Source organism: Haemaphysalis longicornis, unplaced genomic scaffold (assembly GCF_048455015.1).
Source record: "Haemaphysalis longicornis isolate Haplotype H1 unplaced genomic scaffold, Haemaphysalis longicornis Haplotype H1 scaffold_6, whole genome shotgun sequence".
In the NCBI taxonomy this organism is placed as follows: Eukaryota; Metazoa; Arthropoda; class Arachnida; order Ixodida; family Ixodidae; genus Haemaphysalis; species Haemaphysalis longicornis.
The window spans coordinates 15,409,463-15,553,641 of record NW_027526407.1 but is presented as its reverse complement, the minus strand read 5'-3'; the positions used below and the strand labels follow the sequence as shown (position 1 = coordinate 15,553,641).

General features: G+C 45.6%; 1 protein-coding gene across 1 annotated transcript; it reads right to left on the bottom strand.

Moving 5' to 3' along the window:
* Window positions 1–36,936: 36,936 nt before the first annotated feature.
* On the bottom strand, window positions 36,937–115,210 carry LOC144142918 (venom metalloproteinase antarease-like TtrivMP_A). Its single transcript, XM_077674754.1, has 13 exons — window positions 115,128–115,210; window positions 90,539–90,711; window positions 84,844–84,936; window positions 80,695–80,821; window positions 80,524–80,577; window positions 80,263–80,381; window positions 70,941–71,012; window positions 70,712–70,854; window positions 52,528–52,577; window positions 50,956–51,064; window positions 41,354–41,524; window positions 39,354–39,501; window positions 36,937–37,083 (listed from the first exon to the last, which is right to left on the bottom strand). The coding sequence occupies exons 1-13, from the start codon at window positions 115,189–115,191 to the stop codon at window positions 36,937–36,939; spliced, it is 1,470 nt and encodes a 489-aa protein (XP_077530880.1). The 5' UTR covers window positions 115,192–115,210.
* Window positions 115,211–144,179: the final 28,969 nt, after the last annotated feature.

The window sequence follows — 144,179 nt, the reverse complement described above, 5'->3', positions numbered from 1 at the left end:
CAAATCTTAAACGCACCGACACGACAAAAGAGGCATTTCTAGTGAATAATGTACTTCGCGCCGATAAAATGTATGAGTTTCGATTATTACAGATCTTTAATTGCTCCTCACCTCAAATCGTTAATTACCTGTCCTCTCTTGCATCATTACAACATTACTCATCGACTGTTAGAACACGCTGCACCGATATACGGGCTATACCACATTTTCGTACAAATTAGAAGTTTCAGTCATTATCTCATAATGTTTCCATGACACTAAATAGACACCAACATACTTCTGGGTACAGTACAAAACAACTTCGAACATACATCCTGCAATCGTAACTGAACCTAGCTTGTTTTTATTTCTGTATTCCTGACCTATTGTAACTGAACTTAACTGGTTTTTACTTCTGTATTTCTGTCCTATTGTATGTTTACTGTGTGTTTGGAATCGATTATGCACTCTTTTCTGAATCAGTTTTTTCCTACATATTTCTAGCGTATTATTTTTAATTTTTATTTACAGTGTGCTCGAATCTCCTATTGATAATGTAAACTATTCATTCTGTTCGTGGCCTGTTTCTCTAATCTGTGTTTCCTTCATCTAATTTTGATTATCTTTGATGAAATTTGTAGAGCTGATTTGTTAAATTGAAATCGTGTTTTATTTTTGTATTTCTGTTACTTATGATTACATCTGTGTTACGTGGTCCGTCCTCCATGCCTTGTAACGGCTTCCAGCGCCTTTGTCAAGCTGCTCGAGCAGCTTTTAGCCAGGAAGTCGTCCAGATGCTTTTGGGAATAAAACTGAACTGAACTGAACTGAACATTTAGTGCTGCGGCCAACGGTGGAGAAAACGCCTCATGCGGTGTCGCCCGGGCTGCTGGAAGGCGTCGAATCTCAGGACCGGTGCTGCCCATGTGCCCTTCTTCCCGAATTTCCACCTGAATACACAGAAAATCCAATATCTCCTTAACTCTCTTGGCGTCACCTGTCACCTCATTCGCTGCTAATTCCTTCATCCGTTGCCGTTAAAGAAGAGCAATGTCTTGTGGCAACGCCTTTAGCTGGACCCTTTCATTATCGCCCCTAACCATACGCAAAATGGCATACGAGACCTTCATCCGAACAAAGCTTGAATACGCATCTGCTATTTGGAACCCTCATCAGACGTACCTAATCAATGCCATCGAATCAGTTCAGAACCGCGCACCCGCTTCATCACTTTTAATATGGCTGGCATCTCATCATCACCGACATAAAAGCGTCCCTCTTCCTTCCCTCCCTGGCAATTACAGGTGAAATTGGACAGATATGCCTCTTCCACAAACTTTATTATCACTTTCACCATCTCTGCACTTCCCTCCTGCTCACAACAACCCGTTAGTCACGCCGTCTGTTCAATTCCATGAGCATCAAACGATTGCATGGTTCATCTAACGCATTCAATCTGTCATTCCTACCACGGGCTATCAAAGAATAGAACAAGCCGCCAGACTCTGTCGTCCGCGAACGTAATCCGGCTACACTCAAATAATTATTGTTATCTCACCACAGCCTTTAATCTTTTATAATCCCCACGACTTCCCACTGCCGCCTTTTCTAGTTTATGATTATTTTAGTGGTTGTTAAATTTTCAAATTAAACTTGTTGTATAAATTTACTAATGAACCATGTATCGAACCATATTTTTCTTGTGCCAATATATGTACAGTCGGCCAAATCTTTAACTGGCGTGCGCGAGTGGCGACTTTTCTGTGCGTCAGCGCCATATGACGGAGCCAAGTTGCAAACTGTTTGAGGCTAAGCGCATGCCCAGAAAGCCGCGCTCAGTTGTGCCCATCGTCTGCTAGGCTGTTCCTTCCTTAGCGCGTCACCCCTTATGAGCGCAGTGCAAACGATCCAGGCAGCGTGATAAAGCGAATGGGTTTGCTCTTATTTTATTTTCCCAAGATCAACGTTGCAGCAATCAATCGAGTAAATTTCAAGGTACGCGGAACACACTCACTCATGAGATAAGCTGAAGAATAGGGTTTACTCATTTTTTACTTTGTGACGTAAACGCTTTCTCGTGTGTATTAAGGGCAGTTATCAGTCGTATGCGCGCTTGATATCTTCAACGTGCTGAAGCTATGAAGTAGGCATCTACAGAAAAAAAACGAAAGAAGAAATAAGTAACCCATGTTCTTCGGCTTATCTCATGATTGGGCGTGTTCGGCGTATCTTGAAATTTACTCGATTGATTGCTGCAAAGTTCATCTTGGGAAAATAAAATAAAGCAAACCCATTCGCTTTACCACGCTGCCTGGATCGTTCGCAGTGCGCTCATAAGGGGTGACGCGTTAAGGAAGAAACAGCGTAGCAGACGATGGGCACAACTGAGCGTGGCTTTCTGGGTATGCGGTTAGCCTCAAACATCTTGCGACTTGGCTCCGTAATATGGCGCTGACGCACAGAAAAGTCGCCGCTCGCGCACGCCAGTTAAAGATTTGGCCGACTGTACTACGATGACTCTGCCCCGTCCTTATGTAATACCCCTCTGGGGTCCTTAGGGTTTAATAAATGATGATGATGAATATGACGACCCGGTGGATTATCACAGCATACCGGTCGGGCGCGGTGCCTAGTGCCTCCAATGCGTTTAGTTGAAAGGCGATCTCGTCATACAAGCGCCGCAGCCCCTCGATGTTCGCAGAGGTCTTCACCGGAGTTATGGCGAGGAGGGCACTGACATGATCCGCCATCAATAGTCTCTGTGGCCAAAACGGTCTTTGAGGATCTTAACCGCAGCGTTGTAGCCTTCCCCCGTAAGCCTGATGCCCTAAATCGCGGTCTTAGCTGGGCCGGTCATGTATGAGCGGAGGTACTTGAACTTATCGATTTTTGTCAAGCTGTGGTTAGTATGCACGGTGCCGTCGCATTGTTCCCAGAATCCCTGCCAAGTGCGACGGTCCCCAGAGGACGGTGCAATCTGCAGCTTGGGTAGGGCAACGCGGGGAATTGGCACGGTGGCAGGATCCGTAGATTCACTCATTCTTCGATCTTGCGTTTTCTCATCAGCAGCGGAGCTCGATGGACCGGCGACCGCAGAAGGCGACAATCGGGCGGTGTTCACACGGACCCCAAGTTGGAAAATGCTGTGCTCGTAGTCCCATGCTGTGGCGTAGTCCGCTTGAAACACCTCGTCCGAGGGTTCAGCCAAGAAGTTGGCGTCCACGGCGAGCAGCTCTGTCTGCGTCTCAGTAAGGAGGGTGACGTAGCCCTGAATTAGGGGCTCGGGGGCCGAGAGATCCTCCAGGAGAGCGTCAAGAACGGCTATCGCCTTCGTGATGGTGGCGCGCAGGGACCCCCGAACTCAGCATTCGTGCTCCATGACGGAAGAAACTGGGACCCTTGGCGAGTTTTTGGCACCAGCGTCCCTGAACCAGTCCCGGGACGCTGGTCCCTGGTTCGTTCCCGGGTTTCGGCACCAGTGTATGGCGGATAAAGCACGAAAAGCAGGACCCAGACTTCCCGTTCTCTTGGTGGTCACGGAACACTACAGCTCGAGCACGCGAGCGCGGCCGATCTTCTTCTGATCCTGCCACGCCCCCTGCCCTCGGCTCTTACCCGCCCATTCCCCCTCTATTCCCTACAGTTGGCACACCTTCTTGACATCCATTAATTCATACATGGACGCACACAGTCTGGACACAAACACGTATGCTCAAAGGAAAACACACACAGCTTGCCCCTGGTTAGCACGACCGGGGACACGCTGGAAGATCAGGCTAACACACTTGCACAACAATTCCAACACATATCTAGTTCTGCACTCTACACAAACACTTTCATACAATGCAAAACATCTGCCAAAAAGAAGATTATGCGTGAGAAGAACATGTCAAAATTTGTATACAACTCCGAATTATAGTCCGTGAGCTGAAGATTGCTCTTGCCACTTGTAAGCCTTCAGCTGTAGCTGCAGAGAACACTGCATACTCTATAAATCTACGCCTGTACGCAGACACTCTTGAGACACTCCTACACCTGTACAACCATTTCGGGGGACTTTGCAAAGTTTTGTAGGGAGGCCATAATTGTGGATTTTCTGAAGGAAGTGAATGACCCGTATTCTCCAGCAAGCTATTTACCCATTGCCTTGACAAGCTGCAAGTGCAAGCTTTTCGACAAGGTGAATAACCGGAGCGTCATGTACTTGCTTGAGTACAATCGTCTTCTCGAGAGCTGCCAGGCAGGCTTCTGGGAAGGGCGATCCACAAATGATCAGCTTCTTGAATTAGAATCTTACAATTATGATTCCTTTATACACGAACACTACTACATGACCGTATTTTTTATGTCGAAAAAGCGTACGATACGGCACGGTGTTACGGCATCATCTAAGACTTAAAATCCTAGGGTTAACAGGTAACATGTTGAACACTCTTGAGTGTTCCTTGTCCAAACAAACATTTTGTGTTAAAGTCGGGTCGGCACTGTCAAGAGTTCACATTTAAGGAAATGGCGTGCCTGAAGGCGGAGTTTTGAGCTGCGCGGTATTTATGCTCAAGAAGAATTCGCTTCCTAAAGCATTCACTCATTCAAACTCCTGTGTAGTGTATTTAGATGATGTACAAATATCTTTTAAATTTCATAACATGTACATAGGTGAACGTCAGATGTAGCTTCAGGTAAAGAAAATTTCTCGCCTGGCAGAAGAAAATGGTTTCAAACTAAATCCTGCGAAAAGTGATTGTGGCGTATTCTCAAGGGGACGCGGAGTAAGGGCTGATCCTGAAATAAATCTCAATGGTGACCACAATCCTGTTAAAAAGGAAAACAAGTTTTTGGTTAGAATGATGGACGAAAAACTTACATCAAAGAACTCACACAAAAATGCCTAAAACAATGAATATTCTGAAAGTCCTATCTCACCAATCATATGGTGCAGATAAACAACACCTTCGGCGCCTTTGTACCACTTTGGTAGGGTCTAGTTTGGATTACTGAAGTGCTGTCTGGGGGTCGGCCACAAAAACAGCGATAACAATGCTCGACCCAGTGCTGCAATGGGGCTTCGCCTCTCGTGTGGTGCTTTCCATACAAGCCCTGCCCAATGCCTCCTTGTGAAATATGTTAAATGGTGCCTGGAGTACCAGCAAACTTATGTTGGTATTTCATATTCTTATAAAATCTTATCAATCGACAACCATCTCTTATAACGTGTACTTATGGATGCATCCACATCACAGCTATTTTTAAATCGTCAATCCGTTTCTGTACCCTTCTTAGAGAAGGGGAGGGAGGAGGTGGCTTTACGTTAATGTTTCCTTTTTAAATCCCATCAAATCATCTTGCATTGATTTTATAGCACCATGGAACCTTCGTACTGTCTCGTGTAGGCATATGGCGCAAACATTGAGGTGACTCATTGTTGAGTCACGGGCCAGTCAGGGGTCACGGCAAACGAGGTTGTAGACAAAATGGATGCTGATGCTGCACTCACAAACACAGTCCACATAACAACAGTACCGTGCGTCGACCGCAAACCACACATAAAACAACTACGTAAAACATGGCAAAAACTTTGGAGTGAACTTACAGTCAACAAACAGCACATTGTAAAAACAAACACACTTGAAACGATGCACAACCGATTCACACAACCCACGCACTGAGGTTGCCTTGGCAAGGTTACGGATAGGCCACACATATGTAACACACTCCCACCTGCCCACTGGATCCCCAAGACCAATGAGCAGCGGGTGTGGAGGGGCCTATCCGTAATCCACATACCCATTCAATGAAAGGCACTTGACATAACACGACGTAAACACTTCCCACAACTATACACAGGACATAATTTACAACACCCGTCATACTTCATAGGAGACGAGCCCATGTTTTCAATCAAACGCGTTTTTGAGCTCCTTACCGATGTATAATTTTTCACCACATTTCTTATGCATCCTGACAACCTGGCCCTTTACAGCAGCCTGCTTAATTACGTTGTGCTTTAGTTGTATTATTTTTACTGGAATGTTTTATTTTACTTTCATGTCTCTCTTATGAAATCACTTTTTTTTGGCGGTCTATGCCGTTAGCTAGCCTTGCGCCATTAAAATCCAAACATCATCATCATCATCATCCTGTGACTTGTATACTGGTCCAAATCTTGCGTGTATGCACGTATGATTTTAGGGATGACAAGGAGAAAATCAAACTATCTCATTTTGTCTCACGGCGCACACGTTTTCCCATCGCCTTTATCTTTTTGCACAGAAAGATGTTATCCGACGTGGGGTACTGACGAAGGATACCCCATGCCTTCCTGTGGGCCTCTCGTGCACGCGTACAGCCCTCATTGAACCACGCCCTCCTCTGGTTCCGCAGGGCACCAGAGGCGTGGGCAATAAACCTTTCAGCGTTGTGCGCGATGTGTGACGGGAGTAGTTGGGTAGCCTGATCAACGTGTAGGTGTCTTATTGATGTGTGTTGTAGTTTGGATGTCTCCGGAAATGTATTCCAGTTTGTCCTTGCTTCATTCAACCTGTTCTGGGAAGATGGACTGCTTGGGGCATGTAACTATATATATATGCTTGTCATGTGGGGAAGTGGTAAATGCCATATGGGTTAAGGCCCACACCCCAATCAAGATATGCAAAAAGAACCGCGGAAACAATAGCCAAGTAAAGATAAAGTATGTGTTTGGTCCTTGTAGGGACGCAGCCCCTACGTGCGCCCGCGGAGGGTGATTACACTGCAGTGAGTGCCGGACGAACACTGATAGTGGCGTCAGTGCGTCATGGTGCCCGTGCGCGCGTGTGCGATGAACAGTGAGCCGCAACGGACACGTGTAGTGCAACAGAACCCGGAGCATGCGCACAACCAACCGAGTGGCTTAAAAGCGGCGCTCACAGGAGCAGCTGGACAGTGCGCACCGGGGGACACGCGAGAGCAGCTGCGGCCGCGGGCGGCGGCGAGCCACGACCATGACGCCCGGACCGCGAGGAGCAACCAGCGTCCGAGGCGGACGCTCTTCACCCGACGTCGGCACAAGTGACTGAACACGTCGTCGTGAGTGTACAGCACCATGCTGTACCTTTCTGGACAAGCAGGGTTTCAACCACCGCAATGTTTTCTTTACGCGCTTTCGGCGCTTGTTTGCTGTGCTCTCTTTTTGTTGCCTCCCAACCTGCCTTGTTTGTTTTTTCCTGTTTTGGTTTTCCCGGAATAAACCGGTGATTTGTTCTCATGCGGATCGGCGTTACTTCGTCGGGCAGGTTCGGGCTCGCGAACCCTTTACGCTCGAAGGGGGATCCTTCACTGGCGCCCAACGTGGTTTCTTTCTTTATTCCTTTTTTTCTTATTGTCTTCGAGCCTTGACTCGCCCCGCGAGCTACACTGCCACCCGCACGTGAGAATGCTTGCAGAACGCTTCAGAACTGTGTATGCTTTGGTCGCTAACCTTTTTTACGCAGAAGTCACCGGCGGATTCGGCGGCACAAAAGACGGCCGTGCCTACTTTGCTAGCATCACTCCGAGACCGGAGAATGCTTCCAACCGTCTACCACAAGCCACCGCTCAACGACGAAGCTGGCGTGGAAAGGAGCAGCCGAAAGCTGCGCAACAAATCCTGTGAGTGACTTCCCACAGAATTTGCGCTTATCGAAGTGTAACCGCTGATTTACTGTGCGCGCCCTATTAGGAGCATTTTTTTTCTTTCTGCGCCGGCCAGAACGGCTGTATTCAAGGCAGTGTTGACAGTATTCTGCAGCTACAACTATGTCGACGGACGAGCATGCTGTTCCCGCGTTAAGCGAAAATGCCTCCGTGCGTTTCTCGGATAGTATTGCGCAGACTGATCTGCTATCGGACAACACAAAGCCAATTCTTGACTTGATGGCCCAACTGATAGAATCGAAGGCCGAGTTTGAAAAGCAACTGTTGGCGCTTCAGACTAGCAAGCTTAACACTGAGGCATTATTGGACGATCGGCCGCCGCAGGCTCGTCAATGCAACTGTCACTGCAGCGCGTCGTTGCAGTTAAACTTGGCCGTGCCAACGTATACAGGTTCCACCGACAAGAAGTCCGTTTTCGACTTTCTTTATGAATTGGCGGATTACCAACAAGCCATGGCAATTTCAGATAGAGTGCTGATTAGCAGGATCTTGCCAGTTGCTTTGCGGGCGGAAGCTGGCGTATGGAGACGTCACCAGAAGCCATTCGAGGACATGACGGACTTCAAGGAGCGCTTCAAGCTGGAGTTTTTTGCCACCTGGGTATGCGTACCGAATCAAAGACGAACTTCGCGCTCGGACACAGGGAGAAGGTGAAAGCCTTCGGGGATATGTGCGTTCTATGCAGGACTTGTACCAGCGGGCTGAACCGGCAGCACCCGAGGAGGAAAAAGTTTTCCGGGTCATCCGACAGTGCCACCCCAGGTTCCAGCCGTACTTGCGGTCCCGGCGGTTCTCAGACTTTGAAGACCTCGCCAAGGAGGCCACAGCCATACAGGCTTCGCTGATGGCCACGGAATCCTACCAACCGCCGCCGCCTAAAGAGGCATGCCTAGAGGCTTCGTGTGCGTACACCTACCGCACACCCCCAGGGATGAACCAGCGGAGGCCCCGAGCGAAGCGAACAACGCAGCTAGGAAGGAAGGCGGCGCTGTTCATAGGCGCGGGGCCGGACAACCGGCAATCGCAGGAGAAAAACCAGAAGCGAGCAGCGATCATTCATGGCAAAGGTGGTTGCAGCGCTGACTCACCCCAGCGGTGCGGCACCACCGTGGGAGATGGCCGCAGTGCTGACTCACCCCAGCGGTGCGGCGCCACCGTGGGAGATAATATAATAAAGTATGCGGGCTACTTTTTGTGGAACAGGCATGCTCCTGAAAATGCGACGAATACCCCGATAAGGCGACCTCGGGCGTCCCCGCGGAAGGAGCCTAACCGAGGTTGTGTGAATTAAGGTCACCTATAAGAATAAATGTTTTGGTTACATGATCTATGAGAAGCTCACATTCGGAGCTCAAAAGCTGGAAATCAGGAAGGATGTAAATGAGGCATGGTGCCATTAGCTTACTTAAGATTATGTTTATAATTACGGCAGAATGAAGCACAGTCTATGATTGTATAGTGTGACACGCGAGGGGTTTTCCGGGCAATGATAGCGACACGACTTTGAAACGTACCAACACCATCCCTGTACTTCCTAAATACCATGTAACTATTTAAGTAATTTCTAATTTTCTCCCACTCCTTGACGCCTCCTCGCTGCTTTCAGGTTGCCTCCGTTTTTTACAGCAGGCTCAATCCCCTCCATACCATACTTCTGTACGGCAGCTGTGTTAGGCTTATTGCCTAACTTAGAAAGCACCACAAGTTCTATTCTGTCAGATGGGGTGGATATTGTCACGCGTTGCCGTGTTCTAATTAGACATTTTGTCTGCTTGCAAAGTTTACCAGTATCCTGTCTAGCTATCGTATCTGCGACTTCTACTGCACACTCCGTGTAACGCGTGAAAGGTTGTCGCTGTCTTCCTGTGGCTAAAACTCTGCTTCGTTGAGTAGAGCTGATTATTGGTTCTGCAGCCCTATCCTGACTTCTTCACCTTTACGTCATACTGTTAGCTCATTGATCAAATTCCTTCGGACTAGCTTGTTACGACCCCTTATCAAATCTAGCCTAATTCGAGATCTTACCATGCGGTGGTCACTACACCTAACCCTTCCCAGCACTTCCCAGGAGTCCTGGGTTATTGCATAGTATAAAGTCTATTTCATTTTTTATGCACTATGAAAGGGCTCTTCCACGTCTATTTCCGAGTCTCCCTTTAGCAGAAGAAGGCATTCATGACGCGTAAATTATGCCGCTCTGCGAACTCGAGTAATAAGCCCCCTCTGTTATTCCTACAGCCCAGTTTATATTTCCCAAATTTCTTGTCTCCAGCCTGTTTATTGCCCACTTTAGCATTGAAGTCTTCCACAATTACGGTAGGCTATGTTTTACTTTAGCCATTGCTGATTTCACATCTTCATAGTAGTGGTCAACTAGCCGCTCATCGTGGCCGGATGTAGGCGCCATAGCCCTGTACCACATTGATTTTGTACCTCTAATTGAGTCTGGTTACAAGAACGGCGGCCATTTCGTAATGCTATAGTATTTTCATATGTTGCCAGCTTTGCTTTTATTGACAAGAAATTTCAATCCCAATTCTTTTCTGTCTGTACGACCACGCTAACACAGGACCTGTACATTTTTTCAGCTCTTTGAAGGCTTTATCTGTCAACATACCCTCGCTAACGCCCATTAGATCCCATGTAATGCTTTATATTTCATTTAACAACACCTCTAGACTCATCTCGCTAGTTAAATATCTCCTGTTAAACATTTCCAGGTTCTGTTTCTAATGGCGGCCTGCACAGATCCAGGGATTCTGAGCACCATCTGCTGCGTCAAACGTATGACCACCGCCGTGGTCAGTTGCTTCGCAGTCACTATAGTCTAATGTATGCACTGGATGTATGCACTAGAAGACAATAAAGGCAATATCGTCACAAGCAGGGCAAAACAGTAATAGTAGCCGAGGAGTTCTATAGAGATTAAGGTAGCCATGACATCCCGGATAAGACCTTACGAGGAAGTAGTTCAAAGGAGATAGGCATCCCACAAGTAAAGACAGAAGAAATAAAGAATGCTTTGAAAGATATTGAATGGGGCAAAGCTTCTCTAGAGGAGCAGATAACAGCAGACTTTTTGAAGGATGGCGGGCAAATCGTACTAGTAAAACTGGCAAACCTGTATGCGGAATCCCTAATGACCTCTAGTGTTCGAGATTCTTGGAAGAACGCGAACATCACCCCAATTGGTGACATGAAGGACTTCAAAATTTACAGGCTCATTATGTTACTTTCAGACGTCTCTGAGGAATCCCTAATGACCGCCAGTGTTCCGTATTCATGGAAGAACGCGAACATCACCCTAATTGATAAGAAAGGGGACATGAAGGACATGAAAATTTACAGGCTTATCATCTTACTGTCAGTCGTCTATAAGGTACTTACCAAAGTACCTTAAAGACGACTATAAAATTTCTTCCACTTTAGATTTCAGCCAACCTAATGAACAAGAAGGGTTTCATGAACGCTATTCAACAGTGGACCATATTCACACGATCAATCAGGTGATAGAGAAATACGTGGATTATACTCTATTCCTACATATTGCCTTCATAACGATGAGAGAGAATTTGGCTCTCTGGGAACTTCAGCAGTCGTTCAGGCATTGCACAATCAGGGTGCTGGCGAGAATTATGTAATAGTACTATAGGATATCTACAAAGGGTCCACTGCTACCATCTTCCTTCAAAAGAAGAGCAGCAAAATGCCTATAAGGAACGGCGTCAGACAAAGAGACACAATCTCCCCATTCTTATACACAGCATGTTTAGAAGAAGTATTCAGAAAAATAGATTTGGTGCGGGTGGGCATAAGAAATAATGGAGAGCACCTGAGTAACCTATAATTTGCTGATGACGTTGCCTCCATAAGTAACCCAGGGTACGGATTAGAATCTTGGGGTGGAAAATAAGTTAAAATAAGCTAAAGTTATGGTAAATTTTTTTCTGTCCCGTCCTTCGCGCTGTGATTAGGTATAGATAATGCCTAATTACCTGTGGAGAGCACAGGTCTTTGGGATAGGTGGCGAGGCAGTGGAAGTGTTAAGTGAATATATCTACCTTGGTCAACTAGTAGGTCCCCCCTGCTATTTCTACAGCCCATACCATAGTTCCCAACTGCCTTGCCTCCAGCCTGATTCTTGCCTACTTTAGCATTGAAGTCCCCCATAACTACGGTATACTGCGTTTTTACTTTAGCCATTGCCGATTCCACATCTTCATCAAAGCGTTCCACTACTTGGTCGTCGTGGCTGGATGTTGGCGCGTAGCCCTGCACCACATTGAGCTTGTACCTCTTATTGAGCCTAATTGCAAGACCTGCTGCCCTTTCGTTAATGCTATAGTATTCGTCTATGTTGCCAGCTATGCTTTTATTGACTAGAATCCCACTCCCAGTTCTCTTCTGTCCTCTAGACCACGGTAACATAGGACGTGTCCATTTTTTAGCACCGTAAAGGCTTCGCCTGCCCTCCTAACCTCGCTAAGCCCTATTACATCCCATTTATGCCCTCTAATTCCTCGAACAACACCTCGAGACTTGTATCACTAGATAAGGTTCGCACGTTAAACGTTGCCAGGTTCAGATTGCATTGGCGGCCTGTCCGGATCAAGGGATTCTTAGCACCCTCTCCTGCGTCAAAGGTCTGACCGCCGCCGTGGTCAGTTGCTTCGCAGCCGCTGGGGACTGAGCGCCGAGGGTTAATTGGCGTATTCATGGGAGGTTGTGGCCGTTACTACACCACGGTGGCCAATCCTGCTCTGGTGAGGGAGTGCATTACCGGCAGTGGTCGCCGGGGTCAGGACGCACCCCAAGCCCCTTTTGTGGAATTCCACCAATACGCGGGTTTTTTTTTAATCCGGTGGGAATTGTCCGGCACCGGGATTCGACCAAGGTCCTGCTGCACGCGAGGCGGGTGTTCTACCTCTACGCCATCACTGCCATCGCTGCCATTCGCTGCCTACTAGTTGAGTTTGTAGACCGGAATAACCTACGCATAATGAATACCTTCTTCTGTAAACGGGAGAGTCGGAAGTGGACCTGGAGGAGCCCGAATGGGGAGCACAAAAATGAAATAGACTTCATAATATGCGATAACCCTGGCGTAGTGCAGGATGTGGAAGTGCTCGGAAGGGTAAGGTTGTAATGACCACCGTATGGTAAGATCTCGAATTAGGCTAGATTTGAGGAGGGACCGCAACAAGCTAGTACGTAAGAAGCCGATAAATGAGCTAGACGTGAAGAGTAAGACATGAAGTAGAAGAATTCAAGATCGCGCTGCAGAACCGATATTCCGCCCTTAACGAGGAAGCCGAGCCTACGACACAGGAAGCCAGCGACAACCTTACACGCATTCTCACGGAGTGTGCAGTAGACGTCGCGGGCACTATAGCTAGACAGGATACTGGTAAACTTTCTCAGGAGACGAAAGATCTAATCAGGAAACGGCAAACCATGAGAATCTCTACCGCAGCTGACAGAATAGAACTAGCCGAGCTCTCGAAGTTAATCAATAAGCGTAAGACAGCTGAGATAAGGAAGTATAATAGGGAGAGGATCGAATACGCTGTTAAGAACAGAGGTAGCCTGAAAGCAGTGAAGAGACGTCTTGGCGTGGGGAAAAATCAGATGTATGCACTTAAGGATAAGCAAGGCAATGTCACCACAAATAGGGATAAAATAGTCACAGTGGCCGAGGAGTTCTATAGGGATCTGTACAGTAGCCGGGACATACAGGATAATGCCGAACAAGACAGTAGCTCAGAGGATATAGACATCCCATCAGTAACGACCGAAGAAGTAAGGAAGGCTTTGAAAGAAATGAAAGGGGGCAAAGCACCTGGTGAGGATCGGATAACAGCAGACCTCTTGAAGGATGGCAGAGAAATTGTACTTCAAAAACTGGCAAACCTGTATACGCAATGCCTAATGACCGCAATGGTACCGGAATCTTGGAAGAACGCGAACATCATCCTAATCCATAAGAAAGGCGATTTGAAGCACTTCAAAAAAATAGGCCGATCAGCTTACTCTCAGTCGTCTACAAGGTATTTACAAAGGTAATCGCTAACCGAATCTCTGCAACCTTAGATTTCAGTCAACCTAAAGAACAAGCAGGGTTCCGTAAAGGTTATTCAACAATAGACCATATTCACACGATCAATCAGGTGATAGAGAAGTGCGCTGAGTATACTGAACCCCTATGTATAGCCTTCATAGATTATGAGAAAGCATTTGACTCGGTCGAAACCCTAGCAGTCATTCAGGCATTACGGAACCAGGGGGTAGATGAACATTATGTAAGAATAATAGAGGATATCTATAATGGGTCTACAGCTACCATCATCCTCCATAGGGAGAGCAGTAAAGTACCTATAAGGAAGGGTGTCAGACAAGGAGACACAATCTCTCCAATGTTATTCAAAGCATGCTTACAAGAAGTATTCAGAACGTTGGATTGGGAACAGGTGGGAGTAAGGGTTAATGGAGAATACCTCAGTAACCTCAGATTTGCTGATGACGTTGACTTGCTAAGTAACTCGGGGGACGAATTGCAAAGAATGCTTTCCGCACTGGGCGAACAGAGTAGAACCGTGGTCCTGAAAATTAATATGCAGAAAACTAAAGTAATGATCAATAACCTCGGGACAAAACAGCAGATTGAGATAGATGGCGAGGCAGTGGAAGTGGTAAGCGAATATATATACTTAGGCCAAGTTGTGACCCCAGATCCCAACCATGAGGCAGAGATAATTAGAAGGATCAGATTGGGGTGGGGTGCATATGGCAGGCATTCTCAGATAATGAATAGCAGCTTAACATTGTCGCTGAAGAAGAAAGTTTATGACAGCTGCATCTTACCGGTACTCACCTACGGGGCAGAAACTTGGAGGCTCACTAAGGGGGTTCAACTTGAATTGAGAACGACTCAGCGGGCAATGGAGCGGAAAATGATAGGTGTAACATTAAGGGACAAGAAGAGAGCGGAGTGGGTCAGGGAGCAAAGTGGTGGGTAAGACATATTAGAAATTAAGAAGAAGAAATGGACGTGGGCAGGGCATGTAATGCGCAGGCAAGATAACCGCTGGTCATTAAGGGTAACAGAGTGGATCTCTAGAGAAGGCAAGCGTTGCGGGGGGCGGCAGAAAGTTAGATGGGTAGATGAGATCAAGAAGTTTGCGGGGATAAATTGGTCACAGTTGGCACAGGACCGAGGTAATTGGAGAATAATGGGAGAGGCCTTTGCCCTGCAGTGGGCGTAGATAGGCCGGCGATGATGATGATGATGATCTACCTTGGTAAATTACTGACCCGATATCCCAACCATGGGGTACTTATAAGAATAAGAATGGAGTGGAGTGAATTCGGCAGGCATTCTGAGATAATGAATGCCAGCTTAACATTGTCCATGAAAAAGAAAGTGCATAAAAGCTGCATCTTTTCAGTACTCAACAACGAGGCACAAAATTGGAGGCTCACGAAGAGGGTTCAACTTCAATTGAGGAGGACTCAGCGACCAATGGAACTGAAGATGATATGTGTAACATTAAGGGGCACGAAGAGCCTGGAGTTGGTGAGAGAACAAATTCGGGTTAAGGACTTATTAGCAGAAATTAAGAAGCACACATGGGTGTCGGAAGGGCACGTAATGAGAAGGCAAGATAACCGTTGGTCATTAAGGGTAGCAGTGGATTTATAGAGAAGGCGAGCGTGGCACGTGGCGGCAGAAAGTTAGATAGGAAAAGGAGATCAAGTTTGTAGGGATGAATTGGTCGCAGTTGGCCCATTACTGGGACAAATGCAAAATCATGGGACAGGCCTTTGCCCTGCATTGGGCGCAGATAGGCTGACGATGATGATGATGATGATCCATGAAATTCATGCGTGTTGAATATAGATGCGTTTCTTGAACACACATCATATTTTGATTATCGGAATGCAATATGTCGTAGATGTGTTTTGAATTTCTAAAAAGGCCTCTGCATTTCCATTATATATGGAATTATATGTATTTAAGAGCTACGGGAGTGCGTGCATGTGTGTTTGTATTCATGTGTTGTCTTTCAGTGCTTGTACCCTCGGAGGAGGATTATGATACATTTCTGTTGGCTTGGACGTCGGAGCCCGCTCCCTGCGGTGCGTTGCAGGCAGGAACGGCCGACGTCCATCTGATCATCACATTCCCCGGTGATGCGCGGTGGACCGTGCCCCCTGAACGTGGTGGCCTTTGTTTGAGCTGCACCGCCATGGGCGTCGGGAGCAGCAAAGGTGGCACACGCGGTGTGCGGGGGAGGTAGCCGATGCCGGACCATCCATGTCCATCTTCTCGGCACCCTCCACTGGAAGCATCGAGGATGAGAAAGAAGGGCAGAAGTGGCGTCGGTCCTGGTAGATACTGTTGCCACCACAACTGCTGCTCGGTCAGAAAGAAGTGGGATATCCCGATGGGCTGCCTGAGGCAACACAGCGGGGGAGGGTGGCGGCACCAAGTCCGACTCCCGGTAGTCAGAACCTGCCGAAACCAGATGCCGCTCCGCTCTCTGGCGAGTTGTGTTGGCGCAACTCCGAAACGGGGAAGAAGCAAACCTCATTCACGCTTCTGGGAAGGTGATGTTCCCTGTGACGTTCAAGTTGAATATTTGTTTTTATTTTTTTTATTTTTTGAACTTCTGCAAAGAAAAGTTTGAAGTTCTCCGATGCCTTTGAAAATGCTCCATGTCGTCCCAGGCAGTTTGCACATGTCATCGTTTCCGATGGGCAGTGGTCAGATGGGTGCTCTTGCACTGTATCTTTTGTGCACGTTTTCTCCCGCGACACAAGCTTTTGCTTGTCCAAAGCGCTGACACTTGAAGCAGCGTCACGGGTTTGGTATGTAGGGTGGGACCGCACATCTCATGAAGCCTGTGTTGACTGACTCGGGAAGTGTTGAGTGGCGCAAGGTCAAGAATTAGTGTTTGGTGTGCATAATTTGGTCTGTTCAGTGTACGCTGATCCGCCTCACGGCTGCCCCAGCCTGATCACCAAGGCCCTCGAGCAGACCTGCTTCGGTCTCATTGGTTAGATCCAGTTCATATGTTACACCCTGACATCAATTAAGGCTGCGATAGTACGTGAACTTGGTGCGGAAGTTATCGGAATTTATTTGTTGTCTACCTCAATCAGGACGTCTTCATTTTTCACTTTATTTGCAATACGACTTGTAGGGAAGGCTTTCAAGAAACTTGGAGAATAGGAATACGGACTGTGAAGGGATCGGAATTGATTTGTTAAGTGATTCCATGATCAGCAAGCGGGAGAAATTATCAGGCTTTGGTAGTGAGTTCGAACGCGAATAGGGGAAACAAACTTCAGTGAGGCCCCTTTACACGGACCGATCACGATTGGGGGCGGTTAGAAATTATCATAGGGCATGTAATCAAAGCAGGGTCGGGGGTACTTTCTCCTGCAGCCTTGACCTGATAGTTGTTGAAAGTTTTGTAGAAGACGAAGACGATGCAGGCACCTAGCTCAAGAGACGCATAAGTGAGGATGACGAACACGACCAAGCGAGGCGTCAAAATGGCTGCTTTTTAGGCAGTCCTGTGTAAATAGTGTACATGTATTGGCTTTTCCTAGACGAAAGCAACCTCCCTTGCCTCCCTGGACGTTTCCCACAATATCTGAAGAGATCGCTGACGTCCCAAAAGGTAAACGGCCAAGATGCCCATTAGCCGGAGCTTGACAACGACTCCGACCGCCACCGTTTGTGGTTTTTTACCCTTCGCCTCTACACACATCGCCAAAGTAGGTTACCGCTGATGTTGTGGGGCTCGCGGTCCGTGCTGTCACCAATATCGTCAACAAGATTACTCAAGGTGGCCCGCCTGCGGAAATGTTCAAATATATCTGCCCAATAAAACACAGAGGACGAGTCTATACTGTCGCAAAAATATTATTTTGCATACAGCATTATCGTTAGCTGTTTAGCATATGACACAGAATGTTGCGTGAAGAGGCACAGATGATTTTCTGTCCCAATTATTACGCCAAAAACTTGGTGTCTTGGCATTCTGTTTCATAGGCAAGATATGAAGTTCATTTGCCACCAACAGTGTAGAAATGATATTGCTAATTTTCAGTGGATCATTTACATACTTTTATTTACCGTTACGGCGCTTTGTGGCAACCTATTGTAAGATCTATTTACCGATGTGGTTAGGCTGTGAAAATATTTCTGTTGAGGCGAAGCAAGAACTTTATTATATGTTTTGTAAGCTGTAGCAATGTTGCTCATGAATATTTGTTTTTCAGATTGTAACCGCGTTTCAATTCCTAAGTTTTAAGTGAAACTGCTTCGCTGAAAATTACTGTTCATACACCCGTACCAGCAGTTTATTGGGCTCAATATTGCATGTAGGAAAAAAAATAGAGCACATCCTTGCTTAAGAGGATTTGTCGCGACAGAGACGGGCAGAAAGAAGCAAAATTCTACCTGAATTTTGTATTCAAAAGAATTATGAATGATGCAACTAACTGGCAATAAATTGATCTAGAAATATAGAGGAAAAATAAAAGACGGAAGTTGACACCAAAAATTCTGATAAAAGTGGTATCATTATAAATGTGTTCCGAATTGCAGAATACCTCTACAAGACATTTGCTGACGTCTTCGAAATGGTTGGCAAAGCAACAAGTCTAAGTTTTCGGTGTGCTTCTGAATATATACCCGTTTTGTGACCCGTTTGCTGTAGAAACTCAAAAATGTTGACGCAGGTTGACCGCACGCCACATCACTTAATACATTTTCTTTTAGCTCTCGCCTCCAGCGGATCTATGTTGCTACAGTTCGCTGAGATTGGACTGCGCTCTTACACGGGTGCTAATCTAAACGGGCCCGATGGATTGTTTAGTTCCTTGATACGGCATTGGTTTTCATTTCCCATTCATTTCGGCGGGGCAAGGTAGCCGTAGTCATCACACTGCTGCCTCCTGGCTTGTCTTCGACACAATTGTGGGTCAATACATGTTGTATTTTAAAACAAAAAAATATTTTTCCGCGAGAGAATTGGATAGTTCCATTTCTCCATCAGTGAAGGCGCAGTCTACGGGATTACTATCATTTTTTTGTCTCGTTCCCTAGCAATTTATTTCTATGTCAGTCTTTGTACTGCAGCTACACGCGCCTTCCTAGGGGGTTTAGGCCAATGGTATGACAAAATATTGCTGCACAACAGCCTTAAAATACAAAACAGGCGCTCTTGTGAAGCAGCGGGAACCAAGACGATCGCAGAAAGTAGAGAAGCCGAACGAAACCAAGAGCCAATGGCATACGAGGAGCAAGCAGTCATCACACGGCACGGCTGGGCGAACGGTTGTTCGCGTGCTGTCATAAGCCGTCGACACTGGTAGCGCTTCTGCATTGCTGGCTGATGGCAGCTTGGGCTGGCAACTCTCTCGGCTGGCGGCTGCCTCACTGATGGCCACCGCTGTGCTTTTGTAGCGTCCGTAATAATTGTCGCTTGCACCGCTACCAATCAGTTCAGCTGTGCTGTTCGTCGTAAATGAGACTGGGCATGCCGCGGCCTTGTGTGAATGCTGCAAGGCGTAACGCTAGTTGCAGTTCAGGAAGGAAACATCCTACAGTATTCAGCTTAGGTTCCCTTGCATGCTGAATCCTACAGGTGAGGAGGGAAAATCTTTTTGGCGGCCCACTGAATGTACGCCAATACCACGAGGTTCGTGACATTGGTAAGCAGCGGGGATGCAAACCGGTTTTGTGAGGCATGGAGTTGCAAGAATATTGTGGCATCATTGCAGAAGCCTGTCAACCATAAGTCAGAGGCGTCGCTGAGAAAAGTAGCAAGCACAACTGACATCAATAAACATGGATCAGGTAATTCGCAGAAACAGTGCAAGATCCCACGTTAAACGCCTAGGAACGAGAGCTTGGTTTTCAAACAGCACAAATTACTCCTATTTCTCTTCAAACCTCTCTTCAAAGTATCCTTGAACTGATATCTGCTGATGTCACCTGAATTATGCTTTAAAGAGAGATTTGTGCAGAGAAGGTTCTGCAGAAAAAGGAAAAATAACTATCAACTCATGCAGTTCGTAGCATCAGTTATGTATTAGACGATGGCCACTGTAGTGTTTCCTTGCGCAATATGTCTATACTAAGGTGAGCTCATCGAGCAGTGTTTTGTTAAGCGAAGCTTATATAGGTACGGGTGTTTGCAGTTTTTATGCCTTTCAACAAAAATTTGGTTTCGTACCTGATCGCTTTTTTGCAAATGCCACTGAAAGATGTACCGAGCTCTGCTCTCTCCTCTCCTCTCTTCCAATCCCGTCTCGTTCCTCTGATATTCAACGCGTTGGAGGATTGCTCCATTGCTCACGCACACACCTATTGTAATATATTATTGGTGTGTTAAATTGCAATTTCCCTTCATATAAACAACATTCTGACCTCGTCAATTCCGCCACCTCGTCTGAGAACTGCGATCACTCTTTGCTTGCTGAACCTCTTGCCAAATCAACCGGAGCCATGGCAATCAGGTCCTCAATGGACCCTGCACTTGAGCACAAAGAAAGTCGATGGTCAGAATGCCCCGCCGGCCGTCCTTCAGAAAGAAACAAAAAACACCAGTGCTTGGTACGCACCCAAACGATTGCCCCTAAACCGATTTATCCACTCCCGTTTTATGTAACCACCGTTGCATATCAAGCTTCGCAGAACCAAAGGTCCTACAGAACATAAAATTACGATCCCGTGAAATAAAACTGCTGGGTAAAGAGTAGCTCTTGAGCGTATTAAACGAATCAGGTATCCAACGATGTCGTATAATATCTCGAAATTGAATGGGACCAACAAGATAACTTTATGACATGGAAGTGCCAACAGAATGGAGCTCTCCAAAGCAATATGGGCCAGCATTATGAGGAGTCAAGGCGAACTCCTATTTGTTTGGAAGTACACGGCATTTCAAATTCAATGGAACAAAATTTTTGTACATGTTTTATTAAATTGGAGAACATTAGTAGCTTTGACGTGAGAGTGGGTTGTTTTCATTTGGTTGTGGCCTTGTCTTCTTTTTTTCTTAAGTCACTGACTGGCATCTATGATAATTGGTTGTGTTGATGAGGTCCCATAGGATCATCAAGAGCTAGAGAAAGCCTATAAATGAAATTACTGACTGTCATTTTCTGAAATGTGTTGGTAATACTGTGAAAAAAAATATTTTTTTAGATTGCTTGAGCTGTTTTATTAATAAGTTAAAGAGGACGCATGCGTGTTTCTTCTGGGACTTGCATATTTCATGTATTTAAAGCTATGAGCAATCGATTCCGATGTATGTGTTGTCTTCGTTTTCTAGCGTATTGCACTGTCAGTATTACATTATTCCTCCGCAGCTTAGATTTCCTTCATGAAAAGTTAACAGCAGAAGTTATGAATTTTAAGTCCGAAAGGTACTTGACTTCCTTGACGCTGCAAAGTCACTCCTGCTCCAACGATTTTGTTAGGGCGAGCGGTTATTTGTGCATTAATAATTCTGAATCCTATATTGTGGCTCCAGATTGAAACGCTATTTTGTCCAGAAGGAACTAAATGAATATAAATCCAATAAAAACGTTGTTATTGCTTGAAACTCACCACCGTAGTCACCAAGCAGTGATGCAGCATGTCGGGCTCAAAAAGTAAAAGAATCGAGAAATTCTGCAACACAGTGCTTGTGGGCATGAAACCTGCCTTGCGTGAAATAGTTCGGACCACCTTTTGCTCGTCCAGTGTGCTCACTTCAGTGAATGCTTTACGTGGAACATCATCCGCAGCATTAACGTGGACGTACCACCGCAGGAGCCTTTCTCTATACCTAGTTTTGCGGCGAGACCTGCGTCCCAACAATTTGCCTCAAAAATGGCAAACACCTTGCACCATTGTTGCACCAATCTCTATCCCAGTTCGTAATTTCCCCCTGAAATTCCCCCTAAAGCACACCCGACGCCGTCTAAGCTCCATTGTTGCAAAACGAATATAGAATATATTATTACTTTGTCTAGCTGTCAACGGCCCCATAAAGTTCCCGCATTGATTGGGACGGATGTTGTCATCTACATCGTGGTTATGAGCAGTTTTACTCGGCACATTAGTGGAAACTTGAATATGTTTTTTTGGCATTCGGGGTACAATACCCGGCTTCAATGAGAGCTTAGGAAGGAGTTTACTAAACTCGCTTACTTCCCACGCCCTTTTAGCAGTATGAGAACAATAGGTATAACACGCACCGTCGACAAGCTCTTTATTTTATTCTTACAAATTCCCAACGTGATAATTTCAGCGCTATATGTCGTATTATTGGCACCTAAAAAGTATCCGTAAGCTTGTGCATCTCTGCGATACTCTGCTGCCGCCTCCTAAGTTCAAAACCATCGTAGCGGCCTTAACCATTTATATCCAAAAAAAAATACAATCAAGCGAATGATTTGGCGACCTAAGTACCACCTCGGTGCTCTCAGCTCGTTGCAACATATGCATTCGGAAAATTTGATGCATGGTAATGCTGTCATGCATCGTGGTGCATTACGCAGACGCGTTGCCGATATTTTATCTTGAATCGTTGAGAATTCGTGACGGGGCGCACGAAACTACAGTGTTTAACGTTGCTCTTCTAACTGTACGATGGCCGTTAGCATCATACCTGCTAGATTTCTTCCTTCGGGCGTTAATAAATATTGGTCGGCACTTACAGGTGTCAAATTTCAGCCGGTCGGCCGGCACCTGCCTAGAACATAATAAAACCAACATAGATACTAAATAACTGTTGATTTTAGCAGAGACAAAAAATAGGTATATACCCGACGTTCATTTTTCGTCCCGAATGGCAATTGTGTGGGCCATAGATTCAATTAATAAGGTGAAGCTGCGACACCCACGTATAGCCAAGCCCTAAATCAACCACTTCTTTTTTATCTTTGCCAATTGAGGAGAAAGATTCACTCACTCACCCATTCACAAGTCACCAGCTTCACTTCCCGGCATGACAACAAGTGGACCATCCTTTGTCCACGATTGACAGTGGGAGCATAAATATTCAACAGAAACTCTCGATTCGCAAAGCTTTGTCTTTCTGGGAGAACACTAGTGCTATCCCAATAAGATGCTATAAAATTAACTCAACCCACTTTTATAATTATTGCTTTTATTTACCCACAATATGGATACGATACCGCTGACTCTTGCGGACACATTCACCATTGATGCAAACCTGGAAACAACAAAGTTGCAGTAGTAACATTTCCCATGCTAAACAAGATACATTCGTGGTGACTGAAAATATCGTCACATAGTCAAACAGGCTACATTGAAAATATATTTCACGGTGACAACATAGATTTGAAAAAAAGAATTCACTTGCATAACAGTAGGCATTAGAAGTAAGCAGCTCCATTTATTATACGTGTGTTAAAGCAGTCTCTTTTTGCACACGAAATAAATGTAGCAAATGATGCTTTGTAACCAAGATTAGTTAATATACCGGAGCAGTTGGGACTTGTCACTACTCGCAAGGAGTGTTTTTCAAGGCTACTGGCAGGCAGTACTTCGACAACTCAGAGGTTATTTCGCTGCTCCAAAAATTAACGCCTGATAGTTGAAGAACGGCGTCAGCGCAGATCTTCAAAGACCGGGTGGTCCGTCTCCCAATTTCGGCGGCAGTGCGTTAATGGATGTCGCTGGCTAATCTCACCAGCAGTCGCCAGGTTCTGGGGGCTTTGGCACAAACAGTAGTTATATGCCGGGACCAGGAAAGATTGCGAGTTAGATTCACGCCCAGATACTTGTATGAGGAAGCTTAGGAGACAGGTAAGTTGTTTAGGACATATTTAAAGGTGGAAGTGTTACGCTTGCGACTGAATGATACAAACTTGCATTTGGACAGGTTAAGGGTCATAAGCCAGATTTCACACCAATGAGAAATAGCGTTAAGGTCGTTTTGAAGAGCTATGTGGTCAGCGGCGTTAGTGATGGCGCGGTATACAATACAGTCATCTGCAAATAAAGGCATTCTGGATGATATATTACGTGGTAAATCGTTAATATAAATAAAAAATAAAAGGGGTCCGAGAACACTACCCTGAGGAACACCGGAAGTTACATGGCAACGGGAGGAGGAAAAAGTATTAACTACTGTAAATTGTTGACGGAGAGACAGGAAGTTACATATCCAAGTTAAAGATAGTGAGTCTAGTTTAAGGGCTCATAATTTTGATATTAGTCGACAATGGGCTACGCGATCGAAGGCTTTTGAGAAGTCCGGGAAAATGCAGTCGGTTTGCTGATTTGCGTCTATGTTAAAGTGTAAGTCGGTAGTAAATTCTAGTAATTGCGTGTCACAAGAAAAGTATTTCCGGAATCCATGCTGGTTGAGGAAGAAGAAGTTATTACTTTCTAGATGACTGAGAACATGCCACGCAATTATGTGTTCAAGCATCTTACACCAAATGCATGTGAGGGCTAATGGACGATAAATATCTGGTGAGTGCTTGTTTCCGATTTTAAAAAAGGGGACAACTTTAGCAACCTTCCAATCGGCCGGTAGGTTCCCTGACTCTAAGGATTTAATAAACAAATGGCATAGTATCTGACTAGAAATTGATGAAGTGTTTTGCAGTATTTTTGAATTGATGTTATCAATACCGGCAGATGTAGAGACCTTTAGGTTAGCAATGAGACATGAAATGCCATCAACAGTAATGGTAATGGGTTCCATATAGCGCCAGTCCAGTTCCGGTACAAATGGTACATTGCAGTAGTCTTCACGCGTAAACACAGAAGAAAAAAGTTATTAAACAGAGCTGCACACTCGCCAGCAGACACTGGTGCTTGGTTATCATCGTGTAATGTAATGTGATGATAATCCTGCTTAGGTGCAATAGTCCGCCAAAACTTTTTATTATCGTCCTGAAGAAGAGAGGGCAAGTCGCTAGAGTAGTACTTTTTTGGCGCCACATATTGCTCTGCCGTACGTTTTTAGGAATTCCTTGTGTTTTATGAAAGCCGAAGTATTGGAGTCACGTTTTGCTGCCCTATACAAGCACTTTTTCGTGTTTCAAAGTCTATGTAGTGATCGATTAAACCAGGGATTAGTCTTGTCGTTTTTAATGGTTATTAAGGGAACGTAAAGATCGATCAAAGTAGCCATTTAATTCCTGTACAGTACCCAATTTGCTTCGATTGTGCGGTCAGTAAAATTGGGCAGAAGTTTCTCATGAAAAAAAAATTTCTAGATTCGACTTCATTTCATCGTAATTGGCCCTGCTGAAGTCGCGAATTTTTTTCGTAACGGTGCAGGGGCGAGCTAGTGGGATGCGAAGTGATAGCTAGAGCAATTTGTGGTCAGAGAAGCCATCCAGGCAAGATATCGTATCAACCGTTTCGGTTGCAGTGGTTAAGATGACATCGAGTGTATTAGATTCCCGAGTGGGTTCATTAACTACCTGGAACAAATTGAGATTTAACGAAAAGTTAAGAAAATCAGTTGAGTTTTGAGATGATGAAGACAACGTAAGCCAGTCTATTTGAGGAAAGTTGAAGTCACCGAGAAGGTATACATAATCTGAAGGAAAACTGTAGGTTGCCATTTAAAGGTTCTGACGCAGGTTGTCAGCAAATTTTGGATCGGCCGCTGGTGGGCGGTAACAAGCACCAAACAGTATTTTTTGTTGCAGTCGTGCATCCTGCCCAGGATATCTCAAGGAACGACTTTGTAGGAATAGAAAACGAAGACAGAGATTTCTTAATGCCTATCAGCACACCGCCTCCCCGTCGTCCCACACGATCTCGCTGATAGAAGTTGTAGTTATTGAAGTCAGGAAAAATTTCACTATCGCACTCATCTGGGTGCAGCCAAGTTTCAGTTAGAACCACAACATCCGTGTCGTTATCTTCTAATAAAGAACAAAGGTATTCGCGTTTTCGCAATAAATTACGTATGTTAGTAAGGGTTACCGAGAGGCGTGAAGCTGATGTAGCGGGAAAGGGTTTAGTGCAACCTTGCTGACACTTCTTTCTTGGCTATCTTTGCAATTGCACGACAGAATCGGTTTCACGGACATAGATATAGGCTGCCTTTCCAATGTGCAGCTTATCGACAGAAAGTTTGAACGACATTTTGAACGGTCTCGCAAACTCAAGAAGCTTTTTCCTGGCTTGCCGCGTACCGAGTGAAAACTCTTCTCCGATAGAATAATCCGTATCCTTCAGCTTTGGCGCAGCCGACAAAATTTCCTGTTTGTCTTTGAATGTAGTGAGTTTCGCTATTATGGGTCTGGTTTTGTTGGCCGAGAACCTGCCGAGGCGATGCACCCGCTCAAACTGATCGCTTTTAAAGGAGACATCAAGGTGCGCAGAGCAGAAGTTAATCACTTTTTGTTCAGACGCCGCCCAATCTTTCTTATCTTCGTCCTCTAAGCCAAAGAACAGAATATTCGACCGCCTCAGCCTGTTTTCAGCATCCTCGCACCTGGCCGATAAATTCCGTAATTGATCATCTACGTCACGAACTGGGTTCGCTGATGGAAGTGTTTTAGCATAGTCGGTGCCACCGAGTGACGCAACGGTTGTTTCCCATTTCACCGCCCTTGTAGTCAAGCCTTGGATTTCACGGTCAGTAGCTTCCTGTTTTTTTTACACCTTTCAACTCACTCAAAATTGTCGCCTGCCCGGACTCAAGTCTTCGCATTGATTCAAGCATAGAAGACATGATTTCGTCACCAGGACCCGGATTCACCTCAATGTCACCAGAAAGCAACAACAGTAGACTGCACAACTGAACACAGGTACACGACTGCAGCACAAGTTGTTTGAACTTAACGTACAGATCAAAGGGATCAAAGGGGCACGACACCGCAACTAAACAGTAATTGCCACTTTTCACGCAGGTAGCATGGCCTAGGTAACTAACCTGGAAAAAACGGTGCAATGAGCGTTGCATTCCTGTTGCAGCGTCGTGCCCGAATGCGCAGGCGACCGGTGGACGTTTAAGTAGTGCGCTTGCAACGCAGATAACTGAAGTTCCGTGTGAAGGCCCGTGTTGCCAGATGTTTGATTTAGTTGACCCCAAACATGGCGAGGCAACAAATGCTGCCGATGAATTCTGAAGGGAACCATCAGGAACTGGAGGACACCAAGCGGGGAGCCAGGTGACGCAACCCCACAGGAGCGCGGCCTGGAAAATACGGTGCAATGAGCGTTGCATTCCTGTTGCAGCGTCGTGCCCGAGTGGGCAGGCGACCGGTGGGCGTTAACGTAGTCCGCTTGAAACGCAGATAACTGAAGTTTCGTGTGAAGGTCCGGGTTGCCAGATGTTTGATCCAGTTGACCCCAAACTTGGCGAGGCAACAAATGCTGCCGACGAATTCTCAAGGGAACCGTCAGGAACAGGAGGACACCAAGCGGGGAGCCAGGTGACGCAACCACAGAGGAGCGCAGCCTGGAAAAAACGGTGCAATGAGCGTTGCATTTTTGTTGCAGCGTCGTGCCCCTTCTCCGTCGTGCCCCGCTATGTCAAGCGGTGCTATTTTTGTAGTCACGAACACTTTTACTGTTTTCTTCAGTTCAGGTGACCGTCGTTATATTTTGACGTGAAAATAGCGGGTGGCAAAATGGGGTCACCAAAATTAATAACTCTGGCAGCTGACTTACCATCAAGGCTCTCTTAATTAGGCACAAATATTTAAGGAAGACCAACGTACGGATTCTTCTCGGACCGCTTGGTTGTTAGTCCCGTGGCACGTGTTGCCAACAACTGGTGCCCCATGGCCCCTTTGCTCGCATTAGAAGTGACCACGTGGCCCACTGTCCGGTATCCGGCGTCGCCGTCCACCGGACGACTTGCAGCCCCGTAGCCCGCATAGTTGGAAGCGTGGTTATGATACTGCTTTCTCTTTCCTGCGGGCCTCGACATCCATGGTCTGTATTCTCCATCTCCCTATCAGGCACAGCTTGCTTCTAGGGGCAATCCACACGGGGTGGAGGCACCTACCCTGCGGCTACGATCAAGCACTCCTGAATATAACGCGCGTGTTGGGCAAAGTACTCACGGCTTTAAAAGCTGTGAACAGGAAATTTACATTCGAACCTGGGATGAAATGGTCACCTAAGCCTTGGGACTACCTCGTACCATGGCGTTAGCGGGCTTGCTCTGCAATACCGGTGACGCAAACTTCGAACATACTTGGAACGACTCTCGTTTACATGCTGTGTATCCGCTAGGTATCCGGTACTCATAACTTCGAAGCAGAAATTCGTCGCTGAAACGGACACAGATCTTGTCCCAGATCTGACATATAGAGCCCGTGGGCTACACACAAGCCCCGATACATGAAACGCCCCCTGCAAAACTCGAATGAGCATGTAACCAGGGTATTTAAGTCTCCGAGACCGGTTTATGCGCACAAAGAGGTTGAATTCCGCAACGCTCTGCTGGTCATTGTAGCTACGCTATAGTGGAATAGTTGCGCGGGGTGCTCCTCAAATCGTCGCGGTCTGAGGCACTCTAATTTGTGTTGTTTAATAAATCCTTCGTTTCAAGTGGACGTGCAGATGATTATTTCTACTTAGTAGGGCAAGAAAGGAAAGCGAGTGTTCTTGACTGTGAACCAGTGTTGTTTATAACAACGACTACCGCATTAATTGGAACTCTTTGCTATCTTGCAGATGGTGTAGTGCTTCCTGCAGCGTCGTAGCGTGACGTATATAGTGGGCGTTGTATGATCACTCCCCCACGAAAATCCGCAGAGGAGCGCAGGCTCGTTCGACTAACTTCGGTACCGGCGCGACATCAATGGCACCCATAGTATTTCCTCCCCCCCGCTGTCTTATCTTCGTGACCCCGAAACACTCTGCTCTACTAACGACGCGAATACAGTGGAGTGTGACCGAACTTGTCACCTACACCGACTGGTTCTCTACAACCCCCAGTCATCCCCAGTAACCCTTTAGCCCCTATGAAGTGAAATTACTTGGTCCGTTCCATATATAAACAAATAAAATGCATGACCTGCAATGCAAGTACCTCACCTCTAAAACGATTCCTTGCTCACTTTGAGGACTTTGAGCTTTCCAAATGAATTATTCAATCAATGAACATTTGGAGAAAAACTAGTGTTGTTGGTTTCTTTTTATTCGCGAAGCCATTAAGGACAGCCTGCATCGTTGCTCAGCTAAACAGAAGCTGAAGACTGCACGTCACCCAAAGAAAAATAGTCTTACTCAGCGCTTGAGTCGTCCCATGTATGGGTTGCTTTAAGAGGCGGAACTAGCCTTGCACAACTGCTCGCAATTACGCTGCCTAATCGGCCTCATTAACAATCGGAGTCATTTATAATCACCAGGTATCACCTAGATCGGTAGACTACAGAAGTCCCAGGAAGCCACGAGACACCTCTCTTTGCACTATCCAGATGACCAAAGTAGCATGGGGCACTTACAACTTCCAGAAACCACGGGAATGGTTTTTCTGACTAAGGTATTTTTTGGGACAGTTTCTAATATATTGTCACGAAGCCAAGGACGACGCAGTTGTCTTGCAGGAGAAACAAGTTTATTGGAGCGAACTTGTGCTCCCCTAACAACTCAAAAGAATACAGAGGCGGCGAAGCAGGTCAACAAAGTGACTTGCGTCAGCGAGCGTCGCAGAATCGAATGCCCCGGCGTCCGCACTGCAGGCTTTTTATCTTTCGGTGCGCGTGGTTCTCGAAACGTCGATTCACATCGAGAACATAGTAGATCCAAGAAGATTATTCTGGGCTGTTCACGTTAGATCGGAATGCTCTCCCTATCACGACAGATAACAGATGCGGCACAGAAAGAAAGAATGGAACACGCGCTTCCCTTGGCGCAGAGATAACACAGACCGGCGCAGCCGGGCGGTAAAAGCAAAACACAAATAAACAAACCCAATGTATGGTTCGCGGCATTACCCCCCCTCTAAGAGTGCATCGACCCGATGCTAACATAAGCGACAGTCCGAAAATAAAAATAAAATTCGTTATCGTCCGTAGAAAGGTTTTAAGCGAACCACGTGGACGACTTCGGGCCGCATGCGTCGTCGTGATGTTCCGGAATCACCATCGGGGATCACCTCGTAGGTAAGTTGGCCGACACGTCGTAGAATCTGGTAGGGTCCGAAATACCGTCGCAGGAGCTTCTCACTGAGTCCGCGTCGTCGGATGGGAGTCCAAACCCACACACGATCCCCTGGTTGGTACTCGGCGTCTCGGCGTCGGAGGCTGTAGCGGCCCGCATCCACCAGCTGCTGGTCCGTTATACGAACTCGAGCGAGCTGGCGGGCCTCCTCCGCACGTTGAAGATATCCGTGGACGTCGGCGTTGAGGTCGTCGTCTTCTACGTGCGGAAGCATGGCGTCGAGCATCGTAGTCGGCCTTCTACCGTAGACAAGCTCGAACGGCGTCAGCTGCGTCGTCTCCTGGATAGCCGTGTTGTACGCAAACGTGACATACGGGAGCACTTCGTCCCAAGTCTTATGTTCAACGTCAACGTACATTGACAGCATATCTGCGATTGTCTTGTTCAGACGTTCTGTTAGTCCGTTCGTTTGGGGGTGGTACGCCGTCGTTCTTCGGTGATCCGTGTTGCTGCAGCGTAATACTCCTTGCATCAGCTCCGCAGTAAATGCCGTTCCGCGGTCTGTGATTAGGACTTCCGGGGCTCCATGTCGCAGCACAACTTGGCTTATAAAGAACTTTGCCACTTCTTGTGTAGTCCCTCTCGGAAGAGCGGCGGTCTCTGCGTAGCGCGTCATGTAGTCTGTCGCTACGACAATCCACTTGTTCTGTGATCGTGACGTAGGGAACGGGCCTAAAAGGTCCATTCCAATCTGTTGAAATGGTCTCGATGGGACGGCGATCGGTTGTAGAAGTCCAGCGGGTCTTGACGGCGGCGTTTTTCGTCGCTGGCAGTCACGGCAGCTCCGGACGTAGTGGGTGACGTCAGCGGTAAGGCCGGGCCAGTAGTACCTCGCCTTGATTTTTCCAATAGTGCGGGCTGTGCCGAGATGTCCGGAAGACGGGTCGTCGTGGCACGCTTCCAAAATTTCGTCACGAAGGTCCGCGGGGATGACGAGAAGGTAATTCGCTCTTGTTCCGGGGCTGAAATTCTTCTTCACGAGGACGGAGTTTCTCAGGCTAAATGCTGGTAAGGTGCGTTTGAAGGTCCTAGGAACGGCAACGTTGCATCCCTCGAGGTACTCGATTATGGCGCGTAAGTCGGGGTCGGCACGCTGCTGGGCGGCTAGGTCGCTCTCCGTCACGATCCCGAAGAACACGCTGTCTTCATCAGAGTCTTGTGGTGGTTGGTCGACGGGGGCGCGGGACAGGCAGTCGGCGTCGGAGTGTTTCCTGCCGGATTTATAAACGACTGTAACGTCGAACTCCTGCAGGCGCAAGCTCCACCGCCCAAGACGGCCAGAGGGGTCCTTCAAATTGGCGAGCCAACACAGCGCATGGTGGTCTGTTACAACCTTGAATGGCCTTCCATACACGTATGGGCGAAATTTTGAAATCGCCCATATAATAGCCAGGCACTCTTTCTCAGAGGCAGAATAGTTTTTCTCCTCCTTCGACAGACCACGGCTGGCATAGGCGATTACCCTTTCGCAGCCGATTTGCTTTTGGACAAGGACGGCACCCAAGCCTATATCACTGGCGTCCGTGTGCATTTCCGTTTCGGCATTTTCGTCGAAATGAGCGAGCACGGGCGGGCTTTGCAGGCGTTTTTGCAGCTCGCAGAATGCTTTTTCTTGGTCGTTTTCCCAGCTGAAATGGGTGCTGTCTTTTGTCAAGCGCGTGAGTGGCTCTGCAATGCGTGCGAAGTTTGCGACGAAGCGCCGGTAGTATGCGCACAGCCCGAGAAATCTTCGCACGCCCTTCTTGTCTTTCGGCCTAGGGAAGTTCGCGATAGCTGAAGTTTTTGCCGGGTCAGGTAGGACTCCCGCGGCGTTGACGACGTGGCCCAAGAACTTGAGTTCCTTGTATGCGAAACGGCACTTTTCAGGCTTCAGCGTCAACCCCGACGTACGAATGGCCTCGAGTACAGACTCCAACCTTGCAAGGTGTTCGTCGAAAGTCCGGGCGAATACCACTACGTCGTCGAGGTATACGAGGCAGGTGTGCCACTTAAGGCCAGCTAGCACAGTGTCCATGACTCTTTGAAACGTCGCTGGTGCTGTGCACAGCCCAAACGGCATCACCTTGAACTCATATAGGCCGTCTGGGGTTATAAATGCAGTCTTCTCTCGGTCTCTCTCGTCCACTTCAATTTGCCAGTAGCCGGTCTTCAGGTCCATCGATGAGAAGTACTTCGCGTGGCAGAGGTGGTCGAGGGCGTCGTCGATTCGGGGGAGGGGGTACACGTCCTTTTTCGTGATTTTGTTCAGTCGCCGGTAGTCAACACAAAACCTTAATGTGCCGTCTTTTTTCTTTACGAGTACGACGGGCGCAGCCCAGGGGCTTTTCGATGGCTGTATAATGTCGTCGCTGAGCATGTCGTCGACTTGAGTCCGGATGGCTTCCCGTTCGTGTGAAGAGACGCGGTACGGTGACTGTCGGGTAGGTCGGGCTCCATCTTCGGTTATTATTCGGTGCTTCGCTAGAGGGGTCTGACGTAGTTTTGCGCTCGACGAAAAACATTCGCTATAGCGACGCAGCAAAGCCAATAATTTGTTCCATTGTTCTTGCGGTAGCGCCGGATTCACGTCGAAGGGCTGCGGGAGCTTGAAGGTTTCTACGGGGGTGCGTTCAAAGTCGGCGACCGCGATCACGTCACTTGCTTCTTGCGTTTCTTCGAGGAATGCAATTGCCGCGCCCTTGTTTAAATGCTGGTACTCCTCGGTGAAATTAGTAACCAAAATGTGGGATTGGTGTTCCTTGAAGCGCGCAATGCCTCTTGCGACAGACACACCGCGGTCAAGAAGCAACCTTTGGTCACTCTCCACGATAGCGTCAACGTCAGGAGCAGCACCTTCACAGTAGACGGTGATCATCAAACTTGCGCGGGGTGGCAGGGTGACATGATCATCGGCTATCCTTACAGCTGCACGGATTTCGGGGTTCGATTCCGGCGTCATGGAGTGGTCGGAGGAAAACGTTATCGACTTCGTCTGCAGATCGATTATTGCGCCGTTGTCCGTCAAAAAGTCCATTCCGAGAATTACGTCGCGGGAGCAGTTGGGCAAAACGACGAACACCGCAGGGTACGTCGTGCCGTCTATGGTGACGCGCGATGTGCACGTTCCACTTGGCGTCACGAGGTGGCCTCCTGCTGTGCGTATGTGCGGACCGTCCCATCTGGTCATAACCTTCTTCAGTTTAGACGCAAATGGTCCGCTCAACACGGAGTAGTCGGCTCCCGTGTCTACGAGGGCGACTACATCAAAGCCGTCGATGGACACCTTGACGTCGGATGCCGCCTTCCTCGAGTTCCGGGTGCGTCGGGGCGTCGCATCTCGGCTTGTGCGTGTTGACGGTCGGGCACTGTGCGTCGTCGTTGTCATCGTCTTCTCAGCGGACGTCTCGGTTCGGTCGGGTGCGCGTCGCGGCGTATAGCTGTCGTCGTGTACGGAAGTCTCGTCAGGTCTGGGTCGGATCGTCGGGATGAGGGCATGTTGTGAGTCACTGTTTTCCGCGAGTCGTTGCGTCGTTGGAGGGTTTTCATTTTTCCGCGATCGTGCAACTTTACCTCCAGAAGTTGCTGCTTTTAGTTTCCCCCGCGTGGGCTGGGGGACCTTCCACGTGAGAACTCAGCATTGCTACGGCGGTTCGGCGACTGGTATGGGTAGGGTGACGGCGAACGGTTGAAACGGGCTGGTCGACGGCTGGTGTTGGACAGGTACTCTTCGATCTCCGATGGGCGCTGGCCAGTTCGGGGGCGGGGTGCGTCGACGGAGAACCCTCGCAAACCGAGCCTCCTGTAGGGGCAGCGACGGTAGACGTGGTCGGCCTCTCCGCAGTGGTAGCACAGCGGACGATTGTCGGACGTTCGCCACACGTCGGTCTTCCTTGGGGCAGGGGGTTGCGCCGCAGGTGGTCGGGCCGGCGAGAGGGGACGACGGTACGGAACCTCGTGACGATAGGGTGCAGGTGGGCGAGGGCGATGTACAGCAGCCGCGTAGGTCATGGCTTGCGGCTCGCGAGGTGCTACTGGCGTCGTTGAAGTTCCCAGCGCTTGCTGCACTTCTTCTCTAATGACGTCGGTAAGAGAAGCGACTTGTGGTTGCGGCGGCGTCGGGAGCAGTTTCCGCAGCTCCTCCCTCACTATTTCGCGGATAGTGTCGCGTAGTGAGTCGGAGTTGATAGCGCTGGCACCAAGCGTCTCCGAAACCAGCGCATTGATTGGGCGGTCGTACTGCCTCGTTCTGATTTCGAGCGTCTTCTCCATCGCGGCGGCCTCAGACGCGAATTCGGACACGGTCTTGGGGGGGTTGCGAACAAGGCACGCGAAGAGCTCTTGCTTCACACCTCGCATCAGAAACCGTAGTTTCTTTTCTTCCGTCATTCCTGGGTCCGGACGGCGGAAAAGTCGCTTCATTTCCTCGACGAAGATTACGACTCCTTCGTTCGGGTGTTGCGTTCGAGTTTCCAGTAAAATCGCAGCTCGTTCTTTTCTCACCACGGTCGTGAAGGTCTTAAGGAACTCGCTTTTGAATTGCGTCCAGTCGGTCAAGGCGCTCTCGTGGTTTTCAAACCAAGTTCGGGCTGCATCCTCCAAGTAAAAGAAAACATGCCGGAAGGTTTCTTCATCGTCCCACCTGTTGAAGATCCGCACGCGCTCCAGCTTCTCCAACCATTCCTCTGGATCTTCAGCGGGGGCTCCCCGGAACGATGGCGGTTCCCGGGGCTGCTGCAGCATGATTGGCGACGTTGTTTCTTGTACCATGGTGTTGGTTGCAGCGTTCCTTCTCTTGGGCCCTTCTGGCATCAAACCGAACTCGGGTGGTAAACCTTGCAGGCGGAGGCTGGCTCTTGTTGGACTGGCTTGGCGGCTTCCCGAGGTTGCAGTGGGCATGAAGGGTGCGTACCCAGCACCTCCACCAGATGTCACGAAGCCAAGGACGACGCAGTTGTCTTGCAGGAGAAACAAGTTTATTGGAGCGAACTTGTGCTCCCCTAACAACTCAAAAGAATACAGAGGCGGCGAAGCAGGTCAACAAAGTGACTTGCGTCAGCGAGCGTCGCAGAATCGAATGCCCCGGCGTCCGCACTGCAGGCTTTTTATCTTTCGGTGCGCGTGGTTCTCGAAACGTCGATTCACATCGAGAACATAGTAGATCCAAGAAGATTATTCTGGGCTGTTCACGTTAGATCGGAATGCTCTCCCTATCACGACAGATAACAGATGCGGCACAGAAAGAAAGAATGGAACACGCGCTTCCCTTGGCGCAGAGATAACACAGACCGGCGCAGCCGGGCGGTAAAAGCAAAACACAAATAAACAAACCCAATGTATGGTTCGCGGCAATATTGATCGGTGTTGCCAGGCAAACCATGCGAGCTGCGGAAACAGGCCGCCACAATCCTGATTTTGTGTAGCCCAGCTCGTGTAGGAGCTGAGGCTGATGGTTCTCCGTGCAGCATATTCGGTGGAGCAGGCTTCGGCTGTCTTCAGGCTTGTCTTCATGCACGTTGATGTACTGGTCACGGACATTGCCTAAAGGACTAGTGAGCCGTCTGTTTTTGCATTCATTGGTAGTCACACTGCGCCCGGACTCTCCTTGTATGTAACGAGACACCTCTCGATAGGCTGCCAGCATATTCTTTTCTCGCTACACCAAGTTGATAAAGCATCCCCTCAAATTTCACGGTAAAACCTTCATGCTTGAAACGTTTGCATATAAGTATTTCTCTCTGACAGGGCTTCTACACAGGCGTACCACACTGAAATAGGCGAAGAGATGACTTGTATTCCCAAAATAATGTGACTTTACCCGCTTTAAAAGATGATGTTTTGCGTAACGCAGCTTCTATGCCAACAACCACTCCCGGTAGATGAAACCATGGGCTTCAGCCGTGTTCTCAGAAAATATATAAACTGGGTATACAATAACTTCTGGCGCGCACCCCTCATTTTGCGTAAACAAAACTACAAGTGTATACGTGCAAGGAGTCGCCTTTATAACTCTACAAATGCTCTAGCGCCAATGCTCACCCATCTGCAAAACCATGCAACCCTTCTAGCGAGCATTAAAAGAACACAAAGTTTTTCCTTCTATGTTTTGTCTCATCACCATGAGCAGGGCGGCAGAGTTCTGGTAGATACAGTTTCTCTTGAAATATTCTTCGCCCAACGGGGCCGGTTATTCTTCTTTCAATTTTTTATTCAGCTGAGGCCAAACATTTTTGAGGGACATTCTTTAACCGCCGAATATGGCTACCCCCCCCCCCCCCATTGGATTCGTGCATGACGGCCTTGCTCTTGCTGCTTTCGCTAAATTCACCGGTACGGGTATCTATGATTCGCAGATCCACCACGAGTTTATTTACGGTTTTCAGCATGGGCTCGTCCATTCTGTACCTTTGTGTTAGGTATCATGAGATCCCCTATCCGTGATGACGCCCTCTAATGGAAGTTGTTTTTACCTTACACCGGCTAATATTGCGTCTTGCAAAATTTAATTGGCCTAATTTACGGTGTAGCTACGCTCCTGTTGACATCGGTGCGGTGGCAATGTGATATTGTCAAAGTTTTGGCTCCAGCCACACCATACAGCCCTTTTGACGCAGCACCCTTAAGCGTTCTACCGGCGTGTTATCACTGGATGGGCGCATGTTTCGATCCAGCGTTGACGTGAAGATAATGCTTGCTACTACTGAGGTAGGCCTCATTTTGCCAGCCGACAAATTATAGACGGAGATTCATCACTATGCTTTGGTTTTGTTCGTGCCACAGATCTAGACTCTAGACACTAGGGCACTTATTTGTGCCTTTCCCGCCTCCCGCGGTGTCAGAGGTTTACACGACACAAAAGCTAACTATATTTACTGCAATAAAAGAATTTTAAATATCTATGTAGAGAAATAATTACAATTCAATCACAATAAACATGTTACACGTTTTCTCACGTTCAGTTGTTAGCTCATATATAACACATTACGAGCCTTTGTTACTGAATAAATCGACTATATTTTAACATTGGTTATCGACATTTTAGAGTTTTTTTAGAACGTTTTTTGCGGCTCAAGCAGTATAAAGGTATGAGACAGAGCAACTACACCAACAACCTTAGAAAACATGCTTCAAGACCTTAACTTTACCTTTCTTTCCCAGCGCTGTCCACACCGGGTGCCGTCGATAAGTAACACCGACCAATGGTGATCAGCCGCATTTCCATAGTCTCTCCCCGGTACAAAGCAATCTCCCATACAACCCCTCAGTGGGCGGTTCTGGGTAATCAAACACATGGAGATAATGAATAAGTATAAAACGCACTAAGAATTCATTTGTAGCCGGCTCATTTCCTCCCTGGCCTTTCCCAACTCTCCCAAAGTGGACCTCGTTCAATTGGAATAAAACCCAGCGCAAAACACAGGACACAGAAGAAAACGACGGTACAATATGGCACAAACAACTGAAACGAATAAGGCATTTGAACGCCTATAGATACCCTGCCGGCAACATTATGCGCATGTGGCTGTTAGAACCTGCGCCAAGGCCAAAGCGAACACCCTACCTATTAATCCAAATTATATGATGTGCACTCAGAATGCTGATAGCTGAATCCGGTAGGTACCGGTTTCTTAACGCGGGGAGTACAGGTTCGATTCCTGCCTCAGGCAGCGTGTTTTTTTTCTTCCTGTTGGCTCCTCCCCTGAATGTTCCCAGAGGCGTATAACGCCGAACCTCTCAGGCTGTCGGGTTGCCTGGACATCGAGGTTCTTTGGTGTGACTGACAGAGAACGCGGGCCTAAACAGCTGTTCTGTTAATAAAATGTCGTTCATTCATCTCTGTGAAAGCAGTTGACAACCGAGGATTTTATGCGAAATGAGGCATACCAGCATGAATGCGTTCACATCACATTTGGCTGAATTTTTTCTGGCTGTCTCATCTTCGCTGTCTCGACGCCATCCCTCGTGCTGTGTACCATAGGTCCGCTTTTTCTCACTGGCCGCTAAATTGGCAGGACGATAGACCTTGTGCTCAGCGTCATGGTCCCGCTTTCCTCGCGGTCAACCCATCTGTTCAACCCCGAAGGTTTCATTTGGCGGCGCTCACGCTCTCTCATTCTGTCACACCGTATTTGGACGCATTGGCAACGATCGCTGTCCCGCAGCTGCTCGGGGAATTGTTACTGTTACTCTTACCATTGCATTCTTCACTCATAAATTCTGTTACCAACGCGTGTTCCGAAGCGAGAGTGTTCCCTTTTTTGTGGCTTGTAGATACGTCATAATCACGTGCAACGGTGCGGCACGCTACGAGATCGCGGCGTTCTTTTTGTCTTTTGGCTTTGCACTCCTTGCTTTCCGTTTCTGTCGCGCATGAGTACTAAGTGCGCCGAAGGGTTTTCCCTAGACATGGACAGCTCCGTGGAACAATGTATTGTACGGTACTACTCCTCAAAGACATTGGCGAGGGGTAATTTGCTTACTTGTTTCCTATAATATTTTCCGTGGAAATTGTAGAGAGAACCAATGCCTGGCCTTTTCTCATGACACCCCAAGAATCAGGCGTGTAGCACAGTTTCTGGAGGAGAAGATCCAGAAACGCAATTCGACCCACCTGTCCCACTCACCGCTATAAAAATTTTTCCCCGTATTATCAAAACCAGACCACACTCTGCCACCACATCACAGTATTCAAACTGGCGACTGAGTCGTGTAACGGCTGCCAATATAACCACTACCCAATGTCTTTTAAGGTTAACCTGCTTCACCCCCAGCTCTCCCCTAAGCTAAATCAACTGTGCACCAGCCCGGCGACCATATAATTCTCACCTGACCTAAACAACACACATTGCAAGATACAGCACAAATCTGAGATCACCCCCTGTCTTGGAAGAGGCGATTAGGCCCGCTTATATCTCTAGCTGATCATAGCTAGCTGACAGCCGTAGCGGAGGAGTTCTGCACAACCAGTGGAACCCCAGTGGTAGAATACACCCAATGACAACCCGTCGAAATCATCCTTAATGGCCCATCAGAGTATATTATTTATCCTTCTTATACGTTGCCGCCACTAGACGGCTGCTTTAAGTGGAACTAGCACCGCGGCACTATGAACTCGATTTACCAGTTTTACCTTATCACCAATTAAAAAATAGGGTTTCATAAAGGCGCCATTTGAACACCCCTTTAAACTTCAAAATGGTCGTACTTAGACGTAATGTAGGTGGTAGAATTTGAAGTAAGAAAAATACCCGTACCTTATTTAAAAATGTAATTGAACAAAAGCTAATTACAGAAGGATTGGAGGGTAATCAATGCTTTTGCTGCGAAATGTTCGTAGGAGGAAATCACGCCAACCTTTCTCAAAGTGTCCACAAACACGCAGGGGTTCCGACTGCGGCAAGGGCAACCTAAAGATATCTATTAAGTTTACTGTTTCGTCCATATGTCACTATACCTTTGATAGCAATAAATTACATCATTGGTTTCTTTCTCTAGCAATAATGTACATTTTCTTTTCAAGTGTAACACATCTAAAGCAACCTACCTTCATGAAGTATGTGTAGCTAAGCTTTGGGTAAGTCATACGGCACTGCCTGTTTTTGCTCAAGAAGTAGCCAGGTAATGTTCTTGTGCGATTCTTCTTTAGGCGACTTCCTGTGGTGATTTCATGAAGGCACTCGATATTTGTGGACCTATGCAAGAAACGAAATCAATATTGAAGCAAACCTTATTTATTGTTTTTTAAAGTGAAACTACATTTAACATGGTGCTTCCCGCTTTTTTGAGTGTGTTTAGCAACACAGTCAAAATTCGGTATGCGGTAAACACAACGGGACATGAAATCAAAAAGTCGCCGTCAAGAAAAAAACATCTAAGTTTGTACGCGAGGACTGAACTGAAGTCTTATAAAGTTTAACTGAGGTGTTTACCCGAGATTATTGTTGTCGCCATTTACTGCATTCATGTTTTTTAACGAATTTGGCTAGCGCCTTTGTCGGTCATGTTGCGTAGATTGCATTTTTGTGAAGCTTCGCCGCAGGAGCCAGATTTGAATTTCTTATAGTTGCCATTTTTGTTCGTCACAGCACAGTACCCTCACAAATTTATTTGTCTTAATAGAGGAAATTAGTTTAAAAAATGTTAGAAGCACAAAAATCCTGACACTGTCCCATTCATTTAACAAAATATTCTCGGTATATAACTCCGCGTATTCATTATTTTTCTTAGACAATTAATGGCAGCCTATTTTTGTCACTGAACAATAATGTGTATGACAGCTGCATCTTACCGCTGCTTACCTACGGGAAAACATTTGGAGGGGCACTAAAAGGGTAAACGCCAATTGAAGACGACTCAGCGAGCAATGAAACGGAAGATGATAGGTGTAACATTAAGAGACCAGAAGAGACCGGAGTAGGTCTGTGAAAAAACGTGTGTTAAGGAGATATTAGTGGAAATTAAGAAGAAATGGGTGTGGGCAGGGCATGTAATGCGAAGGCAAGATAACGGTTGGTCATTAAGGGTAACAGAGTGGATCCCTAGAGAAGGCAAGCGTTGCAGGGGGAGGCAGAAAGTTAGATGGGCAGATGAGATCAAGAAGTTTGCGGGGATAAATTATTCGCAGTTTGCACACGACCGGGGTAATTGGAGATGAATGGGAGAGGCCTTTGCCCTACAGTGGGCTGATGTAGGCAGATGATGATGGTGATTATGTTGATGATTCCTTTTTATACTAACCTGCCCATCAGATGACCGCGAAAAAGGGAAACTCATGTTTGGTCGTTTTTTTTTCAAATAAAATAAAGATACACCTACTTTTGAAGAGCTGGATTGTCGACAATTAAGACTGTTCAATGCCTATCCTCAGAGTATTTGCGTTGTCAAAAAAGTCACAGAAAGCGAAGGTTACTCTTTCCTATCATATTAATTTTCCACCATTCTACGTGCGAGTTATTGAAGCGTACCCCGCAGTTTGGAATACCCCTACGTTGCTAAATCTCGGCTTCCTTATTATAACCGCCACCAGTTGTTTTCTCACGCCACCTGGTCCTACTCCACTTAACAGGAAAAACTGTTCCCATCTCTGCAAACAAAATTGAAGCGGAATATAAAGAAGGCATTTAGCGCTGAAACAAGCAATACAATAATAAAGGGAATGACACTCGTCGCACTTTTTGAATAATTGCTTTGTACTTCGGTTCTCCAGATTGCTTAGCTGGCTAAAAGACAGAAATCTTTCAACGCTAATAATTTTTCTCAAAAATTTGTTTACCAAAAGGTACATAGCTTGTTTACAGAAAAGCGCAGAGTTTATTTAATTTATTACTTGAAATGCGTGTTGAACAAAAAAAAATATAGAGGCAAATTTGTTGGCAGAGGCGAGATCGCTTCATCCGCACCCTCAAAATCTACTGATGCTGCCGAAATTAACAAGATATTGCCAATTTTCAGATCCACCGCAAACGCCTTCTTTTTCTTGCAAAGTATCCCTAGCGGAACAGATTTCTTCTCTCTTGAGAAATATTACTCACAATATTTACTTACCATGCGACCAGTGACATCGAGTAATCGCAGCACCAAGAAAATTTCATGCTTCTGGAATCTGTCTCGTAATAGCTCATCAGGTATCCAGCCTCCCAAGGACACTGGACTGAATTTGCATGAAAGCCTGGAAACTGTCCAGCTATTTCGGTGCCATCGTGGGAGCAGCCGAGTCTGAAAGACGAAGAGTTTTTAGAAAACGTGTTCGGTGCATTAATTTGGAACAGGTAATATTTTAACCCCCACAAGTAGCCAGGCAGTAGGAATGGTGGTATTCGATTTAACTCAACTTCTTTGCCCATCTTTTCGTACGTGAAAGTTATTTGCCTGCTGCGGCCTCTAAAAATTTTCCTCTGTATCAGGTCTTTACTGAAATTTTTCCTTTTTTTCTGATTGAGCCTGGGCGTTGCTACGTGTGAAACGTGTGTCCCAACAGAAAAAAAGAATTAACACCGCCGAAAAAACTGACTAATCATGTACGCACTCCTAAAAAAATTCAGAAATTCCAACTGTAACCTTGTTCAGGTATTGCGCAAAGACGAATAGTCCTGTCAGGAAGGCAATAGCCAGAGAGGCACAATTCACTCGGTTCGTCCTACCCCCTGCCTTCTATATTCATTTTTTGCGCTGCACCGTAGTGATGCCCAATCTCGCACGCGATTCACACATATTACATGCACAATGAAACACTTCCGATAAAAGCTGCTTCCATCGCACCTGGAAGTACTACTAAACCTACTTCGGAGAAAGCCGGCCAATAGCCGCTACGTCGCAAAGATGGCTAGTGGTGGTATTGGTTGACTACGTTTTCCAAGAATTTAGAACTTCTAAACAAGCTGAACAGAGTGTTGCAGCCTTCTTTTTAGCTACGGAATAAATAATATTAAGGGGCCTCAATGAGAAAATGCAGCAGTTTTTTGGAATACCTGAAGTTTATTCCTTAAATTTCACTTTATGAGGACTGCTTGGTCACTCTCTTGCACTTCACTGAACCTCAATATTGGAGTCACGGAGATACGATTAACAATAAAAGTGTTTTAATTACACTGTTATGTCTTCGTTAAGATAAGCATGATCTATTCAAGAAACACAATTGCTCACTAAGTATCAATGGGGTATTAGTTTCCAGAATTCGATTAGGGGTGAAAACGCCGCCCTTCAATTTTCATGTTTACATCTCACAAACATTTCGGAAGACCGATTTCGCAACAAACGTTCCGGTAATAAACACTCAGGCAAATTTTCGAAGGCTCTTATTAGGAAAAAAGACCCCCATTATAATTGTAGAAAACAATGTGCTGCTAAAGTAGCTAACCTTCGATAGCGTTGCTTAGATAACACGGCTTTGGTATACCTAAAGACGGCCGAGACTTTCAAAAGTTCCGAAACCTGGTGCGAATGCTGGAGTATTCGGCTACCGATCTGTGTTCCCAGGGGGGTTTAGAGATGGCCTGACTAAAATCGTCATGCATTTGATATTAGTAAAAGGAGCTGAAGCTGCTTCATAGATCTAATATACCAGACCTACTCAGTCCTTTCTTAGCCTACGCTATAGGGTGCTGAAAAAAAAGGTTGTTCCTAAGAATAGTTATGTTTTGTAAGTTTCCCGTCACGCAGTACGAAAAATATGTTCATATCTACCCATTTCGTTTGATGTAAGTACGAGCGTGCTCGTTCCATGTGAGCGCAGTTTTATGTGAGGCACGCCATGTAGGTTCTATGCGCGTCGAGCACGTACATCATTCTGGGGTGCAATGTTCAAAGACCAACGTTTTTTGGCTACCTGCACGCCAAACATATAGCCTGCCTGTCTGTATGTTCCCGGCCGCTCAATGAAACGTTTCAATCGAGTGGGCGGTCTTCTCCGTGTCTTGGCTTTCTTCGGAAATGGCACTGAATGGCTACGCGGACATTCTCTCTCACCTTAGACCCGAGCGTCAACGGTTCCCTTCACCCAACTCTTACCTTTCCAGAGCCTAAGCGACCACACTCCGCTGGCCGCAAACCAACTCCTACCCGCACTGTACCCTCCTCCACCATGTCTACCTACTCAAGAACTCATTAAAGTACAACCCTTGCCGCGTAATATGCAACCTGAGCACCACAGTGGACGGCGTAAGGCCCGCGCGGAGGCCATCTCACGACAGTACAATCGAGATGCTGACGCGGTCTTCACAGACGCGGCAGCATACTCCTCCTATCCAGTGTTCGCCTTGGCAGTAAGCCCCGCCCAAGGAGGACAGGCTATCACTGCCTCTGTCAAAACACTCATCAGCTGAAGCTGAAGAGGCGGCAATCGCACTTGCCATCTCCTCTACCCAGGCTGCTACTGTTGTGACGGGCAGCCAACAGGCCTGCCGACACTTTCAGGCCGGAACCGTTTACGCTGCGGCCCGCGCAATGCTAGTCCGCCACCCGCCGCAGCGACAGATCCTCATAATATGGACTCCAGCCCATCTGGAAGTGAATGGGAACGAGATGGCGCACGACCTCGCGCGAGAAATGACACGCCGCACGAGGAGTGCACACACCGCCTCGGAGAGATTTACTCCCCTCGTGACATATACAGAAATGACGCAACATCTACGCCTGGCTCGATGCACCCTTCCCCCACCGCACCGACACCTATCTATCGAGCAGGCACACCACTACCGTTCCTTGCAAACAAACACCTTTCCCCACCCAAAAAGAGTGCCACTACGCCGAAGAAATTACGTCCCCTCGCTGCCCCTTCTGTGGAGCAGAGTGTACTCTCTTCTACATGGTTGGGGGATACCCCTCCCACCCTCTCACCAAGCCGAATCCTTACAACTCTCCCGAGCTCTGGAGGCGCGCCCTGTCCAGCTCATGTCTGGCCGACCAGCTTCGGCTGGTAAAGCGGGCTGTAGCGGCTGGCAAGGCATATGGGGTCCTGGACTGAGGACTTCACCTCCTGAAGAGTCCACGCAACCTTTTCCCTCAATAAAGATGTTTATCCTCCTCCTCCTCTTCCCCACCCAGTATTATAGTACCGGCACTTTTGCCCCCAGGCAGGCACCCTATACCATCTGATCTGGGAGTGCCACAATCCCCAGCCCTCACACCCAATCCCCGTCCCAAGAGCGAGCAGTGGGTAGACCGGCTGTCCAGCTCGGCCCTTTCTACCCAGCGCATGCTGATAGAGAGGGCACGAACAGCCAGCAAGGACCAGGGCATCCCAGACTAGCGGACACCCACCACCGGTGCTCCCACCATCCTGCAGAATGAAGTCCGAAATTAACGATGTTTATTCTATCACTCTCTCGCTCTCTCTACATCGAAGGGCCGTGGTCTCTTACTCGAGTATATTGACTGGTACAAAAACGTGAGGGTGCCTAAAGTGTACGTAGTTATAGGCGAGACCGTTTTGAAGCTCGAAGACGAATTACATGGTTCATAAATGTTAACACAAACACGTTAACCCCATGTGAGGCCAAATAAAGGTTCTGAATCAACGGCTGCTCCAAGAAACGCAGAAACAGAAAGTTAATATCAAAGAGCACCCGAGGAGTGAGAACGCGAAAAAGATTAAATAAATTGAGTAAAACTTTACTGAATGCCTCATGCGAGTAGCCACAGCCATATGCAGAACATTGGAAAGCGGTAGAAGTGGAGCGGGGAAGGAATTACGCGCAAGGGGTGACATCAAGTGATCCATTTTCAGGAACACCGGCATCAAGGCAAGCAGAAGCGCGGCCATTTTGGTTTTGAATATTCAGGTCAGAACAAGAACTTTCTAAGAGAGAAAGAAACCACGTTTCTTCGAAGCTTCTTTAACGACTATTGGTTCCCCAGTCTCGTTTGCGTTAATCCTGCTGGGAATGGAAAAAATACGTAGTTATTTTTGAAACGTTTCCCACACTTCCTTCTAGAACTTTATCTCGTGGCATTTTTTAGGGAAATACTACAAGCTTGAAAAATGCTGGGCAACAATTTAGCAAATAGTTTAAATTTTCATCGGCTAACGAACTGTTATTACGGATTTAATTTTGGGAACGTGGTGGCTATCCTCATGCAATTTTGCAAACCACTGGCTGACTGAACAGCGTGATATAGAAAATTAAACGATTAATCGCTTGCCCACTCTACACCGTCCTCCAACAAGTTTCTAACCAACAATACGCCATCAAACAAAAGGGTTTTACGTACGCTATCTGAATTGTTTGGCTTTCAGCTTAGACTTACGTAGACATCTTCAACGGGCCATGGTTAGGAAATATTTCGCGAAATAATAGAATATATTGGTGTTAGAAAAAAAGCGATAAGTGGTTAAAAGAGACAACAACAAATGTACAAACCAATTAAAAGGCCACAATTTTTCTTCCATACATCCGCAGATAGAAATAACAAGTCCCTTATAAATATTCTTTTAGCGCACTGATGGCCACTGTTGTGCACAACTAAAGCGTAATCATGTAAGAAGAATGCTGAAAACGTTAATTTGTATCTTAACGCTAAATTCAAGCAAAGGGAGCTGTTGAGCACTAAAGCACAAAAAAGAGACTTTGCATTTATGCTCAGTTGGTACCCAGAAGAGCGTCCCCGACTGTATTTGGTTTAAAACGCTTAGCTGCCTCCAGGTCGTCGCGCGGAACATACATCCCGAGCCATGCAGCCACGTACATGGCATTTCCTGTGCGTGGACTCTATATTTTCCCAATTTTTCTCGGTGGCTGAACGGCATTTTGTTTTGTGCCGCAGAACTGCAGTGCACGTCTAATGAAAGACATTAAACGTGACATGTTTGCAAAAAAAATATCTGTGGTTTAGTTTTGGTTGACCCTACTTGCTAGACCAAGTTTCACTGTCCTGGCTATGCCCATTCTCGAGGTGCGGTCAATCAAGGTGAGGTTTCTCAATGATATGCACACATGTTTGCTATGAATACACTCCTTATGTATCATGGTTTTTTTGCCTCACGGAGTTTTTGTGCCTTGCCGCTGTACGACCGACCACAGCTGGATGTTCGACGTCCTCCAACGCACATGCTCCGCACCGCAGGAGGCCCCCTGGCCTTTTTTGTGGCTTGGGTTAATCGCCGGCTGCGGCCTCCTGGCCTCCTTCTGCTAGGTGGAGACACGGGTCCCGCACGGGTCAATGTTCCCTCCTTGGCTATCCCTTCCCAACCGGGAATCTCTCCCCGCCATCGGGCCGCTGGGCTGCTGCTCCGTGCCAAGCGCTCCGCCCGAGGGCGACACGGTTCCCCCACACGTGTCCGTTCCCATCTCGCCTATCTCTCGCCAGAAGGGTTGCGAGCTGGGCTAGATAAAAAGACGTATCTTTGTTTGAAACCAGCTTGAACTAACCAAAGACAGAGGATGTGGAACACAAGTTGTATATTCGTGCATTTGAGAGACCATAAATTCTTATTAAATGGATCCCAATCATTCCATCTTTATTATTGTTGTACTAACTGGCGCGAATGTAAACGTATTTTTTCTGCCGCTGACATTTTATTTAGGCCCCGGGTGAAGGGCGAATTTATGGAAGGGATCCACACAGCAGAAAGAGTTGACAAGTGTGTCAGACCAGCAAGCGTGTGTCTTTATGTCACAGAGACTGTATATCTCCATAGGCCTTCACTGTAACCGGATTCTATCTAGTTGCTCAAAGCAGCGTGGCTTTTGTAGACTTGTTTTGCTCATGCGCCGTGATTTTTATTGTTTTGTGTTAAGTGTATATATTCACCCTTCTTGATATTAAACTAGGTTTTTTACCAGCGGCTGTTCTTGCGTTTCACTTTCTGTGTCTGTTTAAGTTCGCGCTGATTTCATTCAAGAATAATGCTATCAATCCCCTGCCGCCAAACTTTCCCCGCCATCGGGCTGCTGCTCCGTGCTGCGCGATTACAGAAGGGGGTGTGGTTTCACCTCTAGCTCTCAAGGTCAAAACTGGTCACCACAAGAAGAGCGCCCGAGGTAGCCTAGTGCAGATTTCGCTTCAAAATATGTGTAGTAGTTGCGGCGCTGCAGCACATAGTTTTATGGTCCTTATGTAAAATCCCGAGGTTTCTGCGATGTGGACAACGTTTGGTTTTCGTTATGTTGGTTTGTATACAGGCGGAGGATACCTGCACCTGAACCGCAGAAAAAAAATTTGCAGCATCTAACTTACTTTTCTTCTTTCAGGCGAAATCAGCAGCAAGCAAGTCTGTTCTTTCCTTGGCTCCCCATTTCCTCCCGACTTCCTCTCATCCCATTAACGCCCCGTTCCTACCACGCTTGCGGAATTATCTGCTTCTTCTTCACCGTTTGCTAACATATTTCCTACTGCTCTCATGTATTTCTTCTTCCTTTGCCTGCCACCATTTCCTTCTCGTGTTCCACGAGGCAAATACACAACTCTGATATTTCGTTTCATCTTTTGTTTTATATGTCTTCCTATACAACGTTTCATCCTCCCTTCTCTTTTCTACCCTCCCTAGGAAGATCCATCCTGCCCCCTGACTATGTGACATCACAGTAGTTCACGTTCTTTCCCGTCGACCCACGCGTTGTTCCGTACGTCCAGGTGAGAGACAGACAGATCAACCCGACGGACTGGCACACAGACAGGCAGACAGACCGACAGACAGACAGACAGACAGACAGACAGACAGACAGACAGACAGACAGACAGACAGACAGACAGTTCTCTTGCAGGCGAGTGCGCCACTGGCTGGACTCGTCCTTCTACCAGCTTCCTGCAGCGGCATATGCCCACTATTGGTGGCAAATATGGTGACGCCATTCGGCGCATCCGCCGTTGTCGATCTAGTCGCCCAATCGCGAATACATGGTATGCCCGGATGAATGACCACTTGGCGCTGGAAGTGTTTAAAGACCGCCCACAACTATACAATTACCTTATGCTGCGGTTGTTTAATTTGTGTTCATGAAGACCTGTCTCCAATCACGAATTTGTGCACGCTTGGTGGAATGGGAACTAACTTCCAATCAGTTTTTGCACCTGCACCTCCCCCTCTGCCCTTCCAGATTGTTTACGAACTCGTCATGAGACTTCCTCAAAATCTCCCAAGCAGTGGCGTTCAGCGCTAGTTGCACGCGAATGAACTACAGCTGTAATACAATACCTCACCCCGCAAGGACCCTATTTGGCTTGGAAGGAACAACTTATTGTAGCACTAGGTTCACTCTGGTTAAGATAGTGCACGAACAGAGGGTTATTTTTCAGGGTTGACCAAAATAAACGTGCGGGTTGTGCAAACATAGAACGCCCATTTTTTGTATATAAGTTTGAATTTTTAAAATATACCTCAGACAGCACTTCTATTATTTGCGAACGGTGCTCGGATATCATCTCCTTTTTTCCTCTTTTCTCTGTATCAGTGATCTTAAATGTAACTGCATCTTTTACACAGAATAAAATTGCCTTCGTAATCATTTATTTTATGAAGACATCCTTTTTCCTAATACCGTACACTCGCGATAATTTAAAGGGACCCTGCAACACTCTTTGAGTAGTGCGATTAAACCTGCGCGACGTTTAGCTTACTCTGTCAGGAATACATTAGCCAAAAATTAAACGTGCACGTGAAGCGATGAGCGCGCAAATCGCTGTGAAATACGCAGAAAAACCAACCGCGCTCTCTTTAGTTCTCCTCATTATGCTCCCCTGGCATGGCCTAAACGACGTCATTAAGGCCATGGCTGTCCATTGGCTGTCACTGGGCAACTTCGCGGCTTATTTTTCGCATTTCCTTGACGATTAGCCATCGTCGACGCTGTGTACGACCGCTTCTATGCTTCAACCTGTACACACAGTTTTGCTGTTTCTTTAGTGTTTTGAGTGCGCGCGCAGTTTGAGTAATAAGCTCAATACTTTCCTTTCAACCAGACAACTCAAAAACCAACTTGTATTGCCTCAAAATCGCCCTGCCAGCCTGAGCGCGCGCTTGCGAGCAGGCAGCCATGCCTGTTTTTTGTGGGACCAGACCGGAAATATAACCCTCCACCTTGCAGAGAAAAGGAGATAACTCCCTGGCCTCTAATATATCGAACGCCGCTGAAGAACGCTGTGAGCCGACCCGCTTTCCGGGAGAGAGCACGCAGCTTTCGTCGCGTTGTCCGCGGTCGAAATGAGAGGGAACGATTATTCGAGATTTCTCATCGCGCGTAGTTTCGATGATAGTGAACGGATTTTGATTTGATTTTTTGTCATTTTATTTTTTATTTCTTGGCAAAAACCAAGGGCAGGCTTAGACTAATGGCGAACGTGGCCTGATAGAGGCCTCAGCCACCCGATTTACAGCGTACATAACAACACGTCTGTTCACAATTTTTTTTTCAGAATTCTTGCGGGAGAAAATTGCTGGGACAATAAACTTTACCCCAAAATACATTCCTAGAAGCCGATTGTAAGTGCTGCGGGGCCCCTTTGAACTGGCATAACACAAACTTTCGGTCAATTCAAAAAAATTTTATATTTTGGTTGGCCCGATATATTTACAGTGCATTTTGAAGGTGTTCAATTTAAACTCGTCCATTGCGTTAATTCGGTTAATTCGCACTTTTTGCTTGTACTTGGTGGAAAATGTCGGTTGTTATTTGACCAGATTTAGGGGAAATCCCCAAGGCGGAGGAAGTTTCTGTAAAGGAAAGTTTGACATCCACTTAAATGCAGCCATGCGGCTACAAAGGAAACCTATACAGCTTTCTCGGAAACTTCGCAGTTGAAGAAAAATTTGTCCTGGTCCAGGATTCAAACCCGGGACCACTGCTTAACCGGAGCAGTCGCTCTACCAACTGAGCTTACCAGGAGGCTGTACGTAACCAGAAGGCTAGACGTAGCGCGAAAGCGAATTGATCAACAACTCGATGTGAAGGACAGGTGTTAGCTGCATTTAGGTGGATGTCAAACTTTCCTTTACAAATGTCGGTTGTATTTGCCTCTTCTAGCTGCCGTTTGCATTCTCGTAGCCCTAATAGCCCAAGAAAAACTCTGTTACTTGCATACAGGTGTAAAAGACAAAGTGAGCATGCCATCAACAGCGTGTTGATTAAAGAAGAAAGAAAAAACTTTGTTTTGGACTCTCATGCAAAGACAAAGCAGCTATCCAATCATGATCCTTTTTTCAAAGATTAAATAGCACTTCAGTATTCCGTGTGAATGCTGTAATATAAATATATCTGAACGTTTTATTACAGCAGAAGTTGATATGTTGCCTCAAGTCATATTTATGACAACTTACGATAATTCAAACTTCTCATAATTTGAACAGAATCCTGGGGTCCCTGTGAGGTTGAATTATTGCGAGGTTACCCGTACTTATAATATTACTGGGGGAAAAACAGCATATGCAAATAAAGTGTAGCACAAGGCACCACTTTTCACTGACTATTATTTGCTTGTAGCAGCCTCATATAGAGTTTTGTTGCTATCAGCATGTATTTTATGGTTAGACGCGCATTTTTGAATTTCTTCTGAATGTGTATTTTACTTTGCTGATGGCAGTACCCCCAACTCGTTCCGTATTGTGCGTTCCAATATTGTTAATACGTTCAAGCAACCACACCGGGATCAGCACTGCGGCACTCTTTTTTTGTTTTTTTGCGCCACTTTGGGGAAATACCGGATGCCAAACTTACGTGTGTCCTAGTTCATGGGCCATTATGCGAACTCCAATATACGTGAACGCAACGTCTTCGCCAAGACCAACCCTCATCTTTGTACATACGGATCCAACAAAAGCATATCCTGAAATAAAAGTGAAAAGAAACAATTTGTCACACAGTTTTTTAAGGCGCGTCTGCGACGCTACAAGATGCTTGAAAAATACATGATTGGGGACCTAATTTTTGCAATGTTAGCGAACTCTGAATACGAAAACGTTTGTGTATCTTCATTAGTTTTGATTTAAATGGGCACGGGTTTTTTTGTGTTTTCGCAGCCTTCACCTATCAAACACATTCAGAATATGAAGCGATTCACCTGACAGATATTTCCACTTTGTATGTATAATCATCATTCCCATATAACGCAGCGTTGATGATGACCAAGACACGTAGACATTTCAGACCATAATGATGAGCGGGCTCGTCATTTTGTCAGTTTATGGGTGGCTTTCAGGCCAACAAGAAAATTTAATGGACTCAGCGTGAATTTCAGGTCATCACCTTGCACAGTTGTACTCGCGGTACCGTTATACCTCACGGTAAAATGCGGTTGGTAAGGTAGAAACAAAGTAAATTTCTACACAATTTAAATTTATACGCAATATGAACGACGTTAGTCACGTAGTTTTGTATTGATGCCATACTGAGCTTAGCCTGCGTTTTCCGGCAATGTAGTAAAAACTCGCACATGTTCCAGCGCCTAACACAATTCTTTTGTTGTAAAGTTGTGGAAACACGCAATTTATTGGCGATGTCTTCTTGCAATTAAATTATGGCCTTCTATTTACGCAACATTTAGCATATCGGAAGTTGGCATGGGGCGCAGAAGCGTATACGCTATACACGAATGTACAAGAAAAGTGAGAACACTTACTGCAAGTATAAATGAGTTCGAAGGGAGGTTTTTCCAATTACTTACAGCAGTATACCACAGCAAGACCGGCCAGAAAGCTGCTACTTAGTGGTTGACACGTGATACCACCAGCCAGAAGTTAAATATGTGCATCCATATATCAATATAGCACAACCTTCCAATCAGAGACCATCTGCTGGAATAATGTTCTTCTGGGACGAATTGTCGTTTTCAAAACAGCAGCAAAGAACGCAAATGTCTTCGTGTCTTCGAGTATGCACGGAAAACTCCGTTCCAATTACCCTGGCGTTGGGGTTTTCTTTTCTGCTAACATCATTACTATAACATAGTGACGTTCATTCAATACGCCCATCCCTCTGATCATTTATAATTTCCGTTCACTGTAAAAATATCCCAAAAATTTTTTTTATGACAAAGAGGGAGGTGGGGGATTTCGTCGTTGCATGTTCTCAAAAAATGCCCTACCACGCAATATTATTTTGTGTATAGACAAGCTCACTATAATAGCTACAGCCCAGAAACATAATACTGGCGGGATCGAATTTTGCAGCTCAGACTTTTAACACTCTGCGAACCTTTGTACGAATTCCCGAAACAAAACGCTCTGAACAAAAAGAACAACGCCTTTTGCAGAAGGTTTGTTATGCTGTGAAATGTTTAGTGTCACTTGCCTTGGATTTCATTCAGCCGCTGCCACCCCTGAACGGCCACCATGTCCATACTGTAAAGAAATGTGTTTCATACAAGTAGGGTTTCAAAGAGTAAATAGGCTCACTAATAGAGAAAGATTTTCGCCGTACTGTGCCCAGTAAGATTGATCTAGAAGTTAAAATATAACTCTCTCTATAAAAAAAGCTCGTGCACAAAAGAGTTGTTATAGAGTTTAAATGAAACATTCAAAATCCTTCAGTTATTTGGATGGCAAAATTTCTTGCTAAGGTTTTTCTCAGAACATTGCTCGCCAAAATTACCGTAAACACCACGCGCTATTCAGACGGGTACCTGCTTTTTCCGTTGCGACTTTGGTCGAAAGACAATTTTCTTCATCATCTGCCATGTAATCTATCCCCTTTTTGGGATTTTGATCTCGACACTAATCCTTTCGCGCGTCGTTCTTGCATGACGAATCCTAAAAAAGTACGTTTAATTCATTTTTTCAACGCTCGCCAACTCTTCCGGCAACTGTTGGGGCATTGCGCGTGTTCCTCGTCTTCTTACGACGCCCATTTATCTCATTGTATTTATGTGCCCCTCCAAAACCCATTCTAATATACGTGTCTAAATAATTAAATACGAGTTGCATGGTTATATTTTTCTACTTTTTATCAGTTGGACACTGGATTTTCTTCGCGCAGATTAATATGGAGATGTATCAGCCAGTCCAGCCATATAATATAGGCGAAAGAAGCAGTGGCTCTTATAACACGAAGAATATATGAGGAGGTTTTTTCAAAATTAGTCGAATACAGAAATGTAAACGAAGTCAAATAAAATTGTACTGACAAAAAAAACTCGGCAACTTTTCCTCACAAAAGAGTTTTCAAAGAAATATGTCAGATAGCACCCGGCTAACGTGTACGCTTATCATATTTCGTATGGAAAGTCAGTCGGATCCTGCTACGGCACGAAGAACAATACCACAAGTCCGATTTCGGCGCACGTTAAAGATCCCCAGGTGGTCAAAATTAATCCGGAGCTCTCCATTACGGCGCAACTCATCGCCTGCGTTGCGTCGGCGCATTAAACCCTAAAATCAATCAATACGACAAGTCCCTTTGCATAATGCGAGGTTGCTTTTGGTGTGAGTGTTCCGACTTTTTAAAGACAATAGTCTTTCTTGGGCTACTTAAACCCAGAAATTTCGGTCTGTCTGTACGTCTGTATGTCTGTCTGTCCGTATATCTGTCTGTGACTCGATTCAGCCACCTGGCCAAAGCAAAACAGTGCCTGCGCAATAGCCTTATATAGTCACATCTAAACCTACCCGCCTATGTCAGTGTAATGTTCATACTTGTCAACATTGTTGAAGAAGAACAAGACATTACGTAAATGTGAGACAACAAATCAATACAGACGTGATATTTGCGGTGTTCCTTTATACAAAAATCAAACATGCTTGACTTTTGCGAAATTAAATAGTTCATCAACTGCAGAAAAAGAATTCCCTCCACCGTCGCCTGCTGTAGCCCGCGCCACTATAGCTTCTGGCGCCATTTTAAGAAATCAACCGGCAACAGTTACGCAAGGGTCCACAAGATAGGTTCCACGTTCTGCTTGCAACGTACGTGGTGTAGGGAAACGCGGTTCTATAAACGTTGAAGTAGGGCGCCTCGATTAACGCGCGTCTTCGCCGTACGGCAGCGTTCGCATCGAGACACCCGGTTTGGAGCGGTGGAACCACGGAAATGTAAAATAATTTAAGCAAACCTTTGGCGTCTTTACCTTGGGAGGAGCGCGACGCAAGAGAAACAAAGTGAGAGGTGAGCGGGAAAGCGAAGGGAGGCATTTACTTCGCAAAAACCGATAAAGACTATCGTCTTTTGACGGCATGTGCAACGAACGCAGCAGATACGCGGCAAATTTTTTTTGTTGGTGTTTTGAATTTCGTTTGCTTTGCTCTGCTGTATTATCAAAGATTCGGACGACAATTCCGATATTGGCGAAATACCTGTCCCAAGACGTAGACAACACCGTGAATAGAAGAAGTGAGCGCAATAAAACTGAGAGATGTGAAACGATAATTTAGTCCCGTACACGCCACCCCTACGATGTAACTATGTTATTTGTGTTTTTTACTCCCACATTTACTGTTTCATTAATACACTGAAATGCCACCGCTTACAAGCCCTGGCTAAATTGACTCTGAGGGACGAGTCACTTCATTAGGGTGGGGAAGAGTAAGATATGACCCACCTTGTGGTGAAGCGATTTGAATATTTATAGCAAGGGCATGAGGAGTACCTTACTTTTTGCGTACCTTCTGGGGCGCCCAACAAAATGATGCTGGGGAAGAATTCAAAGAGAACTGCTTATGCCGGAAAAAACACTCACTGCTCTTCGTGTATTTTATTGCGTTCATAAAGCCATATTGCATAATGTGTTCTGACAACTATTCCGCGAAACATTTGTTGTACCAATTTGAACGTCAGTAACAATAACGTTTACATAAGAATACTGCATCAAATCGGTTCTATCAATTGAACACGAGCCAAATTTAAGGTTACCGTCCTAATACTGGTCAAATCAACCGCATAATTTCTAACTACTTGAAGTCTTAAACTTCCATAGCCGACAGGCAGAGCATATAATAAAATAGGTTCGACAACTTTCCACATAGGTTCTGGTAACAAATTTTCCCCTTTCTATGAAATTCTGCTGAGGGGGGTTCCACTCCTAAAAAAACTATTCACTTTTATTCCAAGCGCAGAGGGCCTGTTAAAACTAAAAGAAAACGAAGAAATGAACAGCCACTGAAATTAGACATGGTAACGTAGCTTGCAACTGTCGTTCAATAGTTACGTCTGTCCCCATGCCATGCAAGGCATCATGCGTGATACCGTTCGCACCACATAACAGAGTAGTGTGTCCGCTCTTCAACTGAGTACGAAATAATTCCGCAGCAGAAAACAAACGCTGCTAGATTCATTTGGCAATCCATTTCGCAGATTGCGAAATATAGCTTTAGAACTACCCGGCCTCTTATCACGAAGTCAAATACAACGAAACCACCCACAGCAAAGGTGACAGACAGTTCCCGGGGATGAGACACTACCTGAGAGGCAGCGAAGAGCCCTTGCCCTCAGCCCCAGTTCGCCCATCAGCCGCGCCTCAGCCTGCAGGAAATGCTGGGCTATATGTACCACATTTACACCGACGGGTACCGATAATCAAAGGCCAAGCTTCACAGCTCACTGTCTGGGCGTAGTAGTAAAAGCCGCAACGAAACATTTTGTAACTAGGAATGTAAGGGATGTGGTGAATAACGCTGTGAGGAGGAATCTCGATCAGCGACGTCCTGTAGCCATCTTTTTCTCGCGTATTCATCTACTAAGCTTCTCTTCAAGATGCTAAAGCAATTCCAATGCCCCAAATGTCTATTCTTTGAGAGTACAGGTATGAATGGTCTGCAATAAGGTATGTCTACATGTACGAAACATTCTATGATTGGTATGCTGATGATAAAATCATGTGAACCCGGTGCGATGCTAAAATTGGGACAAAGGAGCCCCAATAAGCATTGGTGGTCTCCTCCCAAACTATGACCGCACGCTAGTAGTGTAAACAGTCACAATTAAACGAAGAAATGGGTTTATAATGGTATATAGTAGTACAAAGACATTCATGTGTGACCGCATTATCGGTAAAATTTGAAGCTCATGGCTGGCATGTAAAGCGTGAAATCATGAATTAAAATTGAAAAACAATTCTACAGATTAAGAAAACAGTTTATACCCGTGCAATACGTACACAAAAAATGGCATCAAGTGCTGAAGGCCTTAAGATGCCATATTACATTAACTGGTCGGACCCTGCTACCAGTGCCGGATTAGGAAACTCTGGGGCCCGGGGCTACTGCGTCGTTGGGGCCCTGATGATGATGATGATGATGATGATAATGATTACGCTTTATTATGCGAAAATTTCCGAAGCCCATGTTATGCTCTCTGATCAGTGGTAAATTATAGATAATTTTATGCTTTCCCGAAACTAATTTCTTGGCTTGACATCTAGTATAATAGAACCGATTTTATAAGGCGTAAAAGTTAGCATGGTTTGATTGCCGGTGCATCACAGATTCACATTTAATCGAAGCGCCATGTCGGCCTGCACACGCCATGGTACAGAAGAGTATTTTCTTACAAGAAGCATATTTTATTAAGCCTGGAAGGTCTTAGTTCTATTGTAGAGTTCTCCACGTGCAGATACGCGAGGGCTCAAAGTCCGCGCAGGCACCTGTCACTCACAGACATGTGTCAAACAGTTAGCCGCCATGGCGTACGGGCCAAAATCCTGTAGGTTACCCGCGCAGCCGAGAAAGCACGCGGCGCTTAGAATAAAACACGCCGCCTTTGAAGGAGGTGGGACGGGATGGAGGTGGGGGAATTCAAACGTGTCGCGAAATCGCAGCACGATTAGCACAAAGACGATAAGCAGAAAAATGTTGCTTTATGGGCTGGGGAGCGCTCCGCTTCGTGCGTGGGTTTGCGCATGGCAGTCGAACTTTCAGCGGCAACGAACGCCTGTTGCGCAGCTGTGATGGCCTTGCTTGTCGCAAGCCATTATACATTAACGGGTCACCTTTGGGTTGGAGAGCGACAGGTGAGCACGAGAGATGGCATCAGACAACAGTTTACCAGAGATAGAATGTCTCTGCTCACTCCCGCGCTTCTGCTCCCGTCGGTGCCGCGCAACAGTTCCAGCAGTCAGTAGTTCGTTGTCGATCGGTCGGGACGTTGTTCGGTCGTAACTAGCAGTGGAACCACGCTGAAGCTTCTCGTCTAGATTCGGGGTCTACGACGGAGGACCTCTCGTTTTCCATTCCTCAACACGTCTGCCGCATCCACTGTTTTCCCGCGCTCCTTCGGGGGTTTATCTCCTCCTGCCGCCGCGCCCAAGCGGTACCAGATGTGCGGGCCGCCCTTTGTTCCGCGCCGTCCGTCGGCTCATTCCAAAGGGAAAAGCGCCCACGGGGACAAACAGCTTACCGTCCCCTAGTCGCGGTGGAGGCCCGTTTTCAAGACGGGATCGAAGGGGCCGCACGCAGGATGCGTTTTTAAGTGGACACAGCTTTCGTCATCCCGAAAGGAAACATACGGTGTTGTTGTTGCTTTGTTTGGTGTCCACGCCTGAGCTCTTCACACCGCCTAGGCCTGCTGATTCCTCAGCTCGAAGGGAGCCGCTAGGGTATGGCTGGCCCGGCGGCGTCTGCGTCCACACGGAGGGGCGCCTAGAGACTTACGCTACGAATTGAGTCGTGCCGACATTTAGCTTCTGCAACGCTTGTTGCTCTGACAGCCTACAGAGGCTACAGCACAGAGGCACGGTCTGAAGCGGAACGACCCCGCGAGTGGCCTACACAAACTTTGAACATTTAAATAACCATATATACGCTGACTATTCAGCGAGAAATATCGAGTCGATATCAATCACGCTTATGCGATTCAACTCGTCCACTAGCTTTATTAAACGGGTCGTCATCGCAATGAACTTCCTTCTCAAGCGCTATACATTGAAATTTGCGGCAGAAACTCTGTATGAGCCCGTAGGGCAGTGCTAAAGTTGTCAATAATTACATATACCGTCCCTCAGGCTTAAACAATTTACAATGTTCTTCGGACATTATTTCGTCATTCGCATGCCTGACCCTTTCTAATACCGAAACGTGCGCGCGCCGAAACGTCCGCTTACTTAGAAGTCCGTGTACCGAAAAGGCTACCGAAACGACCTGTACCGAAAAAGACCGGAGCCGAGCTCGGGGCCTTTTTTATGTGGCTTTTTAGGGCCGGTCAAGCTCTGTACCCCCGACTTTTGGTCCAAGACGACTTCTCATAAACCTCGGGGAAACAAGGAAGATGAGTAGGAATAACTAAATTAAATTGAAATGGACTTGAAGGTTGTCAACCATAACGTGAGCCCCCCCCCCCCCCCCCCCTTGTCACGAGTTAGTCAGCGCCGGTGTGACGGTGAGGTTGAAGCTCCTACCTTTAACTTTCAATGCAGGCAGCGAGCACACTCAAGATATCTTTTTGTCTTATCATCGAGCGGGGCCCCTGAGAGCTGGGGGCCCGGGGCTGCAGCCCCCGTAGCCCCCCCGTTAATCCGGCCCTGCCTGCTACACGGGAAACCGCAAAGGCATTAAATATGTTAGGCATGATGGTGATCATGACCAAAAAGAGAAATTCACTCCTATTATAGAAGTCTTTAAGGTAGAGAAAAACATCTTACAAGGGTTGCAAATGCTTTTTGTGAAAGAAAACGTTATGAGAAACCATTTTTTCGTAAAAATGGTGTGAGCCATTTCTGAAAGTGGCTTCATCAGCTGCCATCGCCTGCCAGTGGTAGCTTAATCCGCGAAATTTCGCACGACGAGTGACACGATGTTTTGCCTCTTGCCGCTGTTTTAGTGAACTCAGTCTTCTTGAAAACTTCGGCACCAAGAGTGCACAAAAAATCGCCTTTTTTCGAAGTTCAGCGACGTTTCCGCGTGAACAGTATGGTGCTGAGAGTTTCGTTGGTTGCATTTGGGGATCATCGCGTTCGAGGGTAGGCAGATTTAAGGTGTTGGTGAAGGTAAATGAGTTGTGCGGAACTCCTTAAACCAAACTGAAATTAGAGCGAATGGCATTACATTTTTGCGTGCAGCAGCGAATTATTAGCATTACAAGTTAAGGCATTAAGCACTTAATGTAATTTTTCGTGTACGTGTGGCACGGGTATTAGCTTAAACTGCACGCAGATTTTAAAGGCCATTTCCAGATAGACACAAAAAATACAAAAAAAACATAGTAAGAGTGGCAAAACAGGGTATGCCTAATTTAGAGAAGAAAAGACAGTTACATGACGAGTCCGCGTAGATCCAGTTAAGTAATGTCACTTCGACAAAGACTTGCAAAACTGACGAAAGAGAGAGAGAAAGAGAGCAGCTTAGGGTGAACTCATGTAATGGGCAAGTATCCTAAAGGTAACTTGATGATTAAGGGGTTTGGCGTTTCGGATTCCCTCAAAAGGACGACGAAGGTGCTTCCGCGATCACTTGCAGCGGAGGCAGCGAACGAGCAGTGCAAAGGATTAATTGTTCTGCTTAATCCACAGGCGTGCCCGGGCAGGCTTTGAGCGGCAGCAGACAGCGCAGCGTGGCTTTCAGACCGCCAGGCGCAAGTGCAGTTGAACCGATTGCACTTATACCCCTCTTCTCCTTCCCCCCCTCCAAACCACCTAGCCTGACGCTGGAGTTCGGTTCACCTCAAAAGGACGACGAAGGCGCTTCCGCGATCACTTGGCAGCGGAGGCAGCGAACGAGCACTGCAGAGGATTATTTGCTCTGTTTAATCCACAGGTTAGCATTTTTTCATTTGTTTCCTTTTGTTCTTTGCTGCCTTTGCTGCAACGTGTTGTGATATTGCTGTCTAAATTGCTTCGTTTGTGTTATCCTTGACTATGGCAAGCGAAATCGATAACCTTAAACGAGAATTTCGCGAGGAGATAAGGGAACTGAAGAACATCATTGAATATGTAAGTAAGAAGTACGATAAGCACAAGAAGGAATGTCTTGATGTAAAAACGGAAAACGTGCCACTGAGAACCTCTCAAGAAAAAATGGCACAAGAACTCTTATGCTTGAGACGCCTGGTACGCAAAAGCAACGTGCGTATTACCTCTGAAGAACAATCTTCTAGACAGAAAAACGTGGACATCGAGGGGATTCAAAACGAGACGCATGAAAACCTTGTGGGCGTGCTGGTCAAGGACGGGCCTGCTCTTGAGGAACCCATGGTGGCTGACGATATAAACGTTTGACACCGAGTTCCTACACGGCAAACTCGTACTAACGCGAATGAACGTGATGGTTCGGAACATAACACTTCAAACACCAAACCAAACGGGATGCAGTCATGTTGAAAGCACTTCAAGCACCAAACCAAACGGGATGCAGTCATGTTGAAATCACGGAAAATTAGGTTCGCAACCGATGAACTGCGGTACGCCGTAAAACGACTTGTGTACGTCAACGAACATCTTTGCCCACAACTAATGAAACTGCTCGGCATGACTATTGCAAGGAAGCGGGAACAGAACTGGCGCTACGCATGGGAGTTGGTGGAAAAGGATATGCCCGGCAGGCGGAAAAGTCACGCGCCATCCATATTACTAGCGGAGCTGAGCTGGCAAGGATGCGCAGTGCCGTTCGAACCACTTAGCGCAATTTAATGCACAGTACACCCACAGTCATTGTTTTTTTTTCGATGGCAGCCCCTAAGATATTACACAGCATCTTGATGGTACCTATTTAGCGTTTCTACACTGCAATTCGCAGTCCGCTCGAAATAAATGTGACGCATTAACAACGCTCTTCAGCGAAATATGCTGCCCATTTCAAGTGAGAATGATAACGGAGAAGTGGTACACGTGTGAAGAGGACGTGCTAAGACTTCCAGGCTGCCCAACCAATTTCTTAAAAGTACACTGAAGCCATTTGTAAACAATGCGGGATTACAAGCGCAAATTGTAGTCCGGAGTCCATAGGCCATGTTTCAAATACTCTGAGCGCGTTTACGCGAATTTATTTAGTAAAAAAATTAATTCGAAAATGCTGTCCTCCTCTCTGCATCCTCGCCCATTTTCTCTGGCGTTTTCGTGTGACGTCAGGAGGAGATGTGCTGGCAATTGCCTGGGCTACTGCACGGCTCGCCGACCTTCCAACCGAGTCAGTCGGGCCAGCGTTTAGTCTGCCGGTCGTCGACGGGTCGTCGCAATTCACACCCTCAGTTGAAACTAAGCCACAACACGTTTGTGAATGGAAGAGTGTGCCTTGCTTCACTTTGTTAGTTTGTACACTGAATCAAGCTCCGAGTCCGGGTCGCTCCACGCAAGCGCTGCACAAGGGCACGTGCGACGCTTCACTGACTTTACGCTAATAGGAAAATCTTATGCCACTTGAAGGCGGGAGAAGAGTCAGCAAAGTAAATATAGGTACTAAGGAAATAAGATCAACTGAAACGTTTACAGTGCAGCTCAAAAGTAGAGAGCCGGAAGCACTTTTTTGCGCTGGGTGAACAAGCACAGCGGTCAGCAGCACGACCTCACATCCGCGAACGCTTTTCCATCTAAGAAATGCAATTGCTAGACGTGAGATATTGTGGAAGTTTGGGGGACGTTCGCTGCACGAGCGCTATACAACAAATAGTAACCTAAAGAAATTGAAATGCTAAAACTAAATAACAGTGTAAACTGGTTGTACATTATATACCTTATATATCCCACTTCTGCAGAGCTGCCTTGTGAACGAGTGGTCTGAAGCGCTCGTGTTTTGTTTTGGGAGTCGCAAGTTCGAATCCCCGAGGGTGCATGCTTTTTTTCTGTAAGTTAATTTTTTCGTTTGCAGCCGATGATTTCTAACCTGAGTTCTCCATTTTTGGGCCGTAACGTTCACTGCTCAACGAGCGAGTTCGCAGAACGCGCGCAGACTTACACTGACGGGCTAGCCAGTTCTCGTTGGCGTGCTGTTGCCAAAAGCACCGACTACTTGCGGGCACTGGGCACAGGCCAGAATCAGCACACACTTGGCCTGGTGCGAACACGCTTTTTGCGATACAGGCATGAGTAAGGGAAGCTTCCAATATGCGGGAAAAGCTTCAAAAAATTAAAACGACCGCAAAGGACGAGGACACAGAAACACAGTAGACGGGACGAGCGCTCACTAACAACAACTTTATTTCGAACCCTCCTCCTCCGCATATAAACGTCAACACCACAGAGGCGCGCCTGTGCGCAGACCAACTGAAGCGGAAGCCACATCCGCGCTACCGACTGCGACTTAAAAGGCGGAACTCGCCCTCCCGCTAATACACCGACGTTGTACTGACACAATCTGTGCCCCAATTTTTGATTAAGTAGGCCTCCGAAATCTCGAGGGCCACCGTGTCTCTGCTTCGTCGCAGCACACTCAACTCATGAAACAACGGCACGCATTTGCATTTCGCGCAGTGCGCAAGACGATTTGCACCGCTATCACTTGTGAGTGATAGTTCATGTTCACGGGTCCGGTCGTTGATACACCGGCCGGTTTGTCATATATAGGTCTTGCCGCAGTCCAGCGGCAACTCATAAACAACAGACACTGCACAGTCTACATAGCGCCTGGCGTGCTTCTTACCGCAAGCCGCCCCTTTTCTTGCATCCCCCGGGATGCGCGCATACAACTTTGACAGCTTTCGCGGCGCTGAAAAAATGACAGGGACATTGTGCCTGCTCGCCATCTTCTGAAGGTTATGTGTCATCTTGTAGATATATGGTATCACGTCGGGCCTGTCGGTGCTCTTTTGCCTTTCTTTTTTCTTTTTCCCTCACCGGACATTTTAGTGTCTGGAGCAGGGATTCCGCAGTCGCCACCAGAATGGTATTAGGATACCCTGACGACCGCAACCTCTCAATCCGTTGGTGGGGGCCGCATGTTCGCAAGACTTTTGGAGGCCGGATTCCAGACAGAGCGTAGCAATTGCTCGTTTTACCGTCTTTGAGTGGGCCGAATCGAATGGCAGCAGTGGTTTGCGTGAGCGTTGGTTGTACGCCCAGCATACATGTGTTTGCCGCACAGAATGCTTAAGATCTAGAAACTGCAAGTGCCCCTCGGCAGACAGCTCGTGTGTGAAAGCCAAGCCTTATCCCATCTCATTAAAAGTGACCAGCACGTCTTTAAAACAATCACTATAGTCATTAAAACCATCACTAAAATGGATAAAATCCAGCTTCTTATAACAACTAAAAAATCATCAACATATCTAAACACCTTAAGCACTTTGCTTCCATTAAAAGCACTTTGCGTACGTCTGTCTACAACCTATAGCTCACTATCACTCACACGTAATAGCGGTGTGAATCTTCCTGCGCATTGCGCCAAATGCAAATGCGTGCCGTTGCTCCATGAGTTGAGGGTGCTGGGACGCAGCAGAGACACGGTGGCACGCCAACGTTTGGAGGCCTACTTTTTGAAAAATAGGGGCACACATTGTGCCAGTAGGACGTCGGTGTGTTTGCGGGAGGGCGAGTTCCGCCTTTTATGTCGCAATCGGTAGTGCGCATGTGGCTTGAGCTTCAGGTGGTCTGTGCGCAGGCGCGCCTCTGTGGTGTTGACGTTTATTGCAGAGGAGGGTTTGAAATAAGATTGTTTGTAGTGAGCGCTCGTCCCGTCTACTGCGTTTCGGTGTCCTCGTCCTTTGCGCTCGTTTTAATTTTTTGAAGCCATGAACCAACTCCCCCGACAAAGCATTCTATGCGGGAAAAGCGCATGGCATTTGAGCGTCTGTCGTGACGCAGAGGGCGTTCATCCACTGTATAGGCCTCGGCTAGTGATTTCTACATTTCCAAGCCGTCCTGTGAGGCTTATCTTAGGCATATTACAGCCTACAACATGGCACAAGCGCGGTACGACGATTACTGAGATATCGATAATGCCCATCCAACGCTGCCATCGGATGTCAAGAATGTTGTTTTACAAAACCGAAACTGAAACTTGTTTGAATGCTAACCTTGGACATCGTCCAATCACGGTGCCACCTCCTCCCGACGTCACAGCCTTTAGTTGGTGCGGCCGCCAAAGACGACGCTCGGTAGTTTTTCTTCTTTCCCGCTTTTTAAAATAATTACCGACTTATCAACCGGATAAACGATCAAAAGTGCGGTAATTTGAGCCAGTCTGCGCAGTGCAAGCAAAACCGGGAGCTTGACAAATTCACTTCAGTGTCCATTTACACAGAATAAATCGGCGTGGTGGTGGTGTGCTTTAGTTGGTGTCTGCAGAAATTACTTGTAGCAGTAGTAACACCAGACAAAGAAGTTCTAACACTAGCGTACAAGAACTATCTGTTTGTTAACATTTACCGTCCTCCGGATGGGAAAATTGACAAGTACATTGATTTTTTGTTAAAGATACTCAACAACGTAAGCTCTGAAAACCGCGATGTTTTTATAGGTAGATACTTCATTATCAACCTACTCAAGATCACCGCCACAACCCGTGAATTCGACCTTTGCCTGAAATCTTTCTGCAGCGAAAATGTAATAAAAGAACCTACGCGCATAAGCAGCGACTCTGAAAGCCTTCTAGATTTACCTGTTACAAACAACCCGACCCAATGGAAAACATCTGGCACAATTATTACCGATCTAAGTTATCAACTACGGATTTACATATTCTTCAAGCATTATGTAAAGTACGTACGTTATACACGACCCCCTCAGTCGCACATTGTACATGATATCACTTCAAAAACTCTACCTGCCTTCCGGAATCAAATTGAATTTCCTGACTGGCGCCCTGTATTCTACTGCAGTATCTCGCACATGTTCATAGATATACTGAAAAAAAAAACTGACCATATTGCTTTAAGTGGAGAACGAATAAAACGTCAAAAAAGATACGGAAACCATGGCTTACCTATGACTGCCTTAACATGATACAAAAACGAGACTCGTTATATTGCAAGTTCTTAAAAACTAAGAAGCCCAGTGATCTTACAGCATTTAATAAGTACAAGGACTATGTTACGAAAGGACTCCGTATTGCTAAGAATGGATATTTTGAAAGCTTCTTCAGTGCCTCTACATTAAGAATGACATAGTGTGGCGTGAGATCAATAAGGTCTTAAAGGATGGTACCTCTCAACACGACGATGTCAAAATAACACCTGAAAATGAAACAATTTTTGGAAAGGAGCTAGTGGACAAGTTTAACAACTATTTATCAAATTTGATGTCCGGAGTTTCAATGAAAACACGGCTTTCTTTGAAGCTATAATCCCCAGGTGAAATTTACTCAACCTTCATATCCCTAAAAAACACCAACGCGAGAAACATTGATGAGCTTCAAATAAAGCCAATCACATTTTTATTAATTTTTTGGTGCCGGTCCTCTCGCACATCTTAAACATTTGCTTATTCACATTAGAATTTCCGCAGAACAGGCAGTTTGTAACAGTCAGTGCTTTAAGTCTGACGACAGGAACGAATTTTCACATTATCGGCCTATCACTATACTCCCTGTGATATATAAGGGACTATAAAAAGTTATATGCAGAAGAATAACGACTTTTTGGGAAAACTTCTCCATCATAACGCCCAAACAATTTGTTTTCCGTAGGAGAATATCAACAGAACTAGCATTACTAACGCAAAAATAATTCCCACTGAACGGTTTTGAGAAAAAACTTTGACGGTAAGTATTTTCATTGATTTGCCAAAAACGTTGGACCGTATAAATCACGAAACTTCATTTTGTAAGCTGGAGCATTACGGCTTCCGAGGCGTCCCACTAGATCTCATTAAATCATATTTAAACCATATAAAACAATGCTTATTGCCAACTAAGAAACGATCGTCTATTCTAAATTTGAGAGCAGGGGTGCCACAGGGTAGTATATTGGGGCCCGTTCTGTTAAATATTTACATAAATGCCATAAATAATCGATGAAAACGCTCAATATATAGTATCCGCAAACGACACCAGCCTTTCTTTTCAGTCAGACAGTGTTACTAAACTCGTGAATTCGGCCAACATAGCTTTACATAAGCTTCTTTCGTGGAGCATGCAAAACGCGCTCCAAATTAACGCTAAGAAACCGAAGGCAATATCGTTTTCACCTGTGCAAAGGTAATCGACCGTAACGTGGAAATAAAATTTGGATCTGAGAACATTAAACTTACAAAGGATCTGAAGACATTAGGGGTAATTATAATCAAAATTTATTTTGGGATGCACAGAACGTGTTTCTAGAAACCTGGGTAGGCTTGTGGCGTACTCTCCAGGTTCAGGCACATAATGACTCCGAAAGTTAAGATTTCATTTACAATGCAATTTTGTCTTCCCCTTTATGTTTTTTCAACCTTGTTTGGGGGTCTGCACCTCAAACACGTATTCACAGGTTGTTTTTATTACAGAAAAGAGCAATTCGCCATATTGCGAACGTCGCGTATAGGCACCATACGAAAGAGCTGTTTGCCTCCTTTAATGTTATTCCTGTCACGCAAATGTATATATACACTTTATTACAATATATAACAATTACCTAAATCTTAACAACAACGCCTTCTTCAAATTATGCAATCTACGGACACCCGCACAAGTGCATTATGATATGAGACAAAAAGGGAATTGGCTTGTAGCCTTTTCCAGAGCAAACCACTGCATGCACAGAATAGAGTATGCTATGGCTAGTTTTTAAAACTGCCTAGAAAACATGAACGTTAATACAAATACTCGTTCTAAACGCATGTGGAAAGTATAATTTATCAACTTCTCATTGACTCCGTCCTAAATTGCTGACACTCGTATATTTACACTATGCCGACGTGTATGTAACTGATCATTTGCTCATTTTTGTCGCACATGTGTTTGCATGTATTCAGCATTTTGTTTTCGGTTAAATTCTTGTTTTTGCCTCATACTTGTATGAATACCCGTATATCAAGGTTGTGTTTATCATAAACCAAAAACGTATCATGTTTTAGGTCTGTGTTAGGTGTAAGTTTTGAAAGTGTAGGATGACTCTTTCTCTCGTTGTTCCAGATGGCAATTGTGACAGAACTCCCGTCAAGGCACTTTTGTGGATTTTTCGTTTCTGTCCTGGCATTTTTTATGAATGTAAAAACAATTCTGAATAAACTGAATAGATCCGTTGGAGGGTGAGAACATTTAATGCTTGGTTCGTGCGCATGCTGTAATGGCGAATCAATGATTACCAACCTGGTTGAGCAGAAAAAACGCTGAGCCAGCACAAAGTGGGAGTTCGTGTCCCATTTCTGAGTAATGCTCAGGCGTGTTTAGAATTCCCAGAGTGGGTCGCCCTTTCGGAAAATAAGGCCGAGGAAAGAAAAAATTATGCCCACCTCCCATCGCGGGAACCCTGGTGTGATGCGACGTTGAAGGTGATTCCATTTTGCGTTTCTGTTGGGTCGATTACTCGAATTGCATGAGCAATCGTCGGGTAATGCGAGAGAGAGAGAGAGAGCAAGCGCAACGCGGACGACCGTCGACTGAGAGACCGGCCGAAGCGCGGCACTCCGCTTGTATGCGCAGCGCGCCCAAGAAGAGGAGACCGCTGAGATAGAGGGCGCTGCACATGCGCACAGCGCGCTTGCGCCGTGCGCAGCGCCGCCAGCCGGCGGAGTGAGAGAGCCCGCCGCACTGCACGCGCCACAGATGTTGGCGGAAAGGGCGCGCTATCACGGCGAGAGGAGAGGGGGTGAGTGGAGCAGAGACGCAGCTGTGCGGACGCCGACAACGACGACGCAGGAAGGACAGGGCCGCTGGCAAGAGATGCTACTCTCAGCGTCGCATCTAAAAAATCAGGCACCCTTCCGTGTAAATACGGCGGTGGTTGAAGGTGACTCTTGTGTTGGAGTCTTTGGTTGTGCTCTCCCACACTGCGAGTATGTGCTAGTGGCGAGGTGCGCAGCACTTTACTAGAATACCAACAGCAACTATCACGTTCGGACACCGTAGGCCTAACGTTTGGCCTAGGGGGTGTGTACTGCTCGAATGGGTACCTGCTGCTTTTCGTTCACTTCAACCATGTGAAAATGAATTAATCGAATAAGCGCTGGATTCCCTTCCCCCTCGTGAAGGGTTTTTTTTTTCTCTTCACCTACAGTCATTCATTACCACGAGGACGCGGGTTCGATTCCTGACTGCGGCAGCCGCTTTTCTGATGGAGGCGAAAAGCAAAAACGCCCGTGTGTACGAGGTTTTGGTGAAAGTTATATTTTCCCTAGGGGTCAAAATTTATTCGGAGCCCTCCACTACGGCGCGCTTCATCGCGTGCGTGGTGTGGGCGCGTTCAACCCTACAATCAATCAATACAATCATTGGTTATTATTCTCAGAGAAAGTTGGAATTCTTCGAGGGCGTATTGACGTATACAGGCATCAGTGAGAACCCTAAAGCTTTTTTTTATAAGGAGAAGTACGGTCCAGGTAGACGGGGACGATTCGAAACAGCACGAGACAAAACATTGCGCGAGAAAAAAAGCACAGGCCCAATGCAATGCACGTCTAAAACACCAAGCGAAACGATGTCACCCTTGTTGAATTGCATTAGGCGACAACTCTGAAAACGCATGTACCGTCAATAACTAGCCGCCACCCTGGCTAGTCAGTGAGCGGAAGCGGTTGGGGCAGTTCTGCAAAAATTAAATCAGCGTGTCTCCTTGCTTAGAGCATCATTCTTTATTTTAAACAAACCGGCCGAACCACATCTGCTCAGTGATGGGCCATAGTCACAGTTGATTATTCATAGTGGCTCTAGCTGGACAGGCCGTGGAAGTGCGCCGGTTCGGTAAAATCAAGACGACTGCTCGCATACAAGACAACAGCCACTACTAACCTCTTTTTCGGCCATTTCCCATGCGAAGTGCAGTTTGGTCGCTGTGCTGCTTTGGCGTGTTCGATTTTGTCACGTGCTTTTTTATAGCGTGCAGCATTCTCAGTGCTTTTTAGTAGTAGCACGCGGGTCTCCCCTCTTTTGTGGTGGTAGAAACAGTTTCGGCGCTCCGCTACGGCGCATCGCTTCTTCTTTCGGATCCTGGCTGTCAAACGATTGCGCGAGTGGAAAACCCGCACTCGACTCACAGACTGGGGGCGACAGCGTATTTATATTTGTATAGATTAACAGTACCATCGGAGTCATTTTTTGGTCATCTCGCCATTTGAAGGGCAGAATCGATTCAAATAATTCTGGCAAAAAATGTTCATGCATTCAGGAGCAGGAAACTGGAAGATAACTGCACAGAGATTTAGCACAGACGAAAATTTGCGCAGGTACCAGTAGTGTATTTAAGAGAAACGTAATAACCGGAACCTGACAGGGTTTTTATTGTCGCAGGTGGTTTTACAATGTAGTCACTGAAAAGCCAATAGAAATTGGGATACAGGTTGTACCGAAAAATTGCATTTACTAAACGGACGCAAAAAATCCCCTTAATTTATGAACGGAGGGGTTTGGTGCTCACATCTTTAGAAAGAGAGATCAGCTGAATTGTTTCAAAGTATTTGGAAACTAGGGCCCCACAAGTGGGCGCAAAAGTCTACGATACTGCCCGTAAAACAAAAAGAAATTAGCAAAATCTGTCACTAATGATAGACTTTACTCCGCGGAAAAATGAGGTGGGCCTTCGTTTTCGGCATGCATGTATATAAATAAAAGTTGTTTTTCTACAATTCCTTACCATGCAGACATGCACGAGCAGAAAATGAATTCTATTTTTGCACACCTGCATTGTGGTTTGTATACTGCCTACCGGCGGGTCCATCGCCCTTGTTAATTCCAGAAGTAAAAACATTTCCACGAAAGGCATTGTCTCAGGCTACGCGGTCGCAAGTTATGCTTTACCACTTTGGATGTCGAGCTATAAAGGCATTACTGCGGCTTTTACCCTACGCCTCGAGATGCAGATTATAGATATCTGTAATTGGCACTCGCGAATTCATCTCGATTGGCAAGTAGGCCCTTTTCGCAAGATTTCGAGGTTTGTGTTTGTGGGATTTGAGACGATTGGCACACGCCATAGCATATTTATTAGATTTTTGAAACCCTAGGCAAGAAAAGAGCTGGCTCTATGGGGAATCAAACGGTTATTGAATAGCCTTTCATGTCATCACCAGCCAACAGAACACAATAACAGTGATGGTTCTTTTTTGAGTAGAGAGTAATATACTATATTTAATTAGCCTCCAGAATATGTAGGTGCCGTCGCATGTAGAGCAAGTACCACCTTTTAAAAATACAAGTCGCCGCGTCGGTTGTAATAACAGCGAATGCAAAGTCTTGAATGATAACTTCCTCGGAGATTCAATCCGTATCTGCCAAAATGGGAAGTTTTAGAGCACGTGGCTGAGTCAGAATATAGCATGTCAATGCGTAAGAGTTGCGTGGGGCCCGTAGTGTAACATTATTTCAACGTAGAACGCAGCAATAGGTTTGCTACGCGCTTCCAATTTCACTTCACAATGTGTGATTGAATAGGTAACCTTTGTAGATGTCGGCTGGAAACGGTATCGGTGGCACGACAAAAATACCAACGTAAACTTTTAGTTTTTTTAGGAATTAGCACACTTAAAAAATTCTAATTGTAATTTTCTACTTACCCTGTCGTAAAGTACACAATGTCATAACGACCATATGAATTATTTCGCATTTCGACATACTTGACCAAGCTGTACAGCGACTCCAATGCGTCAATTTCTCTATCATCTATGAGATATTTGTAGTATTCACGTTCTTTGTAGTACTGTTCAAACAGAACAAAAATAAAAATACATAACTGGTGTTTTCTCAAACAAAAAAATTTCAAATCAAAGCAACTGATAAACTTACAGGGGTAAGCTCGATGGCACGCAACTTCAATCGAATCTCTGGACGGTTAACAGTAAGGTACCGTAGTCTGACCTGTTAAACAGTGCAAAAAATTACACCAATAAATAAAAGATCATGAGCAATGCTCCAAGTCTTTGATAGTTGGGTATCTTGTAACAGTGTTTTAAAAGTAAAGACATCATTATATGTGCCACTATGCGAAAATCTCCCTTCGACAAGGGCTTGGCCGGGGTACAGTAGGAGAAATAGCTAACGTCGCATACAGTAATAAAAGCGTCAAAAAAAGATTGGATTACCGCCATACTTCTCAGTGACGTTCGTGGAAACAAAGTAAACTAGCGGCTTTGAAAAGACATTCCGGTAACTTTAGACCAAAACGGGAGTCGAACCCTGGCCTCCGATAATCGAGGGCCTCGTCCAGTTTCTGGTTGGAGACTTGTGCGCCAGGGGCACGTGTAATGCCACACGTGGTTACCGCCAAAAATATTTTTCAGGGCGGCGAAAAACCGCCACCAGTTTTTGGGCGAATAAGTGCAGCTGTGGCATGCAGGACGAAAACGTGCTCAATGACGTAGGGGTGGCATTTTGGGCCCAGCACGTTTTGTTGACCTCCCGCGTAACCGCTCTAATTAGAAGTGTTATGGTGATTATTTTGTTCAGTGACGACATAACTTATCGGTGGTAAGGACAGCAATAAGCATTTATTTGCTAATGTTAATACAATATTCATATTTTGGGTAGTTACCCTTCCTTTATAAACAAATTCACTGCGAGTAGTTTTGCGAATTCTTCCCCCTGGATAGAAGCTGAATATTGCTTATCTGGAATTACTCAACTGAATAATGCTGGTGCTCTAGTCTCATAAACCATTCTAGAAAAAGTGCAAAGAATGATCAACAACCAAACCTACAACTTGCCTTGCAATTAAAGCAGATCCATGAGATTCTTTATATCCTGCAATATGTTCACCCCTGAGTAAAATGTAATTATACTACAGCATATAATCCTACATGCGAAGCAAAATAAATACATATACATATGTTACAACTCTAATCCCCTGTAATCTCCACTCGCTAAGCACATGACGTCCAAACACTATACGCCAACATCGACGATAGCAGTTTGTGGCATCGGCCTGAGTTCCGCCTTCGCATCTTCCAGGTCTGCCTGAAGACCTTTATACTCAGCCAAAATTTCTACAAACGGGCCTTTCTTGTTTCCTTCTTCTCCTTTCCATGTCCTGTTTCTAGTGCATCATTTTTACTGCAGTCTTTGCAGGAGGGACGCAGCGGCCCTGACTCGCTTCCGCAAATTAAACAGGGTTTCACAACCTCGATGACAATTCTGCCTTCGGCGAGCCATACATTTCTCGTTCTGCAAAAATATATAATCGACATTCTCGGCGCTTTCGGCATACGGAGCTTCCATCTAATTTTCCACGGGTGGAGAAGTCATTATTGTCACCTCCCCCCCCCCCCTATACCTGCAATTGCCTAGTACCCGGCAAACACGACAAGAATTGTTAAATACCTACGCATTAGGACCGATATAGTCACAATACCAGTGACCATGAGAAGACCGCACCCGATGCCCGATTCCCAGTGAGCGCCGATGGCAGCGTACCCACTGAACGTGCTCCCATATCCACACAAGGCAATCGCCCAGTGCCGTTGACAGCACTTATCAGTAGCTAATTGCCGAAAAATTAAATTTCGTTTGGCTGCGACGTCCACAGCCCTCCTTGAATCCTGACATACGCACCCATTATGTGCACCAGTCACAACAAAAACTGCCCGCAGTGGCTGTTTGCCAATTTCCCCCCGCGCCATGAATGCAACGTCAGTATTTCTGCCCTCAATTATTACATACCCGGACGAGGAGACAAGCTAGTGAAAAGAGTACCTGCCACTATTTGGGGGTGATTTATATGGACCTATTCCAAGTGTGTAAAATGCCTGGTAGGATATCACCTCTCATACACTTAAGGAGAGTAAAGTGTCTCTTGGAAGATTCACTCGTACTGGCTTGGAAGCTTTTATGGGAAAAATTAATTTACATGCATAATGAGCCCAAGTTGTGCAGCCGAGGCTCAACATGGATAAGGGTAGTCAATACTGGCAAGGAACCATGCAACCACTGCCCTATGATTTGTGTCGCTGCTTTGTGAATATACTTGATAATTTACCCTAAAAAAGCAAAATCTAGATTCACGCTTAGGGACTGTGCTTAGACTCATGACAGCGAGAAGTAGAGTACTTGTCCTTGGCACATAGCGATTTTGCGACGAACCATGTTCCTAGGAACTTTTGTTGTATTAAGATAAAACACCGATCAAGTTGCTTTTCCCTTCACACCTCCTTATTCAAAGTTCTGCATTACATAATCATGATCGATGCGTAATGTTCGCCCATTCGTCGTTCTTTTCTTAATTTCTATCGCACACATACGCAAACAAAAAATACAACTCTCAGGGGATCGCCTGCGTGGATATCAAGGCATACCAGTTCAAAGCACGACCGACATTATAGATAGTGGTATATTGACAAAAGAGCATGCAACAAAAAGGCATGTGACGAAGGAGCACCGACATAATAGCAAAGCGTCAAAAAAGCAGGCGACAGAAATGAATGCGACAAGAAGGCGCGCCGACTAAAGTGCACACAGAGAAGGGCACGCGATAGAGGCCAAGCAAAAAAAGAGCCAAACATCGAAGCATGATGCGATAAAAGAGCACTTTGAAAAAACATCGCACAAGAAAAAGCACTCCGCAAAAGCCGAGCACTTAAAAAGTTGGGCTCATTTGCGCAGCTCGGTCGTCTCGCACACGGGGCCCATAGGTCTTCTGCCACACCTCCCGCCCGCGGGCGGTAGGTGTGGGGGAAGGGGGGGGGTCAAGTAGTCGAGGCTTTGGGGGGAAGGGTATTTTAAGTAATTTCTTTCCTTTTCTTGCACTTCAAAGTGGGAGAATTAAGGACCATGTGTTAGGCAGCAGCGTAAAAGCAGCTACTTTCCTCAGCCTTCATGAAAAACAGTAGTTTGCGGCCTGTATGTGCATGCCCGAGTTGTAGAAGATTGTACATGACTGTATGATTTCTGTGGTTTTTTCTTATACCCTTTTTCTTCAGGACGAGCCCAAATTCAGGTGAATAAGGACAATATATGCAGATTACCGTCTAAAGCGCTTCGTCCAACATAAAGGGGTCACCAGTAGTTATTCTCGCTTGGAGGCCCAATGTATCTGAGTAAATTGCTTTGTGACGTACTTTCTTACTCGTAATTTTTCGCACTTGTTCACCATAACATCATAATAACAGAGTCCGAATACAGTTCCAAGTGTATTGCTCCCGTCGATCGATGGCTGGAGTAGTACATAGTCAGCACGAAGCACGCTTCCCGGCAGTGGTCAGAGCAGAGAACCCTCGTTCAGCTGCTGCTGTTTTAGTTTTTCGTCTCAGCGCAAACTGAGCACCAGAGAAAACTAGGACCATTTATTTCTTTCAACTTTTTTGAACTTCACGCAACAAAAGCTGCCTCCGGGCAATGAGGTGCGGCGTAGTGGAGTGCTCCGGAATAATTTGGACCCCAAATGGTCTTAGCGTGCGTCCATAATCTCGACGCACCGGCGTTTTCGCTTTTCGCCATCATTTGTTGTCGCACATTTCTGGGTATTCCTCGGAGGACAATAGATAGATAGAGGTAACTTTAGTAGGAAAAGAACTCGCACAGAGGCCTGTAAGGATGGTAGAAAAAAAAAGGATGGGGTAAAATCAAGTCCGGCTCAGAATGTCAGGCTCGAGTGCGAAATCCCAGAGGGAACGCAGAACTCGGGCGACGTGCGTGTGATGTTGTGGCGTGATCCAGAACTCGTAAGTTGACACTTGGCGGCGATGGCGCGCGCCAATACTCTCAAGACCGGCACACTAGGACGCACCGCCAGGTCCCAGGTTCGGCAGGACAATACACCTTGTGCCCACAGTCAGCAATGAAGTGGTTGGTTTTCGGCGCCAGCGTTCGCCTGTATCAGGGCAAAGCGCTAGAGGCTTTATTTAGCCATACAACACAAGTTTTACGTTGGCAAAGTAGAAGAAAATAGAACTATATTCGTTGCACTCGTTCCCCTCTACTAGTAGTGCAAGTTGCTCCAAGTTATCTCCAGAACCTTGTGACTGCGGCGCCACGCTGCTCGTTTCCATTTTGAATAAATACGGCTCTGGCATACTACTCATGCACCCTCCTCATTACTAGCCACAACTCCAGCCGTTCTCTGCTTAAGAGTGAGTGGTTCTTGCCTGCCTTATGCCTCACAACACTTTGCCTCTGTGGCACCTTGTGTAACTTTTCACCAGCAAACTCTGCAACTACCGACTTTAGGTTTCGTTGCATTGCCTTCGGGGGCGCTGGTGTCTCGGATGTAAGTTGAACAATGCGCTTCTTCTTGTTCTGCGGCGCAATCACGTGGGTGTAATGCTTGTATTCAATATAGCAGAGACCTTCCACTGCGAATGCAGCTTCGGGATGCAGCTCCGTGCCGTCTTATCATTTGCTCGACCTCTCGAACACCCCTCCTCCCCGTCTGCCTAGGCACTCGAGCACCCTCGCCCGGCACACCGGTATCAAATGGCCGGGTTGGCACAGCGTACAGTTCTGCACGATTTACGGCGCCCTCTCCCTTCAGACACAGACAGAGAATGAACTTTGCTAGCTAGTTAAACCGCAGAGGGTCTCTCATTGCGGCCATGTTCGCGTCTCTCCGACACGACCATTGGTACCAAAGAAAACTCCAGTTCGCTCAGCTTGAGGAATGAGACCCCATCAAAGGCGCTCCAAAATTTGCCCCAACAAGCGTTGGCTTTTCGTCTCATCAGCAGTAGCTGCTGCAAGCAACACCTATCAAGGCAACTATGATAAGATATTTTGAAAATGTCATTTCAAGGTTTGCTGACACTACTTTTCTTGTGCTTGCCGCGACATTTGTTAACAAAATCAGTCGCATGACGCCTGGGGTGAGCAGATGTTTAAAAAAAATTGGCGCAGCTTACACTTGTGGCGCAAGGGTGTAAAAACTGGCGCAGGAAACCCTCGCCGAGCGATGACATCATCGCCCACCGCGGCACCCCTCGACCTCCGATAAAACTCTGCACAGCATTCATGCGTGATCCACATGGAGAAAAGAATAGTGATCCCTCACGCTTTCTTTTTTCTCCCCAGCTCACGTCCACTGGCGCCTCAAGTAAGAAGCACAGCAAAGCTCGCGCTACCGACGATGACTTCGCTAAGCCAGTTGCCGCCGGTTCTAGCATATCCTAACGCGGTCCACTAAGGGAGTGATTTAAAAGCCTGCAGACAAAACAATTCGAGCCTGCCAGTCTTCGACAGCTGTCGGCGGCAAAATCACAAATTACTGTGAGGTGCAACAGCCTGGTCTTCGGCGAAGAAAGAGATGGGGCTACAGAACAAGAGAGTCGCTCCCAAAGAAGAAAAAGCGCGGTGCGCAAGCTGCCGCTTCGATAGTCCAGCACGGATGAAACGACTTCGGTACGATCCCGAATATCGCACTGTGAACCGCTGATGAAACGCCAGCGATTTGCAGAATATCCGAAGTTCGTAGCTCGCGCGCACCTTCCCAAATGTTTAACAATATCCTGGGAGCGACGACCAATCTGAATGTCGTCGCCTTATTACGGTGTCCAGCCGCGCAATAGGTGAGAATACGCCCACGCGCATAGAACAGTCTGCTGCATGAGTTTCCTCTACTTGGCTTTTGCACTCAGAGCAACACACCCCTGCTTTTTTATATGCAAAGGCCATTTCGCTAGCCGCCAATGGTGGTAAGCCACGTAAACATTTTTTTACGTGCACGTTCCGGGAAATGGTTATAAAATAAAAAGAAAACGCACATTGGAGATTCGCAGGCGCCTCAAATTATCCCGGTTTGTCATAAGAGAAGTCGTGCCAATACCGTCATCATCATCATCATCATCATCATCATCATCACCACCACCCTATCTACGCCCACTGCAGGGCAAAGGCCTCTCCCAATATTGTCCAATTACCTCGGTCTTGCGCCAACTGTGACCAATTTATCCCCGCAAACTTCTTGATCTCATCTGCCCATCTAACTTTCTGCCGCCCCCTGCAACGCTTCTCTTCTCTAGACATCCACTCTGTCACCCCTAATGACCAGCGGTTATCTTGCCTTCGCATTACATGCCCTGCCCACGTCCATTTCTTCTTCTTAATTTCTACTAATATGTTTTAACACCAGTTTGCTCCCTGACCCACTCCGCTCTCTTCTTGTCCCTTAATGTTACACCTATCATTTTCCGCTCCATTGCCCGCTGAGTCGTTCTCAATTTAAGTTGAACCCTCTTAGTGAGCCTCCAAGTTTCTGCCCCGTAGGTGAGTACCGGTAAGATGCAGCTGTCATACGCTTTCTTCTTCAGCGACAATGGTAGGCTGCTATTCATTATCTGAGAATGTCTGCCATATGCACCCCACCCCATTCTGATCCTTCTAATTATCTCTGCCTCATGGTTGGGATCTGGGGTCACAAATTGGCCTAAGTAGATATATTCGCTTACAAATTCCACTGCGTCGCCACCTATCTCAAAATGCTGTGCTGTCCCGAGGTTATTGATCTTTACTTTAGATTTATGCATAATAATGTTCAGGCCCACGGTTCTACTCTGTTCGCGCAGTGCGGAAAGCATGCTTTGCAATTCGTCCCCCGAGTTACTTAGCAAGGCAACGTCATCAGCAAATCTGGCGTTACTGAGGTATTCTCCATTAACCCTTACTCCCACCTGTTCCCAATTCAACGTTCTGAATACTTCTTGTAAGCATGCTGTGAATAACATTGGAGAGATAGTGTCTCCTTGTCTGACACCCTTCCTTATAGGTATTTTACTGCTCTCCCTATGGAGGATGATGGTAGCTGTAGACCCATTGTAGATATCCTCTAGTATTCTTACATAATGCTCATCTACCCCCTGGTTCCGTAATGCCTGAATGACTGCTAGGGCTTCGACCTAGTCAAATGCTTTCTCATAATCGGTGAAGGCTATATATAGGGGTACACTATACTCAGCGCACTTCTCTATCACCTGATTGATCGTGTGAATACGGTCCATTGTTGAATAACCTTTACGGAACCCTGCTTGTTCTTTAGGTTTACTGAAATCTAAGGTTGCAGAGATTCGGTTAGCGATTCCCCTTGTAAATACCTTGTAGACGACTGACAGTAAGCTGATCGGCCTGTAAGTTTTCAAGCCCTTCATGTCGCCTTTCTTATGGATTAGGGTGATGTACGCGTTCCTCCGGTACCGTGCTGATACCAGGGCGATACCGTGGTAGGGTGTAAATCGCTCGCAAAAAAACAGCGTAGCAGATGATGCTCGATCATGAAAGGGCCTTTTGCTGCTGCGTGTGGGCCTTTTGCTGCTGCCTGTTTCACCGCTGGGCGCCACGGCATACTTTATTGATCGAGTACTTATTGCTTTGTCGGGGCTACGACTACACGTCGCAGAAAACGTGACCCAGACTCCAAGCAACACCACACAGAATATTGTACTATTCTCCATGCATAACCGCGCGTAGACGTAGCTTAAACAATCAAAAGATAAACAGAGCCGCCAGCTTCATTGTTTTCCATTCTTCCCGCCACTAGGGCGAAGCTGCCCCAATTTATTTTCTGACTCATATTAAGGAACATAATGGCTGCCTATTTATTTGTTCCAACCCGCCGCGATGGTTCAGTGGCTAAGGCGTTACACTGCTGAGCACGACGTCGCGGGTTCGATTCCTGGGCGCGGCGGCCGCTTTTGTGATGGTGGCAAAAAGCAAAAACGCCCGTGTGTGCGAGATTGCGGAACACGTTAAAAATGAACAGGTAGCCAAAATAATCCGGAACCCTCCACTACGACACGCCTAATCGTCTGCGTTGCGTCGGCGCGTTCAACCCTACAATCAATCAATCAGTATTTGTTTGTTTTATTTTTATGTACACGCGCAATGAAACGTGTAGGACGCTACAAAACGCAATAGGAGCGCTAGCACCTGCAGACACTTTTTTTCGGACGATATCTGGTTGTATGCCCATTTTGCGTACGCCAGCCCTGTGCGTACTATCGGCAGCCTAGCCAACAAACCATTTAGCGATAAAATGATCTAATAAAAGCACACCGTCAACCCCACGAACGCTGCGCATTTCCCCCAGGGTTAATCGACAATGGTTGACGTTTGAGCACAACGGCCAGATCAAATGGCGAAATAACAACGAAGAAAGGCCGAGCGAACACGCAAACAAAGGAGAAATGGGGACCAAATAAAGTGCAAGCAGTTAGAGGGGCGTTAAAGAGAAAAAAAACGTGTGGTTGATCCCTCTTTCATAGTAATCAGTAAAACAGGAAAGTGAGATTTCCCTTTATAGAACCAGTTGAAAGCTTATTCTGGTTCGATGTGAACTTGCAGATCGCTATTTATATTTCGTCGGTATGGCACCACAAACTCATTAACATTATGCCTTGGAATGCACGTGCCAGAGCACTGCGTAAACACGCATGAAACCAAACTCATTCGTAAACCAAGCGAACGAAACCCAATGGGTGGCCAAAGAATCGTTTGGTGAACTCATGGTGTTCTGCAGCGAAAGAGCATAATATGCGAGGCTCTCTTGTGGGCGTGCTTGGCGAGCGACTACCTGCTGGATAGTCGCTTTCGCAACTGTGCGGCCACTGCGTCCCTGCTTCGTGGAGTGAACGACAGGCGGTTCTGTTGCGACGAGCTCAGTTGGCGCCAACTTAACGCTCTCATTAGCATCGTGATGTACTACTTCGCTTCACCTCTCGTAGACGGCAGCACCATCGAAATACAGGAGGCTATAAAAAAGATATCTGGCGCCTTCATACGGCGGTCGGTGCTTGAGTTCGTAGCCCATTCGGTAAAGCGCCTGGCACCTCCCGTTGCGGCGCCGGAGTACCAGGCTCAAATCCTGGGGCTGTCATTTCCGGGACAGATATGACGTCAGTCAGATCTTTCTGGATCCCGGCATAAAGCACTTTTGTGTTATAAAAACAACACCCAAGGAGCAATAACCAATTCGCCTCGCGGAATCGTCGAGGAGGCGCAGAGCGCTATAAAAATATGGTCGTGGTTGAATGTTGTAATTTTCCGTAATTAGCAAGGCTGCTATGGCTTTCCGCTTCGAAGCCTACGAAATCCCAAAATATCTACGTAGTCAAAACCAAAATCTCGCATAGGGCATAGGCCGCAGACAAAAAAGTAAAAAAGGGTGAAGTGCAATACACACGAAAAATTTACTTACGCAATTCCACTCAATTAAGATGTATCTGACAAGATCTCTGGTATTGTTGAAGCCCCTCCGAAATACTGAATCAACCACAAGGCGGACTTCTGGATACACCCTTCTGACAGAGTAAGGGTCTGAAAAGCCGAATTGTAACGATCACTGCATTATTGTATCGCACTTGTGTTTTTATTATTCCAAAATTTCCTTCACAAATGTTGTTTTCTTTTTATTGTAAAGGTTACTGTTTAGGAAAACGGAAGAATATTCGAATTATACCCTTCTTCCAGGAGCGCTCCTCAGCTGTTAGATTTCTTTCTGCAAGAGGTTCTCCTAAAAAAGAGAATGTGAATGGGAACCTTTATGACGTTCTTTGATGTAAAACCTGGTTAGGCATCTACGAATGTGATTTTTGCGATTACATTTGGCGAGTTAGACAATAAAACTCACCGTAAACACTCTTATCATCGGGTTGCTGTTTATCAATTAAATCTACAACATGAGGAATTGGGCCATTATTTGCACGTTCCATGTTTTCCAGTGGTCTGATCTTGAGGTTTGGACCTACGACACCTTCCTATATCAAAATGATGTAGAGTAAAAGAAGGAAATTGGTTCAACTGAGCGCCCAAAAAATTCGCGCAGAACATTAAGAAATTCGAAATTATATACAAGGAAGAGCGTTCGTTTGAGCGAATGTGTTGTTATTCATTCACAGCATGCAGCAAGATTTATTGTTCAACAACAGGCTTATCGTTTTCATTTTAACCGAACACCATCTCGGCAATCAACTGGGTATACGCAAAATAACAAACATGAATGGACTATTTGGAGGAACAATTGAAATGGTCTTATGGGATTTTTCGGGGATGGTAAACAAAAACTTCCTACTAAATATTATTGCGCGGATAGGAAACCTTGTTATAGTTATAGGCTTTCCAACGTTTATCTTAATATTAGTGAATTCCATGCACGCCCGTTTCAGTTTATTGCTGTTCGGTAGCACCAAGTAAATTATTTCTTGTCGTTGCATACTATTCCGGTGCCAAACCAACGGACGGTAGAAATTTTACCAAACGAGTTTTTTTTATCCACATTGTAAAGGAGGAGTCGTCTGTGAGCTGTACGGTTTCCCTCAATCGGTTTTTCACATTCACTAAACCCTTGGCATTTTTGGGGAAACGGAGACATGTTTAATCATATCACAAAGCCCGTTTTCTCATTCCTGCTGTTGTGAGCGCAAGGATAGCGGCGAACGGTCCGGTTAGCATGGTGGCGGCAAAATAAAAAAAATAAAGCTCCCCTGCGATTATCGACAGCGATGGTTGAAACGCTCAGCTTTCTAATAAAGGACTCGTTCGTTGTGGTCAAGGTACTGGACTGTTATCGTTGAAAGGCTCTACTTTTCTTCGTTGCGGCGTTCAATATGTGGATCTTGTTCGTTCAATAGTAAGATAGTAATAGTACGTGATATTAATTCAATAGTAATAGTAATACTAATAGCAATAGTAATAGTAATTCTTCCAAAGAAAGACCTTGGATTTAAATCTGAACTGCTTCGATCATGTCGGAATGGGGCTATCGGTCACGCACTAGCTTCATATTGCGATTGACGCACTTTCGACTCCGACGACGCGTAGAGTTTGTTTTTTGAGGCGCTTGATGTGCCTCCACTCACCATCATCCTCATTTTGTGACAACCGTTATGTAATGCCGGCTTTCCAGCAGTGTGTTTATGACGGGGCTGTCCCCACCAGCGAGGAAGAGAAACCTTTCTATAATGAACATGGCAGGCACATCAACCCCCGTGCCTAAAATACACGCATTTTTAATACCCGCCGGGGTAGCTCAGTAGCCAAGGATTTGCGCTGCTGAGCACGAGGACGCGAGCTCGATTCCCGGCTCCGGCGGCCACTTTTCTGATGCAGGCGAAAAGCAAAAGCGGCCGTATGTACGACATTTCGGCGCACGTTAAAGGTTCCTAGGAGGTCAAACTTACTCCTCAGCCCTCCATTACGGCCCGCGTCATCGCCTGCGTTGCGTCGGCGCGTTAAACCCTACAATCAATCAATCAATCAATCAATCAATCAATCAATCAATCAATCAATCAATCAATCAATCAATCAATCAATCAATCAATCAATCAATCAATCAATCAATCAATCAATCAATCAATCAATCAATCTAATCAATTAATCAATCAATACTTTTTAAATTGGTAAACTTATTAAAAATTCCTCCAATCTACTCTGTGAACTTTATTGGAAAGCCAAGCTTCAAAAAAACCCACAACAATAGCCCATGTGACGACACCAATTCACACACGCGGCTCTACAAAGAGCGAAACCACAGGCTCTGCCAGCCGTAATCGGGAATTTGGGGGGGCGGCGTCTCGAACATAGGAAAAAGAACAGCCGCAGATATGCGGCTTTTGCAAACACACATCTTAGGACCACAAACGTTCGGGTGCTTTGCACGAAAATACCTGCAGCCCATCTGGTTGCCCTTAAAGGAGTACTGGCACGAAATTTTCGTGTTACGTTTTTTTTTCCAATTCTATGCGTTCTTAGCAGCCCACTAACCATAGAATGACACATTAGACGGTCGAGCGCAGCGGTAATCTTAATTTACGGCTTCCTTCATTTGTGTCAGTTTCGGCTTCGACAAAACGAATGCGAGTGGCCGCCATCACAGGAAGCCGCCCGTGACGTTTGCTGCGCCGCTCTTGGTCTGGACGCGCGCGCGTGCTCGCTCACGCGCGCGGCTAGACCGGCCGAGGTCTTCACACCATCCCCAAGCGCCCCGGCAGATTGACGTCAGGCCCGGAACCATGACGCTTTACACAGGGCGTACTAGGGCGCTCCAACCGCACCCAGCGCGTCGGCTATGTGACGGGAGAACCCCCGTCGGCAGTGGGGGGCAAGGAGCAGGTAATGTCATGCTGGGCAGCTCTGGGCTTTCTTGTGCGGGCAAAGATTTAAATGGATGTAAAATAGGTTACACTGAACAGTTGCTGCTTAAACTTGCTGGGAGGTATCTCCTGATAAAAACTAAGCGTTTTACATAGTTCTTTAAAATTTTGTGTCACTACTCCTTAAGATCACAGTCTTCTTACTCTTCAACTCTCATGCGCCCTCCTTCGCTTATAGTTCCGTACCCTGTTTAAACGTTTATGATGGTTGTTCCACTCTATTTAGAACAGGGGTAACCAAGGTATTGCCCGGGCTATGAGACGCGGTTGCAGGAGGGATAAGCATCTACGTTATCTGCCTACACTTGTGGTGCCTGAAAAGTTCACGCGGACATGCCACCCTTGTTTGGATGCGCTCACCACTGTGAAGGCGGTGAAAACTCCTGCAGGGTCCTAATGGTCAGTGGCAGATGGTTCTCTCTGTTGCGAGCCACCGGCCCTCCCCTGTCTTGTAATGCATTGTAGGTATCGTCGGTAAGTAGCATAAGCAGCACGTCGTGGGCGTGGTCTCGGTGTTTTAAATTCAAAAAAACTTCAGGGGCTCGTCTTGTCGTCGTAGCTGGCTGGCTTGATAGAAGCCGAGCCACACGACGTTACGCCATAGCGGCTGTCGTCGCGGCGTAACCCAGAGGCTTGTAAACCCAAGCCGTTTATACAGTTATAAGTGTTCAAAACTCGTCAACCGCTGGCGCTTGACATACATAAGAATCAGAATCAGAAAAAGAGTTTATTTGTTCGTTGATTATGTATACATGTGTGACAATACAAAAGGAGGTCCCAGAGCCAAGAGTTGAAAGGGGACCTCCTGGGAGGTTAGCGCACAGTCAATGGTACATAAAATATTGGCACCAGATAAAACAAATCAACAAAATTAACACCTACTTAAGGGTAACCTAAGACAGGCAGTTGCATATGAACAATAAAAGGAGACATTGTGGTTACGACTGTAGAAAAACATCTCTCCGCGGTTAAGCACAAAGAAAGCTGCAGTTACATTTGAGGCAAAATATAGGTAATTACCCTGCAGTGCCCGCGTTCATTTAGGCAGGAACGCTCGTTGAGTTGCTTTTTACTGCAGTAAGTGAAAAAATCTGGCAGCGCAACGCCAGCATGTGCTGGGGGAAAAGAAAGCCCAAAAAGAGGTGAACTCTCGCTGGCGCACTATCAGGCAAGCAGCGCGAGATCAGTACGAAGACGAAAAATTCGAATTGCATTGGTGGTAGCAGTGAGCAGATAACGGCGCTACAGCCCATTATTGAGAATCCCTGTTTTGCACGTCCGACAGCTTTCACATTAGGCGGAACGGCTTTAATTGTTTTTATCTAAGGTTAGGCGTCTTAAGCAACGGGGAACAATGGCCTGACGTTTCACAAGTTCCTGTTCTCTCAGAGCGGCCCCGGCAAAACCTTGTTTACCTAAACACGGGCCTAAATGTTTTTCTTTATTATCCCTTACGCTATTATTGGGTTCTTATCTCCTACGCTACCTTACTTTATTTGCAGTCAGCCCTCTGTGTCGCACTCTACTTCTTCGATAAGGCTTAAAAGTAAACAAGAGGGTTTTTTCATAGGCAGCATGCATTTTGCACAACGACAAGCTGCGACTAGCGGTTAGATTAAAACACTCACCACTTTTACAGAGCCGCTGTCTTCTGTGACAAATACTGAAGCAAAATGTCTTTCATCTTCAAACAGACCTTCTTCTAATGCATCGACATCCACCTGAAGGCGAAAGTTTTGGAAAATATAAAACATAAACTCTGAAACAAATTTTAAGTTCAAAACGCTTCAGCTTGTGCTTTATAAGTTTAATTGAAAATAATTTTCCGGTCTGTTTGTTCATGCTTTTTCGATTTATTTAAAATAAAGACTGGTATTCTTTTTTTACAAAACATTTATCAATAACACGTACATTTAAACGTTTATATTACAGTGCAGTGCACCCCAACTCATTTGCGGGGATAGCTGCCAATTTCTAGCTCCGGTATCTGGCACAAAATATTTAAACTTCTCTAATTAGCAACATCATCATAGCTCTACCTGATGACACCACGTCCATTCATGTGTCATATGTCTTCAGAACATATCATCTTTCAAATGTTTTTGATGCCGAAGTCTGTTGCTCCAAGAGAAATGAGATTTAGCGTTTCTGGTTTAAAGTTTTTTGAGCGAACCAGCAACAAATAAACCACCATTTAAAATATTCACATTCCGCATCGGCGAGTGGTTTGCCGCTAGAGACAAAAGGAGAAAAGTCCGGTGTGTTCGAGATTTCGGTGCACGTTAAAAATCTCCAGTTCTCAATAATATTCTGGAGCCCACCACTATGTGCGCCCCATCGCTTGGGTTCGGGAGGCGAAGTAAACCGCATGATCAATCAATCAGTCAGTCAGTCAGTCAATCAATCAATCAATCAATCAATCAATCAATCAATCAATCAATCAATCAATCAATCAATCAATCAATCAATCAATCAATCAATCAATCAATCAATCAATCAATCAATCAATCTGTATATTCATACTCTCCTTCCAGTATAAACATAGATATTGTAACTTTCATCCAACAGCATTCCGTGTGTATGTTGTGCAGCGTCGTGGGAATTAGCATCCTCTGAACGTTTTGTGTAGAAAACAGGAATATTTTGTGTTTTCCATAATGTGTACACCAGGGACGCCGCCCTTAGGTATGGTGTACCCCGAACGTGGTGATGACAGTGCTAAGAGCGGGCGTGGAGCACTGATAAGGGCATCAGCCCAGGTTCAAAATGTGGTCCGTGCGTGCGCGATGAGCTGTGAGCGCGAAATGAACGCGTGTGAAGTGCGCATCAAACCCGTAACATGGGCACAGCCACCGAGGCTAGCTTAAAAGTGGTGGGGCGCCGGAGTGCAAGGGGGAGTTGGACGGGAGAGCCCGGCGGCAACGGATGGTCAGGATGGGAGTGGAAAGGGCCAGCCAACACGGACTATCCTGCACATGCGTCGTAGGCAGGAAGGTGCGCCTTAGGACAATCTACTCGAACATTTCCGCGAGTGTCGAGAGAAGCACCGTAATATTTTATGCATAATGGCGGTCTTCGCCGTTCAATTTCGCGTTCTTCCCATGACCTTTTTGTTTACTACCAGATATTTCTCCGCATTTCACCCATGAAGAAGTTAAACACAGGGCCATTAACATCTCATCAGACCTTTTTTATCGCATCTTTTTATTTCATGATGGCGGTACTTGATTAGAATTTGTTCTAAACCTCGTTACTCATTTTTCCTTGGGCATCTTTGTACATATATCCAAGTTGAAGGAAGGTTTCACTATTAGATATATACATAGCCTGCCATAACGAATTTACCACTCTTTCAATATACTGATTACCACTCCAAAAACACAAAGTCTCAGCAAATGCCTGCATGTAAACGGTTGCTGCCATTCTCGAGGCATGAAATCGGAACGATGGCCATAAGGTAAATCGACAGAAATTATATTCCAATATTGCCCGCATAGTGCTCCTAGCACTAGGAAAACCTATAGTGAATTCCCGGTAAATTAAATCTCAAAATCATCGGAGGCTCTTTTGAAACGCCTGCCCATGCCTTCAAACACTCTCCAGTTCTTGCGGCTTATTTAGTTTTACCACTTATGCGATAGGGCTATAATCAGGTCGCGTCAAACGCTTATGAAGCAGCTTGCGTATTACCTCGACATTAGATAAAAGACGAAGAGGCTAGTTCCCCAACGGTATTGCTTGCAAACTTAACCTTCTGATCAGTATTCCTGGCGGTTGGATAGCATCATTCCGTGCTTAATTTTGCATATTTTTTAGCTATCCAGGACCGTGAAAACAGATTTTAAATGACGTAAAATTTTCTTTTTTCCATGAGCTGCATGTGCACGGAATTACCAAGCAATGGTACAGCGCATCCTAAAACTGCGCAAGGCTTAATACATTGTCGTTTTTGTGCAGCATTGGCAAAAAAAGGCTGCTATTTCTTGAACCCCTAAATTGTTTAAAATGCAAGTTTTATGGCTGTGTTATAGTTCCTGCAATGTTAGTCTGCTGTTCAAACCAGAGTCTCTTCTTCGAACCCGCGCCTCACAACGGAGTCGTACCCTGAGCTGATATCGATAAATGTAAAACACGATAGTATAAGGAATCTATTCTTGTTTGAAGTAAATATAGAATGTGTGATCACCGCATAAGAATGGCGCGTTACTTGTTTTCTAGATTTCCCCATTCATAATTTGTCAACAAAAGTATGTCAGCCATAAATAAATTGGTCGCGTATGTGCTGCTTTGCTACAAATGTCAAAACACAATAGTTCTGTGCTGTCTAGATATTTATTTCTCAACCACCTCCTCAAACACCCATCGACTTATCCACTTCACATATTCAGAGGTAAGCTTGGCCTTCCAATGAACCACACCCCCACCCATGCAAAACAATAATTGCTATACTGAGCAGGCTTTACATGTGCTATAGAAACCCTGAAAGAGATAAGGTAACCAACCAATAGTTTGGAACCTGTATCATGAATACCAAGAGGCTCTGCTTAACACTTCTAAACCATCACTCTGGTAGGGCACCATACCCTTTCTTTGGCGCCACTATGACGTCATCCTTAATACAAGCCTCGAAAGCATCAAAACGAATCAACGTCCGCCGCATATTTTGGAGCTCGTGTTTGGCGAGGCTCTCCAGCACTCCGAGCACCATCGCCTGAATACTGTCCTCCACTCTCTCAGTTTCCGCAATAACCCACCCTCTCAAATTTTCCTCAGTCAATTCAAGGAATAACCTATACACCAACTCAGTCAAGCCCAAACCTACATTAGCCTTTTCCCTAAACGTTCACGGCGCCTTTTATGACATGTCATATGCGGCCATGTCACATTATGATTAGGACTCCCTGTGCAGTGTTGTGACCGACAGCAAGGTAAATACGTTACCAAACTACATACCAGTTTCATGCGACTAGACGGTTATCAATCAATAACGTTTCGCGTACCATCAAAGGGGAAATCCCAGGTTACATTACCTGTCTTCATATCTCATATATCGCCCATTTTGTCATAACCAAAACACTTGCGAAATAACCAAGTCATCAACCAAGGTACTCTTACCCAGATCATCTTATTATATGGATAAAGAAGTACTCTGCTGGACATCAGAAAAGCAGTCTTTAAGAGGTAAAGAGGCGATTGACACTACCGTTAAGTATATCATTCCAGAAGACTCAAGAGCGCACCGAAAACATTTGCACTCCATGCGTCTTAAACCGCACCCAGTGCTGCGCGCTCAAATAATGCCGGCCCACGCAGCTAGAATTAAAGGTGTTTCTGTGCCTCAAGTCTAAGCAGTTTTAAAACTGGCCACACCTTTCCAAGAAGAATGTTACCCCGCTGCTCTTTTGCCAGACCTAAACCTCAGAGATACCACCCTTGCACATTTAATCCAGAGCACCTGCTCACATCTGCATGGTCTTGGGGAAGTGAACATTGGCCACCTCACCCCAGCCATCCTCACCAGCCATCCCACATATTGCATCACATAGGGCACCATATACATCTACCTCAAGCCCCAAGAGCCCACCAAGAGGAAGCACTCGTCCATCGGGCATACAGAATTGCCCTCAATCTTCCTTCACGACCAATAAAAATTTTGCCCAGCACGCTGAATCTTAGCAGTCCCAAAAGTTCAACCAAATCTCCCGCTGGTCTGCCGCATGACAATTCATGCGGCAAAAAGTGTGTGGGCCAGACGGGCAGGTGTCTGATCACAAGGCTCAGAGAACACAGCAACAACGTCCACAAAAGTGTGAGAGGGCACCTAGGCATAAACTGCCGAGATTTCAAGGGCACCACCGAAAAATGCACTCCAAAATTTGATGAATGCCAGGTCATTCACCATCATTGTGACCAGTTGACAAGGGAAATCGTAGAGGCTGCGCAAATCAGTAGCCTAGGCAAAGATTGTGCCAGCGCTCCTTCTATAGCCCTGTCCACTAAAAAACTTGAGTTTCTACACGTGCGAAAAGGAGCAACCTAAGTTGCCGCATCAATGTACACACACGTGCTGAGTGCGTGTGGGTTGTTAATCATATATGCATCTGTTTCGAATGGAATCTTTCCGGCACATTTGTCATATATTGCCTATAGTGTCGAGTTGCTTACTCGTAGGTGTGTGCATGAGTGTTTGTATTAATATGGCTTGTTTCTGTAATAAAAATTCAGTTGGAAGTCAGCGCTCGTGCTGTATGCCTCGCTTAAGTCTTTGTTTCTGCCGCGCTGTATTGTTAAGATGAATCATCAACTAGCCCAGTACCACACTTTGCTTAATCATCCTCGCATGATGAACTGGCGGATGTGTTGGGGAGTCTAATGTATAGAAGTGCGATAGGGCGACTTTTAGCGTGCTCGAAGTGGCGGCACTCCTTAATGATGGAGTCTACACCTTTGCAGTCCTTGCAGAGGAGCTGTTAAAAAGCGTGGTTGGCTATTTTTTCCATACATTCGAACTTTCTCATCTTTGTTGACCTTAAGAAACAGCAAGAACACGTCTTGTGTGTAGGCAACCTATGATTCTGTGAATGTTTGCAGACGGAACGGGAGCTTGTTCTTTGCAGCTAGATGGTTACTGGTAGGTTGCAAGAAAAAGAAGGTACGTTTATGTTTTAATGCGTTCCAACGAGTCACAGTTTCGTCGTTGGTCTCGAACCAGGTCTTGGCCAGTCTGTTCAGGTAGTAAAAGGTGTTTGCGAGCATCACTGTGTTGTCCCAGCTGTTCTGGGCGCTGGAAAGCTCCGACACGGTGAGCCAATCCTTAATGTCAATATCTGTGTAAATAAACGTACCAGTACCTCGGGGCTGGGACACAATGTTTACGGGTGCTGTTGGTGCCGCTTCTACGTTGGGCGAGATGGACTGAAGACCGATGTGGCGTCCGCTGCGTAGCTTTATGTTTTAGAAGCTTGCAAGGGGGATCACATTGAAACCTCGACCATAAGTTGTTACGAGGTTTGCTGAAAAGTGGTGGTGTATTCACACGTATTTAGGTTATTTACACAAGTCACAGGAAACGAAGTTACAGAGGTAGCACGCATCCGTTCGATAACGCACCTTGTCTTCCCCCACTGCTCCACCATAATACCCTGCCATGCTTCCTCATCCCTTATCCTGTCCAAATGTAACTCCTGCACAAAGCCACGTAATAATACGTTGAAAGCCCTTTAATTATTTAATGTCGGTGGTTGCGGGCTCAACAGCTTCCGTTCGGTGACAGCATTATTGATGCACTGTTTTCCTATTAAAACATTATAAAAGAATACTCACGTAGGTACGAAGGGGTACACCTTGGCGATAAGTCTGTATGAAGAACTCATCATGAGCAATGGAACCCTTTTTTAGATTGAGGGTGAGTTTGTCATTGACTTTTAATACTTTTGCTCCAAGCTGGTCACGAGATTCATATAGTTGAGGGAACACGACTTCCGCTCCATTTGGTACTGCGTAAAGAATACATTTGGAATGTTACAATTAGGCGGATGAACTGTTTTTCTTAAACTACCCTACCCGTATCAGGGAATATCAGGGTATAACAGATTGGGCATGTTCAAAAGCACATAAAAGAAGTGACTGAATCTTCTTCGTTTATTAACAGGTCATAGGAAAGTCCCTCCAATAGCTTGCGTTATATAACTTTACACTTTACAATAAAATAAGGCAATGTAAATTAAGAAGCTCCCAAGACTTTGTCAATATCAGACATGCTCCACAGGCAGATTGCATAACGGTGTTAGAAAATACGAAGTAACCCACACAGGTTTTCTTTCTTTCGGCGGAGGTAATTTCTAGCTGCTATAATTGCGTGAAAAAAAATTTAAGTGAACCCTACTTACATTCTGCGCTAGAGATTCTCTTTTTCTGGGTTCTTGGCCATTCCCACCCTACATTAGACGGGGTGTCAGAGTGGCACCGATACCGAAATAAACGCACCCAACCTACAGCAAGCGCGGCTGAAAAGCTCCGGATCGCAACCTCGCCAAACGCTACCAAACTAAGGAGAACGTCCGTTACACAGATACTGTATAGGTCTTCACCTCGCTGCTTATTAATGCAATGAAGGCACCCCACAAGGAGGGGTGGTGCAACGGCTTGCTACCTTCGCCCCTCACCCGACACAGCTAAGGCACTTACCATTCTCCACGCTGGGAGCACGTGTGGAACACAACCTGCCGTAAACGTTATTACAGACTTGCAATGTGCATGCCGCATCTTTTAGGCAGGCTTCGCACAGGTTCTAGCGTTCATGATATGTGAAAAACTCCGTGAAGATACCCAGATTATCGCCATGTGGTTAGGCTAAGTTCTCTTCCAGGGATTCCCACAAGCATTTCCGAACGCGAGTTGCTACACGCCTACCGTCTAACAGCTAAACTGACATAGACCGCCACTATCGCCCACTGCCACATTCGAGGAGGCGAGTACTTCCCCCTCTTTCTTCTCTATTCACGTACGAGGCATATCGCAGGTGATAACTTCAAACTGTCACATAATACACCTTTATCTCTTCTGCCCACATATCGCCCTCCGTTTGCATTACCTATTTCAGGCCTTTCTCGATAGAATGCTCAGGCATATCATCAGGGTGGCGCTGTGATCTAGCACTGTTTCATGTCGTGTATAGAAGTACATTGCCCAATAAACAATCAGTAGTCGTTAGCCCACGGCGGCTTTTAGGTGCTCCAGTTTGTTTCTCCCGAGTGCGCGGACCACCGCACTACAACACCACAGTTTTCTACACTGACGGGTGTCAGCATTCTGCTGAGGGGTCACATTGCATCTGTGGTGCATTTTGCAAGATATGGTTTCTATTACATTATTGTCAGCATTATTGTTGACGTTTGGTAAAACACCTTCATACTTCACTGGTTCGTCATCGTCCAAGTGGCCTCTTTCTTAAAAATTCCTAACGGAATAACGAGGTCGTAATTCTCGGGCCGTTTGTGCAATGTGGCTTGCTCAGAATATTTTTCGCCCTACAGCATCGAAACACCGCTTTTGTTTTTAATTTTTATCATGTCGCTCTAGGCGATAACATTTTTCCTAACATTATTTTTTTCATCTCGCGACAAGATATAATATGATGCTAATTATATGATGCTGATGCTTGGCGCGGCGGGAGCTCCGACAAGTATCTTTTTGTACTATTCCTCTGGCAAAGAACACACTTTCCTTTACAAGGTATTTTTGAGTTTTCGTTTTTTATCAGTGAGCAGTTAGTGTGCCTTAAAGCGGTGCCTCGTGTCTATCACACCTAGGTACCGGCCATTTATAACACTCCACACTAGCGTTATCTTGACAGAAACGTTTCGAATTTGAGAGAACAGCACATAAAATACGATAACCCATAATCATCATCATCATCATCGTCAGCTAGTCTACGCCCACTGCTGAGCAAATGCCTCACCCATAGATTTCGAATTATCCCATTCCTGTGCTAACTGCCACCAACTTATTCCCGCAAACGTCTGGATCTCATTGACCGCTCTAACTTTCTGCCGCCACCTCCCACGCTTCCCTCCACAAGGGATTAACTCTGGTACTCTTAATGACCAATGGTCCCCTTGCCTTCGCATGCCCTTCGCACACCAAACTTTTTCTTAATTTCTACTAAAAAGTCCTTAACACGTGTTAGTTAACTGACCCACACCACTCTCTTTTTGTCCCGTAATGTTGCACCGATCATTTTCCGTTCCATTGCTCGCTGAGGCGTCACCAATTTAAGTCGAACCCTTTTAGTGAGCCTCCGAGTTTCTTCGTTGTAGGTGAGTACCGCGTAAGATGCAGCTGTCATACACTTTCCACACCAACCTTAACCCTATAATTACCTCGGCCTCATTGTTGGGATCCGGAGTCACTACTTTCGATAAGAAGACATATTCGCTTACCACTTCCACTGCCTGGCCACCTATATGAAACTGCTGTGCTCTCCCGATGCTATTGAGTTAGTCTTTCTGCATATTAAGTTTCAGGCCCACGACTGTAGTCTGCTTGTCCAGTGCGGCAATCGCGCTGTGAAATTCGTCCCCCGAGGTTCTTAGCATAAGGCATAATCGTCAGCAAATCTGAGATTACTGAGGTATTCTCCATCAAACCTTATGCCCTCCTGTTCAGAATCGAATGTTTTGCACACCTGTTGTAAGCATTCTGTAAAGAACATTACAGAGTACTGAAATATGTTTTAGCATGCTGGCTTCTGTCTTATTCCTGGACTGTATCGATATTTTTACAATGTTTTACTTCCGGAAAGTGTGGAACATCAAGTGTTCCAAGCTGTCTGATGCCTTTCTGCGCTACGTTCGATTTATAACCTGGCTCCGCACCTAAAGATTATTTTGCAATCCGCTAAGTGCGCAGGGGTGGCAGCACATGCTCTAATCTTCACCGGTGGAGTGGATTACCCCGGGTGATGTGGAGTTGGTTGCTAGGGAGAACATTTTTGTAGGGCAGGGGCTGAGTAAATTTGGGCGACTTAGGCCGTAGTGATGTGTAGAGCCAGGAATATCACTTTATTTTTTGTATATTTCTACAGTTTGGTGGCTGCCCTTAGCCAAAGGTTTCAGTGTTCAGGGTGACGGATGCTATATTGGGAATTGTTGGGGACGAGGCAACGCCGGCGCTATACAACATCCTACTCTGTTACAGGGCATCTGTGAATTTGGTCACGCCATGCTGCAACATGGAAGAGGTGGCTAGTTGATTAATTCTGGGGCGCAGGTTCTGGTATTGAGTTTAAAGGGACCCTGCAACACTCTTTAAGCAGCGCAAGTAAACCTGCGTGACGTTTAGATCACACTGCCAGGAATACCTGAGCCAAAGAATACTCTTGCACGTGAAGGGGTGAGCGCGCAACTAGCTCTCAAAGACGCGAAAAAAACAACTGCGCTGTCTTCAGTTCATATATGCATCCCTGGCATGGCCTAAACGACGTCACTGAGGCCATGGCTGTCCGATCGGTTGTCAGTGGTCAACTTCACGGCTAATTTCACGCATTTCCTGTGACCTTCGCCGTCGTCGGCGCTGTGGACGAACCTCTTCCATGCTTGAACCTTTAGGCACAGTTTTGCCGTTTCTTTTGTATTTTAGTGCGCGCGCACTTTGAGTGATGAGCTGAACACTTCCCTTTCAACCAGGTCACTCGACAAGAAACGTTTATGACTTGAAAAACGCCTTAGGGGCCTGAGGGGGCGCTTTTGAGCAGGCACGCATATCGCTTTTTTTGTGGCAACACAATGAAAATAGACCCATACACGTTGTCCAAAAAAGAGAAAACTACACGGCCTGTGATATGTCGAAGGCCGCGGAAGAAAATGATGGGAGCTGCCCCCCTCTCGGGAGCGACGGTGCAGCTTTCGTCGCGTTGTGCGTGGTTGAGTTGAGAGGGAATGATTATGCGCGATTTCTCATCGCGCGTAGTTTCGGTGATAGGAATGGATTTTTATAATTGTTGTGGGAGGAGATTGCTGAGACAATAGACGTCACCCAAAAATGTATTCGTAGCAGCCGATGGTAAGTGCTGCAGGGGCTTTTAATAAAGTTTGTGTATTCCTTAGTGGTGGGAAATTGTTTCGCTTGAATTGACCAAAGTGGAGTGTGATCCTCTTTTTGGCACTTGGGTATGGGGCGTTTGAATTTATTTGGCGTTGCTTTGCAGAACGTGAGAATTCCAGATTATAATTGTATTTTGAGAGTATAAATATTTATGTGGAGGTTGTAAGCTGCGGGAAGTTAGGCTCCAGCCTAGTCATGGGAATGTTGATAGCCCTCTAGAGATACATAACCGGGTGGCCTCGTGATTTTGATTGGGCTACTTGATTTGTAGCTGATTCCAAATGCGTTAGCTGTTTTGCCGATGCGCTCGTTGGGCCATTGCATGCAGGCCTGTTTATAGTGTTGGGTAAATAGTTACTGTGCACTCTGCCCACATAAATTGTATGGGTTTTGCGATTTTTAGGTTTTCAGCTTGAAAATCTGGCAATGGCAGGGGCTATAAAAACATTTTTGCTCCTTTTTGCATTTTTCTGGTTTTTTCCTATTTGACCTTATAGTATGGATTCGGTTTGGGCTGCTGACACAGGTGGCGGCTATTCGAACAGTATCTGTATCTGTAGGGGCGTATTTGTAGAGCAGATGTACTGTGAATTCAGGTATATTTATTCCGTATTACGGCATCTGTCTAGCCTTCTGCCATGGTGGAGCGCCGTTTTCTACTATAGTATAGGTGGTACAATGAATCGTTGAATATGTAATGCGGAATGTCGTGGGATGTTGTGCGCATTGAGAAATTGGTGTGTTAGCCCAATAGCCATCAGGCTTCTCGGAACATGTTGCAGGATTTTCATTTTTATACTAGGAGTGGGCGCTGAATAAAAATTTATTTTCCTAATGATTCTGGTTTGGTCTTTGCACACATTGAGTACCCCGTAAAAATACTTGAATCGAAATATTTTAGTGATATTGTGGGCGCCCACGACTATTTTGTTCTGAAGCTGTATGTAATTTGCACTATTTATCCTTGATGCGGAAAAGCAGCAGTGCCAAAAACGAGGTAGAAACGCCGGCATGCGCCTGTCGAAAGTTACCGCCTCGTTTCAGACGCATCTTACGGGCATGGTAGTTTATGGGCTCAAAAAAATCCACAGTATGGCAGATAGTGTCCAATAAATTCCTTCAATATATACTTGGCAACCAGAAGAAAGCCCCTTTTAATAAGACTGCTTCAAAGACAAAAGCTCAGAACTCATTGCAAGCGTCTGTATCACAGTAGGCCAGGCAGCCGGGAAATCCACTTACTCTAAATGCCAACCTATTCAATGTAAGTTAGCTCTCACACGCCGTTATTTTCAATGGCAATCATTTAGTGCGGTCGCTGCTCTTCCCTGAGAAGGTGCTATGCCTACGCTCCGGTGAAGTGTTCGGCATTTTAATTGTTGCCATAGCTGATGCGCTCGCAGATTTCACTAAGGGCTAGGGCGAAAAAACTCCGGGTATCACAGTGTAACTATGGTTTCGGTTGATCTGACAATAAAGTTTATGGCGGCGATGGCCGACCTCAAGACCGAGGTGAAGAGCAGGAGCGTTTCTAGCAAAGTCATAGTTGTGGAACGTTCGGTTGCCGAAGACAACGGCCTGGCAACTGGAGCCAGACGTGACGGCGTGCTGGCACCGTCCGTGGCACGAGCAAGGAGTACAAGTCCTGAAGTGCTGAAGCCCTAACAACCGACTCAGCCGATAAGCGACCGTTTATTCATGAAGACCCACGAAGGGCCGCGTACACTCGTAATTGGCTAGCTGTAATCCTGTTCGTCGTTCAAAAACAACATCTTGGCTAGCTGCAACCCCGTTCGTCGTTCAAAAACAACATCTATCATACACTTTCAGCACAGAGACACACCTAGTGCTAATTCGCCTCGAAGGAGGGTTTTATACCCCTATCGCCCCCCCCCCTTCATCCCCCCATTGAAATGGAAGACAGCCTAAACACAGTCTCATTGTCAACACAACGTCGCTGGCTCAATAGAGCACGAGCAGCAGAAGAAGCACTACATCTGTTCCCGCACACACTCCTGGGAGTCGCACTGACAAGACCACAAAACACGATATTACATCTTTAAAAACAACCTAGTAAAAAAAACGCAAGAAAATTTTCCTGTGATGTCAAGGCGGGGAACGAGAGCCATAGCATCATAAGAAATTTTACGTTCGCTACTTAAGGCACACTAAGGTACTGAAGTCACTTCGTATTACGGCGTGGTCGCGTAGAAGTGCAGGAGGAACTTGGTGTAGTGTGACCCATGTCGGCAAACTTTGAAAACCCAGACACTCCTTGATCTACTTTTGATGTATTGCTTAGTTGGGTACTTGAAAAGTATTGCTCCAAAGAGCCCTCCTGGCATCCCAACGTTATCTGGGGAACAACCGATTCGGACCTTGCACACGAAGAGCACGGACGGATCAGGGACGTCTAACCTGGGAGTGGACCCATGCGGAAAAGGTGAACAAAAGGACTGACTGCCAGAAATGTTTTATTCAGAGTAGGAGTACGAAAATTCTTTATTGCTAGGAGAGAGTTTAGCATTCCCCGAAGGATGTTGTGCCGGGCCAAAATTCTTCGGTATGATTGTTAGTTCGGATGCGTTCCAAGTCTCTCCATCACTCAACATGAAAGTGGAGGCGCCATTTTGGCCTGCACTGTAAGAGGCTGACTATACTTAAGGAATCCTTTCAGTGAAACTTAATTTAGACTACAGCTCTGGCCTTTATCCGTCTGTTGCCCCCTTTTCTTTTCTCAAAATATAGCTTACACGTTTTCTGCTCTTTCGATACCTAATCCCAGGACATGTTGCAGAAGGTTGTGGACACAAATTGTGAACCATTGTCCGTAACCAATGCCTCTGGGAGCCGTTTCAGGCTGAAAGACCAGTCCAACAATTTAACGGCATCCTCTGAAAAAATGGAATTCGTGCCGAGAACCTAATGCCACTTTGAATATTAATTGAATAATGTAGTGAGATACCAAGGATCATTATCATCATCAGCCGATCTACTGCATGGGCAAAGGCCTCACCCGTCCATCGCCAATTCTTGCGGTCCTGTGCTAACTTCGACCAATTTATCCCCGCAGACTTCTTGATCTCATCTGCCCATTTAACTTTCTGTCACCACCTGCCCCGCTTGCCTTCCCTGTGTATCCACCCGGTTACCCTTCATGACCAACGGCTATATTGCGCTCGCATTATTTGCCCTTCTCCCACCCATCTCTCCTTCTTAATATCTACTAACATGTCCTTAACCCGCGTTTGTTTTCTATGCCACTCAACTTTCTTCTTCCCCCTTAATGTTACACCTCTCATCTTCCGTTCCATTCCTCGCTCAGTTGCCCTCAATTCACATTGAACCCTCTTAGTGAGGCCCCAAGTTTCTGCCCGGTATGTGAGTGCCGGTAAGATACAGCTGTCATATACTTTCACCTTCAGTGGCAATGGTAGGCTGCCATTCATTATCTGGGATATCCTTACAAATGCACTCCGCCCCGTTCTTATAGTTCTAATTATCTCTGCTTCGTGGTTATAATCCGGGGTCACCACTTAACCTAAGTAGATATATCGCTTACCACTTCCACTGCCTTACCACCTATATCAAAACGCTGTGCTCTCCAGAGTTTTTTAAACTATACTTTAGTTTTCTGCATATAACTTTCGGGCAACAATTCTGCCTGAATGAGTGCTGAGGTTTCTACCCAGTGAAATGTTTTCTCGTAATCAACGAAGGCTATAAATAGGGTTTGAGCATACTCCGTGCACTTAAATATTGCCGCGAACCATGCATTGGGTTTGTTTATTTATGTTTTGCCTTTACCGCCCGGGTTGAGCCCGTCTGTGTTACCTGTGCGCCATGGGAGGCGCGTATTCCATTCTTTCCTTCTATGAGGCATGTGTTATTTCTTCTGATAGGGAGAGTGTTATAAACTAACGTGAACAGCCTAGAATAATCTTCGTTCTGTATGCAATTTGACTATTCCAGAAACACTCGCGCGCAAAGGTAAATTCCCGCAGAGCCGATGCCGCGGCATTCGATGCACCGATATTCGCCTACGCTCGTCACTTTGTTGAATGCTGCTTCGCCGCCTGGCCCCGCCTTACATCCGACGTCAACCACAGCGTTCGAAGTTGCCTTGACTGCAAGAGACAAAAAACGCTGCCAACAAGACCCACCGGACTTCTGCAGCCATTCGCCGTCCAATTGAGGCCCTTTCAAGAAATGGATTGTCGTACGACGGACTACGTAACGCGCTTCGCAGAGACAGCCGCTCGTCCGAGGATGACTGCACAAGAAGTCGCGAAGTTATTCATAAACCAAGTTGTGCTGCGACATGGAGCCCCTCAAGTGCTAATCTCTGGCCGCGGAACGGACTTCACTGTGGAGCTGATGCAAGGAATCTTACGCTTCACCAACACGGATCACCGAAGAACGACAGCGTACCACCCCCAAACGAACGGACTAACGGAACGTCTGAACAAGACGATCGCGGATATGCTGTCTATGTACGTCGACCGACGTTGGACATAAGATCTGGGACGAAGTGCTACAGTATGTCACGTTTGCTTACAACACGGCTATGCAGGAAACTATGCAGATGACACCGTTCGAGCTTGTCTATGGAAAACGGCCGACTACGAAGCTGGACGCTATGCTTCGCCACGTGGGAGAAGACGACCTCAACACCGACGTCCAAGGATACCTTCAACGTCGGAGGAGGCCCTCCAGCTTGCACGAGTTCGCACAACGGACTAGCAGCTGGTGGATGCGAAACGCTACAACCTCCGACGCGGAGACGCCGAGTACCGCCCAGGCGATCGTATGTGGGTTTGGATTCCCATCCGACGACATGCATTCAGTAATAATTTTCTATGACGGTATTTCGGACCCTACCCGATTCTACAACGTGTTGGCCAACTTACGTACGAAGGGATCCCCGATGGTGATTCCGTAACATCATGACGATGCACGCGGCCCGGAGTCGTCCATGTGGTTCGCTTAAGGTTTTTTTACGCGCGATGACAGACATTTTTTTTCGCACTGTCGCTTATGTTAGCATCTGGTCGATGCACTCTTAGAGTGTGGTGTACTGCTGTGAACCATGCAATGGGTTTGTTTAAGTACGTTTTGCTTTTACCGCCTGGTTGAGTCGCTATGTTTTATCTGTGCGCCAAGGGAAGCCCGTGTTCCATTCTTTCTATGCCGCATGTGTTATCTCTCCTCATAGGGATAGCGTTTCCAACTAACGTGAACAGCCTAGAATAATCGTCTTTGTTTTAGATGTAACTCAACGGTTCCAGAAACACTCGCGCCCAAATGTATACCCTTGCAGAGCCGACGCTGCGGAATTCGATTTTCCGAGATTCGCCTATGCACGTCTATTTGTTGACTGCTGTTTCGCCGCCTGTGTGTTCTTTGTGTTCTTAGGGGAGCACAAGTTCGCTCCAATACACCTGTTTTTCCTTTACGACAGCTGCGTTCTCTTTGTCTATGTGTCAATATCACCGGATTGATCGTGCGAATATGGTCTCTTGTTGAATAGCCTTTACCAAACCCTACTTGTTCATTGGGTTGACTGAAATCTAAGGTGACAGAAATTCTGTTAGCGATTACCTTGGTTACTGCCTTGTAGACCACTGCGGGTAAACTGATCGGCCTGTAATTTTTGAAGTTGTTCATGTCACCTTTCTAATGAATTAGGATGATGTTCCTTTTCTTTCGAGATTGCGGTACAGTCTCAATTATTAGGCAATGCGTATACAGGTTTGCCTACTTTTCTAGTACAATTTGCCCACCATCCTTCAAGAGGTCTGCTGTTATCTGATCCTCACCACGTGCTACACCCCCGTGCATTTCTTTCAAAGCCGTTTTTACTTCTTCTGTCATTACTGGTGGTATGTCTATCTACTTTGAACTACTTCCTCATTCGGGATTTTCCGGGATGTCGAAACAGTTGTACAGATCTCTATAGTTTTGGCTACTAGAACTATTTTATCCGTATTTGTGATGACATTGCCTTGCATGCCTTTAAGTGCATACATGTGATTTTTCCCGATGCCTAGACGCCTCTTCACGGCTTTCAGGCTGCCACCGTTCTTTATAGCATGCTCGATCCTGTCCATATCATACTTCCGTGTATCAGCTGTCTTACGCCTATTAACTTCGAAAACGGCGCTAGTTCTATTCTGTCAGCTGGGGTGCCGATTATCATGCTTTGCGGTTCCCTTTTAAAATCTTTGGTCTACTGGGAATGTGTACCAGTATCCTGTGCAGCAATCGCGCCTACTACGTAACTTACACATTTCGTGATAATGCGTGTAAGGTTTTCGCTGGCTGCGTAAGTCGTAAACTCTGCTTCCTAGAATACTTTTGACGTGAACAGTCCGAATTCAAATTGACTTTATATATGCGATTAGCCTGGCATCGGGGAGAATGTGGAAGTGCTCCGAAGGGTGAGGTGTAGTGACCACCGAATGGTAAGATCTCGGATAAGGCTGGGTTTTAGGAGGGAGCGCAGAAGCTACTACGACAGAAGCCGACCAAGAAGCTAACATTAAGACGGAAAGTTGAAGATACCTAGGATACGGCACGCTTAAAGGGCCGAAAATGTCCATACCCAAAATTTTAAAGGCCCTCATGCCACTATATTGGCTGCAGTGGAGCTACTCGCAGCGTAGTAGACTTGTCGGCCAGCTTACAGACGTGACTGGGCTTTGCATGATTTTCTACATAACGGTCCATTTCAGGGCAATAATTTTTGTTTTCGGAGGAGCTGGTTAGTACGTACGAGTATGAGCACTATGAAGGGGAACACTGGAACGCGTTTAAAACATCCTGAGACCCAGGTATAAGTGATACACAGCGGCTGCCGTCGGAAACAAAGTAGAAATGGTGACGCTGTTCTAACGGCAGTTCGCATTCTCGCCGTGCGTCTTATTGGAAGTCGGACGATACCACATTATCGGCGAAATGACGTAAGCTCATGCTTTGTAGAAATACAAGATGGTGGGAGCGCGAAGAGTTAGTGGAAGAGCACCCTCCTTTCGAACTTTGTTTTTAACATCGCTATCCACGTACCGCTCCCCGTCTCTTTCGAGGTTGTTTTGCCACGCGTTCCCGTGTTCTCTTTCATATTGCTGTTAATAGTACTCCTTCGTAATGATTTTATTCTGCTAACTGAAGGTATGTAGGCACAAGAACACTGAGAATGACTAGACGGTCTCCACGCATAAGGAAGCCGTCTACAGTAACAAGTTCATTCCTAACACGAAAATCAGCTCTTAAGTCGCTGCTTACGCTTTTCCTTTGTGGCATCCCTTGGACACAAACTCAACAATATTCTGAAGCATCGAATCTGCATTTGTTGTGAGCTGAACAGTTTCTTTATCAACTACTGATGTCACTAGACGGAAGATTTCTTCATTGTACTGAGTTCCTGGCAGTTCTGAATTGGCAATCTGTACAAAGGGTCAGCGATTACAGTTTCTGATTGCTTGCAATATTCAATGTCCAAGTCGTTGCAGAAAACTCTCGCTAACCCCTGTGAAATTCCCAAGGGACTACAACATGCATCTCCTTTGGCTAACAAAGCAACTACAACCTGATGGTCAGTTCTAAGGGCGAAACGTCTACCCCTGAGGAAAATGCCCTTTTTCACGCGCTAAATAACAAGCAAGCGCTTCGCGCGCCCACACAAAGGAATTTTTTCTCAGTTTTCGACACCGTTCTAGACGCGAAGGCTACTGTTCTAAGCTTAGAACCATACTACTGCTGGAATACATCTCCAATTTCAACGTCAGATGCGTCGGTTGTAACTACTACATGCAGATAAGATTAAAGACCCTAACAGCAGAACAACTAAGGCGAGCTTTCAACTTGAAGCTGCGCTTGGCACCATGAAAACAACAAAACTTATGACCTTGCCATAGCATCAGGGGAAGCGGTTCGACTTGATCTGCATATTGATCTATAAACGTGGCATGGTTTCCTGCGAGACCTAAGACGGATTGTAAAGACGATGTTCATTGGAGCTCGAGCATTGCTTTTACCTTGCTTTCTAGAGGTGAAATGCCCTCATCTGAAATTTTTCGCCCCCAAAACCTGAGTTCTATAACTTAAAAAAGGTTTTTTTCATTTAACTTCATGCCATTGGCAAGCTCCAAGTACGTATATCTTTCAACCACGACATCTACAAGACAATTTCAACACAGAGGCCCACATAATGCGCGTGAACTCGGAAGGAGGGCGCCACTAACTTACACCACAGTTATAATCGCTGTGGTAGCATCTGTCATAACGTCAGTAAGCGTTTTTAGAAAAGATTTGATTACTTTTAAAAGTAGCATGAAACTCTTCTGAAAAGACATTACACAACTGCAGAAACAAAAATAAGACAGAGCGCAATGCGACGCTTGAAAAGAGTTCCAGAATATTGTAAAGCAGCTGGTCCATACAAAACTGTACATCAGAAAGAACAGTATTGAGTTCAAGGGCTTTCCTGGGGCGGAGAATGAGGACCTTTGTGGTTAGGTACATCTCCAAAAGGTAAATATTTTACATTAGGATATCACTGTTCTACACCGCGTTCCAATTAAAGGTCTCCCAAACATCGTTGTAGCATTCCTTTCAAGACCATCTGAGGAATAAGTACTGCTTGTTATAAAAAGCCACACTGAATGCGTCAATGCTGGGCTTTCAGTCGAATGACCGGGTTTATGTGAACGAGCACCTTTGGCCTTGAAATAAACTACTTGTTGGTTAAAGTATTGAGGAAAAACGACAAAATAACTGGCAATCTACCTGAGTGTGAGATGCGAAAATACCTAAGTTCTTTACGTGACAGTTGCAGACATTCTTACTTACGACAGTTTGTCTTACTTACGGAATCGAATCTCTTGCGCGAACCACCAAATCTCGCACCCTCTTTACCACAAAACCGCCTTATCAAAGTCATAAAACCAAAGAACTTTCCATCGTGTACTGTAATACTCCGAGCATAGGAAAACTATCTTTACACCATTAGCAAGCTTTCACCGTGGGAACGTTATCTGAGAACTGGTTCAAAAAATAAAATGTGGTCATTCCGGGCCATTTCGTTTTTTTTTTGTTTTTGTATTCCGTGATACCCGCAGTCGTGGCGCGGGTGCGGCAGTTTTTGTTAAAACTACGTATACCATTACCACTATGCCATCTGTATCGAGTAGCTGCGCAGACCATGAGGCTGTTTTAGTCACTCTAGAATTTCCACTGCGAACTGGCGTAATCTAGCGTCCTCTAAATTCTAATCTAGTTTCTAGTATTTACAAACTTGTCCTAACTCTGTCAACGTTAATCATAAATATCTATGAATCTGCTGGTATTTTTGGCGGTTTAATTATCCACTTCAGTTGCCCGAGGTATCAATATTACCTGTATTTGCTCGACTAGCCTAATGTGTGAACGCTAATTAAAAGGCTTACGCGCAATACTGGTATGACGGACACCCTAATTTACCATACATTACACCCCACTAGTGTCCCAGGCGGCACAGAAAGTGTGCCCCAAGACCGGCCCGTCTATGGCCGCTTTCTGGCATGTCCGGCCAGCTTCCAGGTTCTGGCAGCCACTGATCATGCGTTGAACGGCCAACATTCGGCAACCAGCGCTTCGGCATTTTTCCGTCCGCCCGTGTCCGGACGTACAACGGCAGCTAACCGGCTGCCAGATATTGAGTTCTCTTACGGCTGCCGATGTTGAGAAAGAGAACGGCCGAAATACGGCCTTAGGGCATCCGTTTTTTCTTCGGGAAGCGGTAATCGGCCGAAGCACGGCAAGCAACCGGCTACAGAATATGCGTATTCTTGCGGCAGTTGGTGTTCGAAAGGAGACCGGCCGGAGCGCGGCTGCCGTGCATTCGTTGTTTCAACGGTGAACCGCGCGTCCGGCGGACGTACGGCCCCAGAATATACGTTTTTCATTCGGTTAGCTGTCCTCGGCCGAATTACGGCAAGCGAATGGCCACAGCATATTTGGCAACCGGTGTTCAAGAGGAGACCGGCCTACGTAAGGTAGCTGGTTATACGTCATTTTTTCGGCAAACGGCATACAGCCGAACAACGGCTCGCGCCTGGGCGCCGAGAATTCATGCATAGACGTGTTTGGAAGGAGACTGACCGTTTTTTTTCCTGGGGGGATAAAAAGCCGTTAGGGAGCCGAACGACGGGGACGCGTTTTTCATCCGCTCCGTGTTTCTACGTTTTAAATGAACGAACATCGTTTGTCAAACAGTAATGAGTGTTCTCGGTGAACGGGCAAGGTGCAAGGACTCACTGGACATTAGCAGGGAACCTTTTAGGCCATCGAAATGTCATTTATTGCCACAAGAAGACTGTGCCACACCGACGGGTGAGCTAAGCCTCGCCAGTCATCGCCGCTACCACGCCTCGGCCGCCGGCTTCGTCGACGCATCAGCTCTAGGCTATTCGCCCGCTGAAGAAATGGAGAGCATTGGAGACATCGACCCGCCAGAGATGTCCGATCCGAGATGGAGATGGTTCACCAAAATAACTGGCCTTCAAGGGCGTCGAGCAAGCGGCCACCACGCAGGAGCTAAACCGCCACCATGACAAGGACTCCCCACCAAACAAAGGCAAGTGCGAGCAAAAGCGCAAGTTATTCTGCTTACAATTAAACTGCGACAAGCAATGTTGCACTATGTTGTTGGTGATAAACGTAGAAGAGACTCGCTCGTGCGTTGGTAGGATCAACTTCATGCCCTGCACTATGTTACTTCAGGGGATTTTACGACTGCCTATTTAGAAAAAAAAATATTTTAAATTTGGGATAACAACAGAGCCTTGTCACTGACGAAGCCTAGCTGTTAATTTAGTTCCGATGTTTGAAGGTGAGCTCAGCTACTCTTGGGATATGACTCATTTGGGTAAACATAATCGCCAGCATCCTAGCAAACACGGATTTTGTCAGGATTTTCTTGCTCAACGCAGATTGTTGAGTTCACGCACGATTTGGCTCTTGCAATAGATAAGCTTAAGGTGGTTGACTGTATATTCTTGGACTGCAAAAAAGCAAATGATGGTGTTGCATATCACCTTCTGCGTAGTACATTTCATCCTATGAACTGAATGAATCGATTTTTGCATTGTTATTACTATTGGCCCTATAGCTCTGTTCAAAAGTACTGTGTAGTTAACCGGACTATAGCGAATGAACGTGATTCCGTATACCTGCAGCTTTATTCGAATTTAATAATATCCTGGTGTGCTGATTCAGAAAAGTTTTTGGGTGTTAAACAGTGTGTTAACGGCACCTTTACAAGAAAACCTTCATTCCAATAGAATAAGTATATCGTAAATTATGCTGCTGTGACAACGGCCGAGGAATATAAATACCTAGGAGTTTATTTAGGGAGTGAGTAGAGGTCAAATAGGCAGGTTCACACCATAAAAGTTACGGCTGCATACGTTTTTGGCTTTCTGAGATGAAATTTCAGTGAACCTCCATCTAACTGAGAAGAACAACCGTATTTCACTCATGTGCGCTCAATCTTGGAGTACGCATGTGTTTTCGTGGATCCCTACACCAAAAGCTCGTTGATACGCTCGAAAACATTCAGAATATGTCAGTGCGATTCGTATTAGGTAATTGGCCCGCTCAACTTAGCATGAGAGAAAGTAAAAGTAAACTGAAATGGCAGGACGTGAAAGATCACAGACGAAACCACAGGTTGAACTTTTTTCGTGATACCTATCATTCGAAAACTGTTGTAGAAGGGGAGAAGTATGTCCAAGCGCCATTCTACATATCGCAAAGTGGGACCGCTAGCTTAAAGCAAATTATTAACTTTCCTTTAAAGGTGACGCCTTGCGCGATTCATTTTATTTTACATCAATACTGCAGTGTAATTATCTTCGACGTATGATTGCATTAACTGTTTATATTGACGATTTTCAGCGCGCTTTGTAGAATTATTTTGTTATTTTGTCTCATATTTAATGCTTAGTGTTATGTATCTCCCTTCTGTAATGCATGCAAAGGCAAGCAGACATCGAATAAATAAATAAATAAATAAATAAATAAATAAATAAATAAATAAATAAATAAATAAAAAAAAATATATATATATATATATATATATATATATATATATATATATATATATATATAAATAAATAAATAAATATATAAATAAAACAATGAATAAATAAATGAATAAAAACTAATAAACAAACAAATAAATAAATAAATAAATATATAAACTTCCAGAGGCGCAAGTTTGCCTCCGACGGGTTGAGAACCCTACGCATTCAACCTTGACCAATAAAATATTTATTGCCCTATTCGTTGCAGTATGCAAGGTTTCCTGTATGCATGCTACCATTGCTATGTTATTGGTTTGAAACAAATTATGTAACTCTAATTTTACGCCTTTCCTTGCGTGAAAACAAATGGATACAACTGCAGCCACCTGAAGCAGGGCGTCATTCGCGACGCGTCTAGAATTTTTTGAACGTAGTATGACATTATAAGAAAATTAAGCTCTTTTGGACTATTAAGTGGTGTGGACGTATACTCATGAAAACAAAATTAAAATAGATTGAAAATGAAAGTACTTGTTCGCTCCTTCTTATGATCAGCCCTGCGCAAGACCATCAGAAAAGTTGATCGAGTAGAAAATGTCTTTGCAAGAAAAATGGGCAAAAACTGGATATACTTTTTTGTGAAGGAGTTATATTAAATGCTGCAGAGTGTTTTGTTGAGAACCAAAACGCTTCGTAAAGGCATTCACGCCGGTTTTATATACATCAAAACTGGTCAAGGGACTGTTATAAAAATAGTTTATGTAGTCATAGCATGAAAGTGTTCCGGAATATTGCCCTAAAAGAAATTGGCTAAAAGCGGCGCAATTTATCTCTCTGAAATTCAACCCACTAAAGTATGCGCCCTCCGCCGCCCCCCCCCCCCCCCCCCCCCTTCTCCTCTTTCCCCGTTTATTACAGGTAAGCCGCCCCACAGAGGATATCAGGACCTGGACAATACATCTATTGAAGCTCTACAAAGAACTGAATATTTTCTGTGTTCGGCAGTAAATGAGGCACAGCAATTGAAGGAACGACAATTTGTGAGCACTGTTTAATAAAAGAATTTTGCTGTCAACTGAGGCTGGTAATTAAGCAAGGCTGCGCTGAAAGCTTGACGGCTGGTGGCTGCGCGCGAGTTCACTTTGATGGGGCTTCATTGGACCCAAAATTCTGGGTTTGTGCTGATTCTGCACTGCGCGAATGAGTCATCTGCTTGCGCGACATGCAGTGACCGGCCTCAGTACAGCTAACGTACTGTGGCTGAACTCCAATGCCCGTAGCACGGCCGTATTTCCGGTAGCTGTAGTCCGGCTGGAGTCCGACGACCGCATCTCGGCTGTCCTCCGGCGGACGTACTTCGGCCGTACACGGGTGGCTTTAGAATGGCCGGAGCCCTACGGCTTGAATCTGGCCGTATGACCGTAAGCCGGTCGACTGGCCGACGGACACTGGCCGTTGAACAGCCATGGGAGTACGGCCGTATACGGCCAAAAGGCCCACATTTGGACATGGGCCGAACATGGCTGCCGGAAAACGGCCGGACAGAAAATCACCGGCCAAAGTACACCGGCCTGTTTTAGGCCGAACAGTCCTGTGCTGCCTGGGACGTAGCAGCGGGTGTTTTTAAATAATCTATTACCGACCGCCTTCCTTTTTTTTAAAGTTGGAGGACGGAATGAACACCAAGCACAGTAACGAGGATTTTTTTTAACACATTACAAACACTTGCGGATATGTATTTTGTGTAATATTGCTACATATATTTATATTAAGGACTTTACCAGGAAGGCTGGCACTTTTATTCACACTCTTATGAACGCCGTCGCGGAAAGCGTGTCAGGGCCTATAAATCTTGTAGGACAAACAAATATCCCCCTGCCTGAACAGCCCGATGTTTGAAATGCTTAAACAGAATGGTTACTGGTACTACAAGTACGACGTAAAGAAGATAGTGAACAATACTTCCGTCAATACAAATGGTTTTAAAATATCTGTGTTTCTGCACTGAGACCGCAAAAAAAAAACAGTACTATACATGCCTCATTCATAAAGGGCCCGGAATTAGGAATGCGACTGGTAAAGGCACTAGGCTTCGTATTACCCCAGGTAATATATATGAAAATACCGCGGTATGTTACACATATCTTACAACCATAGCCTTTATCAATTCCAGTACAGTCAGGTTTGGTGGACTATCATTGCGGAGCAACATCACAAACCGTTTCTTAATACAAGAGGGAAAGTGCTAGGTGTGACGTCAGTTGCTTCTAACATGACACTAAGCAAAGTTGCTCCACGCGACAATAATTCTATAGCTGGAAGAAAAGTGGTTTGACGCAAAATTTCTTCTCGATGTCTTTAAAAATAATGTCGAAGGTCTGAGCCCTATTATGTGTCATTCGTTCAACCACTGGTTGCTAGGTGGTATCTATCGAACGTCGCTAAAGATAGCTAAGGTTTTTCTGATACATGAAGACGGGAAAAATTCCTCACCATCCAGCTGCGGACCACTCTGAATTCTGAGTGTGTCTCATATAATTTTGAAAATGTTCTTGCAAACCGAAATAACGCATTTTCTTATAACTACGAAATCTTTTCCCAAGAGAGGTACCGGTTTAGGTCAAAGCATTCCACTTCAGCTGCAACAGTCAAACTCACATACATTATCAACATGGCAGTTAACGACGCGAAACCTGTTAAGTTGAATTTGCAGACCTAAAAAGGCATTTGATATTGTCAATCATGAAATTATCCTTGTAAATGAGGAAGGCAAGAATTCAAAGATAAAAGGTTGAATTCATTTTCTAGGTTCCTTAAAAATCTACAGTAAGTGCTGTAAGTTGCGATATCAACTCCTCCCCACAGGAAGTGCGCATTGGTATTCCGCAGGGTTCTGTGCTACGGCAGATGCTATTTTCGATATTACCCACTGGCATTAAAAATGCAATATTTCACGCAAAATTAGCAATTTATGCTGACGACATGGCGCATGTCGCGACGGGCCACAGCGTATAGGAATACAGACAATGAATAGTACGGATTAATAATGCACTTCCCGGTTGGTTCTAATGTTATAATGCGCTTTTGCCGCTTCTTTTGATACCTAATAAACTTTGGCAGCCAGATATTAAGGTAATTTCGCATGGGATGTCTGCAACCTCACTTCAATGCAATGTAAAAAAACGAACCCTTTCTCGATGGCTGGTACGTGAACATGGCGCAACGAAAGCTTGACATCGTTGGGGTGTCTATGGTCCGGTTTTGTGTGTATGTGGGTGGGGTTTGTGCGTACGTGTGCCTGAAGTCGCGTATAGGCGCTTGTTTTGGTACCTTTTTGCGCCTTTGCTTAAGAAGGTGTGTTTATTGCCGAAGGTTTTTTTCTGTTGCTAGTGTTAAAGGTCGGTAGTGCCCCATCATTGCAGGCGTTAACGGTAACTTGATAACGCAGATGGCAATTCTTGTGCTCATCTCCAGCGTTTATTGTTCACCGTTTCGCTATTCATCTAAACGTGCTCTAAAACACTTGGCTTCGGGAGTCAACTCCGGTAACTTCATTTTTTTGCACTTCGTAACCAATTATTCTTCATTGACACGTTCACATAACGTTTGCCCGCCTCCAAACCAATCCGACGAACTCTTGAAAAACTGGTATTTTAAAAACTCAGCTGCGGGTAAACAAAATAAAGCCATGCAAACTTCAGCCATCCAAATTTTTTCCCTCAGACAACTAGGTTATGGCCCTTATATAAATACTAACGAGAATATCGGCTATTATCTTAAAGTGAAAAATTTACTGTTTAAAAAATGCACCACCCATAACCCAATCAGATATGTGTAAATGTATATCCAAAACGTAACAATATTTCCGAGCCCAATCACAAATTCTCGCGATCCTCCCACCACACCAGCGGTTCTGCCGGCATTCCGATCCCGATTAAAATTTTTCGTAAAAAGCGAATCCCAAGATTAGCAACATTCTGTCTACCCTGTGATTGCTTACGGATGAAGAGTTTCCGAATGTTGTTATAGGGGAATAATGACAGGTCAGAAAACATGCCTTTCTATCGAGAAGGGTGAGAGACTCGTTTTTAACATGCAAGCCAGGTTGTAAAAACAGCCAGTCATGCTGCCAGCAGAAGCGACTCGGAATATACGAAAGCGATGTTGGACGGCATTATACAGGGTGTTAAAAGGAAGGCAAAGTAATTTAAAAAGTAGGTTCTCGTAGGTCAAATTGTTTTACGTCCACGAAGTTATCAGAGGTCGTGGCGTCCCAATAAATTGAGTTCCAATTGGCAGTTTTGGAACAATCAGCTTGTACTTGCTAAATAACTTTTTAATTATGCAGTTAGGCTTCTTACCGAAAAGTGTAAATGGTATAAGATCACCAGTCTACCCCATATAAGGTTTTCAGGGATCATGGCGTAAATGATTATGAGGAAGGCGAAGGGAAATGAAAAAGAACGTAGCAAGACAAGGAGCCGGTGGACGGAGAGATCGGGGTTCGAGGTGACCAAAAGAGGCGGGTCATGCGGTCTGGGAACCCACAAAACACCAGCGCCATTCCCCGCTTTCATCATCGAGCAGTCGATACAGGTGCGGCTGGTTAATGGCGGCTCCATCTTGTTGGCTTCCGCACCGCCGTGCACGGCCAACCCCGCGCCATCGGCTTCGCCCCGCTGGCCCAACTACTGGCTGCACAAACTCGATCGCCGCGATTATGGCCTGCCCACAGCCTCGGCAAACACGTATCAACGCAGCGAGAGTGCGGTAGGATAGTTTCATGTGACAGTGCGCAAAACACAATGACTCTGGTCGTGTAAAGACTAACATGACACTTGAATTCCTTATTTTTGTTTTTTTATGATTAGGTTATCATCCTTTTTCTATCCTCCATCGTTGTCTATCTATCCTCCTCTTCTATCGTTGTCTATCTATCCTAGTCTCTTCCTGCCTCATTCCGGCCTGATCCCATATTCTATTCTAAAAACACAGGTGACGATGGCACCAGTGTTATATTTCCAAAGATGTCATCGCCCGCGGACCATTCAGTCCACCGAGACCCGCATCTGGAGATCGACGGCAGCAAAGCGCTGCAAAGCCATGCTCCCGTCTTCACATCACCCAGAGATGCATAGGTCACATGTACGCTGCGCTTTATCACGGCCGTGCTAGATCGACGGCGGTCAAGAGCCCGGCCATGGCTTTATCTTTTCTCGAACGAAAAGTAATGCGGCGAACTTGTGACGTGTAGAGCGGTGAGTGACGTCAATAAGGGGAAAGGACCTCGCGGCGCTTTACAGCCGCTAAGCTCCAGATGCGGGCGTCCGGAGCCCTGAAGTACAGAGCCGGAGTTTTCCGGGTAATTTTATTTTGGCAAACCTAGCGCCGGATTTCGGGTTGATTCATGATCCTCAAAAATTTCTACATTAGAATCACATGTTTAACTGCAATATTTAAAAGTTAATTATCAAGCACAAGTTCCCTCGTATCCCAAATACCAATCTGAACACGTTTTTTTCTGGCCGCCACGGCACCTGATCAGTTTGCACAACAAACAATTTTACCACCCACAGTCTATTTCTAAAGACTACTTCGTTTTCTCTGAAACACCCTGTATATGCCAATAAGATAAAACTCTTTCAGCGGTGCCTATTTTACAGGCATTGTCTCATTATACTTGTATAGTACCTGGGGGTTGGTGCCTTGCCTTTAGAGAAGAGGACGCATGCCTTTAGGGAGGAATGTGTGCGCCACGTTTTGTGCAGCGCGAGATGAAGAGCATCAATAAGCAGTTTTGTGAAAAGTGTAGACCTCACAGATGTGAGACAATAAAGGGGCGAGTAAGCATCCAGGGGTAGTCGCATTTGGAAGTGTCTGTAGTCGGAAGGGGGAAGCGGAATCTCAAGGGGGGCTCGCAAAAAGCCCAAGGTGGAAGAAGGAACAGACTGGGCACCACTTTTTTGGTAGTGAGTCCGTCATGAAAAAATGCGCTAGAAAACGCAGGAAATATTTGGCTAAAATACGTTTCGTAACCCGTGCCAGAACGAGTAGACTACAAAAAAATTAGAATACCAAGAATCCTCAGAGCAAGGAACAAGGTGGAGAGTGCCTCTGTTTAACCTAATTTCATATCAGTGCGCAGGACATTGGGCCTTGTGTGGCGATCCTGGTTCTTTTGTCATAACACCATTAGGAGAAAATTATTTAGTGAACGCAGCTTGGCCAATCGCAGATAAATACGCGAGAGTGTAGGGGTGCAATGAGCTTTTATATTATCAAAAATTTGGAATTCACAATTTGAACAAAATTATTTGCATGATTACGAGAAATCACAAGAAACACAAAATTCCGACGCATAGCCGATTTGCACAACTGATGATTTGGGATTACCTCGTCTAGTTCAGCCAATTGTTTAAATAATGCTGCGAACAAATACTTAGAAACGTGAACCTGAAAGCTTAGCCATCCGAATAAAGATAATTTTGCTTACCTCGAAAGAGTTGTTAAATATACAGCAAAGTAGCACCACTTCAGGCTTGGCAATAACATGCCAGAAGTGGATAAATATCTCTCCTCCGGTACATCGCCAAACAACGGCAAGGTAATCAGGTCTACTATTACTATCGGTGGAGACAACTTGCAGCACCACGAAATAAAATACGGTGAGCTCGCTTCGCCTTGAAATAGTCCCCACAGGCCCCACGTTTATTCCCTAATGAACACGAAATGTTGCTTTGTCGCATAGAAAGATTTTCAATTAGAGCTTCCGCGTTTACCATCCACTATCTCCAAGCGCTGAAAATTATCTTAGCAAGAGTATCGGCTTCATTTTCGTGCTCTTTGTCATACTAAAATATGACTGCTCTTTCTAAGCGCCGAATGGACAAAATGAACCGCACTAGGCGGGGTTGGACATCTTAAAATCATGCATACTCTCTTCGCTAGAATAGTGAAATTTTTTCAGAGCTCAAGGACAAGCCTCTTTGTTTTTACAGTCTAATTGTCTCTACGCCCGATTTCAAGATATTCTGAGCTCTGGCTGTTCGCTGCCACCGCCATTGTGGACGGTAGGCCGTCATGATGTTCTTTCAACTGCGCCTGCAGAACATCTGGCAGGACTAAGGGAAATTCAGACGTCTAGTGCCCCCAAAAAATGGTCAATGAAGGTACTGACGCTGTATACAATATTTGTGGCGTACCCTCAACACATATGCACCTTCATAAGTTACGGAGTAGAAAGGTTAAAAATTTCACAATATTCTCCAGAACTCTTATCAAGGTGCCGCGCGCTACAAAGAGGCAAATGATATAGGTAAATGTTGGTGCAGGTCAACGAGCTTGCTGTATGAGGTACGTACGGTGGAGGAAGGTATGGAACCTGTGGGAGTACGACGTAAGGTCAGGAACCGCGGGCTGTACACGTAGGAAAATGGCTACCGATGGCGTCACTACAGGTTGCAGTATACCGATCATTCGATGAAGAAATGAGATAAGAATCTTCGGTAGCAAAGAATTGATTCAAGCCGTGCATTTCAGGAGGAGTTATAATTTCATTGGGAAGGTCTTTTGTTTTAAGTGAACCTAAACACATTGATGCTGTTTGTGGTGCTGACTCAGCACTTGCACTTTCTGACAGATTACCTTTTTGCGCATTTGCCGGCCAATTAGCACGAGAGAGTTTTGTCGAGCTGCAAGTTTTAAGTATTTTTCTCCACCCTCCGGCCATTTTAATTGTTACCAGTAATCGCGAAAAGCGTCTGGGACATTCGATTCGACCTAATGTTGTCCCTGTATAAAATATATGTGAACGAAAAATGAATGAAGCATTTCGACTTTAGCAAGGCTGTTTCAGGTGGTGAGGTCAATGATTATTTTCTTTAATGCAAATGCTACCATCCTTCAATCGAACGCACATTGATGTTTTTTATTTTATTCTCCAGAATTGTCCCCCTACCGTCACTAAAATCTTAATTTGCCCCAGATATCTTTTCAAAATACAAACTAATTACTTAAATAAAATGTTTACGTGCGTGCATGTACTCAATATACCCAATGCATTGTTCTTAGCTGAAATAATTCTGAAAAAAATATATTATTAAATGTATCTATTGTATAAAAGCACATAGAACCCGGCAATGTAAAAAGTTCTTTTGTGTATTTCAACCGTCTTCAAGTACCGGAACGTTCAAAAAATTAAGCGATTACTGCTTGATGCGTGATAGAGAAAAATCATGACTCACTCCATGATGCGTGAAGTACACGAAATGAGACGAGTAGGAGAGCTATTGCTAACTCGCTCAGCATTCTAACGTGTGCACTCGGAGTGAAGTAATCGAGGAGTGGTTTTATGTTCTCACGAAACCCACATCACAAGCCCCCTCACCACACTTTCTAGAAATGCCAGAACACCTTCTGAGGTTTGCAGCACATTATACACAGAAAGTAAAGTCCCGGTTGAGCGAACTGTTTAAATATTTCTTTGATGTATTGCCCTTGAGGCATTAAGGCATATTTTGTACCACGCTGCAAAAAGAAAAAAATCGAACAATGAAAGTGGGCTGGTCTTCTGAAATAGACACACTGATTTGACGAATACAGTTCGTTGTGATTTACTATAACATTGTCGCACGAAGAGGTTAGGTGAGGGTGGTTAGATATATGCGAAACGTTGCTCGTGTTTCTGAATCAAAACAGGAGATCTTTGAGCTTCAAGAAACTACCGTATTTTATGAGGTATGACCTGTTTTAACTCACATGACGACTTTTTCAATAGTCAACATATATCCTTGCTACTGATTTGTAAAATCCTGCTTTTTATTTCAATCCCATCAATTATCTTCTTAACATGCATTCTTGCACGTAGATGTAGGTTCGACTTTGTATTTTGCAACCTAAATGCCATTGAAAACAAAGCATGTGACCAAATTTTCTGGATCGTCTCCTGTCAGTACCTCCAAAATATTTCAAACGCAGTGTGAACTTGGTTATTATTTTATGTGGCGGAGCGTTAAGGTCAACCTGATATGTTCAACATCAAACAATAGTTTATGCGTCAAGGTTCTCGAGTCACTCAAGTAGATCAAAACTAGCATTTGAAACGAGCCATTTCATGTCCTCAAACCTGAAAAGAAATGCACTAAGATGAAATCTAAAAAACGTTCCTTCTGGAATTTTCTTCCACCTGAAGCTTCGAGGCTTTGACGGAGACAAGACCTCGTAGACGAGCAGAAATATACATAATGGAAGCAGTAATGTCTGGACGGCGTGTTTGAGCCATTGCCCTGTTTCCGCCTCATTTTGTTCCAGCTGAATTAATTTTTCCGCAGTTAATGCTACTTTTATGCAGTTCCTTTCGCCTGCGTTTTTGGTAACACAAAGTGTGTTACTGGCTGAAGCGTTGATGCCTACTTTATGTACAGAACAACTCAAAATAAACAAAGCCGGATGGTAAATTACGGTGTTGCACTTTAAAAAATTACAACCAACGTACTCTTTCGTCGCAAGTTTTATTTGTACTTTGACCCTTGATAAACATGTATTTACTTCCTTCTAGTGTTCATTATAAAATCCACGTCCCGCTAATGGCTTCTTTGCTTCAAAAAGACAATGGTGCGCATAAATCTGCTTGAATTTATAACCATTACACCAAGCAGAGACTTGTCAAAGCTACATGCGCTAACATATTGAGTCAAGACTTTTTTATTAATGCCCGAACCTGCTCTTTTGGACAACTTTAGGTGACAGGTTTAGTTATTAGGTGGTCGCTATGTGCACGAACGCACTAGAACAAGACCGTCATTTCATTTTCTTCCCAAGTATATTAAAGAGGCGAGGTGTATACTAACCCCTCCGTTGTATTTCCGGTGAAGCCCACTTAACGGGTGCCAGTTTCCCGCTAATCGTCGATGTCGCCGGCGTCTCTTTCAGAAGTGTTTTAGCGATTCCCACCACCAATGCACTTTTACACCTTGCGCAATCGCCAGTTAACATTGCTAGCGCGGTTATCAGCAGTCAGACTTTTAATTCACTATGATCCGGCACGTGTCGTTGACAGGAAGAATAGCGGAAATTTATAGCCCGCCGGCGCGCAAACATGCTCGAATGGGCTTGAATGAAACAAAACGCAACTGCATTAGAACTTGCAGCTGCAGCCACTGGGACCTCAAGTTCCCCCTCGTCAAGTAGCTGGGCGTCCCTCCCAGACCGAAAGGTACTTCCCCGCTTGAAACGCCGACGTGAGGCAGCAACAATAATGTACAAATCACATTATAAAACCCCAGCTTAGCAAAACCCACCGCAGTTACATCTTCTTGATTTCAACCGCTCCAAGATATTTACTCTTGCCTTTTGCCAGCTTGATGGGCTTTTGGCCTCCGTTTTGGCAGGCCTCCTTCACGTCTAAACACCCGTAGATCCTTCATTGCTCATTTCTGCCTGCATGGGTTGAACGGTAAGGAGGACATTCGCGCTAAGTAGGCTCCAAACATTCACATACGACATACCCGTTCTGCTTATGGGTACAAGATATTACCAGATATTTATTTCAATATCAAATGATGCCAGGGGTACATTCGAAGAGCAAACATTGGGCTTGACGGGGAATACTCCCCTACAAGTTAGACATGCAGTTGTAGCACTGGTACTAGACGCGAAAAGAACAACTTAAAATCACAGTTAGTCGACGAAATTTCACATAATGAGCACATTCCTGTTATACATTTTACAGTTTACATACACTGGCAATAACTTGACATTATATACAAAAAGAAGCATTAAACAACCAGCCCGTCATGATAAATGTCCCTTATACAACCTGTTCAGTAGTATTGGAATTTTGAAACGAAGCATTTGCAGTGCGCAATTTTTACGCACACGAGGCACTTGCCAGGGTTCATTACTTCTTGTTGGGTATAGTTGGTCTCGTTGCATTAATTTGGAGGTTGAGTAAAAAAAAGGGTTGGAGTTTTTACAGTCTTTCTTATAGCGACACTCCAGCATCGTGCTGTAGAACGTGGCGATAGGTACAATAGGTACAATATTTAATGAGGGAAAAAGGGGCTGGGTATAGGTACATTATAAAATGTTCGGAATTATACGGACAGCTTTTTTTGTAACCTATGCAACCGTAAAATGTTTGGAAATGTAGTCCTGCCCCGCACAAGGTGGCCGTACGAAATGCATAAGTGAAATAAAAAATTATAAATCAGTTTTACAGCCTGTGGCAACTGAGAGCGAACATGAGTCAGTATGGCGACAATCTTAGCGAGCCTCTTAGCTAGATTCCCTATATGGATGTCTCTGAGCATGTTTTCTGGTAGAGCTCCACCGAGGCTTTTCATTGACGGAACAATTTTAGTACTGTTACCACCAAGAACAATTTTTTGCAAAGTAGCGACTGTTTTGTTCTTTGTGCGAAATGGAATCGCCCTACCCTTCTTGGAATTGATTTATCAGTGAAGATGCATTGCTCTACTGAAGTAAATTACCCGAAGCAGCATTTGCGTTGTCGATTATTTCAGGCAACGTGCGTCCCGAGAAAAACAAACTGGCATCATCAGCGTATATAATAAATGTAGTGTTCGGGTCAATGCATGCAATGTCATTGATATAAAGGTTAAAAAGTAGCGGTCCAAGTACACTCCCTTGAGGGACACCACAATTATTCAGATGACAATTTTGCGAACTCTGCTGTATGATAGTTCACCTTGCCCACTACGTGTTTCTGTCTATTTTTAAGGTACGAACGGACCAGCTCAAGGACAGCACCTTGGAAGCAATAGTATTCTAGTTCAGGAGCAACTTATCATGATTTATTGAATCAAAAGCTTTCGAGAAATCAATGTAGATGCTTAGCGAGCATTATTGATTTTCAAAGGACTCCAGTATTATTTTTTCGTTTTAAAAGAGCGGTTTGCGTTGATTTGCCTTTAGAAGGTCATATTGGCACTCGGGTAATATTTTTTGTTTTTGTACAAAGCTAGTCATCCCATCACAGATCAACTTTTCGATGCATTAAAAATAGGAATGATTGATATTGGCCTGTAGTTTGAAAAAGCTGATTTATCAGTTTGAATGTTTTTTTTTTGGAGTTTCTTTATTTGACCAGAAAGCAGCGCGTGCTCATACAAAGGAAATTACAAACAGAAATGTCAACAACGCAATGTGGTGTGGAAAATGAGAAGAAAGCTGCGCACATGCAGCTTGACAAAGCCCCACCTTCCAGAAAAAACAACAACAATAAAAACAAAAAAACAAAAAACAAGAAAAAAAACGAAAACAAAACAAGAAGAAAGACAGCAGGCAAACTATGCAAAAATTTCTTAGCAAATAAGGCTTCCGCGATTTGTATCAAATGCATATATTTTTGCATATAACAACACATTCAAAGCAGTACTTTCTTATGACCGCAGACTAAATTTGTAGACCAATTTTTGGAACGTAATACACTTATTATACAAAAACAAATGTCAGACAGACAAAATGATAATATTATATGTGTGTGACAGACACAGGTCTCCTATGGTCCGTGGTTGTGTACGATTACGACTGAAGGAGGAATAGGTTGCTGCCCACAACTGAGTAGAGTAAAGACAGCGCTTGCAAAAAGTGAGTGCAATTGTTCCAGAGTAAGCCTATATTTATTTAGCCCATGCGGAATGGCAAATTTCAGCATTTGAAAGCTGTAATTTGTTCTCGGTGTAGGGATGTGCCAGAGTTCGCTGTGCCGATTACAGCGAGCTGAAACGTTTAACTGCAGGTGAGCTAGGCTTTTCAGGGTATACTATTTGCGCGAATTTCGGATTTTAAAGACATTAAAAGCCGATATTCATAAACCGAGTTAAACCTTCGGACAATAAATTTAGCGAATAAATGAGATGTATGGGCATTGTAACAGTGATTCCCAATAGCACGCATAGCATTTTTTTGGAGTGTGTATATCTTGTTTTTGGAGGACTCGGTTCCGGATGCCCATATCAATCCGGATATGGGTAACCCGGATTGATATGGGTTTGACCTGAATAATCAGTTCGAAGGTTTGAATGTGGACGCCTCATGAACCGATGCCACCTGTCTGGGGTCCTGCGTCATCCAGCGTTCCGGCGTCGTGTCTTGATGATGATGTTTGAATGTTAATGGCACAAAGCCAACTGTGCAAACAGCGCCAAAAGAGTGGTTGTATACCAGAAAGAAGAAGACGTGAAGACTAAAATAGCTCAGCAAGAACAAAGGTAAAGTCTATCAGAGGAAATAAAGATGGCTGGTGTCGAAGGCCAGGCTGTGATTATGATTGGTATACAAAGGGGTGTAAAATTTCCCGTCTGCTAAATAGTTAAAACACGCTTAACAGGAAACGTAGGATCGTCAAAGAGCGAAAAACGCTAGGCGTGGTGGAATTCGTTGTCTGTAGAGTTGGGCGAAGTGTTTCGGTCCTGTTGTGTCGAATGCTTTTTATTTAAGTAGCACGTAGGTCACGGATAGACCATTTCCACAATTTCTACACAGGGGTCTCGGGGATTCCGTAAGAAGGTGGGAGTGTGTTACATGTGTGTGGTCTAACCGTAATCTAGCCAAGGTTACTTCAGTGCGTCTGTTTCGTATGTCGGGTGTGTATGGTCTCTAGAATGGCTTTGTTAAGTTTAGTGGGTTGCCTGTCTTTTCACATTAGTGTGTACTGCATTTTTTGCCAAGTGTTTGTAGGATAGAAGTCGTTTTCGGTGAAGGGTAATGTCATGTCTACTGTATTTATGAGTGTAGCGTAAGCAGACATTTCATCAGTGGTGTCGTTGGCCCTGAGTGGCCACCAGCCCAGCATAATATCATCTCGAGATCCGAGTCTTACATGAACATTAAAGCCTTAAAAAGGATTGATTAAGTATTTTTTTTTTCTAGATTACTGTGCATGTTACGCTTTTGCAGGAAAAATACTGTTATGAATATTCATGGTTTTACAAAAACAAATGTCTGTCCGTGTGCAGCACGAGACACGGCAATATTAGTGTTTGAGGCGTTGCTGTGAATTCTAAAATTCAATGCTTGTTGTATGTCCTGTTTTCACTTTTAACATGGCCATCGCAGTAACATTTATTTTAGCTATATCTGCTATACTTTATGTTCAAATTCTCCACAGGCGTACTGTTTTGAAGTTACCGAGGGGTTTTGCATGTGTTTTGTATGGGTTTTGTACCGAGGGGTTTTGTGCAAGTTGTGCAATCCACAAATATTTCTTTTACGAAAGTATAAATGCGCAGGACATAATAAATAGATTAGACTCAACACATGCCTGAACAAATTGGATGCTCATAGGAGTTTTCATTCAGTGAAACATCCATTTTATTTGGTCGTTTTGCATTCTTAATGAAAATACAAATGCTGACCTGAAAAATCACTAACGACACTGTTCTGCCACATGTTAACACACAAATTTCCCCAGCTTGTACCTACTGTGAAAGGCTGGAGGAACAGGAGAGCTGGCAGGCTCTGCCCCGGTCACTTTACTCACCATACGGATATCTTACCCCCCAACGGTGGAAGAGGCGGCAATAGCCCTGGCCCGCATCACCAGGATTGCACCACACACTATAATCCCTTATTCGAAGAGGGCCATTCAAAACTTAATTCGGGGTGGCTTTTCAGCTACAGCACCCAAGATTCTCCAAGATCCCCACACTCAACCACTCGACATCGTCTGGACCCCGGCGCCTCTGGGGGCAACGAGGTGGCCCACAACAAAGCACGAGAACTAAACAGCCGTGCTGGGCTCTCTACTGCTTTCTAACACAGTGCTCGGTCGGCACGCGATCGTCTGCTCTAGTATCAAGGAGCCACGGAGCATTAGCGGCTCTCCCGCCACTGTTTTCCCACTGCCCACCCATCATTCCCCATCGCTCAGAAGCGCCTATGGCGACTCCTTCAGACCGACTCCCTCACCCGTCGATCCCTCCTCCACAAGTTCTCCTCTTCTGAAGTCCCTGCGCCCAACTGTCCGGTCGGTGACTCCCTGAACGCACTAAGCCATGACATGTGGGCCTGTCCTCTTAGCCCATTCTACCCCATCTGCAGCGTCGAGCAGTAGGAGGACGCGCTCGGCTGCTCGCAACCGGGGGCGCAGCTACTTGTGTTTGACCGAGCCGCCACTGCCGCCGCCAGCCTTCGGCCGGCAGCCAACACACGTTCCTTCTCAACTTGCTTGTAAAATAAAGGGATTTCTCTCTCTTTCTCTTTCCCTTTGTCGGAGACCCGGCTGTTGCACCTGACACGGATTTCCTAACTTGCTCCTGAAAGCTCTTCATGAGTGGCCGGCCGGGATTGTTTCGTCCATTGGCTTAAACAAAATGCGTGGACCCAAGAATATGGTATCCTAACAGATGCTGCCAACGAATATTGTCGAGCTATTCGTTTTGGTCGTATTTGACAAATTTCGGCAGTGATAACGATTGTTTCTTCCGCACCGATCTTGGAGGCGAGGCCACCTGTGCTAATACTGCAAGTGATGCAACCAAAGCTCCCTTATTTAAGCCAAAAAAAAGCTATCGCGCTTCATCGCTACCCCTATGCCAGCTACGGTAGCGGCGAATGAAATTGAATGCGGCGCTTGATTTCTGGCGTTGATAAACTTTGTTACACACCGATGTTGCAGACAAGCCAATCATGCGAACACTACAAGCGGTGTAGCCAGAGATGCCGTATTTAACTCACAAAAAGCTATCCCAAAGCTTCTATCTTCCCGATAAGAGCCAAGCTAGCCACAAAAATGCGCACTTTCGAACAAAAATAGCTTGTAATTTGCCTCAAGGCACCCGATTTCTGTTGGTTAAAAAAATTGATTGTTTTGTGCGAACGTAATCAACCCAAACCAGGAGATGGACATAGAATTCGGACTATGTCGATTACTTTCGGATGCTTTCTGGCCCTGCGTCGAGTTTGATATCTGGCGAGCATAGACATCGGCGTAGTTTCCGCGTCAGCTCACGTCACCGTGCATTTTGCCGACGCCGTCAACGCGGGGCGATGTCGACGCACAAAAGCGCAGAAAATACGCTGGAAGTGGTTGCGGCCTCAGAACACACCGTAAAAGTACAGCGCCCGCAACTCCATGCCAGCTATATTTCCACCGCAAACCCTGAAATTCTTAAATGCCGTAATCTAGATTGTCGGTACAATTACTGTTTTCTTTAGAAAAGAACCCACACTCAAGCTTTTCTTGTATATAATTGGCAACTAATACCTGTATTTGCCAATAACTTGGTCATCTATTTCGCAACGCGTTTTTATTAAGGTGGGTGTCTTTCAGGAACTAGTTTTTCCCTCGGACGAGCATGAGACATGAAAGTCGCCGCGTGGTGAGTCCGGCCGTCTGGCAGTTGTATTAACTGCACTCCGTATAGATGCACGTGCTACTGGCCGCTAACGGCCTGGGTGTGCACGCCTTCAACTTTTGTAATTTCGGTGATTGGACTACCATAAATTTATCTACCGGACGAAGAAATACTGCCAAATAGTGAAGGTGAGGTAGCAGTAGTGAACCTTGTTTTCTTGTCATGTGTATTTAACGTAACAGAGTTGCTCCCTAACTTCGGTCCGCGTAAGCGGGTAGCCCTAACGTTTTGAGTGACTCGCTTTGTGCGTTGCGCAGTTTGGTCGGTAGACCTTTGTAACTTGCTGCTGCGTATGTAAACAGAATCAATTATCGCGCACTTTTTAGCCCTTTGTTCGGTGAAGTGTTTGCGTCCTGTCCTGTTTTGCTAGCCGAATGTTTTGATAATACATGAAATAAGGGAAGCTGGAGAGTGCGAATATAAGTGCGTGTATGCGTTACACGTGCATCGTGTACTTTTAGCGTGATATTATGACATCTTGGTTTTTGTTTCGCTTCTGCAGGTGCCGTTTTTTTTCGTCGTAATAGTTTTCGGTTAAAAAACGTGCACAATTAATTGAATGATTGCCGTGCGTGTAGCATTAGAATAAAAAAATAAATCGAGTGAATTCCGAGAGTACAGCATTAGATTAGAATGCCATCTGGATGCTTTTTTCGCGTTTCGGTTGAGTGTTCGATCTTTTCGAACGCTCAGTTTGGTCGTGAAATGTTGGAATGAACAACGTGTATGCAACCCGAATTTATTCATAACGTCAGAACTACACGCATGTCGCAACTGGTACAGTAGTATCAGCAGCGCTGGTTGCGCATCGTACTCTTACTGCAGCATCGCAAACGTAAATTAACCGTTCAGAACCTTTTAAAAATATTCAAAAATGGCTGTCGAATTTCTGTCACTTATGGAATTTCCAGCTTAATGAATTTAGTGTGTAACACACCTTGGTGATCAGAGTTACACAGCATTTCGGATTTCGCAGGTTTAATGCAGAGTATGATTCAGGTGTTCGGCCTGTCGTTTGCTAATAACTTACATGTTGCAGGCTGCTGACTGGTGCAACTTAGACTATGTTTGAATGTCATTGTGCAGTAAAAATGTCTTCCACTACTTTGATGCTTCCTGCTGTACAACGTATGCTTCAACTAAAAATTTAGGCCTAACTGGACAAGCAAACAGGACGACAGAACATATTTTTCAGTGATGTGCTTTTTGAATGTTTAGTTATGCATATATACCAACAAGCTCATCTCGCAATTCTGGTGCAGGAAGTATACGTCCATGGCAGTGACGCTGTCCGGGTTTGTGCATGCTTCATTTTGCCACATTATGTGAACATGGCTTCATTTGTGTATCTATTGTCAATGCAATCAGCCAAGCGGTAAGGATAGACACAGAAAAATATTTCGCAAGTTCAGATGGGACCTGTAGCAGGGCTAAAATGTCCTCAGAGCCCCCATTCACGAAATATAGTTCTTATAAATAGTGGTGCCGCACATTAGCAGTCATAGTTAGTTTTAAGGTTGCCTTAGTAGTGCTAATGCTGACATTAAATTATATCCACTCCGCTCTCTTCCTATCTCTTAATGTTACACCTATCATCTAGCGTTCTATTGCCTGCTAAGTCGTCCTTAATTTAAGTTTGACCCTTTTAGCGAGCCTGGAAATTTCTTCCCCGTAGGTGAGTACCGGTAACATGCAGCTGTCATACAGTATCTTTCTCAGAGACAATGGTAGGCGGCAATTCTGTATTATACTAGTCTTAAAAAGCTGTGTTAACAACACAGATTTTCCTGTACCCATGCCTAGATTGAAGAACTGCCCGCAAGGGAGGCGCTACTGCAACAGTCTGCACAAGGCGCCTGCTCAAGCTACTTTTCATGGTCAGCTTGGCTCACGAGTTCTCCTGATTTGGGAAAAAGAGAAGCACGCTTTTTTTCAGCTCCGAGTGGCATTCCGCATTGAGTGTAACTAGATATCTTTGTGTTGTTACAGACATCAAATTCTTTCACCAGACAATGTATAGGGCTCAGATTTTTATTGTCAGTCACATCCTGTGCAAATATCGGCTTTGTCGACAACCTGCGGCTTCTTAGTTTTTATTGTTAGAAGAGGTAATAAATTTCTTTCAGCCTTTGGCCCGAAGACATTTTTACTAACTTTCCAACAAATCCGGTCTGAAACTACCTTGGCAGTTTCTGGCACCACAACGAAGAACGGAAACTGTTCAAGAATTCCTACCATAACTGACGATGGAGGCATGCACCATTGAACCACCATTGGATCATTTCCGTGCTTTCATGCCTTTTTATTTTGTTTTATTGTTATTTGAGCGTATCACTTGGTGTGAATCACGTAGTCGTGTAAATCTGTCTTGTAACTAATAATCAGTCATTTCCGGGTTCCCCGCTTTTTCGTTTGTTCCCTACTCATGTCACTATGTGTGAAATATTGAACTAGTGTAACTTTGTATTGTTTTCCTAACCAGAATTCAGAAAGCTGTTTCTAAAGTATTTTTGTTGTTTTGTTGTTGTCCTGCCATTTAACTAAGTGTGAATCATTTCATCACGTAAATTTTAACTGCTGTTGCAACCGTCGTAGAGTTATTTCTATATGCACACCTTTTCAATTGTTCATAGCCATTTCCCTCGTTTTTGGTTTGTTTAAAGTAGCTTAAATTTGTATGGCACTCACAACCACCACTCAACACCACTTCTGTGTTTCCAAGGGGCTTTTGTTTTATTGTTCCCCAAATTTTCACTAGATGTGAAATATTTAGTTTCGTAAATTTGCGTTGTTTTTGTAACCACCATTCAATCATTTCTTTGTTTTCACACTTTTCTTGCGTCGTTTTTCACCCATTTCACTTCGTGTGAGATCTCTCAAGTTGCATAGCGATCTTGTGCTTGTAACCTGGGCTTTCATGTTTGCTTTTTTTCTATTTTTTGTCAACCTTTCTGATGTATGTGACCTATTTATAGTCATGAATATTTGTACTATTCTTGTAATCATACCAGTCCTTGTGTGCCAGGGCCGATTGGAATAAAAATAAAGTGCTTGTGTTGCAAAAGCATATTACATAATTTGAAAGTCACTATGAACTGTTTTCCCTGAAGTCTTTTGTGTTTTATGTGTACTTTATAAGCGTTCTTAATCCCAGCTGCACTTACTTACAGCTGGGTTGGTAAGACTGTCATTTTATTTAGTTATTTTTGAATTGTTTCTCTGATAGTTTATTTGCAGAAGGCCTGTAGAGCCGTGCTGTGTGGTACAATTCAATGACACTACTGCGGTTTCCTTAGTGTCAAGGGCACTTGTACTGATCAGGATTTTTGCTGTTACTTACTGCCACTTATTTTCGATGCGACAGTTCTTGTTTATAGCTGTGCTTCGTGTGCTTCTGCAAGATTGTGTGGTCATCTTGGCACTTCACATATAAGACTTAATGCAGTATACAGCATTTCAAAAACGAAAGTACATTAATCTAGAAATAAGGTGCCAAGTAACAGCAAACAGTGCTGAATAGCTAGAAAGATATGTATGTGAAGTATAAATGCTCACAACACGTAGGCAAGCTTCAAAAGGGGGCTGGCCAAACTCCAAAATGTATAAAAAATGTAGATTCTAAGCATACAGGTTCATCTCAACAATATCTTACTAATGTACACTAGTCAAGAATATAACAAACTAATGCTTGTGCCAAAGACAGAAAAACAATGTAGAACCGACATCTATATACGTCTTGCATGCGTACGACTACAATATCCGTAAGATGTACCACTAAGGTAAGGTCTTGTAAACAGCATATAAAAGTGCTATGAGTAGTCTATTCTATGTTATATTTCGTGTGATTTGGATAGGTTTTTTGCAGCTGTAGCAACGTAGAATTTATGTAATTTCGACCCCAACGGTATGTCTCCGGGATATCTTCAGTATCCATTGCTGACGTCTCCAGGAAATCTGCACGACGTAACGTGGCTTGCTGGGTATCAAGCGTAGAAGAGCAGAACAAACATCGCGGGGGAACTATCCCGTTTCTGAAGCCCGAAATAACGATAGAGCCGGCACTGCTAATGCCAATCCCAGGCTATGAAGCGGCACCTCAAGTAGCTAACATTTGATGCTTCAAAATTGTCGACAGGACAGAAGGAAATGGTCGACAGACTCTTCTTCATTACAGTAACTGCCCATAGCAGACTGCGCCAGACTAGACCCGTGGAGGTATCTATTCAATTTGGGCAAACGACATCAAAGGCTCGTTACAATCACCTTCAGGTCGCGTGAAGGGCACCAATTCAGTTTCCAGGAAAATTTTAGATGACAAAAATCTCTCAACGACAATAACACTGATTTGTGCTGTCCTTGCAGCTTGAACAATCTACGGAACCTCGCGGCGGCTAATAAAGGCGTTGTCTCAATGACATCGACCACAGGCCCGGAGAGTGCTACCCTTGCCAGTAAATCTGCGGTTTCCTTAAAGTGATTTCTGCATGACCGGGGAGCCAACGAAGGTCAACTTCAGTAATGGGAGATGTCAGAAGTGATCGAAACGTTTGTAGAAGAGGCGAGTCTTTAGGAGAAGAAAGTTCTCAGCCTATGGATAGGGAATCTAATTATGAGTGGAGATGATATCGATATGCCAAGCTTTCGTAGTGGCAAGACAATTGGCAAGAATGTCAACTAGAATATGTGAATAAAATCCACCGGACGAACCGAAAGGGACCAATTTAGGGAAGGGGAAAATATACCTATTCCGGGTTTTTTATCTCCTTGAGAAGCATCTGTATATATGATAGTACCTTCCTGAATTGAGGCCAAATGATCTTGTAGGATACCATTGAGCAGTCGGGCAGGTAGCATTTTAGCATTTTGGAGAAAGATGTTCCGGAAGTTGACCGTTAGCGTAATACCCATATCGAGAGAAGGAAGTACGTTGACCACAAACCCCAATGGAGACAGCAAGCTTTGTGCTAGTGTAACTTGAGGCCAATAGGACCTGGGCACTGGACCGCCAGCAACACAGCTGGCTCAGCCACAAATATAAACTGTGCCCTGTTAACCCCGCGCCGTAGGCTCCCAGAAAAGTATCCGCAGTTAGTATTTGAAATCGCTGCAAGAGAGCGGGAACTCCGGCTTCCAAATAAAGTAACGCATTACTGCATTTTTAGGTAGACCTAAACAGCAGTGAAGAGCCTGGTGTTCCAGAATAACTAGACCATGGCGCTTATCCGTTTCAGGCCCCGAGAATAGAACACACCCGAACTCTAAAATACGGCGCACGTACATACGGTGTAACATCAGAAGAGAGTGACGGCGCATTCCCATCTTTCTATGGCTCAGGCGCCTCAACATGACAACAGCACCTATTGCTTTAGTAGCTATACGCTCTATGTGTGGACTCCAGTAAAGTTGGCTGGTGTATACTGCCCACGGTATAATAAAGAATCAACCTGGGGTATGATGTGCTGACGGCAGCAGAGAGTGATAAGGAAAAAGTGTACTGAAAAGCTAGAACAGAGCATTTGCTGGCATTATTGTGAGAGATATACTGTCTAACCAGGAATCTAAAGTATTCAGATACGACTGCATTAATACATACAGTTCGTGCATGTCAGAAGCTGACGCGAAAAACACGATATCGTCGGCATAGACGTATACGTATGAACACCCGAAACCACAGGGACCGATCTTAACAGCATAATTAAAAGAATTGGCGAAAGGACAGCTCTCTGCGGTACACCTGTTTTCTCCGAGTGCCCAGAGAAACAAATGTTGCCCCTCCCACTCCAGAACTGCCTGTCCTTTAGGAATTCACACAGCCATGTTATAATGTATATAGAGAAATTTAATTTCTGTAAGCGAGACATTAACACAGGGACCTCCACGCTGTCGTATGCTTTTGCAATATCCAAGATCACTAGAGTCAAAAGCGGCTTATATCGACGGGCAAGTTTTATACGACTTCCAAGGTCGATGTGGGCACTCCAAAAAAATAACCTGGGTGAAATCCAATTTGACTTGGGCAGAGGATATTATACCTAGACAAACATTCCATATTTCGGTAAAGCAACATCCGCTCAATAAGTTTAACTAAGTTCGAAGTCAGAGATATAGGCCTGATATTATCAACGGTGAGGTCCTGAACAACACTCTTCGGTATAGGAAGCATTTTAGCTATCCGCCACACATCGGGTACCCATGCATTCCTGAGAGAATATTTGATCATACTCAGCAAGTCATCCGGTGCCTGATCGTATAGTAGTTTTAACATTTCAGTAGTAAGTTCTTCCGCACCAGGGGCCGCAGCAGGCATTTTCGACATAGCATCAAAAAGCTCAACATGCGTAATTTCTACGAAGTCCTCTACCACTATAGATGGAGGAGAGGAGGTGGCTACAGCAGACGAAAAACGAATTTGCAGACCCCTAGCAATCAACTCTAGAGACTTGGAGATTTCACTGGAAGATAGCACTATTAATCTGAATTATCAGATTAACTAATAATTATCAGAATAATAACTAACGAAAAAATCCTAAAAGGGGCCGCTTTTTAGTGGCTTCCGAAGGAATTGGCCACCGGTGACAGTCATAGGCATGTTTGGCATTAGAAACTCTTCGTTTGAACATCGCGGAATAATACTTATAATTGCTCCAGTTGAGCGGGCAATGGTTATAGCAAAGCTTCTTCCAGGCTGCTTTCCTGCTTCTAAAGGTGCGTGTGCATTCTTCATTCCACGAGGGGCTAGGTGACACAGCTCCCTTAGACCGTACTTCAAATAACGAGGACTGTGCCGAAGTGGTTAGGCCAGCACAAAGAAATGTCACCCGTTCAGTTGTGTCTTCTGCGGACAGAGAGGATATGGCCTCCTTCAGACAGATTTGGAATTTCTGATAATCTACAAAAGTGCTTCTTCGCCGGACAAGATAGCGAACAGGGCACGTATTAATAAACAATATTGGAATGTGGTCAAGGCTAGTTCCGCTGTCAACAGTAGACGATGAAGAAACTTTAACACCCCTGGAACAAATAGTTAAATCTAAAGCAGTTCGAGTTAGTCCCTGTATACAGCTAGGAAAAATCGAATTTATACATGTCAAATTGTTGTTCGTAATCTAGTTTAACAAGCGAAGACCACAGAAATGATTTCGGTAGCCCCAAGAAATATGGTGGGAAATAAAGTCTCCCACAACAACAACGGGAGGCACAGCCGAAGCAAGAGGGAGATCTAGGGGTTCTCAGTCAATTACCCCAAGTGGAAAGTAAACGTTGCCAAAGAGAAAGGAAGACAACCAAGTAGTTTTATCTTTAATAAAAAAATTTCACAATGTGACCTTGGACGCTGGAAGGATACTTTGGCCTTGTGAAATAATTTCTTTTAAACTAAAATCAAGAGGCCATCCCCTCCTGAATGTCTGTCTAGTCTGAACGTGTGGTAATTACGAGAGGTTTGATTGCTATTCAGCCAGGTTTCCTGAAGCAAAATTAGATCTGGAGTGAACTGGGAGCTTAGACAAAGCAAGACAGCGAACCCGGCTGTAACAGATCTGCAATTTCATTGGAGGGACTTTAAAGAACCGTATGAGTCGGAGAGACCCGCTGCTGCAACTGCAGCGTCTAATATGCTTCTTTCGATCATTCTCCGCGGTTTGTTTTTCCTGTTCTTTAGTTTTGGTTGAGTGTCTAGGGCCTGAGTATCTGGAGATTCCGATCGTTTACTGCAGTGAGAGACTGAACACAGAGGCCAACTTTGAAATTCTATGTCCGAGTCTGAAGAGGGAGAACCAGGAGGTAACCACTCAGAGCTAGTTTTCGGATAAGACGAGGAGCCTGCATCATAACAAGGAAGCTGCTCAGGTTCATCTCTTGGAAGTGGGACAACCGGTATTTTGTTAGCTGAACTCGGGGCAGTACACTCTGCGGGGGGTAGCGAACTGTCCGTAATAGAGGACACCTCTGGAATGATATTTGGAGGAGAGTTATACGTGGCCAGAGTCAGCGGCAGGAATGGCGCCATCTAAGCCACTACAGTCCGGGACACACACTCCGTAATGCTAACGGTTAACTGAGTCACCACTGAGGACACAACTTTCTGCACAGCTGCTGCTATGAGCGAAGCAAAATCTGGGTCAGCTAGGGAGGGCTGTTGAATTTTGGACTTCGCTTTTTCAACTGCCGCGACGATGGCTTTCATCACTGCTGGTCGGTCAGCGATGAAGCCTGCTTGGTGGCCACTCCCGCGTAACCACGCGCCCTTTCTTTAATAATGCCGAACGCTTCCTTACGTGAGCAGCGGAGCTTTTCTACGATTTCAAGCACTTGGGCTTCTTGTGCCCTGACAGGAAAAGTACAGTAATCTGCTGATTATCCGCGCCGCACAAACAGCATTTGACGTTCGCAGTGGAACATGAGTCGGCAGAATGGCTGTCACAGCACTAACGACAGCGGGGAAACGATTTGCAAGCCTTTGCGGTGTGGCCAAAACGCCAGCAACTGCGACACTGAAGAGGCCAAGAAGAGAGACGCTCGACTCAGTAAACCAGGGACGAAACATTATTCTCAGTAGGGCATGAGGAGCCAACAAATGTTGCGATCACGGACTCTGTTGGGACCCCTGTTGCTCGCCACGACGCGGCTGCAGCGGTACACTGATGTCACTCCGGCCACCGCAAACTCATGGAGAATCTCATGCGGAGTCATCTGAACATCGACACTGCAAATAATTCCCTTCACGCATGCCAGCTGGGGGCGGGGGAACAAATGCACTCTCATGGTGAGAAGCAAATGTTGTGCTTTTGAGGAGGTCTGCCACACAGGTCTCATCTGATGACTTACAGAGGACGCCACCTTTTCCAAACGGCCGAACCTCGAATATTTGTTCAAACCTCTCGTTAGCAGCCCGAAGCGCCGCCTGCACGATTTGGGGGTTCTTTAACCGGGTGGCTCCGCCACTCACTAGGACCAGAGCCACCGGGATGCAAGTCACTCCAGTGCGCTTTAAAACCTCCACCGGCAAGTCCAGAGGTCGAAGGGAGGCCGCCCAGGGGGAACTACCCTGGCCCGGTGAGTCACTAGACATCTCGGCGCAGCTAAGTGCACCTAGAAGGAAATAAAGAGAAGCGACAAACGAACAAAGAAACTAAAACCGCCTGACAGTTGGCCTACCACTTTTAGGGCGAAACTACGTCCTATCAAGCAACCGCGCTGACAGACAGGCCAGCCAGCGTACTACTTTTCTTCTTTGGCCAAGACACCTTGTTTTCGAGCCCGCTCTAATGCCGGCACGTGCAGAGTGCGGAACAAGTGATGATGATCTGTGCCTTATTCCTCTTCTTCCTCACCTCTCTTATCTCGAGACCCCTTCAGGTCTTTGCTTGTTCTTTCCCTTAACTGCGCCGCTCGCGCTTGCAGAGTCTTTTCCCCGCGATTTTGTCTTGGTTTTCCCACGCTGGGAGCACTTCATGTCATCATTCCCCACACGAAAGTTGTCGGGTAAAAACACGTGCACTTTCGCAACTTCACGTGAAAACAAAATTACGAACGATATAAAAATAAAAAACACCGGATTCCTTTCCATAGAAGTAAATGTATCTTCAGACGGCCCACACAAGCGCTAAGCATACCATGTAAACTGTTGTGTAACGGTTTTCTCGTAGAGGAAAAACTCGGCTTGCGTAGGAACCATGGTGCAGTTGTCCGCGGTACTCCGGTAGCTGTACTATTCCAAGACATGTCTGTGAGGCGTCTGTTCAAGGAACAAAGCATTTGCATATGTTGGAGGTGCCGGAAGGGTTTTTCTTCACAATCGATGCAACCTTCTATCACACTGACAGCGGATACGTACTTAGACGCATCCTGTCATTCTTCGTATTTCTTGAGCTGTTTACACAGAAGAGGGTGGTCTTCTTGTCCAAGTAGGCTTAGTGGTTGCGGAACTTGCAAACTACCATAAATTGACCCTTCCAGTGCATCCTGAGGTTGTTATATTTACTTGGAAACAGAACGCAGGCGCAATATTTAGGTTTCAGCTGTCGCGAAACAGTTTTCTGGTTATAGTATTTCTTTTGCGTCACTTTCGTCTTTTGCAGCTCTTCTTGGGCAGCTTTGCGAGCCTCTTCGAGTCTGTGTCGTAGCTCGACTACGTGCAGGTGGTCCGTACGTCTTTCTCCATGGCCTCAACAGTCCATACTTCTTGTCGTAGATCTCTGGACATGTTGGTCATATATCAGTTTGAAAGGCTTGAATCTTAGACTTGTTTGGGGTACTAACGGTGGCAAGTAATGGTCCCAGCATCTTGGTTTTTCTGGTCATATCCATCTGGGCATCGTCTTCAGAGCATCTTTATACCAGTCTATTGCTGATTGGATGATTAAGGCATCGTGTGGAGTGACTTGTGGGACAATAGTCGGTTGACTGACTGTATGAGCCCTGATGTGAACCTTGTATCTCGGTCTGTGACAATTTCTTTTGGAAGTCCGATTCTAGAAAACATTTTGACAAGCTCTTCTGCGACGTGAACGCTGTCAATGCTCGGTAGCACTGTGGCGTCGACATAGTGTGTCGCGAAGTTCATCATATTAAGGATGTATTTCTTTTCCTTCTCGGTAGCAGGTCTTATCGGGCCTATTAGATCGATTGCTACTCTTCCAAACAGAGTATTGATGAGCTGTATGCTTCCTAACGGTGCGACGCCTACCCTTTCCTTCGGTGCAGTCATTTGGCAGATGTCACAGCTCTTTACGATTCGCTTCAGGTCGGCATGAATTCCCCGCCAGTAAAAGTCGTCCAGAATCTTCTAATTTGTTTTACGGTTACGTTCGTGTCCGGCCATGATGCCTTCATGTGCCATCTGTAGCACTGCGTTCTTCAAAGGTTTGGATACTACTAACTGCTTGAATAACTATCCATACCAAAAGTGATACTTCGGGGAGAGCAACCCCCTGTCTTCGACGTGTTTGTACTTGTTGCCACTCGTGGTTGTGAATGTTGTCCCCCGCTTCCGAAAACAGTCTTTTAATCTTTCATCTTGCTCCTGTTTTTCCCTCAGCTGAACACTCGTGACGATCGCCGCGATGCTAAAGCTACCTGTAGGCAGCTGGTTGGCTTCGGTGACAGCCGCCAGACTCCGAGCGCCCATCGAAGTATAAATCTTGTCGGGCTTCTAGTTGGTTCTTGAAGGTTTTCTGGGGTTATCCTTGCTTCAGGTCCTTGCGCTTGCCATTTCCAGTCAGGGCTGGTGGGTGATCTGGCTCCTGATATGTTCCTCAGCACTAAATCATACAGTTGATCCTGCATGTATTTCGGCAGAAGCATCCCTGAAAAGTGGGGCATGTGGACCTTGACGTATCCTTTTTGAAGTTTCTGCGCAGTTTTTTCCAGGAACCCCACACTGGAAGCTTGGCCCATGAAACAAGAGCCTGGCACAAGATCACGGCGCACGATTATGGTATTACTGCCGGAATCACGCAACAGCGACTTCACCTTCCTCTTCATTTCCCCAGTCATGACACGTAGGTTTGCAACCAAGAACTTCATCTTGGACTCGCTTATTTTGGTTGGCTCCTCAGTGAACTCTTTTCTAGCTGTTCGGGGGTCCTCATGAAGTCATCGCAAGCTTCTGGGATCTCCATAGTTGTCCTGCGGTCTCTTTGCTTGATAGAGACTGCTAGTTGCTCGTGGCAGCACTTCATGAATGGTTCTCCAATCAGCTTATTTTGTAGTTCTTGGAACGTTTTCATGACGCCGGACGTATCTACCCACCTGTCAAAATAGCTAGAATGCGGGTACGAACTGTGCTCTGGTTTCAACGTCTTCGCTTCGGCTTTCGCGATCCTGAACGTTTTATTGTACCCCTTGGAAGTGACGCGGAATCGTTGAAGCAGGCCGAGCTTCACTTTTCTGAACTCCCAAGAGTCCTCTGAGGTCATTGTCTCTATCACTCTCAGCGCTTCACCCGCAAGCCACATGCTCAGAGATACCGCCCATTCACTTTCAGGCCAATTACGTGAAAGAGTGCTTCTTTCGAACCTGACAAGATAGGCATCGAGATTGTCTTGTGTCACTAACAGGTGCAATGAGCTTGTGAAGGCTGATCGCCGTTGCGTGTCCAGAGAATAAAAGATCAGGTGCTGAGCGATCAACTTGGGCACTATCCCTCGCGACCTCTTGCAAACAGATCTTTATGACTAACATATTCTTCTCCCGCTCGGATGCTTCTTTCTCCCATTGCGATTCTCCCGTCGAGCGTTTTGCAGCGTCTTTCACAGCCTCACGCTTTACCAGCCGTTCTTCGCTTAGTCGAGCCTGTTCAGACACCACCCATTCCCGAAGCTCCACGTCCATGAAACACAATTCCTTCTCTTGAGCGATAGTCTATTCCAGGTCCATACTGCCACTTCACTAGGGAATCCACTCCTAAATTCTACGTCCTGCTCTTCAAGATCTGAAGAAGAGTTCTCGCGCGGACGCCACTTGTGATGTTATGACAGGTTAAGGGCCGTATTTGGAGTGGCTAACAAGAGACGAGGCAGGAGGCCAAATTGCAAAAACGGGAGCATTTATAAAAAGAAAAGGTGATAAAGGAAGGAGAGAAAATGGGTAAAAAAGTCGCGAAGTCAGGCATAGCAGGCGAACCCACTATCACAGCAAAAGACAGTTTCTGTCCAAGCCCGCGGTGAATTTCACAAGAATGCCGCACAGCTTTGGCGGTGGCGGCTTCGAGTAGAAGCTCCCGTCGAAGGTGACTGACTACCACTGGTGGTTGTTGTCATGGACGCGCGGCCCCAGTATCTGAGCACAGTCACGGCACCATGACGATGTTACCGCTGATTTACCCGAAGAACCTGGTCTGCTGGAAGACGAGCAGATCTTGGGGTAGCGCTCCCACAGTCCAGGGTCTTCGCAGGGTCTTCGCAGGATCGGCCTACCCGCAGTCCGGTGTACTGCCGCTGGTTCGCCAGGCTACCCCAGGGAAGACGATCCGCTGGTTGCCCTGGATCGCTTCTCGCTCTTTCTTGAACCCCCGTGCCTCGTTCGCCTTCTTCCTCGCCTCACTTGACTCGAGAGCCCTTCGGATCTTCGCATATTCTTTCTCTTCATTCAGCCACTCGCGCACTCTCGGAGTCCTTTCTCCGCGTTTTGTTCTTGTTTTTCCTACGTTCGGGGCTTATCATAGCAGCTTAAGTTCAAAGGATGCCGGAATAAAATATAGTAATTCGCATTCCTATCTACTGTTTCATAAACAACATCCTCTATAACAAGAAATTACGAACTAATCACCGCTAATGATACCCTGCCACGTCCTTCCTTCGTGAAACCACAAGGACTGGTTCGAAAAGCGGCAGCCCCAAAAGGAAAAGTCCGTTGATATCTTTGTCTGATCGCAATGCTACCAGAGATTGCTCTTCGTGATACCAATTGAAATATACAACGACGCACTCCAAATGCTCTGCTGTTCGACAACCGTAACTGGTATAATGCACACGCATGTGTAAAGTTAGTTTACCTACATCAGAGTTTTTAGATAAAATTCTGCAAGAGACGCCAGGAAAGACACCGCATTGTCGCTTCGAACTTTCCTTGCATTGAAAGTAAATTTATTGCGCGGTGTTCGATGGTAATGATCTGATGGGGGCTTTCAAGGCATTAGAAAATGACTGATGGTTTAGTGGGTTCGTCACAGCTCCAGATTATTCAATCCAACTTTGCTAGCTTCTCAAACATACTGTAATACAAAGGTTGGTTGAGCATAGAAGCAGACTGGTTCCCTAGTCAGCAAATTCAAGTGATATCAGGGCAACCGATGCGCTAGATGTTAGAAGTTGCTCAATATCCAGGTGGCCGCTAGTAATCATGTTCTCCAACCGCTCATAGAGAGGGACAGGAAAATAAAACAGAGGGAGACCGGGATTATGTGCATAGTTTATTAGAATGTGGGGTAGTGGGCCAGGTTTAAAGAAGAAAGTGCATTTGGTGGACAATTGAGTGGGACACCCGTGCTGCATCGAATCGAAAGAACGGAGGATTCGTTGGGATGCAGCGGGGAGTCGTTTCTGCTGATTTTGGCAGCTCAGAGGGAGCTTGAGAGATATATTCTGTGTGGAATCGATGGTATTGTGTAACGTCTGAAATGTAACTAATGGTGTGGTCTCCGCTTGTTCTTTTGGGGAGTGGTAGGAAAGTGAGCAGGCTTGATGCTGGGATAAATTATTGCCCGTCAATGTACAGTGGGCGGGTGTCTAGAGGAGGGCTACGTTTCTTTGTGGCTGATGTTGCGAGAGAAGGAGAAAAGTTGGTGGGACCACCCTCCCGGTTGGTGGGACTTAACCGACTCTCCCTTAACCGACTTCCTATGGGACCTATGCAGAATGGGACAGTAACATCTTCCCTCAAAAGCAAGGTGTGTGCATTGGGTCATGCATCACTCCCATTATCAGCGACTTACTTTTGACGGGAAAGAACTGAAATGTCGCATTGCTGCTAGAAGGGTCAAAGGTCACTCATGTCTTTTGTTACGTGGACGACTTTCTTGTTCTCATTGATGCGAACGGCGATCTTGACAGAGCAGTATCAACAACGCTATAAGTGTTCACGGATTCCTTAAAGCCACTTGTAATACCCACGAGATTACTGAACGTGAGAGTATTAGTTGTTTAGATCTCCGGCTTCAGTTTTCTTACAAACATGTGTGCTGGGAATACGAGCCACGATCAATGAAGCCGGTGCTTCCCCACACTTCGGGCCACTCAGAACTCGTAAAACGTGGCATCGCTAACCTTTGCCTGAAAAACGCGCTTAACAAATCCTGCTTTCACAAGTGCCAGCACAGTCTGTTGGCGCAAGTGAATCTTCTAGGCAAGGCGGAATACCCACTGGTGCTCGTTACCTCTGTGGAAAATAAGCTCCTGGGAGACGTCAAACGTTCCCTCAGAAATGAATTCCCCGAGGTTGACGTGAGGGACCGGGTCAGGGGAAAACCGCAGTTGTACCGTAGGTACACCACCTTTCCCATATGCTCAAGCAGATCGGTGCCCGCAGCAATGTGAAGGTAGTTTTTTCCGCTCCTGAAAAGCTTTCAAAGCTTTGTAAAGAACTTTCCCAGGACAGACGCGGAAAAGGACATGCAAGGTCAAACACAAGAACAAGTTCACTGCGTGTACGGAAAATGTGGTGTATGTAATTCCCCTCTCCTGATGTCGCAAATACGTAGGCCAGACATCCCGGTGTTTAAATGCTCGACTGCGGGAGCACAAATGGAATGTAGAGCGTGGGAACACGGGGCACCTTAGTGCGCACTGCCGAGATTGGAAAAAACGTAAACCATCCTTCGATCAGTCTATAATAATACCAAGACATCGCAATCAGTTAACAAGGAAACTTATCGAAGCTTCTGAATTGGCCCGCCGCGGAGGGGATGCATGCTTGAGCAAGCCATCTCTGACTCTATCACAAAAGGAACTTTCGTGTCTGGACATACGAATCTGAGTACTCGTGTCGCACAAGCTGCTGTCAAACAAGTATTTTTTTTTTGGTTGTTTTGTTTTATCATGGTTTTATTGTGATTTTGATTTTATCATGCGTGTCTTAGGTGTGTGCGGCATGACCTCAAGAATGTATCGGTGGCGCATGATTTCTGTGTATATATATATGCCTTCTTTTCCTAATAAATCTTAGTTGGAAGCAGCGCTTGTCCCTGTGCTACGTCGTCGTCCCTCCTTTATGTTTTGCGCTTAGAACGGTTTTGCAATGGAATACCAACTTGTCCAGAAGTCCGCCTTAATCACTTAACCGACTCTTAAATGGGACTTAACCGACTGTTAACCGACTCTCCCTGCCAGACAGTCGGTTAAGATGACCGAGCTCTCTGGTGTATGTGAGTGTGAATGCAGTCGCCAACTCTTCTGCAATCTCCGTGTATGTCGTATTATTACAAGTAGAGGTAATAGTGGCTGACTTGGTGTTACGTTTTCCGCTTTGTTCTCGCACACGTGTACACGAGCTGGCGCATATATACGCGGCGTCCAAGCAGTTTGCATAGATGTGCTCGGGAGCTTGGCTCCTTTCTTGTCTTCTCCCCGCATGTAGATTAAGGCGCGTGTTCCAAGGTATTTGCCCAACCCGTATAGCAGACCTCCCAGCCTTCGGGAGGACAAGAGAAGCAGGAGATGCTGGGTGCACGAGTGGTAGGAGCTTAAGTAAGACAAGACTCGCAGGGGTTAGAGCGAGCCATATACCCTGATTGGCAAGGTGCCCCAAATAACTCCAAAACTGTGTAATAATCCCTAGTTGAAAAAGCCGCTGAGTAGAGGTGTCTGTCGGTAGGCCCAATGCTGGTTTGAAGAAGTTGCTGATCAGTTTATCTTGAGAGTCGAAGCCTCCTTTTGTGAGGCAAAGGTATGGAGCAACCTACATAACAACAGAGATTAGAAGTGCCGGATTCAGTCATATCATGTCTTCTTCTCTAAGGCCCCGATGGTGGTTAGAGATGGTTCGTTCCATGTGCGTGGCTCGAATAAACGTCTTTGATAGTTCGGGTAAGGTCACAACGTTCCGTAAGGTGATACCAGAAATTTTGAGTTAAAAGCTGCGCCCCCCTGGCCAAGCAAATGTAAGCATACGGGATCAATATTTCGCTGGGAGGTGTTTTTGTAGAATTATTAGTTCAGATTTTTGTTGGGTGCATCGAAGCTGCACTGCCGATGGGTAAGGCTTCACAACGTCCGCTGCTTCTCGGGGAGAATATTGTATCTTTTCCATAGAGTCAGTATCTCTCTATTACGTTATTTAATCTTCGTATAGAGCCTGATGTATCTTGGTTATGGCATTCCGTTCTTCGGCATGTGAAGTAAAGCCAGGTTGAAAAAAGGGGAGGCAATACGGAACCATGCAGCGTACTTCATTAATTAAGGATTTTTGGAAATTACGCAAGATGCGACTTTCAGGATAGCCTGGTGTGCGGCAAAAAAACTGAAATTTAGGAATATTCGTGATTTAGGCATCGAGTCTGATTGAGTCCGTAGGAAAAAGCTGAATGGAAACGTTATCGACATTGCATTTCAGGCAAAGTGCTAGGATATCCATAGGGGAGTGACGGGTAGCTGGTGGTAAGGCTTCTTCCTTTAAGCGGGGGAGGATGTCGTGGGTACAGAGGTAGTTCCGAAACCCGTACATGGTATCAAGAATAGGCCTTTCTTCTCAAAAAATGGCTGAAAGCACACCAGAATAATTCACCAAAGGAGGTTGCCCACACAGAATTTTAGGTATATCTTGCGCAAGGTGTCCAGTGGAGGTGACGTGTTGGGTTTAGGTATTGAACATATCTCCGCGGTTTTACATTGGGGGCAAAGGCAATCAGAGGCCCAGTGGGTTCAAAAGTGGTGAGTTAGATCGTCCCGAGTGTCACCGTCTATGCTTGGGAGAAGCTTTTAAGTTAGTTGTTCTGGTTCGAAAGCGCTATTCCTTTTCCTTTCTGAAAAGGTTGATTCCAATTCGTAGGTGTGAAAGTCCCTGTCGAGCAGATAATTTGGTAGGCCTGTGTCAGGAGGTAAGGAAGAACTTTTGCTGGTGTTGAGGGATCGATCTATTAGGGCTTGTAGAATGTCATTTGGTGAACCTTGACACGAAATATTTCGCAAAATTATGTTGCGTTAGAATTTACTTTTTCTAGATAGGGGGTAGTTCAGAGGTACGAGCAAGCGCCAAGTTTTACATGCGGTTGAGGTAGCTAGGAGAGTATCTCACAGCTAAAGCCAATTCTATTTCTAGAGTTCCTCGCCATAATTCGTTGCGACTTTATTTTGGGTGACAATATTTTGCCGAAGTCGGCGATTGTGGGGTTCGTGTTGACATTGCTTGATAACGCTCCGAAGAGGTTCCCAAATGTGAATGAGTTGGGTTCCCCGCTCGGCGTTTGTTAAGTAGCGGCGCTGCTTTTAGTGTGCGCCCGTGGTGTTTAGATGGCGTCATCAATCCAGGTGCTGACAGGTTGAGTTCTATCAATTGAGATGAAGGAGGTAGTCTGTCGGAAGACGCCCGAAGCAATGATGCGGGTCACACCTACTTTGATGTTGTTATACTTATTCGGGGTGATAACGTGAACAATGCCATAATCAGAGACAAGATTCCAGGCGTATAAGAACAGCTAAAATCGAGATTTGCGGATAAAAACGATATGTCAGGCTCTGTGTCCCTGCCAGTACTTGTGCCCGTACAGACGGGTCATTGCGGATTACCCAGAAAGGTAAGTTGAAGATGTTCTGCGGCTTGGGCCAGCAGGGTGGCTCTATCTGTTTTGCACGTGAAACCACACCGCAGGCGGGTGCACTGTAAAGAGCCCTATAGGATCAACAGTCTGTGTTTCACGAGAAGATGTGCATCTCTTATGGTGGTAGACATTTAAGCTGTCTCCCGAGTAAGGCCGCAATAAACATTCAAAATGAAAAGGCCAAAGTTACATTTATCCGAAGTAGTGACAAGCTCTATGTGAACGCGATTGCACCCGTGTGGCAGGGTAGCGTGATGAATGACAGAGATGTCTTTATCCACCAGCGTAAGCGTAGGGAACGTGTCGATGGACCCGTAACGAACATACCCCGGTAGTTTGATAGATGTTTTAGCTTCCTGCAGTACGAAAACAGCCAGTTTTGGGTCAAGATTGTTAACGAATTGACTTAAGGCAGCTGTTTTCCGCCTAGATTCGCCACAGTTAAATTGAAGCATGGTGGTAATACTCAGCATACTGTATCAACAGGCTCAGCTCTGACAATATTGGTCTGAAATTAACCTGTCGAGCTTACTGTCGAGGTTAACTACAGACCACAATTTAGTGAATATACAACTAAAAAATTGCAAGATTGGTACACTGTCTTATGGGACCAACTATTCTGCGCCGGAACGATCGGCCGGTTGCCACAACATGCACATGGCTTGGTTTTTTATATTTCATTCAAAGAAGTTCGGATCTAGGCGAAGATATATTTGGCTGTTTTGAAAATTTTCTGGCAGTCGTGCAAAAGGCTAGATAACACAATGAGAATCATTGCTTACGCAAACTCCCACAAAGCCAGCTGTTGGCCATTGCAGTGTCATGGAACTGATGACTACTGCAAAAAAATGTTTTTAAAAGGGCACGCAGGGTTTATTGGCCGGAGTGCACGTATACATTAAAGATGCGTGGAACTGATGGCCTATAACCTGCTCATGAGGTAATTTCAAGAACCTTGTGCTGAACCAGCAACCGTGATGAAGATGGTGATATTTTTTGTTGGCGCAAGGCCTGCAGAGGGTAAATTAATTAATTAATTAATTAATTGATTAATATAATTATTATTAATAATAAAATAAATAAAAAATTCAAAAGTGTAGCAAAGAAGCACTCAGAATCAGCTACGTATATACGACCAATATAAATACAAAAACGCAGCTTGTGTAGCACCAGGTCACGAATACGAAAGAGAAAAATAGCTTTAATCTAGATAGGACAACTCTGTGTCAATTCAGGGAATTTGAAGGGGAAGTTGGGGTGTTTCTGGCCTGAAGAATCTTGGGGATAGACAGCTGTAACAGTGAGACCGGTTGACTCTATTTGTGGTGGCACAGGCCGTGTGGGATGAAGAGAGATGAGGGCCAGCTCAGTACCCCTCGCGACAGTCCCCATTTTACAGAGCAGCGTAAATAGAGAGGGAGAGTGGAGTGTTTGAGTGCACGAGGGTCGATGTATGAGGTGATGGCACTTGGAGAGTAGTCGATGCATGCGAATTTTGGAAGAACCAAAATAACTGCAGGAGACTGGTGCGTGTGTAGCAGGGGCAGTAAAAACATCAATGCGGCAGGGAGGCCGTGTACGATTTAGGAAAGGTCTCTTGAGTAACACTGTCATTGGCATAATATTCCGTGTGTGAAGAAAAATTTTGCTGATCTTGGGTAGAGGAAATCTGCATAAAAATCCGAATGCGGTGAGCCCCTTAAGGCGGCATTTCTGTTTGTACCTTAGGAGCGCTATCGCTTGCGGTCCGTACTCCTATTGCTGCGGAGTCATGTCAAACAGCAGCAGTGGTCGTGCAGGTATGCACCTCAGTGCTGCCGATTGAATTGCTGGGTAGCAAGGCGACGTCTCCTCGTGTCCGGTGACCAACCTCAATATGATGGTTATTCCAGCTAGATTTCATTATTAAGATTTAATGGGTGATTTTCACTTCTCCGGTACTCAGACGTCCTGGGACATTATAGGCTCGGCAGAAGAGTATTCCCACCACCTCATCCTCAATTAAGCAAAGAAGCCACCACTCTTCGGCGATTGCAGACGAATTTTTATCCCCACAGCACCCTCCTCCATTCCATCTACCGGACTCAGTATCCCTCCCTTTGCAATTTCTGTCCAACGCCGGGCACCCTGTACCACCAGGTATGGGAGTGCCAAAAAACTCCAAACCTACCCCCAATCCCCTACCCCACTTTTGAGCAGTGGATGGCTCGTCTGGTCGATCCGGACCTTGGACACCAGCAAGATCTGGTCAAGAGGGCCTGGACGGCAAGTCGCAGCCTGGGTATCCCGGAATAAGGATGCCCTCCACCGGGCGAGTGCCCTGCCATCAGCACTTATGCTCAATAAATGTTTATTCTCTCTCTCTCTCTCTCTCTTGGGGATGGGAGTATCCGATCCGGCATTTTTAGAATCTCCGGTGCATGGAAGGAGATCGTCAGGATGCACATTTTGGCAGAGATGAAGGATTCGTATTCGAGAATGATGATGTCTATGGTTTTTATTATTTCATAAATGGCCGCTGCGGGATGATAGGATACAAAATACTACGTGATCGTTTGCCTTGATATGAAACTGCCATCAGAAGAGGGAAATGCGATTCGAGCGTCGTTGTAAATGATGATTTCATTGGAACGTTTACTGTTCACGGGGGGCAATAATGCGAC

Excerpts from the sequence above, each read along its gene's own strand:
- LOC144142918 (XM_077674754.1), bottom strand. The coding sequence starts at position 115,191 with ATGCTGAGCGAGTTAGCAATAGCTCTCCTACTCGTCTCATTTCGTGTA. Across the intron at positions 90,712-115,127 it reads TGTACTTCACGCATCATGGA|TACCAAATGGAGCGGAAGTC; the intron begins GTGAGTCATGAT and ends TTCTTTACGCAG. Across the intron at positions 70,855-70,940 it reads GTGCCATCGAGCTTACCCCT|TACTACAAAGAACGTGAATA; the intron begins GTAAGTTTATCA and ends CTGTTTGAACAG.